The sequence below is a fragment of the Sphaerodactylus townsendi genome, linkage group LG07 (genome assembly GCF_021028975.2).
Source record: "Sphaerodactylus townsendi isolate TG3544 linkage group LG07, MPM_Stown_v2.3, whole genome shotgun sequence".
In the NCBI taxonomy this organism is placed as follows: Eukaryota; Metazoa; Chordata; class Lepidosauria; order Squamata; family Sphaerodactylidae; genus Sphaerodactylus; species Sphaerodactylus townsendi.
In genome coordinates, this window is record NC_059431.1 from 13,370,980 (window position 1) to 13,511,743 (window position 140,764).

General features: G+C 50.5%; 3 protein-coding genes across 4 annotated transcripts; all 3 read left to right on the top strand.

Moving 5' to 3' along the window:
* The first annotated feature begins 3,048 nt into the window (after positions 1-3,048).
* On the top strand, positions 3,049-46,948 carry ME2 (malic enzyme 2). The gene is made up of 17 exons (XM_048504328.1): positions 3,049-3,154; positions 15,559-15,680; positions 22,019-22,152; positions 23,956-24,105; positions 25,005-25,080; positions 26,972-27,133; positions 28,766-28,869; positions 30,178-30,287; positions 30,398-30,495; positions 34,277-34,390; positions 34,490-34,604; positions 35,764-35,906; positions 36,235-36,289; positions 37,322-37,366; positions 38,256-38,326; positions 40,288-40,386; positions 43,526-46,948. The coding sequence occupies exons 2-17, from the start codon at positions 15,573-15,575 to the stop codon at positions 43,688-43,690; spliced, it is 1,749 nt and encodes a 582-aa protein (XP_048360285.1). The 5' UTR covers positions 3,049-3,154; positions 15,559-15,572; the 3' UTR covers positions 43,691-46,948.
* A 4,902-nt stretch (positions 46,949-51,850) lies between these two features.
* ELAC1 (elaC ribonuclease Z 1) lies at positions 51,851-62,288 on the top strand. Of its 2 annotated transcripts, none has more exons than XM_048502781.1 (4): positions 51,851-52,013; positions 56,698-56,877; positions 57,841-58,308; positions 61,686-62,288. In XM_048502781.1, the coding sequence occupies exons 2-4, from the start codon at positions 56,721-56,723 to the stop codon at positions 62,162-62,164; spliced, it is 1,104 nt and encodes a 367-aa protein (XP_048358738.1). In that variant the 5' UTR covers positions 51,851-52,013; positions 56,698-56,720; the 3' UTR covers positions 62,165-62,288. The 2 variants fall into 2 exon arrangements, with proteins under 2 accessions (XP_048358738.1, XP_048358739.1); XM_048502782.1 differs by lacking the exon at positions 51,851-52,013 and adding an exon at positions 54,381-54,492.
* Positions 62,289-80,584: 18,296 nt separating this feature from the next.
* On the top strand, positions 80,585-120,826 carry SMAD4 (SMAD family member 4). Its single transcript, XM_048503347.1, has 12 exons — positions 80,585-80,914; positions 97,402-97,735; positions 98,475-98,649; positions 101,558-101,587; positions 103,373-103,588; positions 106,824-106,943; positions 107,078-107,191; positions 108,662-108,712; positions 109,030-109,213; positions 112,959-113,127; positions 116,078-116,216; positions 119,222-120,826. Exons 2-12 carry the CDS (start codon positions 97,487-97,489, stop codon positions 119,431-119,433), a joined length of 1,659 nt encoding a protein of 552 aa, XP_048359304.1. The 5' UTR covers positions 80,585-80,914; positions 97,402-97,486; the 3' UTR covers positions 119,434-120,826.
* Positions 120,827-140,764: the final 19,938 nt, after the last annotated feature.

Here is a 140,764-nt window from a genome sequence, read left to right on the forward strand (position 1 = left end):
TATCACACTGCTGACTGATCAGTGGCTACTCAATAGGTCAGCTCATTACAATATCATCTCAGCATACTGTTTACACACTAACAGATGTTAACCCTTTCATGATTGGTTGTGACAGACACTTGCAAATGCCAGCAATTGGCTTGCAGACCGATGGAGAAAGAAGTCCCCTTCTGTGTTTCTGCTGTCATCGCCTTTCATCTTCTAACAGTTGAAGCCATTGATTGACTAGTCTGAAAAAGTTCCAGGGGAGCAAAAGCCATTCCCTGCCACAATGGGAGCGGAGAACGAGAAAAAGAAGAGCCGAGACTCGAGCAGACAACAGGGCTCCACTTTGTCATTCGAGATGGAGGAAAGGAGCGTTGTGGCTCAACGTGCATCTATTCGTATTTTTTTTTCACAGTTACTGTACCAACAGAGCTCACTTCTCCTGTCTGACAATGCAGAAGCCAATTCATACAAAGCCGGGCGAAGGTTTGAGCTTCCGTGTGTATATATTTAAATGGGCATGCAATTTGTTACAGGGAATTGCTGGTGATTATATTTGTTCTTCCTCTCTCCCTCTCCCTACACTTCCCCCTAGGGCAGAGGTCTGTGACCTGCGGCTCTCCAGATGTTCATGGACTACAAATCCCATCAGCCTATTGGCCATGCTGGCAGGGGCTGATGGGAATTGTAGTCCATGAACATCTGGAGAGCCGCAGGTTGCAGACCCCTGCCCTAGGGTGAGTGGGCCATGACCAGATAATGGGCCCCCTTCCCCTCTCCCCATTCCTAACCCTCCCTGTCCCAAACCCTCCCCCAGGTAGGTGGGTCATGACCAAATGAAGCGACCTCCCTGCCTAAAGAACTCCAAAATGTGATTTCATAGGGGTCTGCAACCTGTGGCTCTCCAGATGTCCATGGACTTCACTTCCCATCAGCCCCTGCCACCATGGCCAATAGAGTTGGAAGAGACCCCAAAGGCCATCAAGTCCAACCCCCAGCAATGCAGGATTTATTTACTTATTTATTCTGTCTTAATTTATACCTCATCTCTCTTCACAGTGGGCCCCAAAGTGGTTTACATCATTCTTCTCTGCTACATTTTATCACATGAACGCCTTTTTGCTGAATCAGACCGTCCATCTGCGAAAGTCAGTACTGTCCACTCAGGCAAGTCACAGCCCTCCAGGGTTCCCATATCACCCTCTCCCTGATCTTTTAACTGGAGATGCCAGAGATTGAACCTGGGCCCCTCACAACAACCCTGTGAAGTAGGTTTATACTGTTCACCGCCCTGAGCCCTTCGGGGGAGGGCGGTTTATAAACCTAATAATAATAATAATAATAATAGGTTGAGTTAGACTGAGAATGTATGAAATGTCCAAAGTCACCACACTGAGAGGCTATGGTTTTGTCAACACATATATCTGTGACATGACAGCCTGGGATTATTAACTGTTTCATAGGCCAGGCTGATATTAAAACCTGGAGCAGCAGTGGCGTAGTGGTTAAGAGCAGGTGCACTCTAATCTGGAGAACCGGGTTTGATTCCCTGCTCTGCCACTTGAGCTGTGGAGGCTTATCTGGGGAATTCAGATTAGCCTGTACACTCCCACACATGCCAGCTGTGTGACCTTGAGCTAGTCGCAGTTCTTCAGAGCTCGTTCAGCCCCACCCCCCTCATAGGGTGTTTGTTGTTTGGGGGAGAAGGGAAAAGAGATTGTAAGCCCCTTTGAGTCTCCTTACAGGAGAGAAAAGGGGGGGGGGGTTATAATCCAAACTCCTCCTCCTTCTTCTTCAGCAGTACAGCAGGTGACCCCAAATTGCAAATCTCCAGTTGTCATTGGGATTTTGCATGCTCCCCTTGAAGCATTTTTATTTGAATGGTAACATGCATTAATTCTGCACGGCTACTTGTCAGCAACAAAGGGATCAGGACATCCAGTAAGTACAGTTCACATGAATTTGCTGTTCTATTTTAAACTTATTTTTGCTGTATTTTAATTGATTCGCATTGTATTTTACTGACAGAGTTTATTTTGATTGTATGTGCTTGTAGTGCAACTCTCCTTATATTTCAGCGGAAAACGATCTATAAATAAATCAAATTTAATTATACTTTTCTTCCACGCTGACCAAGATGAGCCTCCAAAACTAGAATTGCCCCTTTCCTGCCTGATGCATAGTTTTAAAGATGAATAGTGCATTAAGGATTTTTTTTTGTGCAAAAGTCATATGGCTTCAAGTACCAGGTTTTTGCAAAACAGGAGGGTGTGTGTCTGTGTTGCTTTAAAATTGTGCAAGTTTTTCCTCTTTTTGCTTCAACTACCATTAGATAATGACTGGAAAAAAATTCTTTGAAAACTGGTAGAAAGTAACTGAAAAATTCAAACTTGATAAATGTCCCCCCTCCCCTTCAGCAAAGTATTTCTCTTTTAAAGGTGGAAACAGAACTGATTTTTAAATGTGAAGAAACGGGAAGGAAATAAGAAAAAATGAATCCAGAAATGAGGGTCATAATATAACAAAAATATATAAATGAACTTATTCAGAAAATAACCAGTTAAATATAGAACATGTTATTTTGAAATATGACAAAATGCAAACACAATTTCCCTCTCTGGCGTTTTGCTTTATTTAATTTATTTAATGTATCTACCTTATTTATAGTCTGCTCTTCTCCCTGCCAGTCCCTGCAAAGATGCACATCAATCGCTGCCCCGAGGACGCCGATTGGTTGCTCCCGCCGGCCGATTAGCATATTCAAATTACCTCCACCCCCCGACCATTGGCTAAAGACGGAGTTCGGTTGCCTTCCAGGCTACAACTTTCACCGCTTCCTTCTAGCGTCTTACGGCCGTCATCCGAAGATGCACATCAATCCTTCGCGAGGACACGCTGATTGGCTACGCCCGCCAGTCGATCAGCATATTCAAATCATTCTCTCAGGCCGGTGCCGGGAAAGCCGAACGAGCCAACGCGATTGGCTGAAGCAGGAGGACTGCTTTGCTTTCACTGGCCAAGATGCCTTGTCAGTCAGCGGGGAAAGCCCGCCTCTTGAGGTGTCCCGGTCTGGCTTTTCCTTGCCTGTTTCATTCAGTGTTGGGAGTTGGGGGAAGAAGGAGCTGGAAGGAGCATCTCTGAGGCTACAGCGACGGGCAGGAGGTGCCTGGTAATTAGTATATATTACAATTATCCCCTTTTTTTTTCCCATTCTGGTTGCTTTCCTCTCCAGCACCTCGTATTTCCACCCGAGGCCTCTCATTTCGATGCTCCTTTTTATTGGGGTACAGATGAAGAGACCCCCTCCCCAATTTCAAGCTGTTTACTTTATGCCATTTGCAGATTCAGAACTAAACTGGCACCCAACCTGGGGTTGATCTTTATGGTCCCACCTTTATGGTCCCATTTGTTAAAATGGCATTTGGATGATCAAAGAAATTGCTGCTTTTCTTTATTAATCTTGTACGAATTATCTTTTAAACCCTGTTTGGCACTTAGACTGGAGGGTTATGTGTTGTGTCTAAATATATTTTACATCATCCCTGTTTAGGAATGACTTATCTTCCTCCCCGAGGCTGAAAGGATTCCACTGGGAAATGATTGATCCTTAAATTAGATGTGGCCTAAACTGATTTTTTCTCAATGGGAGGATTCTCTGTTTATTCATTATGGGATTTCTATGCCACCCTTTCCTTTCCAGGTTTGGGGCAGTTTCCAACCTTTATAACACCTTCTTGCCGGCTGCTTGTTGGGACCACCTGGTGCTGTTCTCTCAGCAAAACAGGAAGTATTTTAGCCAGGCTCTGGATGCATTTTTGTTTTTGCAAATAACCAGCTGCATGCAGTTCCTATGCTAAAGCTGGAAAGATTATATCTGTGTTAGTTTCCACCCTGTACCGCTGTACATTACAGGGTTTGCGAGCCGGTTGCGTGTGCACCGATTGTGCTAACAGGCAAATCTGGTGGTGGCCTATCCGATTTCAGAGTTTTGAACAGTTGTTCTGGGGCTGATAGCTTTCTTCTGCAATTCTGCAGGTGCAGCTTTGAAAGCTTTCTGTTTTGTGTGCCAGATCTTGGCCTGAAGTAAACCTTTGCCTCCACCATAAAAGCCGGGGTGTGAAAGATTCAGGCTCATAAACCACCTTTCTGAATCAGCTGGAATAGGTTGGAATTTTCTTAGGCAGTCACTTTTGCAACGTTGTTTTTTTCATAGAATCATAGAGTTGGGAAAGGCCACAAGGACCATCTAGTCCAGGGGTAGGGAACCTGCGGCTCTCCAGATGTTCAGGAACTACAATTCTCATCAGCCCCTACCAGCATGGCCAATTGGCCATGCCGACAGAGGCTGATGGGAATTGTAGTTCCTGAACATCTGGAGAGCCGCAGGTTCCCTACCCCTGATCTAGTCCAACCCCCTACCATGCAAGAACACACCATCAAAGCACTCCTGAAAGATGGCCATCCAACCTCTGTTTAAAACTCTCCAAAGGAGGAGACTCCACCACACTCCAAGGCAGTGTATTCCACTGTTCAACAGCCCCTAATGTCAGGAAGTTCTTCCTAATGTTTAGGTGGAATCTCTTTTCCTGCACCTTGAATCCATTACTCCTCGTCTTAGTCTCTGGACAAGCTTGCTCCTTCTTCAACATGACATCCCTTCAGATATTTAAACATGGCTATCATGTCCCCCCTTAACCTTCTCTTCTTCAGACTAAACATACCCAGCTCCCTAAGCCGCTCCTCATAAGAAGAAGAAGAAGAAGAGTTTGGATTTATATCCCCGCTTTCTCTCCTGCAGGAGACTCAAAGGGGCTTAATCTCCTTGCCCTTCCCCCCTCACAACAAACACCCTATGAGGTAGGTAAGGCTGAGAGAGCTCCGAGAAGCTGTGACTAGCCCAAGGTCACCCAGCTGGTGTGTGTGGGAGTGCACAGGCTAATCTGAATTCCCCAGATAAGCCTCCACAGCTCAGGCGGCAGAGCTGGGAATCAAACCCGGTTCCTCCAGATTAGATACACGAGCTCTTAACCTCCCATGCCACTGCTGCTCCCTAGACATGTAATCTAGATGTTTTACCATTTTGGTTGCCCTCCTCTGTACCTGTTTTTTTGGTATGTTTTTTGTATGTCCCCTGTATGTCCCCTGTCAAAGCACTGGGTCATTATTGACCCACGGAGGGGACATCAGATCATGGCTTTTACTAGGCAGACTATCTTTGCGGGGTTGTTTGCCATTGCCTTCTCCAGTCATCGATACTTTACCTCCACCAAACTCAGTACTCATTTTACCAACCTTGGAAGGATAAAAGGCTGAGACAACCTATTAAAAGCAAGAATTAACTGGTATCTGCAAAGGGAGTTTTGACTCTCAAATTTTTATACCCTGGAAATCTTTTTGCTCTCTAAGATGCTGCTGGATGAAAATTTTACTCTATTAGTGAACATCAATATGGCTACCTTGCTAAAACGTGACTCTGCTTAGGGGAACTGTGACTTGCTCAAGGTCACCCAGCAGGAATGCAGGAGTGAGGAAACTCATCTGGTTCACCAGATAAACCCTCTGCCACTCAGGTGAAGAAGTGGGGAATCAAACCCAGTTCTCCAGATTAGAATCCACCTGCTCTTAACCACTATACCACGCTGGCTCAGGTGCTAACTTCAGGCTCCCTGGAACCTAATAAGAAAGTCTGCTTCTTTGCTTCCCAACAGGTGGTTTTTTCCCAGAGGTATCCTGGCCTGTTTAGTCCTCTAATACCTATTAATAAGCCTGTCTTAAGAAATTGTCTAGGCCCCTTTGAAAATGGGCGGCCAAGACTGCATATTGGAAAAGTGAATTCCGTCAGTTAATTTGCGAATGGTATAAAGTGTTTTCTTTTGCCTGTCTCGAATCAACTGCCTGTTAACTTTTTTGGGGTTGACTCCAAGCGTAACAACATGGGAGCAAATATTCTGTTAGCTTTCTCTACCCAGCGCATACAGGTGCAAGTCTTTATCGTGTCATTCTTGTTTTCTAAAAGGAAAGGTTTTGCAATCTCCTTCTCGTGCAGTAAACAACTGGACCAATGTAAAGGCATTATTATGATGCCAGTTCAGTCCCTTTGCTAATAATCTGTATAAAATAATCTGCTCTTTTTCATACACTGTCAACATCTTCACTGTTCACAAGATCGCTGTCTTGGTCAGTCATGGCTAGTTCAGTCTCTGTCAGCAGGTGTGTGGAATCAAGAGTTCTTTTTTACACAGTGTATTTTTTTTGTTCTTAGGTTTACTTACAGGATGCTTCATAGAGTGAGCATAGTATAGTGTTAGAGTGTTGAACTGGCATCTGGGAGACTTAGATTCGAATCCAATGCCATTGAATCTTACCGAGGGTCCCTGGGCAAATCACACCGTCATAGCTTAACTTCCAACCTAGGAACGGTTGTGGAAATAAAATAGAGAAGGGGAGAATGCTGTAAGCCACTTTGGGGTCCCATTGGGCAGCAGCAGTGGCGTAGGAGGTTAAGAGCTTGTGTATCTAATCTGGAGGAACTGGGTTTGATTCCTAGCTCTGCCGCCTGAGCTGTGGAGGCTTATCTGGGGAATTCAGATTAACCTGTACACTCCCACACACGCCAGCTGGGGGACCTTGGGCTAGTAACAGCTTCTCGGAGCTCTCTCAGCCCCACCTACCTCACAGGGTATTTGTTGTGAGGGGGGAAGGGCAAGGAGATCGTAAGCCCCTTTGAGTCTCCTGCAGGAAAGAAAGGGGGGATATAAATCCAAACTCTTCTTCTTCTAGATCAATTAAGAGAGAAAAAATAACACATTGCTGTTTCTTCACCAAATTTGAAGAGATCATTCTGGATTATTTGCAGTTCCCGTCGGTCTTCATCTTCACATGTCATCTGGAAATTTGCATACCTCTCTACTTACTTCCATTCCAAGTAATTTGTGAACATTAAGGCACCCCCCACTCCAGCAACTGAAGTTTCTCTGTTGTAAACGGCTGTGTCCTCCCTCCATAAGGAGATTCCTTCTGATGGAAAAGACCTGTGACTCAGTGGAAGAGCCTCTTATCTGGTGAATCAGATTTGTTTCCTCGTTCCTCCACGTGAATCTGGCTGGGTGACCTTGGAGTTGTCACAGTTCTCTCAGACCTCTCTCAGCTCCACCTGCCTCACAAGGTGTCTGTTGTGGGAAGGGGAAGGGGAAGGAGTTTGTTTGCCAATTTGAGACTCCTTAAAGCAGTGGTTCTCAACCTTCCTAATACCGCGACCCTTTAATACAGTTACTCATGTTGGGGTGACCCCCCAACCCTAACATTTATTCATTTTACAGATGGAAAAAAACTGATGCAGAGAGTCTTAGGCGACCCCTGTGAAAGGGTCTTTTGACCCTCAAAGGGGTCCCGACCCACAGGTTGAGAACCACTGCCTTAAAGGTTGAGAAAAGCGGGGTATAAAACCCAACTCTTCTTCACCTCTCCTTACCCAATTGTTTTGTTCTGCTATACAACTTCAGCAGGAAAAGAGGGGAAAAAAGCCCTCTCAAGCACTGAGGATAACGGTGAGCGCCATTTTGGAAGCAAAATCAGGCTCCTTCCCCATAATGCCTACAAGAGAGAAGAAGAGTTTTGGATTTATATCCCCCCTTTCTCTCCAGCAGGAGACTCAAAGGGGCTTACAATCTCCTTGCCTTTCCCCCCTCACAACAAACACCCTGTGAGGTAGGTGGGGCTGAGAGAGCTCCGAGAAGCTATGACCAGCCCAAGGTCACCCAGCTGGCGTGTGTGGGAGTGTACAGCAGGGGTCTTCAAACTATGGCCCTCCAGATGTTCATAGACTACAGTTCCCATGAGCCCTACCACTTGGCCATGCTGGCAGGGGTTGATGGGAATTGTAGTCCAAGAACATCTGGAGGGCCATAGTTTGAAGACCCCTGGTGTACAGGCTAATCTGAATTCCCCAGATAAGCCTCCACAGCTCAGGTGGCAGAGCTGGGAATCAAACCCAGTTCCTCCAGATTAGATACACGAGCTCTTAACCTCCTACGCCACTGCTGCTCCTATGAGGCACTACCCTGGTGGATACTTCCCCTGTAGCCCCACTCAGGTCCCCTTTTAAACCAGATAAAATGAGATTTATATTTTCTCTGGCATAAAGGCTGAAGAAAATGGAAGCCCCAAAAGTCATGCCCTAATCGGGCACAATGTCCTCTGAACTGTTCCTGGGGGAAGGCTTGCCCACGTGTGGGGGCACGGGAAGACCATCAAGGTCCCCGTTAAAACCTTATGGACATCTCTTTCTCTTCTGCAACAGCAGGGAAATCGGAATAACGCGCTGTGATAAAATCTAATGCTCCAGAGGGAAAATTATCTGTGTGCGGCTGGTTTTTCAAAGAGAGCGATAACTACTGGACTCATTTCTACCTGGAACTCTCCCAGCTTAATAAAATAGAGTTTGCTTGATCTCTGCTAATGTGATGAGCCAATCGAGCGCACGCCTGTTCTATGTCAGGGTTACGAACGTCCTGATATTTTAATAGAAGGTCGGTCCTTTGACAGTGTGATTCAAATTGCTCGTTCCAACAAGTGTGAAGGTATTCCTGTTTGTTTGTTTGTTTGTTTATTTATTTATTCTGTAGATTTTTATACCGCCCTATCCCCAAGGGGCTCCGGGCGGTGTACAACATATAGACATAATACAGTCATAAAATAGCTAAAACCTTTAAAAGCAGCTCAATAAAGACTAAATATAATAAGTATAATAAATATAAGTATAAGTATAAGTGGCGTCTGACAACCCCATTTTCAAAATCCTCTCCCAAGGGGGAGGGACGGCAAGTCCCATTAGGTGACAGAAGGCCCAGGTGTAAGGGGCCAAGATAGATGTGGTGCTTTTGATAGATGTCAAACTCACGGCCCTCCAGATGTGTTATTATGCGGATCATAGTGGCGACCTATATTCCATAGTGGACTGCTACCTCTATCAGTTTCGCCAGCATGGGCCACTGGGCCATGCTGGCAAGGGCTGATGGGAATTGTAGTCCATAACATCTGAGTGCCAAAGGTTCGCCACCAATGGACTACAGAGGGAGATATTTCTTATTAAAGCTCTCGCCAGCATGGCCAATTGGCCATGCTGGCAAGGGCTGATGGGAATTGTAGTCCATAACATCTGGAGTGCCAAAGGTTCGCCACCACGGGACTACAGCATGATGCTGGCAGGGGATGATGGGAACTGTAGTCCATAACATCTGGAGGGCTGCGAGTTTATATTTAGATATGTAGCTCAGCTTCCATTGGTATCCACCCTGGGTTAGTTGTTACCATATTGGTTTTCTGACTCATGGCAACTCTATGGATCAATTCCCTCCTAACCATTAACAGCCTTACAAACTGTGACCTGGGTCTGTCTTTGTAGAGGCAGTTCATCTCATGTTGGGTCTTCCTCTTTTTCATGCTGCCTTCAGAGAAGAGAGAGAAGAGAAGAGTTTGGATTTATATCCCCCCTTTCTCTCCTGTAGGAGACTCAAAGGGGCTTACGATCTCCTTGCCCTTCCCCCCCCTCACAACAAACACCCTGTGAGGTAGGTGGGGCTGAGAGAGCTCCGAGAAGCTGTGACTAACCCAAGGTCACCCCGCTGGCGTGTGTGGGAGTGCACAGGCTAATCTGAATTCCCCAGATAAGCCTCCACAGCTCAGGCGGCAGAGCTGGGAATCAAACCCGGTTCCTCCAGATTAGATACACAGCCTTTCGTATCGTGTGTGTCTTTTCCAGTGACTCTTGTCTTCTTATGGTGTGACCAGTCTCATTTTAGTCATTTTCACTTCTAGGGAAATTTCAGGCTTGATTTGGTCTGGAACCCACCGATTTGTCTTTCTGGTCGTCCTCGGTATCTGGAAAACTCTCTTCCGACATCACATTTCAAGGAAAATCTTATTTTCTTCCTGTCTGCTTTCTTCATTTGTCCAGCTTTCACGCCCCAGGCCTTTTATTAAACATACAAATTACCAGTCACCAGATGGGGTGTGTAGCAATTACACCTAGGTGTGGAGTCAGAGCAGGTCTTACCTGTCTCCATCCTCCACTACTCTGTCCCTGTGGTCTAAAGTGATAAAGGAAATTCACACTTGTTGACAGCAGGGGGAAAATGATGTAATTGCATAATGCAGTTGTTTGTTCTCCCTGTGTGGGCTGGAAAAGCAAATTAAAAAATCAGTCGGGGATAAATAAGGAGCTTCTGTTTGTTGTTATTTAGATTGTTTTAAATTGTGAGTTCAGGGACTGAATGGGGAGAGGATAATGATGATAAATTGCATTGTCTTTGGGCCATATATATGCGCCTCTTTGGGTCACCTTTCCTTTGTTTCTTTCTCAAAGGGAGAGTAATCCTGTTTCACAAGTTGCTAATTTGTTGAAGGTTAATGGAGAGAGGCAAGCTGTTTGTTTTGCACCTCGGCCGGATATTGCGAAGATGGTTTAGCCTACGCTAATTGCAGCTGGTCAGATTCATAGGCGCCCGTGAAGTGCGATTTCAAAAATGAGCATTCTTTTGGCTGCTGTTTTAGCTTCCTGGGCACGGGAGGTTACACTTTCCCCGGGATCTGACAACAGGGCGAGCCTTCTTGGAGATGTCAAGCTGAACCCCAGAATCAGGATTTATAACAAATCAATTGGACCCATCAGGTGCTCCGTTAGAAGCAGGCTGAATACAGTTGCCAGCCTCCAGGGGAGACCTGGGGATCAACCACAATTCCAATGGATCTCCAAACAACAAAGATCAGTTCCTCTGGAGAACTAGTGCAAGTTCTCCAGTCTGAATTTTCCATTATCAGGTTTTTTAAATGTATGCCTTTGTGTAAATTGCCTTGAAGTTGCAGCTGAAGGGGCAACAGTGGCGTAGTGGTTAAGAGCACTCTAATCTGGAGGAACCAGGTTTGATTCCCCTCTCTGCCACTTGAGCTGTGAAGGCTTGTCTGGTGAACCAGATTAGCTTGTGCACACCAACACATGCCAGCTGGGTGACTTTGGGCTAGTCACAGTTCTTTTGAGCTATCTCAGCCCCACTTACCTCACAGAGTATTTGTTGTTGGGGGGGGGGAGGGAAAAGAGATTGTAAGCCCTTTGAGTCTCCTTACAGGAGAGAAAGGGGGGATATAAATCCAATTCTTCTTCTTCTTCTTCTTCTTCTTCTTCTTCTTCTTCTTCTTCTTCTTCTGCTGCTGCTGCTGCTGCTGCTGTGTATGATAACCTAGAAGAGTTTTCAAGGCAAGAGACTTGCAGAGGTAATTTGCTGTTGCATTTCTCTGTGTAGTGACCCTGGACTTCCTTGGTGGTCTCCCATCCAAATACTAACTACCCTGTTTCCCCTTATATAAGACATAGTAGAGGTTTTGCTGAAGTGCGAAATATAAGGCATCCCCCGAAAGTAAGACATAGCAAAGTTTTTGTTTGGAAGCATGCCTGACAAACAGAACACAGGAAAAATAAGACATCCCCTGAAAATAAGACATAGCACATCTTTGGGAGCAAAAATTAAAATATGACACTGTCTTATATTTGGGGAAACACGGTATACTAAGTACACACATACATACATATACATATATACATACATTTAAACATACATATACACACACACATATGTGCATATATATGTGTGTATATGTGTATACCAGGGGTCCCCAAACTACGGCCCGGGGGCCAAATGTGGCCCCCTGAAGGCATTTATCCGGCCCGCCAGGCATGGCGGCGATGGCTCCATTCATGTGCAGTGGGGGCTCGAGGGAGAGGAGGAACCGGCCCCAACGGCTGTTGATTGCAGTTACATGATGGCACCCCCAAATCTCCATGCATTTTCTGACCCAGAGTTGGAAACCTTACATGTGGCAACGCCTGCTCCGCCCTTCCCTCTCGGCTACTCCATGTGTTGCTCTCAGGCTTTCTGTTCCTCCTCACTCCCATTGGCATCAGCCAGGCTGGTGAATTCTCGCTGGCTGCTAGGGAGGAAAGAACCCAGGAAGATACCTGATCCTGGGTTAGATGGAATGCTTCATTGGGAAAGTTCTGCTTTTTTTTTTTTTTACAGGGGAAGGTATTCCACAGCCTCCCCAACAATATTTGGAGCCCACCCTGTACTTGACATACTTTGGTCACTGTTCTAAAAATAGACCATGACAGAAAGGCTGAAAGGTGAAATCAAACATTTTACAATCATTTGTGCATAGGAATTTGTTCATAGTTTTTTTTAGTCCGGCCCTCCAACAGTCTGAGGGACAGTGAACTGGCCCCCTGTTTAAAAAGTTTGGGGACCCCTGGTGTATACACATGTATGTATGCGCGTGTGTATGTATATATATATCCACAGAGAGAGAAAGAGAGATTCTGTATGTAATACCACTTTGTAAGATTCTGTGCTTGTTCTTTCGGAGTCCTTTACTGCCTACCAGCCAGCCAGCTGGGTTTTTTATAGAGCCACCTCATTCCGAATAAAATCTGCCTGTGAAAAGTGGTTTGTGCCTCTAATACCAAGCGGTTTTTTCCTCTGTCGCTGCAACAGTTACCAAGCAATAAAACAAGTTTGGATCCAACCCCTTTCTGAACAAGTAAGGTGCAGGCTGAAAACGTTCTTCTTCTTTGCTTGAATTTGTTCTTGTATTTAATGGGGCAGAGTTTTAATGGCGAGTCAGATCTGTGGTTAAGGAAAGTGTCCGATTGGAAGAGAGAGTGTGTGTTCATGTGAAAACAGGCTGCTTCAAAAGGGAAACTCGGGGAGTTCTAAAAATAAAAAAGCAGATATAATAGCTTCCTGCATTCTCAGCAGAACTTTCCAAAGGACTTTCGGAAGCATTTAAAGAGCACGAGGTGAAAGTGATTTATGGCGGTATCTTCACCTTGCACGATGTGGAACAGGATCTGGTTTTCAAGCAGTTCTTTGTCACAGCCGCTCCCAGCTCTCCAGTTTATAATTGATTAAAATAATCCCACTTCTCTCCTTCAAGAACTTTCATTGACCATGCAAAGGTTAATTAATAACTGGAGATATAGAATGCTATTCAGAGAGTGGTCTGTGCACCAGTTAATTTCAGTTAATTTGTGTTAGAGTACTATAGTTCTTAAACTTCTGCATTTCACCTCTATTTTTCTGGATTCATCTCACATACAGCCATTATTTTGGGCTAGTTTATTAGAAGGAGGAGGAGGAGGAGGAGGAGGAGGAGGAGGAGGAGGAGTTTGGATTTATATCCCCCCTTTCTCTCCTGCAGGAGACTCAAAGGGTTTACAATCTTTTTTCCCTTCCCCCCTCACAACAAACACCCTGTGAGGTAGGTGGGGCTGAGAGAGCTCCGAGAAGCTGTGACTAGCCCAAGGTCACCCAGCTGGCGTGTGTGGGGGTGTACAGGCTAATCTGAATTCCCCAGATAAGCCTCCACAGCTCAGGCGGCAGAGCAGAGAATCAAACCCGGTTCCTCCAGATTAGATACACGAGCTCTTAACCTCCTACGCCACTGCTGCTCTTATTAGCTGCTGCTTTCCTTACATTGTGCTCAAAGCAGCTTATAATAAAAATCAATAAAGTAATATAATAAATGCTAAAGGATATCATTTCACCTCTTGGATAACATTTCACCTCTATTTTTCTGGACCCATCTCACCTACAGACTTTATTTCAGGCTAGTTTATTAGCTGCTGCTTTTCTTACGATGCGCTCAAATCAGCTTATAATAAAATCAATAAAGTAATATAATAAAAACTAAAGTATGACATATTTTTGAAGCAGAGGGGTTAGAATTATGATGGCTCCTTCCACATCTGGCCTACGAGAACTTTTCATCGGCACACAGCCAGCTTGGCATAATGGGTAATTACTGGACTAGGATGGAACCAGGTTTAGATCCCCACTTTGGAGTGAATCTTGCTTTCTCTTAGCTTAATCTAAGAACATAAGAACGAGCCAGCTGGATCAGACCAGAGTCCATCTAGTCCAGCTCTCTGCTACTCGCAGTGGCCCACCAGGTGCCTTTGGGAGCTCACATGCAGGATGTGAAAGCAATGGCCTTCTGCTGCTGTTACTCCTGAGCACCTGGTCTGCTAAGTCATTTGATCTTCTAACCTGGTCTGCTAAGGCACCTGATCTGCTAACCTACTTCACAGGGTTGTTGTGAGGGTGAAATGGGAAAAGGGGAAGCAATATCGCTGCCTTGAGCTGCTAGGGAGGAGGGAAAACCCCCGAAATAAATATGATAAATAAATATAAACATTCAAGTAGTGCTAGGAATAAATGTTCACTTTTTTTCTCCTGTTGATCCATTTGACCATTTCAGCACATTCAAGTTACTCCTGATTTTCTTGGAGGGTCTGAAATCATTGGAATAGACGTGGACACGGTTGATCTACATGTCTGATCTCTCTGTATTTTTACAGTTGTGAAATCCCTTAATTTTCTTCAGTAATGAGGATTTTCAAGGGCAGGTGTTATTGTCATGGGTGGTATCACAGTACCTCCGCTTTAAAAAAAAACCCCTGAAAGTTTGAAATATTGCTAGAGAACTGTAATGATAGGCTTCGCAATATCTCTGAATTTCCACCTTTCACTTCTTTTTTTAAAAAAGATAGTCTCTACCCCTTCCCTTGCAGAGGCTAGAAACTTACTTTTAAAAAAATGAAAGCTGAGAATTCGACAACCTGCTAAGCCTAGCATGGCAACGCTCTAGAGAAAATATCGATATTTTAAAAAAAGAAAATGAGACCATTGTCTTTTGTGGGGTGGGGTGTGTGTGTGTGAGTTGACCAGTATGGTCCAGTAACTGAAAAGCGTGGGCTTGGAGGGTTGAAAGTGGCAGGGCAAAGAAAACTGACAAAAACATTATGCATGAGGGGGGAAAATGTCTCAAAATCCAGAAAAAGATGGATCAAAAGTAGTCTTCAAAAAATCGGGGTGGGGGCTGGGGGCTAAAGGTGTAAAAATATGTGTGGAAATTAAGGGATAAACTGAAGTATTATGGGGCCAAAACTGAATTTAAAAACACCCATGTGGCAAAGGCCATTTATATGCTAACAGGAAGCCTTTTTACCCTGCTTCCCAGAGCTGTCTAGGTGGCCAGTTATTCGGTTGGATCCAGTGGTGGGATTCAGCCGGTTCGCACCGCTTCGGCAGTACCGATTGTTAAAATGTTGCTTGTAAACAACCAGTTGTTAAATTATTTGAATCCCACCACCGGAACCTGTTGTTAAATTATTTGAATCCCACCACTGGTTGGATCCCATAGATTCTTTTCACTAACTGAGCAGCCTTCGAAGCGTCTTGGATCAGAAGAGACCTTTTAGCACTGGAAAAAAGCGTATCTGCTAACAAAACAGATTCCCGGGACCGAGCTGGTAATCTGTTGCCCTTGAATCAGGACCGAGAGAAAGCGTCAATGACAGCTGCTATTGTTAGCGTGTTTTTGAAATGCCATGTCACGTTTCACCAGCAAATCTCTGCATGTCCAGTATGTTGTGCTTATATCTCCGGGGCCTGCTATGAGCACGAAACAAGATCGTCCTCCTTGGGCCGTGTAACAAAACCTTTCCCTGTGTTCTCTTCCTAGGCAAACCGAAAGAAATGTTTTCCCGATTAAGAATCGCGGCTGCTCCGTGCGTGCTGGCCCGCCGCAGCGCGCACACCAGAGAAAAAGGCAAGATGCTAATGCTGAACCCCAGGACGAATAAGGTCAGTGGGGCAGGTGCTGTGCTCACCTTCTCTTCCGCTATACCTGGTTCCACTGTCATGGTGAAGAGGCGGAGGCTTCCCCGTGTGACTTTGGGTTCTGGCTGTTTATTTATTTATTTATACTTTGGGCTTCTATACCGCCCCGTCCCCGAAGGGCTCCGGGCGGTGTACAGCATACAATAAATACAATCATAAAACCATCATAAATTGGCTAAAACTTATAAAAGCAGCGAAGACTAACTAAACATTAACACTTAGAGTAAAAGCATGAATATAAGCGTAGGTGGCGCCCGATAACCTGATATTAAATCCTTCCCCCAAGGGAGGAACGGCAGGTCTCATCAGATGTTATAGGCCCAGGTGTAGGAGCCAGAAAGGGGGGGGGGGGCACTATCAGCGGCTGGTCCCCTCCAAAGGCCCGGCGGAACAGCTCCGTCTTACAGGCTCTGCGGAACTCGCCAAGGTCCCGCAGGGCCCGGACAGCTGGTGTTCCACCAGGCCGGGGCCAGAGCTGTAAAGGCCCTGGCCCGTGTGGAGGCCAACCGCATGTTGTTTAAACTCTGCTGCAAACGTCTACAAAATAAGTGTATGCACTGGCCCCGGCCTGGTGGAACACTCTCCCTCCAGCTGTCCGGGTCCCTCTGGGCACCTTTGAGAAATTCCATGCGAGGGAGCCTGTAAAGCGAGCCGAAGTTGTTCCACCGGGCCTTTGGTGAAGAGGTTCTCATTAGCCGCTGAGGGTGCCCCCTGCCCCTGCCCCTCCTCTTTGCCCCATATGGGTCCCTCATACTATCGGGACCCATTTATATATATATATATTTTGGGGGAGGGTTTAAGCAAGGGTTTCGTGGGACGCTGTGTTAGGAATTAACTGTTTTAATTGTATTTATGGTAATAATTTTGTGACGATTTTATGTATGATGTTTTTGTGCTGTACACCGCCCTGAGCCCCTCGGGGATAGGGCGGTATATTAAATTAAACAAATAATAATAATAATAATAATAAATAGGTAGCGTGGGAGCACAAGTTCCAGGTGGGCTGTAGATTCCTGGCAAGAAAGGAGTGACAATCATGATCAAGTGACGTCATCTTTAATGGTGGAAAGAGTCTTTAGGTCTCAGCCAACTATGGCAACCTCAAAGGGTTTTCAAGGCAAGGGATTAGCAGAGGTGGTTTGCCATTGCCCTCCTCTGCAAAGAAACCTGAGGGCCAGTGTGGTGTAGGGGTTAAGAGCAGGTGGATTTTAATCTGGAGAACTGGGTTTGATTCCCCACTCCTCCACCTGAGTGGCAGAGGCTTGTCTGGTGAACCAGATGTGTTTCCGCATTCTTACATTCCCGCTGGGTGATCTTGGGCCAGTCACAGTTTTCTCAGATCTCTCTCAGCCCCACCTACCTCGCAAGGTGTCTGTTGTGGGGAGCAGAAGGGGAAGGAGCGTGTAAGCCTCCTTGAGTCTCCTTACGGGAGAGATACGTGGGATATAACTCCAAATTCTTCTTCTTGGTGGTCTCCCATTCAAGTCCTAACCAGGGCCAACCCTGTTTGGCTTCTGAGATCTGATGAGATCAGGCCAATCTGGGCCATCCAGGTCAGGGCAAGCCAATCACAGAAACCAGTAAACCTTCTCCTCCTACTAAACCATTCAGTGTTACAGTTATGCTGGATTAGAACTGGGAAGCCCAGGGGATTTTAGCAATGCAGTCCCCCAAACACAGTCTTTTCTGATCTAGGTTGGTTTCTGATCAAGGACATTTTAAAGTTGGCAAAGTCCCTGGCTAAGAGAAGGAACATGGTGGTTGGAGATCCTGGCAGCGTTCCACCAGGGATGGCGTCTTAGAAATCTCTTAGATCAGCAGCTGGGAATCCCTGGCTGAAATCAAGCTCTCTGAGGATCGCTGTCTGCCTTTCCATATAAGAACATAAGAACATAAGAACACAAGAACAAGCCAGCTGGATCAGACCAGAGTCCATCTAGTCCAGCTCTCTGCTACTTGCAGTGGCCCACCAGGTGCCTTTGGGAGCTCACATGCAGGATGTGAAAGCAAGGGCCTTCTGCTGCTGTTGCTCCCGAACACCTGGACTGCTAAGGCATTTGCAATCTCAGATCAGAGAGGATCAAGATTGGTAGCCATAAATCGACTTCTCCTCCATAAATCTGTCCAAGCCCCTTTTAAAGCTAATTCCAGGTTAGTGGCCATCACCCCCTCCTGTGGCAGCATATTCCAAACACCAATCACACGTTGCGTGAAGAAGTGTTTCCTTTTATTAGTCCTAATTCTTCCCCCCAGCATTTTCCATGAATGTCCCCTGGTTCTAGTATTGTGAGAAAGAGAGAAAAATTTCTCTCTGTCAACATTTTCTTCCCCATGCATAATTTTATAGACTTCAATCATATCCCCCCTCAGATGTCTCCTCTCCAAACTAAAGAGTCCCAAACGCTGCAGCCTCTCCTCATAAGGAAGGTGCTCCAGCCCTATGGCCAAAGAAGGAGTGATAAATGTGGCAATGGATCTTCATAACAAGCTGGCTTAGATCCCACACCCTGCATCCTCTTTTCCAAATGACCTAGGATTTCCAACCTCCATTGGAGTCCAGGAGGGCTCCCAAGATGACAACGGATTGGAAGGCTGTAGCAGTCAGTTCCCCTGGAGAGAATGGCTTCTGTGGCGTTACACCCTGCGAAGGTCCTTGCCCAAACCCTCCCCTCATCCCCAAATCTTTATGAATTTCCCAACCCAGAGTTGGCAACCCAATAGTGGTGGCTGGCTGAATGCAGCCCCTTAGGTTTTTCAAGGCAAGAGATGGTCAGAGGTGGTTTGCCGTTGTCTTCCTCCATGCAACGATGTTCCTTGGAGGTCTCCCATCTGAAAACAAACCAGGGCCGACCCTGCTTAGCTTTGGGGATCTGATGAGATTGGGCTAGCCGAGGCCGCCTAGGTCAGGACTAACCCACATTAGCATCAATTGTTGATCCAGGAGCTTTGGTGTCGAGCACGGCAGACTTTTAAAAGGGTTCTGCAGATAGGACGAATGGGCAATTATCTGCCACAAAGAAAACCCCCAGGTCACTGCTGAGTTGATGGTATAAGCCTGTTCTTTTTTTATTGAAGCTGAGTCATAAGAGGATTAAAGTGTCTGAGTGGAGTCGAAGGTCGAAGCAAACTGGTAGAAGAAGCAATGTTCCTTTTCAGTAATAAAAGTTAGATGTTTAGTAGAATCATAGAGTTGGAAGAGACCACAAGAGCCATCAAGTCCAATCCCCTGCAATGCAGGAACACACAATCAAAGCACTCCCGACATATGTTCATCCAGCCTCTGTTTAAAAACCTCCGAAGAAGAAGAAGAGTTTGGATTTATATCCCCCCCTTTCTTTCCTGCAGGAGACTCAAAGGGGCTTACAATCTCCTTGCCCTTCCCCCCTCACAACAAACACCCTGTGAGGTAGGTGGGGCTGAGAGAGCTCTGAGAAGCTGTGACTAGCCCAAGGTCACCCAGCTGGCGTGTGTGGGAGTGTACAGGCTAATCTGAATTCCCCAGATAAGCCTCCACAGCTCAGGCGGCAGAGCTGGGAATCAAACCCGGTTCCTCCAGATTAGATACATGAGCTCTTAACCTCCTACGCCACTGCTGCTCCTAAGAAGGAGACTCCACCACTCTCTGAGGCAGTGAATCCCACTGTCGAACAGCCCTGATGGTTAGGAAGTTCTTCCTAATGTTTAGGTGGAATCTCTTTTCCTGCACCTTGAATCCATTACTCTGTATCCTGGTCTCTGACAAGCTTGCTCCCTCTTCAACATGGCGTCCAAATATTTAAACATAGCTATCATGTCCCCCCTTAACCTTCACTTCTCTAGACTAAACATCCCCAGCTCCCTAAGTCTCTAGTGTATCTTAAGCCCTTATTGATCGATCACTGGGATACATCCCAAATTGGCCATGTGCCTTCTGGAAAGAAATACCTGTGTACATCTGCATCTTCTGCAGAAACTGAACAGAGGCAAGACCTCAGATTTGTGTGACGGATCCCTGTACCTACGCAGGAATATAGTATACTAGCGGGGCCCGGCCACGCCTTGCTGTGACTTATTGTGGTGAAATGGGAAAGGAACAGTAGGAGCAAATCAATTGCAAAGGCCAGCAGTACGTGCTCATGGAAACGCGCAGGCTGATACTGTTCAATGTCCTTGATGTGTGTGACCGCATTCCTGGGTGGGAATGGAAAGGCACCCCTCCCACACATCTAGGCTGGCTTGTCATGATCCTTTACCTGGGAGTAAGTTGGAGTGGTGGCAATGGGTGTCGCTTCTGAGGAAACCCTCTGAGGGGCGCAACTCAGCCATTCAAAGTATGTAACGGTTGCTTTATCGAGCTTACTCCTGAGTAACGTGTGCCTCGGAGGCAACCTGGTTTTCTGAACTGTAACCTCATTATTCAGGGAATCTAGGCTGGCTGGGCCCTCCCTCCCCTCACTTGCATGCCACCCCTCACTCTCTCCCCTCCCTCACTTCTGTTCCCTTGCATGGCACCCCTTCCCCTACCTCCCCCCCTTTCCATTTGCTAGAGTGGGTGGGTCATATCCAGATACTGGGCTCCTTTGCCTCCCTTGCATGCCACCCCTGCCTCTCTCCCCTCCCTCACTTATCTTCCGTTGCATGGCACCCCTCCCTCCCCTTTCCTTTTGCTAGAGTGGGTGGGTCATATCCAGATGCTGGGCCCCCTCCCTTGCATGCCACCCCTCACTCTCTCCCCTCCCTAACTTCTGTTCCCTTGCATGCCTCCCCCTCCATCCTTTCCCTCTCCCACCCTCTCTTCCCTTGCATGCCACCCCTCCCCCTCCCTCCCTTCCGTCTCCCTCTGCTAGGGTGGGTGGGTCATATCCAGATGCTGGGCCCGCTCCCTCCCCTCCCTTGCATGCCACCCCCTCCGTCCCTTCCCTCTCCCTCCTCTGAATGTGTATGAGAGTAGGTGTGTTGTGTGGTAGCAGTGGGTGAGGCACAGAGAGTGAAAGGTACCTGCGTGTGAGGGGGGGAACCCCACCTGACCTCTCACACGGCAACGTGTGTATGTGTTTCACGTCCACTGGAGTTATTGCCTATGTACTGTTTCCACTGCTCATGTCTGGCCATCTGAGCGAACATTCTAAGGGTGACAGTTACACACAGGCAGCTGCATGGCCTGGTGCGCCAGGAAAAAGATGTGTTACCTGGCTCAGGTGTGTTGTCTGACAGCGGGAGGTACGTAAGAACACAGTCGGGGGAATGAGTAAGGGTCTGTGAAATTTTCAGAGTGTTTGGGCCAGCAGGTGCGGGGTTATTCTCGAAGCAACAAACGCATGGTTCCCTTTTTATATATATAGATTTCATGAGAGCAGATAGTGAAGCATGATTCTCTCTTCACCCCCTTTTCTTGCAGAATACAGTTGAGAAGATTCTCTTCTCTAAAATATAAAAGATGTGGGAATCACTAAAATATTTTTTAAAATTTTTAACATTTTTATGCTGTCTTTTGAGCAGTTAAAAACACAGTTTGAATAACCACATAATTTAATTAAAACACGTAAACAAACCACACTAGGAGGAGAGCCAGAAACTGTTACAGGGAGTTTCCCAGACAAAACAAAAAGTCTTCAGATGCTTATGAAAGTCATTGATAGCAGGAGTCAGACAAATCTCCTCGGGAGGAGGGTTGAAAGTTTTGATGCCACAACCAAGAAGACCCTTTTTCGAGTCACCATGTTTCTAGGTTCAGATTGTAGAGGCTTCCAAAGCAGAGCCGCTGAGGATGACCAGAGTGTACAGGTAGGTTCATATGGGAAGAGGTAGTCTTTAAGGTTTGTTGGTCCCAGATCTCGCAGGACTTTGAAGGTCAGTACTAGCCCCTTGAATTGAGCCCTGAATCAAATTGGAAGCCACTGTAGATGGAACAAGACTGGAGTGGCATGGTTCATGCAATCCAATTTTATCAACACTGACTGTGGTATTCTGTACCAGTTGTCACTTCAGAACAGTCTTCAAGGGCAGTCCCACATAAAGTGCATGGCAGTAGTCTAATCTATGTGTTACCAGGGTATGTACCACAGCAGCCAGATCTTTTTTGCTCTGGAAGGGCTGCAGCTGGCTCACCGTTACTGCCGCCTATATCCAATAGATGGCACATGTCTAGGAGCATCCCCAAGCTACAAACTTGTTTTAGGGGTGAGTGCATCCCCATCCAGAACAGGGGATAACCCATTTCCTTGGTCAGACCCTACAAATAGCACCTCTGTTTTGTTGAGATTAATATGAGAATATCCATTTTTCTGGCTCAGTTTTCCCAATTTCTCTCTTTCGGTTTCCAGGGTATGGCTTTTACATTGAAAGAACGTCAAATGCTTGGGCTCCAGGGACTTCTGCCGCCAAAGATAGAGACGCAAGACATCCAAGCCATGCGCTTCCATAGGAACCTGGCCAAAATGACCGACCCTCTGGAAAAGTAAGCGCGTACTAGCATAACACATGGAGCAGCAGTGGCGTAGGAGGTTAAGAGCTCATGTGTCTAATCTGGAGGAACTGGGTTTGATTCCCAGCTCTGCCGCCTGAGCTGTGGAGGCTTATCTGGGGAATTCAGATTAGCCTGTACACTCCCACACATGCCAGCTGGGTGACCTTGGGCTAGTCACAGCTCTTCTGAGCTCTCTCAGCCCCACCTACCTCACAGGGTGTTTGTTGTGAGGGCGAAGGGCAAGAAGGTTGTAAGCCCCTTTGAGTCTCCTGCAGGAGAGAAAGGGGGGATATAAATCCAAACTCTTCTTCTTCTTCTAATGGTTGTAGTTAGCTCATTAAGACTGCGATGAAATATCCTTTTGCTGTGGTTTGGGCATGTGTTCACATGGGCCATTTCCCCTGGCTTTAACACTGTTGGGAAGCAGTTTCCCCTACTTCCTCGCTGCATCTAGGCGTGACAGCCATTGATTTCCTTCCAATAACTGGACTCGGGTTCAAACGAAATCGGTTTATTGTGTCAGAGTAACGAACAGGCTGCACTCTGACCCTTGCCTAAGGAACCGCTGCCATTCAGAACACACTGCCTGGGCTGTGTCGTTTCCCATAAGGTATGATTAACGACGGCCTTGTCAATAAATGAAGTCGTTTCGGGTCAAGGTTCTGTCAGAACGGAGGATAACTTGCTCACAGAGCAGAGTTCCACTCAGAACGGCTTGTGAAGGATCTTAATGTTAAACAGTGACTAATCACAATCTCCTTAGCTGACAGTTAGAAACGGGTCACTACACCCTGATGAAGTTCATGTTTTCCTGGAAACAAATCCAAGTGAGTTCATAGGGCTATACCCAAGGCAGTGAGCTCCGTCACTTTCACTTAAATGCAATAAATTGCGGTTTATAATTTGCAGGTCTGTTACGCTGAATTCAATGCCTATAGTGGTTTGGATCATAGAATCATAGAGTTGGAAGAGACCCCAAGGGCCATCAAGTCCAACCCCCTGCAATGCAGGAACACATAATCAAAGTACTCCTGACAGATGGCCATCCAGACTCTCTTTAAAAACCTCCAAAGAAGGAGACTCCACCACACTCCCACGTAGTGCATTCCACCATTGAACAGCCCTTACATGTCAAGAAGGTTTTCTGGATGGTTCGGTGGAATCTCTTTTCCTGCTCCTTGAACCCATTACTCCTGGTCCCAGTCTCTGGAGCAGCAGAAAACAAGCTTGCTCTCTCACCAACATGACATCCCTTCAAATATCTCAACATGGCTATCATGTCACCTCTTAACCTTCTCTTCACCAAACTATACATCCCCATCTCCCTAAGTCTCTCCTTAGATAATTTTACTCCAGATACAGGACTATAATCTCTATCATCTCAGCATGGCCAATTGGACATGCTGGCAGGGGCTGATGGGAATTGTAGTCCATAACATCTGGAGTGCCAAAGGTTCGCCACCACTGTTGTAGGGCATGGATTCCAGACCTTTTACTATTTTGGTTGCCCTCCTCTGAACCTGTTCCAGCTTGTCAGTATCCTTCTTGAATTGTGGTGCCCAGAACGCTACTTCAAAGGAACCTTTAGTAGTGACTAATTCCTCCTCTAGTAAAAAGTTCTTAGGAGAGGTTTGATTGTTCCAAACAGGAACTGTTATTGTGACACGATTGTGTGTTCTTTGATCTAGTCATATACAAAATACTTGGAATTCTTGGTGGTGTTTTGCAGCAGTGTGGGTTTGGCAGTATCCAACTCTTAATTTCTCTTCTCCCCTGCCCCCACTTAATTTACAGATACATCTATGTAATGGGGATCCAGGAAAGAAACGTGAAATTATTCTACAGGGTGTTGCAAGACGATATTGAGAGGTTGATGCCAATCGTTTATACGCCCACTGTTGGCCTAGCTTGTACCCAGTATGGACATATTTTTAGGAGACCGAAGTAAGTATGCCTTTTGTGTGTGTATTTGTGGAATTATTGATGCAGGTGGTTAGAATTTCAGTTTGAGAACTTTTTGGTTCTCTCTCCTCGTGGGGCATGGATTCCAGACCTTTTACCATTTCGGTTGCCCTCCTCTGGACCCGTTCCAGCTGGTCGATATTCTTAAATTGCGATGCCCGGAACTGAACACAGTACTCTAGGTGAGGTCTGGACCAATGCAGTGTAGAGTGGTAATAACATTCTCGATTTAGACTTGCAGGGAGCGAATTTATCTCCAGATGTTGACTACATTTTATCAGCCCCTGCCCAGCATGGCTAATTGGTTATGCTGGCAGGGGCTGATGGGAATTGCAGTCCATAACATCTGGAGTGCCAAAGGTTCGCCACCACTGATCTAGACACTATACTCTTATTGATGCGTTGATGCTCGTCAGAGGGAGGGAAGCGTTACTAGCGGTTAACTAGTGTAAATGGATTTTGCACATTCTAGTGCCATAAGCTTTTAACCTGTTTGATTTCAGAGTGTTTCTCTGGACATTAAGAACGAGCCTGCTGGATCAGACCAGAGTCCATCTAGTCCAGCACTCTGCTACTCGCAGTGGCCCACCAGGTGCCTTTGGGAGCTCACGCGCAGGAGGTGAAAGCAAGGGCCTTCTGCTCCTGTTGCTCCCGAGCACCTGGTCTGCTAAGGCATTTGGTTGCATCTTACACATTCTGGTTGCATCTTACGCGCATCGTCTGTTCTCTTTTAAAAAGTTGCCTGCCATTTTTTAAATGATTTCTTGAGACATTTCTTGAGTCCCAAGCTAGTCCCAAGCATTTCTTGAGTCCCAAGCAAGATCAAAAATAAAAAAAATATGCCGTAAAATGACCAACCAGTGTTTTCTTTTTTAAAACAGGGGATTGTTTATTGCCATAACCGACAGGGGCCATGTCAGATCCATCATAAATAACTGGCCAGAAAATGATGTGAAGGTACCGTTGTCCTTTGTGTGTTTTACCGTTAATGCCAGCATGGGCTCCCTGGAAATCTCTGAAAATAAGAGGGCATCCTTCCAGTGTGGAATTTGGACCATCAGTCAACCATTAATAGCTTGTGAAAGTAACCTCGTCCCATGTCTTAGCCAACTGGTGCTTCACTTCTGGGTTTCTGAGAGCCTAAAGTTGCATTGCACAGTCTTCATGGCACATTGGGGCTTGCTGCAAGGACTTTCCTCCAGCTGGGTGAAACGTGTTTCTCATAGAGAGCGCAATTTCCAATAGTGTGGGGGCCCAATTTGTGTCAGGACCGGCATTCTCAGGAAGAAGGGGCAAGTATTGTCCCATGTGCAGCAGTGAAGGTACCGTGTATCTAATCTAGAGGAACCAGGTTTGATTCCCAGCTCTGCCGCCTGAGCTGTGGAGGCTTATCTGGGGAATTCAGATTAGCCTGTACACTCCCACACCTGCCAGCTGGGTGACCTTGGGCTAGTCACAGCTTCTCGGAGCTCTCTCAGCCCCACCCACCTCACAGGGGGTTTGTTGTGAGGGGGGAAGGGCAAGGAGATTGTCAGTCCCTTTGAGTCTCCTACAGGAGAGAAAGGGGGGATATAAATCCAAACTCTTCTTCTTCTTTCCTCCGGCTGGGTGCTACGTGTTTCTCATAGGGAGCACAATTTCCACTAGTGTGGATGCCCAATTTGTGTCAGGACCAGCATGCTCAGGGAGAAGGGGCAAATATTTTCCCATGTGCTTTTTTTCTAAGCAGCATTGGCCCCAGAGAGTGCTGTTTGCCTTGTTGTGTGAACCTACCTGTACCCAGTTGGCAAGGATTTCTCAAGACCAAACTAGACAATCGTGCATCCCTGAATCCGCTGTGGGAATGCCATGCCCCTGTAGAGTTTTTAAAATTTTTCAAAATGCCACGGGGGCACGATCTTGCTGGGAAGTTATGACGCGGGGGTGGGGGCACGAAGTAGTTTTGTCTCTCTTCCAACCTGTTTGTGAGAAATAGGGTTGAAAACGGAATGGAGGGGACGACAGACCCTCGTTCCCGCCACGTGGCAGTCCCAAGCAAGATCAGGCCCCTGAGGTGTTTTGAAAAGTTAAAAACACAGACTCCAAAATGGTGCCGCATTCCTGTGGTAGGCTTGGGGGCATGGTGTCATCTAGTTTGGCCCTTGAGCAGGTGGCGAACCTTTGGTACCGATGTTATGGACTACAATTCCCATCAGCCCCTGCCAGCATGGCCAATTGGCAATGCTGGAAGGGGCTGATAGGAATTGTAGTCCATAACATCTGGAGTGCCAAAGGTTCTCCAACATGGCCCTAGAGCATAGGTGTCAAACTGCTTGGCCCTCAGATGTCGCGGACTGTTAAAGCCTACATCATCCCCTGCCAGCATCATGCTGGCAGGGGGATGATGGGAAATTGTAGTCCATAACATCTGGAGGGCCGCAAGTTTGACACCTGTGCCCTAGAGGATAGGTGAATTTTAGGGGAAGGCGAAGAGTCATCATGGTGCAGTGGTTACGAGTGGAGGGACTCTAATCTGGAGAACCGGGTTTGATTCCCCACTCCCCCACCTGAGTGGCAGAGGCTTATCTGGTGAACCAGATGTGTTTCCGCACTCCTACATTCCTGCTGGGTGACCTTGGGCTAGTCACAGTTCTTCAGAGCTCTCTCAGCCGCACCTATCTCACAAAGTGTCTGTTGTGGGGAGAAGAAGGGAAGGAGTTAGTAAGCCGCTTTGAGTCTCCTTATGGGAGAGAAAAGCAGGATATAAAACCAGACTCTTCTTCATAATAGAGTTTTGTGCAGTCTTATGTGAATTTTTGTATGTGGCACTGAAGAAATCAAAACTTTCCACTTGTTTGTACCGTTTCAGGCTGTGGTCGTCACTGATGGAGAGAGGATTTTGGGCCTGGGTGACCTGGGGGTTTATGGGATGGGGATTCCTGTTGGCAAACTCTGCCTCTACACGGCTTGCGCAGGCATCCGGCCCGACAAGTGCCTCCCGGTGTGCATTGACGTCGGAACCGACAACCAGGCAAGTGAGACTGTTCTTTGTTCGAAGGTGCTGTTTTTCAATGGTTTTTGCTTCTCCCCCTGAAAAAAATTGATGTATTCTTCACTAGTAGTAATGCTTGCTGTCCTCAGAAGGATTATTTTCAACTGAGGCCCTTTCCCCACTTACCGATTGTTGCGCGCTACTTGCGCTGAATGACGTGGGGTCCAGCGGCACTCCCTATTGTGGGCGGCGAAAACGCGAGCGCGCCTGACTTCATAGTACGGCTCTCAAGGTCGTCAACATCATCGGAAAAGTCATTTCACCTGGCTGTTTGGAACAGCGCCTTTTGAGGCGGCCTTCGCGAACGGAGTTACTGGCAGCAATTGGGGGAAGCCCGGTGGATTTACCCTGGGTTTCCATTTTCCTGCTGCTTCCGATGACATGGACCCTCCCGTCCAATCAGGGCATGGCGGGCGTCATGTGATGCAAGCGGGATGCAGAAATGTTCAACCCGGATTGATTCGCCAGAAGCTATTTGTGGACACAAGATGTGTCCACAAATAGTCGTGGATTCATCCAGTTGAAAAATTAAAAAAAACATTTTCCATGCCGCGAACGCCTCGCCATGCCTCCCGCGATTGGACGGAGTGGGTCCACGCCATCAGGCGGCAGGAAAATCGCTGAACGCAGCAGCCAATCAGGACACCCCCCGAACGGGATCGCGGGGAGTCCTGCCACCAGAAAGCTTCTCTTGGCGCCGCTGCCAGCAAAGCTCATTTCAGGAAGGGTACAGAAGCTGCGGTGGGGAACATGACCCTGCGCTGAAAAGGTCCCGCAGCAGACGAAACCGGTAAGACTCCACGTTATTTTTAGAGTGGGGAAACGCCCTGAGATTGAAGATTTGCACTTGGTTAGAGAATTCGCTGGCTCGTTTTGCTTTGTAAACATAAAGGTGCAACCGGTTCAGGAATCCAACTGCCTGACCTGGAGTGTCCTACCCGGTTGACATTTGGAGCCTGGCGACTAAATATGCTTCACTTCAGTGATCTTGGGATCACAGTGGCCCGCGTTCAGATGCAGGAAATAATGCCAGCCAGGATAATGCACGTAGCCAGCAGATACAGAGGAGAGGCAGTATGTGTAAGTGGTTAGAGCGTCTGAACTGGATCTAGCAGACCCAGATTTGGGCCCCCAGGCAGTTATGGAAGCTTGCTGGGTAGCCCTGGGCCAGTCATATTCTCTCTATTTTACCTACCTCGCAAGGTTGATTTTTTCCCCCTTTGCAGGCGAAACACTTTATTATTATGCTATAGTGTAGACATAAACATTATATTCTTGCAACAAATACTTTCCATATTTTTTACAATTATGACCATACCCTTTCTCCAAATTTGTCAGTTTAGTTAGGAGAAATGTTAAGGGAGGTACTGGCCCTACTTTGGGAGAGTTGATGCAATTGTATGATGCCCTTTTATCTTTGTAATTGTTTCTACCACCCTGCTAGAGCTTTAAAGCATAATTTATTAATGTTTCCTACTAAGATAAAAAGCTACTTGATGGAACCTTCCTTGTGCTCTGGAAACAGGAACAAATGTCGATTATAGCTTGATATGCTATTCATCGATTGAATATCTCTTTTCTGTTTGTGTTTTTTCCATTTTCCCCCCCTAGACTCTTCTGCAAGACCCGTTTTATATGGGGCTGTACCAGAAAAGAGACCGTTCACAGCTTTATGACGACCTCATTGATGAGTTCATGGAAGCCATTATAGACAGGTATGATTTCTGTATTTATTTATGCTATTGATCGTCTACCTTACTTAGAATCAGGGCGGATTACACAGTATAAATCAATTCAGTCAATAAGAATTTGGCACTCCAGATGTTATGGACTAATTTCATCAGCCCCTGCCAGCAAGTCAATTGATCATGCCTGGCAGGGCTGATGGGAATTGTTGCGCCCGAACATCTGGAGTGCCAAAGGTTCACCACGGAGATAGGATATCTACTGGGCTAATGTCATAAGACTGAGGAATCGCTAATCTTAAAAAACAGCTACCGATGAACAAAAGCACAGATTTCAACATGACATGTGAAATGACGCAGAGTGAAGTTATTACAACAGTAGAAGCACAGTGCATTTTCCTGGACCAGTCTGTTTTGAGATGGCTCTGTTTCCTTTATTACAGTAGGAGTAGGAGAATTATTTATATCCCCACTTTCCCGCCTGTACGGAGGCTCAAAGGGGCTTACAAGCTCCTTTCCCTTCTCCCCCCTCCCCCACAACAAACTCCTTGTGAAGTGGGTGGGGCTAAGAGAGCTCCGAAGAACTTTGATTAGCTCAAGGTCACTTAGCTGGCATGTGTTGCAGTGCCGAGCTAATCTGGTCCACCAGATAAGCCTCCACAACTTAAGCAGCAGAACGGGAATCAAACCCGGTTCTCCAGATGAGAGTGCACCTGCTCTTAACCACTACGCCACTCTGGCTGGAAGAACCCTTTTGAACCATCTCAAAACTGTCAGTCCTGGTTAGTCCTTGGATGGGAGACCACCAAGGAAGCCTAGGGTTGCTATGTTGCGTCTGGCAATGGCAAACCACCTCTGACTATCTCTTGCCTTGGAAACTGTATGGGGTTGGCAGCACACGCTTCAGCTTCGCAACTTTTGGTTAGCACTTCCAAACACACAGAAGAAGAAGAGTTTGATTTATATCCTTTCTCCCGCAGGAGACTCAAAGGCTGACTATCTCCTTGCCCTTCCCCTCACAACAAACACCCTGTGAGGTAGGCGGGCTGAGAGAGCTCCAAGAAGCTGTGACTAGCCCACGGTCACCAGCCGGAGCCAGCCAGTAGGGACCAGAGCAGTCTAATCTGAATCCCCAGATAAGCCTCCACATCTCAGGCGGCAGAGCTGGGAATCAAACCCGGTTCCTCCAGATTAGATACACGAGCTCTTAATCTCCTACGCCACTGCTGTTCTCAGCAGTTAGATGTGCAAGAAGGCCTGTGTGAAGCATCAAAATAAAGAGAAAGTGGTGGTCTTTGGCATCGTGCTTTACTTGGTGCTCTTCTCCGTTCCCTCTAGATACGGCCAGAGCACACTCATTCAGTTTGAAGACTTTGGAAACCACAACGCTTTCCGCTTTTTGAGGAAGTACAGGGAGAAATACTGCACCTTCAATGATGACATACAAGGTGAACTGGGCCCTTTGGTCTTTTCATGCCTGTCTCCAGCTAGACCCCTCTGTCTTTTTTGTGTTTGGCTCAACCCTGCCCTTCTCAGAGAGGTTTGTTTCCTTCCGTAGGGACAGCCGCGGTGGCCTTAGCGGGCTTGCTGGCAGCACAGAAAGTTATTGGCAAGCCACTCACAGAACACCGGATCTTGTTCCTTGGCGCGGGAGAGGTAAGTCGTGTTGCTGGCACGAGCGCATTGTCTCTCTGCTGCCTATCAAATCGGATGATAGCCGATATATTCTGGTAGGAGCATTTTATAACTCCAGATAGATTGACTATACTCTTCCCATCAGCCCCTTCCAGCATGGCCAATTGGCCATGCTGGCAGGGGCTGATGGGAATTGTAGTCTATAACATCTGGAGTGCCAAAGGTTCGCCACCACGGCCATATATACTCGCCATATATACTCGGCCATATATACTGAGTAAGTTGACCTGAATATAAGTCGAGGCACCTAATTTTACCACAGAAACCTGGAAAAACTTATTGACTCGAGTATATGACTAGGGTGGGAAATGCAGCAGCTACTGGTAAATTTCAAAAATAAAAATAGATGCCAATAAAAATGTTGTTGAATATTTATTTCAAAGGAAAGCAGTATGGTATCAACAATAATTTTAAAAAGTTCTGAAGTGGAACATATAACTCTCCCAGACAATATCTCTTCAGAGGCCCCTTCCGCACATACAAAATAATGCGTTTTCAAACCACTTTCACAACTGTTTGCAAGTGGATTTTGCCATTCCGCACAGCTTCAAAGAGCACTGAAAGCAGTTTGAAAGTGCATTATTCTGCATGTGCGGAATGACCCAGAGTTTCATGGGGAAGATGCTCAACAAGATCCCCCTTTTAAAAAGTCCCCACAGGTTCTCCTTCAACACGGATAGCGTATCATTACATAGTGAAGATGCTGGCGTGGTGATGGCAGCCGCTGCCCCAAAGCAAGTCTTTTTTGCAGGTCTGCAAGCTCAGCCGTTCGCTCGCGTGAAAGTCGAGGGGGGCTGTTTTTTTTTCAGCACAAAAAATTTGCTGAAAAAGTAGACTTATACGCGAGTATATAAGGGAATTCATTTCCCTCACAGACTAATGCGAACTGTTTTGATGGGTTATTTTTTACCTATTGAGGTCAGCCGGGGGTGGGGGGGGAGCAGCATTCTAAAGCGATGATCTAAGTCAGTGGTGGCGAACCTATGGCACGGGTGCCAGAGGTGGCACTCAGAGCCCTCTCTGTGGGCACGCACAGAGTGCCCCCTCCCCCACACCTAGGCTGGCCTGGGCTATTGGGCTCGATTATTAGCATTAAACCTAAGACCTAGTTTTGGGGAAGCAGTGTAGGTAACCCTGTTAACCGCTATTAAACCCCACTGATTTTCATGCGAAGAACTAAAGCGCTATCCTTTACCTGGGAGTAAGCTCAGTTGCTGGCAAGGGGCTTGCTTCTGAGTAAACCCTCCTAGGGTAATGATTCACCCATTGGAAGAGTTGCATGGTTGCTTCAAAGCAAAGCCACCGACTACCACCAAACTTACTCCTGAGTAACGCTCGCCTCAGAGCCAACCGTTTTTTCTAAACTAAAACCTCAGCATTCAGGTTAAATTGCCGTGTTGGCACTTTGCGATAAATAAGTGGGTTTTGGGTTGCAGTTTGGGCACTCGGTCTCGAAAAGGTTCGCCATCACTGATCTAAGTTCTGACTTCTCAGGAGCTGGCATTTGCAATTCAAGATAGTGCTTGAGGTGTTGGACGAGGTTCTGGGAAACCCAGATTTGAATCCCCACTCTGCCGTAGAAACTTTGCTGGGTAACCTTGGGCCTGTCGCCCAGTCAACAACAACAACAGCAAGCCTTTATTGGCATACAGTGTCGCCCAGTCTCAGCCTCGACCCTGGGAAGTATTTGGATGGGAGACCTCCGATTGGAGACCAGGGGCGTGATGCAGAGGCAGGCAATGGCAAACCATTTATGAACACCTCTTCCCTTGAAAGCTCTACAACATAGGTGTCAAACTCGCGGCCCTCCAGATGTAATGGACTGCAGTTCCCATAATCCCCTGCCAGTATGATGCTAGCAGGGGATGATGGGAAATGTAGTCCACAACATCTGGAGGGCCGCGAGTTTGACACCTGTGCTCTACAACATAGGTGTCAAACTCAGGCCCTCCAGTTGTTCATGGACTACGATTCCCATCAGCCCATGCCAGCAGGGCCAATTGACCGTGCTAGCAGGGGCTGCTGGGAATTGTAGGCCATGAACATCTGGAGGGCCTGAATTTGACACCTATGCTCTACAAGGTCAACAGAAGTCAGCTGTGACTTAGTGGCAATGAAAAAAAAATCGAGTTACTCCTCTAATCGCAAAGCCGTTTTCACAAGTATTTGGAGTTCTGTGACCAAGACGCCTTAGTCTGCTCGCGTTAGTCTGTTTCCACTTTTGACTTCCTGATCTGGTGAACCAGATGTGTTTCTGCATTCCTGCTGGGAGACCTTGGGCTAGTCCCAGTTCTTCGGACCTCTCTCAGCCCCACCTGCCTCACAAGGTGCCTGTTGCGGAGAGAGGAAGGGAAAGGAACTCGTAAACCATCTTGCGTCTCCTTACAGGAGAAAAAGGTGGGGTATAAATCCAAACTCTTCTCCTTTTTTAGCTGGGGGATAAATGTGTCGTCCTCCCAATAAAGATGTAGACTGTTGTTGATGTAGGGGTTTTCAGAAGAGAAGAAGAAGAAGAGTTTGGATTTACATCCCCCCTTTCTCTCCTGCAGGAGACTCAAAGGCGCTGACAATCTCCTTGCCCTTCCCCCCTCACAACAAATTCCCTGTGAGGCAGGTGGGGCTGAGAGAGCTCCGAGAAGCTGTGACTAGCCCAAGGTCACCCAGCTGGCGTGTGTGGGAGTGCACAGGCTAATCTGAATTCCCCAGATAAGCCTCTACAGCTCAGGCAGCAGAGCAGGGAATCAAACCTGGTTCAGATTATTTATTTGTTTGTTTGTTTGTTTGTTTATTTATTGTTTAAACTTTTATACCGCCCCATCCCCTAGGGGCTCTGTGCAAAACTATGTACAAAAGTGGTACCAATCAGGTGCCCTCACCTTACCAGGTTAGATTAGATACACGAGCTCTTAACCTCCTACGCCACTGCTGCTCCCTTAAGAGTTTGACTCCCAGAAATCTTGTTCTTAGGTAGCAAATTAAATCTAATAAAATGTTTGGGGTGCAGTCCTTAGGTGGAATGGTCCATAGAAAGACGCATCCTGGATAGAATCGCAGAATTGGAATAGGAAGGGGCCATATAGAATATACAGTCTATCCCCCTGCTCAGAGCGGATTCAGCCCAAAGTATCCCTGGCAAATGCTTGCCCAGCCGCTGCTTGAAGACCTCCCTAGGTTTATAAAGTGAGCCATCAAAGTCCAAAACATTACCAAACATTAGATTCTCTCATCTGGTGTTATTGATCTACTAATGGATGAAACGCTGCCAAAATTGCCAAGGACTGTCAGAACGTGTGTAAATGTTTAGAGGAGCAAAATCTAAATGACAGCTGGACCCTCCTTCTAGCAGGTGCCGTGTGCAGATTAGCACTGAGTGCACAGCTTGTACCGTGTGCAAACCTGGTAAGGTGAGGGCACCTGATTGGTACCACTTTTGTACATAGTTAGCACAGGCAGCAGTGTGACGTGTGCCTGAAAACACCTGTGGTCTGGTGAAGCACTTTGTTAGTAGATAGCAATAAACAGAACTGCACTGGTGACTGTGTGTCTGACAGTTCTTGTCTACATTGCGTCCTGCAAGGTGGTCTACTCCGAGTAAATCCACTGCTTGAACAAGGACTCCTTGGAACACCAATTGAAAACCACTGGATTAATGTTCCACTAAAGGACTGATCACCTACAACTCCTTCCGTTGGTTAACAGCTCTGAAAACTGACACCTTTTGAATTTCTGTCCTGTCTCTCAGGCCGCCCTTGGAATTGCCAATCTCATTGTGATGGCGATGGTAGAAGGTGGACTTTCCATGGATGAAGCTCAAAAGAAGATATGGATGTTTGACAAATTCGGCTTATTAGTTCAGGTGAGGCTTCGTGTTGGCGTTTGGAAGGATGAGGTCCGTTTCCCTTCCCTTGTGGTCGCGTTTCTGACCATCGCAAGTTCTTTGTTTTAAAACTTTTAGGGCCGGGAACAAAAGGTGGACAGCAACCAAGAACCCTTTAGTCACCCAGCCCCGGACCAGGTGCCGAAGACCTTCTTAGATGCAGTGAATGTGCTTCAACCTTCTGCCATCATTGGTGAGCTTCTTTGGTAGTTCGCACCCTTCAGTGGCGTAGTGGTTAAGAGCAGGTGTACTCTAATCTGGAGAACCGGGTTTGCTTCCCCGCTCTGCTGCCTGAGCTGTGGAGGCTTATCTGGGGACTTCAGATTAGCTTGTGCATTCCAACAAAGGCCAGCTGGGTGACTTTGGGCTAGTCACAATTCTTCGGAGCTCTCTCAGCCTCACCTACCTCACAGGGTGTTTGTTGTGGGGAGAGGAAGGTAAAGGAGATTATAAACCCCTTTGAGTCTCCTTGTAGGAGAGAAAGGGGGGATATAAATCCAACTCTTCTCCTTCTTCTGCTTCTACTGGCCCATATTTTGGGTGATTCACATTGGATTTCTTCTTTTCGTGTCATGATCTCGGTTCTGTTATTTTGAGGGAGGGAGTTGCAAATTTTGCCATTTTTTAATATATTTATTATTTAAATTTATGTGCCCCTCTCCCATATGAGCTCAGAGTGGCTCACAACAAGGCAAGCATCATATTTACATAAATACATACAACCAACCTAAAATTATACTAAAATTATACATGTTAACTGAGCAACGAACAACAGGCGACCGGCAAAACTATACCTCCTGCTCCTAACCATTCGAAGAGTTTGAGCTGAAATACAAACAGGTGGCCGGCCAGAACAATGAAGGGTTAGCCTCAACCGAATGCCTGGTGGAAAAGTGTGGTTGTACAGACCCTGCGGAATTTTGATAGATCCCGCAAGGCCCTAATAATAGGTGGTAACGCATTCCAAAAATCTTTCCAAGTTTTCAGGCCATGACCTCTGTTTTGGGAGGTTTGGGGTATTTTCACTGTTCTTTGAATTTCCATGTCCTGACTATGGTTCTGTGTAGTTTGGGTCATATAGTGAATTTCCTGACAAGGAGGGATCTGGGCGCTTTCTGAGCATTGCATCTGCATCGTTGGCATTTCCTGCTATGCCGGCCTACACTGCCCACCACGGGGGACTGTGGATGCTTTGAGGCATGGGTGTGTTTCAAGAGTGTTCTCCTGTGCTGGTGAGCGTGGGTCAAGTAAGGAGACATTCCCTGCATACCCAGTGTATACTTTTTCTCTCTACAAAACATTTGTGCCTTTTTATTTTAAAAGGCCCTTTTCCCCCTTTCCGTCTTTTCCAGGAGTTGCAGGTGCCGGGCGGCTCTTTTCCCATGATGTGATCCAAGCAATGGGCTCCATCAATCAGAGACCAATAATATTTGCACTGAGTAACCCGACAGTGAAAGCTGAATGCACGGCTGAGGATGCGTACACGTTAACTGAGGTAAACTTTTAAGTGTTTTTGAAGTTGTAATATATTTTCTCACATCACTGGTTCTGCATTAAGGCAAAGTAAGCAGGTGGAAGAGTGGTTTAGCGGATTTTCCAAGGGCACCTGTCTCTTCTCTTGCCTCATTCGAGATCTAGATTTCTTCCCTTTTCTAATTGGGTCTTGCTTTATCTGTGTCCCTTGAGAAGTTGGGATTTCTTACCTCACTTTCCTCATCAACTGTTCCAGCCACTTGAACAAGAACTCCCACGCAGAGGTGTTTCTAGGGAAAATGTAGCCCGGTGCAAAACCTGAGTTTTCCGCCCTCCCCCACCACAACCAGGTCTTGCACCAGGTGTTGAAGTCAGTACATGGCCCCGAAGAAAAGGAGGATGGGTGTGGGGGGTGATTTTCCGCCCTCCCCATGTGACTAAATGTCCTTGCAGCCCAGGGACATATTACCCCATACGTTCCCCTTGGTTTGGTTCACCCCTTCTCCCGTGTGAATGATTTACTTTGGATCTCTCAGCTAAGACTCTTCCACATTCATTTGTAACTTATAGAAAGTATCTGTGGAATGATTGTATGCTCCCCACATCTGAGGAAGCGGAGCCTGATTCCTGGGTGTTTATGCTATAAAAACAAAAATAAGACTTCCTGTTTGTATGGCAACAGGCTGTGCAGGTCTCTTCTATTGGCATAAGGTCACCCAATGGGTTTCTTGGCTGAGTGGGGATTTGAGCCTGGCTCTCCCAAATCCTGGTTTTACTTTAATTGCTATACCACCCTTCCTCTTTAGAGCCCCTGACCCTGACTGAGTTCTCCAAAGTCTTGGGCAGAAGTCTTTCACATCTACTCACAGCCCCACCTACCTCACAGGGTGTTTGTTGTGAGGGGGGAAGGGCAAGAAGATTGTAACCCCCTTTGAGTCTGGGAATCAAACCCGGTTCCTCCAGATTAGATACATGAGCTCCAAACTCCTCCTCCTCTTCTTCTTCTTCTTCTTCCTCTTCTTCCTCTTCCTCTTCCTCTTCCTCTTCTTCTTCTTCTTCTTCTTCTTCTTCTTCGAGCTGGAGACTTGTTTAATTTTTTGTTGGTTTTTTAATGATTTGCCTTGATTACCGCCCTTCCCCTAATGGGCTCTGAATGGCTCACAGCACATTCATTACCACATAAAACTAATATAGATACATATAAAACCGTTTAAAATCAGATGCCAGGGACTGAACCTATGATCTCTTGCATGCCAACCAAGCATTTTGCCACTGAGCCACAGTGAAGCTTGTGATGCCCGTGCTATAAAATCTGACTCCTCTGGAAGCAGTGTCCTTTTCCCGCTTCTTTCCTTTCTCGACAGGAAAGGTTGCTGCTAGTTTGCTAGCGTGCAGCCCATTTGGAGCCGAAAGTGAAGCTTGAGTGGACGGGCTAAGCTTTCTTTGAACCAGGCCAGGGAAACAACGCTTACATATTTCCAGGTAAGAGCTGAAATCCATCTTGTTACTTTCCTTCTGCTCGAAGACTTGGGGATTGAGAAACTGTTTCAGCTTTCGTGAGATGTCGTTTGTCGGAGGGTGCCTTTGGAGTTGGAAGCGAGAAATGTTTTGCCTTGAAACAGCATCTCTTCCAGAGTTTTATCAATAGTGCCTTTGAAATATATGTATATATATACATGTACTGTGTGTGTATATATCTATATATTTGCTATCAAGTCACACTTATAGCAATCCCATAAAGTTTTCAAGGCAAGAGACATTTGAAGAAAAGAAGAAGAAGAAAAGAAGAAGAAGAGTTTGAATTTATATCCCCCTTTTCTCTCCTGCAGGGAGACTCAAAGGGGCTTACAATCTCCTTTCTCTTCCCCCCACCCCTCAACAAACACCCCGTGAAGTGGATGGGGCTGGGAGAGCTCTGAAGAACTGTGACTAGCCCAAGGTCATCCAGATGGCATGTGTTGAAAACTCATAAGCTAATCTGGTTCACCAGATAAGCCTCCACAGCTCAAGTGGCAGAGCGGGGAATCAAACCCGGCTCTCTAGATTAGAGTGGACCTGCTCTTAACCACTGCACCTAGCTAGCTCACCTGCCTGAGTCACCCTGGTATTCCTTGGAGGTCTCCCATCCAAATACTTGCCAGAGTTGAGCGTGTGTAATTGGCCCAAGGTCATCCAACAGCATTTAATGGCAGATTTCCCAGATGCTAGTCTGACACCTTAACCTTTACACCACACTGGCTCTCTTTGCTTTATATACATGGCATTGAAAAAAGTTAGTCCTGGCATAGACCAGTTGGTAGAGGGATCCGCATCTTGGAGATTTTGCTGTTGTTGTTGCTATCATCCGTTTAAAAGTATAATTCTGTTTTAGGTGTGGCTCTTGCGGTTGTGTTCAGTGGCGTTCGGCACATTAGTGACCACGTTTTTCTGGAAGCAGCAAAGGTCAGTGGTTTTATGCAGGTATGTTCGGAGGCTGACTGGGCCATATGTATGGTATGGTATGGTTAATTTATATACTGCCCTCCCCCAAAAGGCTCAGGGCGGTGCACAACAACATACTAACAATACCAGCAATCAAAACATCATGCTACAAACATCAGAAACACAGTATCAATAAACAAGGGTCAGAAAACATAGCATCATAACATCATAAGAAGAAGAAGAGTTTGGATTTATATCCCCCCTTTCTCTCCTGCAGGAGACTCAAAGGGGCTTACAATCTCCTTGCCCTTTGTCCCTCACAACAAACACCCTGTGAGGTGGGTGGGGCTGAGAGAGCTCCAAAAAGCTGTGACTAGCCCAAGGTCACCCAGCTGGCGTGTGTGGGAGTGCACAGGCTAATCTGAATTCCCCAGATAAGCCTCCACAGCTCAGGCGGCAGAGCTGGGAATCAAACCCGGTTCCTCCAGATTAGATACATGAGCTCTTAACCTCCTACTCCTAAGCATAACATCATAGACATAACATCATAACATCAAAACATAACATCATAAATGTAACATTATAAATAACAATTTGGATGATTGAGGGACTGGAGCACCTTCCTTATGAGGAGAGGCTGCAGCGTTTGGGACTCTTTCGTTTGGAGAGGAGGCGTCTGAGGGGGGATATGATTGAAGTCTATAAAATCATGCATAGGGTAGAAAATGTTGACAGAGAAATTTTTCTCTCTCACAATACTAGAACCAGGGGGCATACACTGAAAATGCTGAGGGGAAGAATTAGGACTAATGAAAGGAAACATTTCTTCATACAATGCGTCTGTGTTTCTGCGTGACTCCACCCTATAGACAAATCACTGGGAAAATGGCTGCCAACATGTGTTCAGTTCACAAATGAGACTAGGGACCAGTGCCTGAATACAGATGTGGTTTTAGTTGCTTATTCAGCTCTATACACTTTGAATGTAGCATGAGAACGAATGCACATTTAAAGGAAAATCAAGCATACTTGTGCATGGATTACCGCATATACTCATGTATAAGTCGAATTTTTCAGCACATTTTTGATGCTGAAAAAGCTCCCCTCGACTTATATGCGGGTCATTAAAATTTTTTTTGTGTTTTTACTTTGCCGGCCAGCAGGGGGCGCAGTTTTTATGCTAGAGGCACCAAAATTTCAGGGTACCCTCAGAAGACTCTCCTGATGATACCAACCAAGTTTGGTAAGGTGCCCCCATTCCCCATTGTTTTCAATGGAGTTGTTAGTAGATGGGGCTACTTCCTTTTGAGGGGTCCATAACTTTGGATCGGCTTGAACCAACTTCTCGAAACCTGGCTGGTCCTTCACTCAGTAGAGAGTCTCCCCTTTATGATACTCAGCCAGGGTTTGGTGAAGTTTGGGGTCAGGGATCCAAAGTTATTGACCCCAAAGGGGATGCCCCATCCCCATTGTTTACAATGGAAGCTTCAATAGTAGAGTTTTCATTTCTTGGATAATATCCCTCTTAAAATCTAAGTTGGGTTACATTTGGACATAAAGATGATGATGAGGAATCCAGTTTTGAAGGATTTTAACTCTTGTGTTTTAGCTTGGTTGCTGGTTGAGCTAAGGTTTTTGTACTTTTAAAGTTATTGTTGATACCATATTGTTCTTGTTGACCCTCTTTTCCACTTACAGAGCCAGTTTACTGTTTTTCTTTGAAATAAATATTCAAAAACATTTAACCTACTGATGCCTCAATTGATGCTGCATTTCCCACCCTCGACTTATACGCGAGTCAATAAGTTTTCCCAGTTTTTTGTGGTAAAATTAGGTGCCTCGACTTATATGCCTCGACTTATACACGAGTATATATGGTATATGTGTGTTTGCTGTGTGGCTGCCGTGGCAAGTGGTGCCGGTGGCCGTGTCCCTTGGTGTGTGCGTTATCTTTTAAAATACCGTTTTCTCTGCATTTAAAGGCATTGACTGCACAGCTGAGTGAAGAAGAGCTCGCCCAAGGGATGCTGTATCCGCGACTCAGCAACATCAGAGAGGTTTCCATCAACATCGCCGTTAAAGTAAGTCTGTGTTTCAAAGGGGAGCGGGGAAGAAGCTGTCCGAAAAAGCTTTCAGCCCATTTGGATTCTACTTAATAGCCCCTCCCCCTTCTGCGTACCATCATAGTCCTTTCAAGAAAAAAAGGCGGGTCCCATTTCCAAGTTGACAGGCAATACAGACTACTGCTATTGGCTAATAAAACCAAGGAGATAAGACCACGCCCTGTACAGTTTTGCATGGCTATAATCCAGCTTTAAAAGACACTGAGATCAGTCTGGCAGTTAAGAGTGGTGTAGTTTAATTTGATGATCCAGGCTTGTTTCCCCACTCCTGCACATGAAGCCTGCTGGGTGACCTTGGGCTAGTCACAGTTCTCTCAACCCCACCTACCTCACAAGGTGCCTGTTATGCAGAGAGGACGGGATTATGATTGTCAGCCGTTCTGAGACTCCTTAAAGGTAAAGGAAAGCAGGTTCTTCTTCTGTTACTTTTTAAATCCTACCCTTCCTTCAAGGAGCAACACATAGCACATCTGGTTTACCCCCTTATCCATTGTATCCTCACGCCAACCCTGTGAGGTGGGTTCGGTTGAGAGAATGACTGGCTCAAGGCCACCCAGAGTGGAGATTTGAACCAGGTCTCTCTGCCTCTAGTCCATCATTCCAGCCATTGCAGAGAAATCTCCTTCACGTCTAATCTGACCCTCAAAGGGGTTTGGTTGTTGACTGATTGCGAGGGGCTTTGGGAGCACTGAGAATATTTCGAGCCTGTGAAGAAAACGTTGAGATCAGACTAGGAGCCGACTAGCTCAATATTGTTCATTGCCAATCTAAGAATCTGCAGCACGCCATCAGTTTGTGCATGAGTTGCATGCTGTTGTCAACATAATTGGGATGATAAAATGACACAGTGGAGACTGAGAGACAAGTCCCACACATTTGTAAACTGCATTTGAACTGTCCAAGGGCTGTAGTATCTACATATCTTCGAGACGGCAACTCCCCATATTTGTTCGTCAGAGGCAGTGGTGGGATCCAAAAATTTTAGTAACAGGTTCCCATGGTGGTGGGATTCAAACTGTGTATTAAGCGACAATGGGCTGGCTGGGCGGGCGATGACAGGCATTGGCTTTTGGGCATTCCTGGGCGGGCTGTGGCGCGGGGATGCAGCCGCTTGCACCAGTCCTTCGAAGGCGGGAAACTGAACAAATGCTGGCTGCAAGAGGCTGCCACGCGACGCCGGGTGCACCTCCTGCTAGACTGCTTCAAGTTCTGCGCTGCTACCATCAAGCTGAGAGGAGGGGGGTAACTAAAGGCAAAAATCACTGTGCGGGCAAAAAAATCACCAAAGTTAGTAACGGCCTCTTGGCACAAATAATAACAAATAATTAGTAACCTACTCTCGGGAACCTGTGAGAACCTGCTGGATCCCACCTCTAGTCAGAGGGGAATCTTGTAGAAATCCCTGGCCCAAGAGATATCCGGCTGGCTACAATGAGAGCCAGGGTTTTTACGGCCCTGGCTCTGGCCTGGTGGAACAAGCTGCCGAATGATGTCAGAGCCCTGCAGGAGCTATCGCAGTTCCCCGGGGCCTGCAAGTCGTGGCTGCTCCACCAGGCCTTTTCCATCTAGCCAGCCGGACTAAGTTAGATCATCTCCTTTTGGCTTTTCAGGGGGAGGGGAGGGGGGGAAGAAGGACAGGTAGAGGATGAATGGTGATGATTATTTATTATCTGTTAGCTTGCCGTCGGTCTTTTGACATCGATTGACCTTTTACACTGAATGTTGTTTTTGATGTTCTATTTGCACTGTTTTGTTGCTTGATATTGGATTTGTTTTTACGGTGATGATTTTACTGATTGTGTAATTGATGTTATATTGTGACCCGTCCTGAGCCCTGCGGGGATAGGGCGGGATACAAATCCAATAAACAAACAAACAAATAAATAAATAGTGGCAACTGAGGAATGAGTTCCACATAGCTGTATGTCAGTGATGGCGAACCTTTTTGAGACCGAGTGCCCAAACTGCAACCCAAAACCCACTTATTTATTGCAAAGTGCCAACATGGCAATTTAACCTGAATACTGAGGTTTTAGTTTAGAAAAAATGGTTGGCTCTGAGGCGTGCATTACTCGGGAGTAGGCTTGGTGGTAGTCGGTGGCTTTGCTTTGAAGCAACCATGCAACTCTTCAAATGGGTGAATCACGACCCCAGGAGGGTTTACTCAGAAGCAAGCCCCATTGCCAGCAACCGAGCTTACTCCCAGGTAAAGGATCGCACTTTAGTTCTTCACATGAAAATCAGTGGGGTTTAACAGGGTTACCCACACTGCTTCCCCAAAGCTAGGTCTTAGGTTTAATGCTAATAATCTAGCCCAGTGGCCCAGGCCAGCCTAGATGTGTATGTGTGTGGCGGGGGCAATTTCCCCCCCCACACACACACACAATGAACTCTTTTTGTGCGTGCCCACAGAGAGGGCTCTGAGTGCCACCTCTGGCACCCATGCCATAGGTTCGCCATCACTGCTTTATGTTGTGCTGGAACCTCAAAGGTCTTATGTATATAGTAGTAAAGTATTTCTAAAGTTTTGGAAGAAATTCAGTCTTCTGACTGCCAGCCTTTATTGGTGCAAATTGCTCTAGCTCGGCTTTAGTTGCACTAACACCCCCCCTCCCCCCCAATATTGTAATATGGCTGCTGCAAATAGGCTGCTCAGCTAGATATGTGTTGATTGGGTCCTCAAGAAAATCTGTGCCCATTTTGCTGGAGCTCCTAGAAGAAAATGATGCTCGCTGTCTTGTCTAGTCTAGTCTAGCATGAGAGCCAGCGTGGTGTAGTGGTTAAGAGCAGGTGGATTCTAATCTGGAGATCTGGGTTTGATTCCCCACTCCTCCACCTGAGCGGCAGAGGCTTATCTGGTGAACCAGATGTGTTTCCGCACTCCTACGTTCCTGCTGGGTAACCTTGGGCTAGTCACAGTTCTCCCAGAACTCTCTCAGCCCCACCTACCTCATAAGGTGTCTGTTGTGGGTAGAGGAAGGGAAAGATGGGTTGTAAATCCAAACTCTTCTCTTCTTGTTCTTCTCTAGTTTAGGTCTTGTCTTTTCGATCCTCAAGGTTAGAGCAAAACAATCATTTTGTATTTCCTCCCCTTTAGGTTATGGAGTATCTGTATGCCAACCACATGGCTTTCCATTACCCGGAGCCCAAGGACAAGAACAAATACATCCGGTCCAACGTATGGACCAACGAATATGAATCCTTCCTGCCGGACTTGTACGACTGGCCAGCGTCTATGTCATATTCACCAAAAATGCAGTGACCGTGCCTCCGGAGGGATTCCTCAGGTCATGTCTGAATCCTGCACGGAGCCGCGTCCCAGGCCAGCTTCCGGCTTATAAGTCTCATAACTTATTTTTCTATTTTTTTCGCCTAACTTCCACTGTAACCATCCCACCAGTTTCTCACCGTGTGGATTTTGTCTGGCAGCGAAGACCTACGGATTCCTACGGATAAACTTTAGCTAACACAGATGCTTCCTTTGATACTTCCAAGTTGACTTCTGCCACCCACGTGACAAAGGCCATTTGTCTAGTTACAGAGACTCCTTGAATTTTTCTCAGCATCTCGTCTTAGGCCTCACTTTATATGCCTGGAAGAATCAAAACGGCAAGGCTTATTCTGGATTGTATTGTTTCAATTTATAGATGGTGGGTTGCATCTCGAAACGCTTCCCCCGTGCCTGTGGAACAATTTGCATTTTGGAGGAAAGGGTGTGGCTTAGGTTTCCAACGTTCTGTTTTTCTACTGGTGGAGGCCTTACCACCCTATTCTTCATTCCCTTTTTATATTTTGGTTTCTTTTTTGTGGTCTGTTTGGACCGTCCGGTTGTCGGATAACGCTGTATTTGCAACAGCAGCCCAAGGCAAGCGTGTCCGGAAAGGATTGTTCTCTGGAAGAAGAGCGCATCACTTTCCAGTTTTGGAGCAAGCCGGCGGCTCGAGTTTTGTGAGCATGCCCAGAGCTTGCTATTCTGAGCAAGGTTGGTTGAGATGGCCAGAATACAGATGGCTCAGCTTTTTGGCCTTTTCAAATTGTTGCTGCTCAGCGTTGTTTTAATGGTTAGCTTCAGTTTCTGGGGCTCTGATACAGGCAACGACTCTATCTGATTTATTCTGGCATTTATTCTGCCATAAACGGGGCATTCAGTTCACATAGAATCCTGCCTTGGAAATCTCCATGGACTTTTGGATGGGAGCCGCTATTCATCCGTCGCAGTTCTTTATTTTACAATTGCTTATTTGAAACGGTTGCCAACTGGGCCTTTGAGAAAACCCTGATATTCCTGGAAAATGGAAAGCACTTCTGTCAGGGAAGTTAATCGTAAATGCGGGATGGGAAAGAATTCTGCCGCCAGGGAAACCGTGAATGTAGCATCGCTTTGAAAAGTTCTGCATTTCCAGGAATGAATGGCAGAGCTGCTTAGTTGCCTGAATCAGCCGATCCTGGGAAAAGAGGCTCAGCCCCAGGTGGATTTTTAATAGCAGTGCCGTTTTTATCTCACATTTTCCCTCTGAAAGAAGACTGCAAAGAGATAGCTGCTTAATGCAAACCGTGGAGAATATCACGACAATGCATAACGAACAACATGGAATACGACACAAAGAGTGGAAGGCCTTAGAGCTCCATTGCGGTTGACCAATCCAAGAAATGCCTGCCGCAAGCAGAGAGGTGGTAACAACTTGAAGAAAAAGTTGCCTCTGTTTCCATAACCGTTTGCTGCCAGATCAGCTGTGCGGTTGGATTGACAAGTCAGGTATAATCCTGTTTTGTTCCTGCTTACCCAGTGCCAAACCAAACTTGGTCACCAGTGCAACGATCCGCATCAGGAGTGCGCCGTGTTAGAGCATCGGAGGAAGGTTTATACACCGCTGGCCTGGCACGCCATGCCAACTGCACACGTCCATCTGCTTTGGCGCCCTTCACCCTGCATATATTTGCCACGCTTGCTTTGCCGAACTGCAGGGCTTAGCATGCAGACCCCGTTTCTTTTGCCAAAAGGAGTTTGTGCGGCTGCGCGTGCGCTCTGAGATTTTCTCAGGGAAGCGGATAAAGTCTTTTCCTTGTCTGCAATCGAGCAGATCTTTTACACAGGAGGAAATAAATTGGGCAGCAAACTGTGTGTTAAACAGGGTGGCACAAGAGTGGAGAGGTTTTTCTTGGCCTCCTGCTTCCTCATTTGAGTAACACTGAGAGATTGAGGCTCTTCTCCTATGGGCATTTTGGCTGTGCAGCGGCTTTGCCGTGTTCTGACTCCTTATCCCAGCCTCGCCTTTCCCCTTTTCTGTCGCTTGTTCATCCAAGATGGTTGCACGATGCTTGTGAAGTAAAGAAAAAGTTTTGCATTAGCGAAAGGAATGAAACGCAAAAGATACAACTGAGCTGGAACTTCCAGCTCTGTCGGAACGAGAATTGCGCAACGAGAAGATCTGTTTTCAATTGGAAATATTATGGGGTTTATTGGAGGGGGGATTTTCTTTGTGGGCATGTCTATACCATGTTTGCCGTCAGTATTGGTGATAGATTAACAGTTGCTTGCCTAATAGGGCTTTAGGGCAGAGCCATCTATACAGTATAGAAGGAGCTTGCAGTATCCTGTGTGTCTGGAGTGTTTTAGGAGACCTTTTGTAGCTTATGGTTTTAAAATACAAGATCCACTTCCATAGTCCGCAGTTGAGTCCGAAAGAAACCTAGACGTTCAGTTTTAATAGGTGTAGTCAGCTCTGCAAAATCAAACATGCTGTTTGAAAGACTTTGGAAATGGCATAATTGTGTCTGATTTTGGAGCGAAGTACATTGTGTGTTAAACACATTACAAGAGTTGCTTGAACATGGGGAGTCGTCCTGTGCCCAGTGCTTTCTCCACCGTACTGCACTATTAAGTATTCGTTTTAAATGATCGGACTCTCGTTTTGCCTCTAATAGTGGACTTAACCCCTTCAGATTGGAGGTGGGGATTGCATGTGTAAATATTCCCCAAAAGAAAAATGGACCAAAAAAAAAATAACTTTTTACCCTTTGGGAGAACGCTTAGCCTTTAACAGTTCTCCCTCGTATATTAATTTTGTATGCATAGGATTTTTTAAAAATGCGGTGGAGTATTCAAATGTTCAGTCCATCCCCCACCCACCCACCCACCCCTTGGTTAAGTCCAGAAACAGTTGGGTCAGATGAACATGTTATTGTGTAGCTCGGTTGCGATTCATTTCGTGTTCCTTATTGAATTCCTTCCTCCTACGGCTCCTTCCTTCCTTCTGTCTCAACCCCTTTTTCATTGTGTCGCTCAGAAGGAGATCTTTGACAGCCGAATACTAGAAATTAATTTGGGTACAGAAATACTAATATTTGGCAAAGACAATGTAGCATTGTCTAATGTGTGTACTTGTTGAAGAGGGTTTTTGTTTTGTCTGAATATTCCTCTGCTGAGCTTTTGTCAAACTGCTGTGTGTTGAAGACGCTGTTTAGAATAGGGTGGTTTTACAAGTTCATTTCATAAAATGGATTCGTTTTTGGCCCCGTATTGGTTTTGCTTGTCATTTTCTTTTCTTTGGTGTAAAGTTATTTAATTTGTTTGCCTGACAACGTGACCTTTTCCCTTGCTCTTTCCTGTTTCTCCCAATCCCATTTATTTCCCAGATAACTAAATTATTAAGTAGGGTGCTTTTTAACAGTCCCTCTAAAGCCGTGGTGGCGAACCTTTGGCACTCCAGATGTTATGGACTACAATTCCCATCAGCCTCTGCCAGCATGGCTGATGGGAATTGTAGTCCATAACATCTGGAGTGCCAGAGGTTCGCCACCACTGCTCTAAAGCTTCATGCATAAAGGGGACCCCTTTTTGGTCATCCTTTTCTGGGCCAAAAGAATGACTGTCCCCATTAAAACAGCATCTATGAAGACGGGGCTTCGTAGGAAACTGCTAGTATGTCTCCTTGCCTTTACAAGTTTTGGGTCACTCAATAGAAGCTTGGAATTTTGGGATGAAAATTTTACCTCGTTGGGTAAAAAACCAAAAACGTGGGGCAGGCTTCCTCTTGTCTTCAAACTATGAGGGGCAGCAGACCTGTTCTCACAACTGGCTGAGTCCATTCTGCAGGGGTCTGCAACCTGCAGCTCTCCAGATGTTCATGAACTACAATTCCCATCAGCCCCTGCCAGCATGGCTAATTGGTTCATGAACATCTGGAGAGCCGCAGGTTGCAGACCCCTAGCTGCTGTGGCATCTAAGGATGTCATCTCACCCTACTATTATGAGGGTCTGGCGGCTCTCAGAGTTAGAGGTGGTGTGGAGCGCACAGCAAGAGGGAACAGATGAACATCTGGTCCAAGCACACACTTTCATTTACAAAAGAACTCACTTGAAGATGCAGGATGATGACTTCTGCCCGTTTTCTTTCGGCTGCCTCTTGCTCTGTTTTGGAGGGTTTCCAAAAGTTCAGGAGCAGCTTTTAAGGGGATGCGGGACAGGAGGTATGACTCATTACACCGATTGTTTTTTCGTTCACGGTTTGTGGCTTCCAGTTCGGTGTTCCCATCCAGGCTGAATTCAACGTGGATTGCTTCACAGGTTACTCTTCACTCAGCCCTGGCTGATTCTGTATTAAGTCAACCTGGGCCTTTCTTGCGTGTGTGCGGTTCTGTGAATCGTCCCTGAAACTGGAACAATGTGTAGAAGGAAAAGGTACCCTTCCTGAAAAGGAGAAACATCAGGGACAGCCTTTCTATTCTCCCGTGAGAGCCACCAAAGAATAAAGCTTGGCTATTTGTGGTGAGTCAGAAAGTCACCCTGGGGGTCAAGGAGCATGAACCCAGAAGTCAATGACAAGACATTTCGTGTGATTTGTTTTGAATGTTGTATAATATGCTGTGGAGAACAGTTTGAAGATGTATTGTCGAAGGCTTTCACGGCCGGAATCACTGGGGTGCTGTGTGGTTTCCGTGCTGTATGGCAGCATTCCCTCCTGACGTTTCGCCTGCATCTGTGGCTGGCATCTTCAGAGGATCTGATGATGCTCTGATGATGATCTTCAGATCCTCTGAAGATGCCAGCCACAGATGCAGGCGAAATGTCAGGAGAGAATGCTGCTAGAACATGGCCATACAGCCCGGAAACCACACAGCACCCCAGTTTGAAGATGCCTGTGTTGTAACAATTCTGACGTTGTGCACCTGTTCAGGATGTATTTTTTTCTGGGGTACCCACCCACTCCCCTGCAGAATACAAGTTTATTCCAAAACATCCCCTGGGTGGCTTAAAAGCAACACTATGGTTAAAAGATTTTCAGCTTCATTTTTCTCCTTTTGTAATATTGTAATTGTATTGAAATGTGTTATGGCCTTCTATTTTCATAGTAAAAGCCTTTCCTTTAGCCTGGATTGCGGGGGGTGTTTTTTGTCACAGGCAAGTCTTTCTCCTCTTTAAAAGAGTCCCCTTCCTGACCTACTCATTCACTGATGCGGTTTCATAGGGTCAGAGTTGCAAGAGACCCCAAGGGCCCTCAAATCCAACCCCCTGCCATGCAGAAACACACAATCAAAGCACTCCCGACATATGTTCATCCAGCCTCTGTTTAAAAACCTCCAAAGGAGGGGACTCCACCACTCTCCGAGGCAGTGAATTCCACTGTCAAACAGCCCTGATGGTCAGGAAGTTCTTCCTAATGTTCAGGTGGAATCTCTTTTCTCCTAGTTGGAATCCATTACTACATGTCCTAGTGTTTGGACAGCAGAAAACAAGCTTGCTCCCTCACCAACATGGTATCCCTTCAATTATCTAAACAAGGTTATCATGTCACCTCTTAACCGTCTCTTCACCAAACTAAACATACCCAGCTCCCTAAGTCTCACATCACAGTTGCCCCCATGTCCCTACCCCTGAACTTCCTTCCAGTTGCATGTAGGGTTGCTATGGATACCTACTCAAGCCGTCGGATTTGGTCTACACCAGTGTTTCCCAACCTTTTCTATGTTGCGGTACCCTTGACCTCGCTCTTCATATCTCAGGGTACCCTTGAGGTTCGTTTGATTTTTTTTTTTTGCATTTTAAGGGTTTTTTTCCTGTTTTTGGCCTGTAGGTGAGGGGAGTGGCAAGCAGGGGGAGGGAAGGGGAAGTAGCGTTGACAGCCGCGCTGTTTGATTGCCTAAATTTGGCGTGGATTGGGGGAATTTAAAGGGAGCGCTCCCTTTAAATCTACCCCCCCCCCAAATCCATGCCGAATTTAGGCAAATAAAACAATGCTGTTTTTCAATGTTGTTTAAAGGGAGCCCATGAGGCTTCCAATCCCCCCCTTCAAAATCCATTTGATTCCAGGGGGGTGGGTGGGCGGTAGCATTGTCATGGTACCCCTGGGACATGCTCATGGCACCCCAGGGTACCATGGAACCCTGGTTGGGAATCACTGGTCTAGAAACAAGGCACATCACCTGGGGCCTGCTTGCTTTATTATCCAGCCTGGATATTACTTCATGTCTCACCTCCGTGCACGCACACCCGGTCTGGCAAATACATAAGTAGTCTATTCACACACACACACACACACATACAGCAGGCCTGGTTCATGGGACCACAGATGTGACACAGGGCAAGAAATGCAGATCCCGTGTCAAGTGCTACAGGGACGTGGTAACAGTGGCCCTGAAACGGCGACACCTGAAGGCCAGGCACCGATTTCAAAAATAATTTTGGACTTTCAAATTGGGAGGGATGCTGAGAGCGCAGGTAGGACGTCTTCCTTGCAGCTAACGACCACTAGAGGCAGTCTTGAGCTGTTGTTTATAGCCCTGTTGGTCCCAGATTAATATCCAAAATATCAAGAACGCAATCCATGTATTAATAGTAATCAGGACCATTATCAGAACCAAAGCAATGACATAGACCGGCATGCAAGCTTTTGAGTTAACAGGACTGAACCAGTGATTGGCTCCGATCATCTTAGTGAGATTTCATGGCTAGCCAGGGTTTGCATCTCTCCAAGCTTAACCCAACACCCTGCCCATTATTCTCTTGCTCAACGAAGCTAAACATGAAAGAATAGAATAGAATAGAATAGAATCTTTATTGGCCAAGTGTGATTGGACACACAAGGAATTTGTCTCCGGTGCATATGCTCTCAGTGTACATAAAAGAAAATACATTTGTCAAGAATCATAAGGTACAGCACTTAATGATTGTCATATAGGTCTAGTAAGCAATCAGGAAACAATCAATAGTAATAAAAACATAAAATGTAAAATCATAAAATAAAATGAAATGTCAGCACAGGCTATAGTCATACAGTCATAATTGGGAGGAAAGCAAGAGGCGATGGCCCTGTTCACATGTTAACAGTGAATGCATGCACACACCCTGCGCTTATGCACACCTGTTTGTAAGAAACAGCACATTCAGAATTCTGCCATAGTAAAAACTGGGTAGCATCCTCCCCCCTCCCCTTCACATTTGGATCGCAGGGGGGGGGGGGAGATTAACAGGAATGGAGAGACAACAGATCTGCACAGCAGTCCAGATTTTTTTCCCCTGTATTACAGACTAGAGGCAATGGTGGGATCCAAAAATTTTAGTAACAGGTTCCCATGGTAGTATTCAAACAGCCAATGGGGCTGGGTGGGGCATGACAGGGGCGTGGCCGGGCATTCCGGGGGCGGGGCATTAATAATTTCTCTGTTACTGTAAAAAAAAAGTTCCTAATTTCCAGCTGGTATCTTTCTGTCCATAATTTAAACTCATTATAGCAAGTCCTATCATCTACTGCCAACAGAAACAACTACTTCTCCTCTAATTGACTGCCTGTCAAATACTTAATACTTTCAAATACTTCATTTTGTTTCTAGCAATCAAAAGAAGGAGACTTTCCTTAAACAAGGAACTTTACCATATTTCTAAAACATGATTTTTAAAACAGCCCAACAGGGAGAATGATCCCGTTTTCTACCTTTGCTAACCAGCCACATAGGAAACAACAGGACTTTATGGTTTTTGGACCTAATGGAATTTCTAATGGAAAAGCAGACCCAATTAGTAACCCCCTCTCGGCACACACAAATAATTAGTAACCCACTCTCGGGAACTGGTGAGAACCTGCTGGATCCCACCTCTGACTAGAGGTTACAACCTGGTCCTATAGTGTGCCATTGAAAGTGAGGACCAGCAGGTCCCTGAACAAATGCGCATTTTTCAGCGCACGTGAAGCTTTTCGGGTGTGTGTGTGTGTGAATATTGCACGAGAATTATGCAATGCATATCTATTTAAAAATAAACGTGCCCCGTCCCCGGGTTGCACACGCCTTCCCTCTCACGTCTGAACAGGACGAGCTCTGCATAGCAGCCAAATGAAATGGGAGACTTGTAAAGGCTCGCTCGCTCCTCCTCCTGAACCCCGGAACCTCTTCACTGTCGGGTTTCAACGCTGCCACCAACTTCCTGGGCGTGCAAAAGCAAAGAGGCAAAGAGGGGGGCTTTTCCGAGCTTGCAAAAGGAGAGTTCGCCCGCCCTCCTCCACTTCTGCACCGCCAAGCAGAACATCTTGAGCCGGAGCATCTAAACCACAGGCAACAAACCGGCAGTTTTGGGCAGTCGGGATATGACGGTAGGAAGACGCTCGCGGGGTGCAGGAAAGGGAACGGGATGAGCATTGATGTGCTCCGTAAAATTATGGGATCCGATCGAGTTTTGCAAAGACTGGATCGCTGCAGACTAGCCCGGAAGAGCAGTTTGCACGGAGGAGGGAGAGGGGAAACCTTGCAAAACGACCGAGCAAAGGGAAAGGGGAAAAAAGTGTTGAGTCCTGTGGCAGCTTGAAGGTTTATTCTTGGCATAAGCTTCCGTGTGAAGGCATGCTTCTGCAGATACACTGATGTGGACGCACGAGAGCGCTTGGGCCAAAAATAAAACTTGGCCTTTTTGGCTTCTGCTCCAGACCAACACGGCTGCTCACCTGAATCTAGCAAAGAGAAAGTTGGGTTGCGCAAATGTCATTCCTGAAAGTCTGCTTTTCTACATGCGGGGATGATTTTAGCTTCCTGAAATGTCATTCCTGAAAGTCTGCTTTTCTACATGCGAGGATGATTTTTGCTTCCCTAGAGGAGAGCTGCTCAAATGCCATTCCTGAAAGTCTGCTTTTCTACACGCGGGGATGATTTTTGCTTCCCTAGAGGAGAGCTGCTCAAATGTCATTCCTGAGAGTTCATTAATATGGATGATGTTTCCTAGAGAGCTGCTGTCAAATGTCATTCCTGAAAGTCTTCACAAGGCTTTTGCAGATGATTTCCTAGAGGAGAGAGATGCTCAAATGTCATTCCTGAAAGTCTGCTTTTCTACATGTGAGATGATTTTACTTCCCCTTAGGAGAGCTGCTCAAATGTCATTCCTGAAAGTCTGCTTTTCTACATGCGGGGATGATTTTTGCTTCCCTAGAGGAGAGCTGCTCAAATGTCATTCCTGAAAGTCTGCTTTTCTACATGCGAGGATGATTTTTGCTTCCCTAGAGGAGAGAGATGCTATATTGCTCATCGTCATTCCCTGAAAAGTTCGTTTCACATGCGGTGATGATTTTTGCCTCCCCTAGAGGAGAGCAACAAAATGCTCTTGAAAGTCTTCGGGCTTTTCTAAGCATGGGATGATTTTACTCTCTAGAGGAGAGAGAGAGAGCTGCTCAAATGTCATTCCTGAAAGTCTGCTTTTCTACATGCGAGGATGATTTTTTGCTTCCCTAGAGGAGAGCTGCTCAAATGTCATTCCTGAAAGTCTGCTTTTCTACATGCGGGGATGATTTTTGCTTCCCTAGAGGAGAGCTGCTCAAATGTCATTCCTGAAAGTCTGTTGGGGCGGATGATTTTACTTCCCCAGAGAGCTGCTCTCAAATGTCATTCTGAAAGCTCCCTTCACGCGGATGATTTTTGCTTCCCTAGAGGAGAGCTGCTCAAATGTCATTCCTGAAAGTCTGCTTTTCTACATGCGGGGATGATTTTTGCTTCCCTAGAGGAGAGCTGCTCAAATGTCATTCCTGAAAGTCTGCTTTTCTACATGCGAGGATGATTTTTGCTTCCCTAGAGGAGAGCTGCTCAAATGTCATTCCTGAAAGTCTGCTTTTCTACATGCGAGGATGATTTTTGCTTCCCTAGAGAGCTGCTCAAATGTCATTCCTGAAAGTCTCCTTTTCTACATGCGAGGATGATTTTTGCTTCCCTAGAGGAGAGCTGCTCAAATGCCATTCCTGAAAGTCTGCTTTTCTACATGCGGGGATGATTTTTGCTTCCCTAGAGGAGAGCTGTAAATGTCATTCTGAGCCCGTTTCTTCTACATGCGAGGATGATTTTTGCTTCCCTAGAGGAGAGCTGCTCAAATGCCATTGCTGAAAGTTTGCTTTTCTGCATGCGGGGATAATTTTTGCTTCTCTAGAGGAGAGCTCAAATGTCATTCCTGAAAGTCTGCTTTTCTACATGCGAGGATGATTTTTGCTTCCCTAGAGGAGAGCTGCTCAAATGCCATTCCTGAAAGTCTGCTTTTCTACATGCGGGGATGATTTTTGCTTCCCTAGAGGAGAGCTGCTCAAATGCCATTCCTGAAAGTCTGCTTTTCTACATGCGGGGATGATTTTTGCTTCCCTAGAGGAGAGCTGCTCAAATGCCATTGCTGAAAGTTTGCTTTTCTGCATGCGGGGATAATTTTTGCTTCTCTAGAGGAGAGCTGCTCAAATGTCATTCCTGAAAGTCTGCTTCTCTACATGCGAGGATGATTTTTGCTTCCCTAGAGGAGAGCTGCTCAAATGCCATTCCTGAAAGTCTTCTTTTCTACATGCGAGGATGATTTTTGCTCCCCAGAGGAGAGCATTTAGATGTGCAAGGAAACCACTTCAGCCTGAAATGGCACAATCCAAAAAGCCTTAAGGATGTAGGTGACATAGTCCAGTAGCACCTTCAAGACCAGTAAAATTGGGGTCTGGGGGAGGTAATGGGTTTTGGAGGGGTGAAGCAGGAACCTTGGACAGATATTTTGACTCTTGAAAGCTCATACTCCCCAAAATATAGTTACCTTCTAGGCCTTCTCCATCTTTCCCCCATGGTGTGGTAGGTTTTTATTGTTCCGTAGAATTATTAAGAGCCACCTGGATTGTTGTATTGTTTGCATTTCCGGGTTTTATTGATGTATTTTTGGGTTTAATGATGTCATGATATTACTGTTGTTATTATATTGTAGGTATGTTGTTGAACGCCCCCCCCCCCCCCGAGCCCGAAAGAGGAGGAAACGGCAATTAAATCTAGTTAATAATAATCATAATAAAAACCACAACGATTGGTTGGCCTTTAAAATTCCACTGGGCTGGAATCTAGGCTTTCGACGAGAGACCAAAGCAAGTCACCCTCTGAAATGTACGCAGGGGATGAAACCAGAGAAAACCACCCTATTCTTCAAGCGGAGGGAGGGGGAAATCAGAGTATTGTGGATTGTCCAGATCAAAATGTTAGTAGGAAAATCTAGCGGAGAACAAGAGCCAAAAAGTGATTGGTCCATTGCGAGTAGATGAAGGCCGCTCTAACTATGGATAGACAGGCAAGGTAGAATTTACATAGTTTAATTATAGAAAAGTCCCAACATGAGACAATTTTTCCCAATCAAGTCACAGGTGTCTTATGGGGACCCCAGAGGGTTTTCCAAGACAAGAGAGGTTCAGAGTTACTTTGCCGTTGCCTGCCTCTGTGTCACGCCCCTGGTATTCCTTGGAGATCTCCCATCCAAATACTAGCTGGGATCAGAGCTGAGGGAATGTCACACCTGTCTAAAGTGGCATCCATGTATCCATGGAGAAGTGGGGATCTCGAACTCCAAGTGTTCTCTGAGATCCTAGTCTTACAACTTAAACATTATACCATGCTGGCTCTCATGAGACAGGATAGGCAGAAGAACAATTGGTTTTTATATCTTTTCTGGGTAGATCCTACACTCAGCACCCCCAGAGCAGCAGTGGCGTAGGAGGTTAAGAGCTCGTGTATCTAATCTGAAGGAACCGGGTTTGATTCCCAGCTCTGCTGCCTGAGCTATGGAGGCTTATCTGGGGAATTCAGATTAGCCTGTGCTCTCCCCCACACACCAGCTGGGTGACCTTGGGCTAGTCACAGCTTCTCGGAGCTCTCTCAGCCCCACCCACCTCACAGGGTGTTTGTTGTGAGGGGGAAGGGCAAGGAGATTGTAACCCCCTTTGAGTCTCCTGCAGGAGAGAAAGGGGGGATATAAATCCAAACTCCTCCTCCTCCTCCTCCTCCTCCTCCTCCTTCTTCTTCTTCTTCTTCTTCTTCTTCTTCTTCTTCTTCTTCTTCGGAGTCTCAGAGTAGCTTACAATCACCTTCCCCTCCCTACAGCAGACACTTTGTAAGGTAGGTGGGACTGAGAGAGTTCTGAGAAAACTGTGACCCGTCCAAGGTCACCCAGCAGTCTTCATAGGGAGGAGCAGGGAAACAAACCCAATTCGCCAGGGAAGTGTCCACCACTCATGTGGAGGAGTGGGGGAATCAAACCAGATTAGAGTCCGCCGCTCCTAACCACTACACCACACTCTTCAGTTAGTATGATGATTGAGGCTGAGATCAAGCTTGGGAGAGCCACACTTATCTCACCCCAATCACGGGTTCTTTTCTTTCCAATGACTCCAGGCCAGCTGAGTTCTCAAAGATTTATTGAAAAACAGAAATGAAAGAAATGAAACATAAATGCAGTTGCAGAGATTTCTCAGTTGAATACATTCTTAGGTTCTGTTGGGACCTCTTGCCCAAGAGATGCTTCTCTTAGCTTAGCCTTAGCCCATGGTAGAATCACCTTGATCTTTGTTCTTAGTCTCCAAGAAAACTTCCCTCCTTGCCATGCGGTTACCCAAAGCCTTTGAAGTGCCTTATTTGGGCATCTTCCTGTCCTGGGTACATTTCCATGGCCTTTTGGTTTTCCCATCTGGCGATCAAAGACCCTTTTAACATGTATGTGTGATGCTGCTAGATTTACAGTACAATTCCATCACAGTTAGGCAGTCCATCTTGCTGTTATATTTTAATATCAGATAGCCTGCTAGAGCTTTGTTTGACACTTCAGGGTAAAGGAAGTGTAAGTCTCCGATCGCATCTGTGCATTTTTGCGTAGTGTATGATCACTGTACCACTTCATTCTTTTGCAACGGGAGTGTTTGGCCCACAGAGGAAAATCCAGTTGTGAAAGAATGCTGTCATGTAACTCACAGGGATGCGTGGATGCTGCTTTGATTTACCCAGGTTGCTATCCCCCCGCAGGTGATACACTGATTTCTGTCACCATGGCAATGGATGTAACTTTTCTGGGGACGGGCGCTGCCTATCCTTCTCCAACCCGAGGGGCCTCAGCAACGGTCATCCGCTTCGAGGGAGAATGCTGGCTGTTTGACTGCGGTGAAGGAACTCAAACTCAGTTCATGAGAAGCCACCTGAAGGCAGGTGAGCGGGGGCTTTGTTCTGTTCTTGTTTTCCAAAGACACCTCTTGCTCTTGAAGGGAGTGGTTTCTGAACAGGAGTTTGTGAAAGAAAGCATGGATGGACGTTGGTAGAGAAATGGGTCTTGGGGAACTCTCAGAGACATGATGAAGCAAGTCCACCAGCTTTAATGTAAGCTGCCAGATTCAAGACCAGTTGCTTCTTAGAGACCCACAAGATGGGGGGGGGGGGATAAGCTTTCTATAGAGAATTTTTTTTTGTATGCTTGCTGTACCAAAGCAAGATTAATCCTATTGATTTGACTGAAACCAGCGAGTCCAGAAGGGTTGAACACTGTTGTTGAAAGCTTTCACGGCTGGAATCAACTGGCTGTTGTGGGTTTTCCGGACTGTGCGGCTGTCATCTGTTTGACTGTCTGGTAGTTTTTGCTCCTAACGTTTCGCCCACATCTATGGTGGGCATCTTCAGTGTCATGTCACCGTGAGATGAGTCTATCCCCGTGGCGCAGTATGGAGCTATTTGTGTGCCACAGAGAGAAACACATTTTACCGTGACATGCCTCTGAATAGGCTAGCCATAGATGTGGACGAAATGTTAGGAGCAAAAACTACTGGACTGTGGCCACGCAGCCCGGAAAACCCACAACAGCCAGTTCAATGGCTTGGAATGGCACAGTGTTTTCGAAAGACATACATCAGGGGTGTCCAACTCTGGCACTTCAGATATTCATGGACTACAATTCCCATCAACCCCTGCTGGCATGGCCAATTGGGGCTGATGGGACATGTGAAGTGCCAGAATTGGGCACCCCTGACATCAATAATTCACGAGAAATTGGTGAGCAAAGGTGAGATGAGAGAGAAGATCATGGGCAAAAATCTGTGGGTTCTTGTCGTATGTGAGGTTGCGTTTTCATGATGTATTTTGCATTCCTTTGGCTCCAGTGCTTTTATTTCTGTTTATCAGGTCGAATTACCAAGATCTTCATTACTCACCTTCATGGAGACCACTTCTTCGGCCTTCCTGGGCTTCTCTGTACCATCAGCCTCCAGAGTAGTTCCACCACAAACAAGCAACCGGTTAATATTTATGGACCGCTGGGACTAAGGAGCTTCCTCCGGAGAATTATGGACCTCTCCCACTCCCAACTCGTCTTCCCTTATGTTGTTCACGAACTGGTGCCTACAAGAGATCAGTGTCCCATGGAAGAGCAGAAAGAGGTGTCTTTTGTGGACAGAGACGATGTCTCCTTGGAAGAAGTGCAAGGGACCGCTATTCGCTTGGACCCTGTCGCAGACTCTTACGTTTTGGTGGACAACGAGCAGTTTGTGATAAAGGCGTTCAAGCTCTTTCACCGAATACCTTCCTTTGGTTTCGTCGTGGAAGAGAAGAGGCGGCCTGGAAAACTAAACGTGCAGAAGCTGAAAGAACTCGGTAATGAATCTGCTCACTTGAGTCTTGTAAGAAAGGTCCTGGAGTCATACATTCTATACAAAATATTCTGTTTAGGCCATAGTGGTTAAGAGAAGGGGGATTCTAATCTGGAGAACCGGGTTTGATTCCCCACTCCTCCTCCTGAGTGACAGAGGCTTATCTGATGAACTAGATGTCTTTTCCTACTCCTCCACATGAAGCCTGCTGGGTGACCTTGGGCTAGTCACAGTTCTCTCAGAACTCTCTCAGCCCCACCTACCTCACAAGGTGCGGAGAGTAAGGGAAAGGGGTTTGTAAGCCACCCTGAGTCTCCTTACAGGAGAGAAAGGTGGGGTATAAAACCAAACAACAACAACTCCTCTGCTGCTGCTGCTGCGCAGGCCATTTTGCTTCTGTCGCCCTAACAATGCAACCTTAAACACAGTTACAACCTTCAACCCCACTGACTTCCGGCAGCCGTTAAAAGGATCTAATTAGTTTTGGATTTCACTGTAGAACCCCTGGGGCACCTCAGCTGATGTCATCGAGTACTGATGTCACACTTTACCTGCTGATTGGATGAATGACTAATAATTTTCCGGGCACATGACGTACTTTTGTTGGGCAAAGGAAGAGAACTTGCTGTGGTCCCTTCGGGGCGAATTGATTTCTTGATTGATTTACCTAATCGCTGGCCCACTTCATGCCATGAAGTCAGCCAAAGGCTACAAAACCTCCTGCCGCAATAAACCACTAAATCTTTAAGATGCTTGTGCGCTTCCTGGCTGTCTTGATGTTTACAGGTTTGGCACAGGTTCTCTCCGTTGAAAGCCTTTGATGATATCAGTGAACGGCTGTGATCCGATCTGAAAACATGAGCTCAGGCATGTACGGGATAAGAGCGGTGTCTCTTTTTCAAAGCCATTTTGAAGAAGCAGGTCCTTCCTTTGACTTGAGATGTTGCCTGTGTTCAAACGGCACGAGAGACTTTCAAACCTGTGCTGTGCATTTTTGTTAGTTAGGAAGTGGTGGTGGAGGAGGAGGAGTTTGGATTTATATCCTCCCTTTTGCTCCTGCAAGGAGTCTCAAGGTGGTTTACAAACTCCTTTCCCTTCCTCTCCCCACAACAGGCACCTTGTGAGGTTGGTGGGGCTGAGAGAGTTCTTGAAAAGACTGTGACTAGCCCAAGGTCACCCAGCTGGCTTCATGTGTAGGAGCAGGGAAACAAATCCAGTTCACCAGGGACGAGTCCGCCGCTCAAGTGGAGGAGTGGGGAATCGAACCCAATTCTCCAGATTTGCTCTTAACCACTAAACCAGTGATGGCGAACCTATGGCACGGGTGCCAGAGGTGACACTCAGAGCTCTCTCTGTGGGCACGCACAGAGTTCATCATGTGGGGGGAAAATCTCCCCCCACCCCACATCTAGGCTGGCCTGGGCTGCTGGGCTTGATTATTAGCATTAAACCTAAGACCTAGTTTTGGGGAAGCAGTGTAGGTAACCCTGTTAAGCCCCACTGATTTTCATGCAAAGAACTAAAGCGTGATCCGTTATCTGGGAATAAGCTTGGTTGTTGGCAATGGGGCTTGCTTCTGAGTAAACTCTCCTAGGGTCTGATTTACCCGTTGGAAGAGTTGCATGGTTGCTTCAAAACAAAGCCAACAACTACCACCAAGCTTATTCCCCAGTAATGCATGCCTCAGAGCCAACCATTTTTTCTAAAACCTCAGTATTCAGGTTAAATTGCCATGTTGGCACTTTGATTTAAATAAGTGGGTTTTGGGTTGCAGTTTGGGCACTCGGTCTCAAAAAGGTTCGCCATCACTGCACTAAACCATGCCGGCTCCACCAAGTTACTACCCTACAGAGTCTATAAGGCGAGAGATGTTCAGAGGTCATTTGCCATTGCCTGGCTCTGCATAGCAGCCCTGGACTTACTCAGTAGTCTTCCAACCACGTACTAGCCAGATCTAACCCTGCTTATCATCTGAGACCAGGCTAGCCTGGGCCATCCAGGTCAGGTCCTGGTCAGTTTACCAGATATAAGTAACAAATTCTATTTTGTGGATAACATCCATCTGTTCTGTTTCTTTCCTTGTCTCTGTTTCCCCAAGTCCTTTCTTTTCGGCTGTTTCAGTGGCTGGGCAACTCCAAAACTTATAGGTCTCCCACAGGCATCTGGTGGACCACCATGTGAAATGAGATGCTGGACTAGATCAGTGGTTCTCAACCTTCCTAATGCCGCAACCCTTTAATACAGTTCCTCATGTTGTGGTGACCCCCAACCATAAAATTGGTATATATAAAACATAAAAAGACCATTTTCTGATGGTCTTAGGCAACCCTGTGAAAGGGTCGTTCGACCCCCAAAGGGGTCGCGACCCCCAGGTTGGGAACCACTGGACTAGATGCACTATTGGTCTGGTTCAGCAAGACAGTGCATATGAGGGACCCGTAGCTCAACGGCAGAGCATCTGCATGGCACTCAGAAGTTCCCCAGTTCAACTCCTCACATCTCCATTTGAAATGACCAGATACTAAGGCCCCTTCCACACACGCAAAATAATGCATTTTCAAACCACTTTCACAACTGTTTGCAAGTGGATTTTGCCATTCCGCACAGCTTCAAAGAGCACTGAAAGCAGTTTGAAAGTGCATTATTCTGCATGTGCGGAATGAGCCTAAGTGTTGTGAAAAACTTCAATCTGATACCTGGGAGATCTGCTGCCAGTCTGGGCAGACAATACTGACCTTGATAGACCAGTAGTCTGACTCAGTAGAAGGAGGAGTTTGGATTTATATCCTACCTTTCTCCTGTAAGGAGACTCAAGGTGGTTTACAAGCTCCTTTCCCGTCCTCTCCCCACATCAGACAGCTTCTGAGGGAGGTCGAGCTGAGAGAGTTCAGAGAGGACTAGCCCAAGGTCACCCAGCAGAATGTAGGAATGCGGAAACACATCTGGTTCACCAGATAAGCCTCCGCCACTCAGGTTAGAGGAATGGGGAATGATTTATGTTTTGTACAGGATTGTATGTGGGATCTATGTATTTTTTTCTATTTAATCTAATAAAATTTATTTTTTTAAAAAATGAGAGGAATGGGGAATCAAATCCAGTTCTCCAGATTAGAATCCACCTGCTCTTAACCACTACACCACGCTGGCTCTCAGCTTTATATGTTCATGTTCTCATGAAGGTGATCTTTGCAGGGAAAGAAACGTGCATCTGACAAACCTTTCCTGTATTGTGAGGGATCGTACATAAACCTAATAATACAAAATAAATAAAATATATGGTTCCACTTGTGAATGCCTTAAGAGCCAATCCAAATTTATAATATTCGTAGGTATAGTCAGAATTATGCTGAAAGTTAACTTGAACCTGTGCTCAATTTCCAGGAGTTCCACCCGGCCCCTTATACGGTAAACTGAAGGACGGTGTGACTGTTGTCCTGGAAAATGGGACTACCGTGTCTCCCTTAGACGTCTTAGAAGACCCTCTTCCAGGACGAAAAATCTGTATCTTCGGCGATTGTTCTGGCATCGTTGGAGACGCAGCCGTGAGGCTTTGTCACGAAGCTGATCTGTTGGTTCACGAAGCCACGCTGGATGACACGCAAGCGGCCAAAGCCATAGAGCATGGCCACAGCACTCCCAAAATGGCGGCCGAGTTTGCAAAGCTGTGTCAGGTGAAGAAACTGGCTCTGACTCACTTCAGCCAGAGGTACAAGCCGGCCAGTCAGGTTGGCGAAGGTGATATGGATGTTACGGAACTGAAGAGACAAGCGGAGCTGGTGCTGGACGAGCAAGAAGTGTTTTTAGCGGAGGATTTCATGACAATTGGTATTCCAATAAAAAACAAACGTTGTGCTTCCTGACTATAGAAGGGAGAAATTAGTTTGCCGATAGGCTGTCTTTTATTCATACACTACTTTTCTTAAGACCCAGTTGGAGAGGGCTGGTGGAAATCAAGGCTGCAGCAATAAAAGTAGAAGAATCAAATTAATCTTAGGACTTGAATCCTTATGCAGGTTTATATAATGTCATGAAAAGTAACATCTGTACGGTTTACGTTGCACTCCTGCTTTACTGGTGGAAACCTACTTGATATGCTTGGCTTTCTAAACATCTATTTCTGCACAGTGTAATATGCGATTAACGTCAAGGCTGATTATGCAAAATAGACAAAAGATCACCCAGCAGGAATGTAGGAGTGTGGAAACACATCTGATTCACCAGATATGAGTCTGCCTCTCAAGTGGAGAAGAGGGAATCAAACCCAGTTCATGAAGGATATTGACAAGCTGGAACGGGTCCAGGGGAGGGCAACCAAAATGGTAAAAGGTCTGGAATCCATGCTCTATGAGGAGAGACTTAGGCAACTGGGTATGTCTACTTAAGAGAAGGTTAAGAGGTGACATGATAGCCATGTTTAGATATTTGAAGGGATGTCATCTTGGTGAGGTTGTTTTCTGCTGCTCCAGAGACTAGAACCAGGAGTAACGGGTTCAAGGTGAAGGAAAAGAGATTCCACCTAAACATCAAGAAAAACTTCCTGGCGGTAAGGGCTGTTTGACAGTGGAATTCACTACCTCGGAGTGTGGTGGAGTCTCCGTCTTTGGAGGTTTTTAAAGAGAGGCTGGATGGCCATCTGTCAGGAGTGCTTTGATTGTGTGTTCCTGCATTGCAGGGGGTTGGATTTGATGGCCTTTGGGGTCTCTTCCAACTCTACGATTCTATGAGTAATGGCTGTTTGACACAGGAATATGCTGCCTCAAATCTCCTTCTTTGGAGGTTTTTAAGTAGAGGCTGGATGGCCATCTGTCAAGGGTGCGCTGATTGTGTCTTCCTGCATTTCAGGACGTTGGTCTGGATGCCCCGTGTGGTCTCTTCCAATGTTGCAATAGTATGGCTGACAAAATACCTTGATCTCACCGAGGGTCCCAACAAGAATGCCACGTAAACCTTCCCACAAATCTCAGAGATAAGGCCTAGTTTAGAATGGGGCTGAACGTATTATTGCAGCCACTGGCTAACATGACTTAACTGACTTAGTTCTTAACCAGTCTCTTGGTAGCAGGTGGGAAATTTGCAGGGCCAGAACGGCACAGGAGGCTCTACAAATTGCTGAGTACCGCAATTGCGCCTTCGCCACTGCAACGCGGTCCACGTGCTGTGTTTGTCAGCAGCTTTGGCGAATCAAGAGGCACAAGGGCTGGTGGAAAGCAGTTTGTCCCCCCCTGTGGTTTTCTAAGATGTCACGAAAACAGAGCTCCCGCACTTCCCCTTCTCGCTACGTCCAAGTGTCCAAAGTTTAAAAATACTCCTGCCTCCCTTGAGATCCCAGCCCAGATGTCCTTCATCTAATTTTAAACGCAGCCTGTGTAGTGGTGCGGAGGCCCAAATCCTTCCCGAGTTCAAATAAACAGGGTGGGGCTTGGGCTACACATTCCAGCAGCCCTCGCTCGCTCATAAATAGTGCAAGCTGACTCAGGTTGCTCCGGGTTTCCTTGCGCGTAGCGTCCCGGCCAAGCAAAATTTCCTGCAACCGATCGCTGTGAGTTCAACACTTTCTCCCCACACGCTGGCTTGCGATTTGTTTTAATTGCGTCCGGCTGCTTTGAAAGTTGTAAATGCCAAAATAGAATCTCAACTGCCATATGGGGCCCCTACTTGGATTAAATCGGTAAATTACTCTTTAAATTCGGTCCACTCTAAATTTCTACACGAAATCACGGGGCTGCCAAATGGTGTGCCCTATGCGGCATTGTGTTTAGAAACTGGACAATCAACCTTAGAAACAAAAGACTGGTTAAGAACTTTTAGGTCCTGGTTATGTGCAGAGGTGAGATCCAGCAGGTAGGTTACTCATTATTTGTGTGTGCCGAGAGGGGGTTACTAGTTGGTGATTTTGCCACGTGATTTTTGCCTTAGTTACGCCCCTCCTCTCAGCAGTAGCGCGCAGAACTTGAAGCAGTCTAGCAGGAGGTGCACCGGCGTGCGTGGCAGCCTGCGCGCATTCGTTTCCCGCCCACGGACCGGCGTAGCAGCTGCGTCCTTGCCACATCCCTGCCCAGGAATGCCCCGCCGCCGGAATGCACGACCACGCCCCCGTCGTGCCCCGCCCAGCCCCACTGGTGCTACGCCAGAGTTTGAATCCTACCACCATAGGAACCTGTTACTAAAATTTTTGGATCCCACCACTGGTTATGTGTCCATTTTCAACAGGACCCTCCAAGCTATTTATATCTAATGATAACAGAATCCAAATTTTCCAACTGGCTCCCATTAATTACAAACGAAATTGAGGAAATTGGCATTTCTACTGAATCCTTTCGTATGTTGTCCCTTGCTGAAGCCTATAACAGTTTGAAAGATTACTAGAAACATGATCTCAAAAGCTATTTGCAGCAGTATCCAAAACATGTTCACCCCTTAGCATATGTTTTAATGTGATTGCCCAAATAAACTCAAAATCACACACGTTGCACTCTGGCTGTGTCCAGTCTTATCTATTGATCTTACATATAACTAAACAACTTAACACTTCTATTTGTATTTACATTTCCTTATTTCTCTAACAAAGTTCTTAAAGATACAGCATAAGGCTTCCAACTCTTGTAACTAAACATGAATAATCACTTAGTCCATTCAATTCTTTGTTCAGAAGCAAAGCTTCAGTTCCATATAGTCCATAGTCCAATTCAGTAGGTTCCACATAAAAACGTCTCGTGCGTATAACATGTTTTTCGTACGTCTTCCTCAATATGCCAGTGTGTTCAATCCACTTCCAACAGTTCTTTGAGGCTTCTAATGGGTATATTGGCTCTCTGTTAAGAGTTGCCCGTTCCCATCTCTGCCTTCCGTTTGTCTTTAGAACACACTGGCATACTGAGAAAGACGTACGAAAAACGTTTTATACGCACGAGACGTTTTTATGTGGAACCTACTGAATTGGACTATGGATTATATGGAACTGAAGCTTTGTTTCTGAACAAAGAATTGAATAGACTAAGTGATTATTCATGTTTAGTTACAAGAGTTGGAAGCCTTATGCTGTATCTTTAAGAACTTTGTTAGAGAAATAAGGAAATGTAAATACAAATAGAAGTGTTAAGTTGTTTAATTATATGTAAGATCAGTATATAACAGTGGTGGCGAACCTATGGCACGGGTGCCAGAGGTGGCACTCGGAGCCCTCTCTGTGGGCACACGCAAACAGAGTCGCCCCCCTCCCCTACACATCTAGGCTGGCCTGGGCCACTGGGCTCGATTATTTGCATTAAACCTAAGACCTAGTTTTGGGGAAGCAGTGTAGGTAACCCTGTTAAGCACTGTTAAACCCCACTGATTTTCATGCGAAGAACTGAAGCGCAATCCTTTACCTGGGAGTAAGCTCGGCTGCTGGCAATGGGGGCTTGCTTCTGAGTAAACCCCTCCTAGGGTCGAAGTGGATTCACCCGGTTGGAAGAGTTGCACGGTTGCTTCCAAAGCAAAGCCACCGACTACCACCAAGCTTACTCCCTGAGTAACCTGCACGCCTTTGGAGCCAACCGTTTTTTCTAAACTAAAACCTCAGTATTCAGGTTAAATTGCTGTGTTGGCACTTTGCAATAAATAAGTGGGTTTTGGGTTGCAGTTTGGGCACTCGGTCTCAAAAAGGTTCGCCATCACTGGTATATAAGACTGGACACAGCCAGAGTGCAACGTGTGTGATTTTGAGTTTATTTGGGTTAACTTTGACATTACACTCTTAAAGATAGTGGTGATTAATGTGATTGCCGTCAGAGTTGGTCTTCGTGGGGTGGTTAAGAGGAGGGTGGACTCTTCATCTGAAGAATCAGGTTTGATTCCCACTCCTCCACGCGAATGGTGGACACTAATCTAATTCTATCGCCGTATCTTGAATTCAGGATGTTAAAAACTTTATCTTGGAACAACAATTACAATTTATATTAGTAACAATATTCAAGTCAAGTTCCACTGAAATAACACAATTTTTTAAGGTCTCAAATTACCTACCAATGGGTTTCAATAAAGCAAAAGATGTTCTTAGTCCAAATATAATTTCTTTCTAGAAATAATAATATTCTGTTAACAGAAAAAATTAGTAGTCGGATTAGTAAAAAATTAGTAATAGACAAATTAGTACACTGTCCCACGTGCCTCATCTGGAAATCAGTGAGTTTGAGATGTAAATCTTCTGTCGCCCAGGTTCCTCAGAGAGGGTATGCTAGGGCTCCCTTTCTTATCTTGAAAATACTAAGATTATAGCTGTTACTAATTTATACAAAGCATGAAAGGTCAAGTGAGGAGTTTAACCCTTGTGGGGCTACGGAGTTCAACATGGGGATGTACTGCGCCTACATTTGAAAAAGCCTTCGTTGAACATTTGTCCTAAGGAACAAACAACTTTCTGTCTTCTTAATAACAAAAAAACTTTATTTCCTTAGCTGGATGATTAAACTCAAGACATAAAGGAAATTTATAAGACAAATACAATTCAGATAGTTCTGGTGGGTTTTCCGGGCTGTGTGGCCGTGGTCTGGTGGATCTTGTTCCTAACGTTTCGCCTGCATCTGTGGCTGGCATCTTCAGAGGTGTATCACAGACAGACGTTAGGAACAAGTTCCACCAGACCACGGCCACACAGCCCGGAAGACCCACTAGAACCAGTTGAATCCGGCCATGAAAGCCTTTGACAATACAACTCAGATGCCTTTTTTTGCACAACTTCATTATAGTTAGCAGCTGGCAGGTGGGGCTTCGCCAATTTTCTCGTGTTTGTCTTATCCATCTGGAGGCTGCCAGCCCTAATTTGATTTCTCAAGCTACCCTTTTCTCCAGTGGAAACTGACTCCCATGGTCTGGAAATCAATTGTGGTTCTTGGCAATTCTAGAGGGACTTGAATTTAGTGGTTCTACCACAGACTAGCACAGAGCTGGTTTTTACACCCTGCTTTTCTCTTCTTAAAAGGAGTCTCAGAGTAGCCTACAATCGTCTTCCCTTCCCCTCCCCACAACAGACGCTTTGCAAGGTAGGCGGGACTGAGCGAGTTCAGAGAGAACTCTGACTGGCCCAAGGTCACCCAGCAGGCTTCATGTGTAGGAGCGGGGAAACAAATCCAGTTCACCAGATGAGAGTCCACCACTCATGTGGAGGAGCAGGGAATCAAACCCGCTTCTCCAGATTGAAGTTCACCAGCTCTTAACCGCAGATGACATCTTCATGGAGTCCTTTTTGTTTGTTCTTTCGCAACACGTGTCTGCAGGGGCGTGCTCGACCAGAAAGCACTCCTAGAGCCTCAGTAGAGGACATGTGGTTACTGCTGACTCACGTCTGGCTGATAACATCTCTTCAGAAAGGTGCGATGGGACACCATCCCATTCCATGATTGCCCCACCTCTGCTGCTAGTCATGACTGTTGGTGATACGCTGAACCATGACATCATGCTACATTGTTTTTGTCCTTTAAAAAACAACAACGCAGGACCAATCAGGAATACAAATTATATAACTGCAAGCACAGGAACAAACACAGCAGGCTTTATGTAATAAACTGAGAGGGTGGACCAAACAAATGGAGTTAGATCATTCCCACTACTGCTGTTTGAATTATGTCATTGCTTATTTAAAAATTAGTAAGATGCTGTTAATCTAATGCAAAGTTTGATTGCAGTTTTCTGCTTCCCTGTATGTGTACATATTTGGTTGCTTCAAATATATCTTATTTTTCAAAGTTTGCTGAGCAATTTGGTACCGTGAAAGTGACACGGGCGGCCCCATCCAAATATGAGAGAAGGAAAAGTCCTTAACTGGCATCCAAAGCTTGGTGAGCAGCTTTGTGGAGGGAGGGCCAGAGCCAAGATGCCACCACAGAAAAGCCCCTGTCTATATTGACCACTGGATCATGATTCAAGAAGGGAGGACATAAAGGTAGCCCTTTTTCAATGACAAGAGTTTGCAATTTGATCATCTACAGGAGCAGCAGTGGCGTAGGAGGTTAAGAGCTCATGTATCTAATCTGGAGGAACCAGGTTTGATTCCCAGCTCTGCCGCCTGAGCTGTGGAGGCTTATCTGGGGAATTCAGATTAGCCTGTACACTCCCACACACGCCAGCTGGGTGACCTTGGGCTAGTCACAGCTTCTCGGAGCTCTCTCAGCCCCACCTACCTCACAGGGAGTTTGTTGTGAGGGGGGAAGGGCAAGGAGATTGTAACCCCCTTTGAGTCTCCTGCAGGAGAGAAAGGGGGGATATAAATCCAAACTCTTCTTCTTCTTCTACAAAAGATTTGGTTTACTGAACAGTCAAGTATTTAAAAAGCACAGATTTTGTAAGAACAAACAAGATACTCCAATCATTAACAGATTTTATGCTCCTGATCCTTAGAAAAGAAATTGGGTCACTGGCTATTGCGAAACAACAAATGAACTTGCTCAAAAAGATTCACAAGTTACAACTTCCAACTGTCTTAGGCAGTGGTTCTCAACCTGTGGGTTGTGACCCCTTTGGGGGTCGAACGACCCTTTCGTGGGTCGCCTAAGACCATCGGAAAACACATTATTTCCGATGGTCTTAGGAACCGAGACACAAATAATTTTATGGTTGGGAACTATATTAAAGGGTCGCGGCATTAGGAAGGTTGAGAACCACTGGTCTTAGGGGAGGTTTCTATAAGAGGAACTGTATTAAAGGGTCGCGGCATTAGGAAGGTTGAGAACCACTGGTCTTAGGGGAGGCTTCTATAAGAGGAACTGTATTAAAGGGTCGCGGCATTAGGAAGGTTGAGAACCACTGGTCTTAGGGGAGGCTTCTATAAGAGGTGAATAAGTCACTGGATGGTTCTCTTTCGGCTTAGATCCCGAAACCCATGAAATTCTTCTAACACAAATAATGCAAAATCAGCAGTCGGGCTATTCTTCCTGTTGCAGAGGGGCTGGTTCCTATAGTTGTAGCAGAGTTACCAGTTCCACTTGGGAATCTCCTGGATATTTGGGGATGGAGCCTGGAAAGGAGAGGAACCTCAGTAGGGTACAGGGCCACAGAGTCCCCCTCCCAATGCAGCCATTATGATTAAGTGTATTCCATTAATTTTATGAACAAGGTTTAGCTTCCCCTGCTCCTCCACATGAAGCCTGCCGGGTGACCTTCGGCTAATCACAGTTCTCTCCAAACTCCCTCAGCCCCACCTGCCTCACAAGGTAGAGAAAAGCGGGGTACAAATCTGAACTCTTCTTCATTTATATGCTAGCCTTCCCCTTGCAGGCGCAAGGTGGCTTCCGACATAAACTGATATCTGTGGACTGAGGTCTATTGCCTAGAGATGATCTCCACCACCCCTCCTGGAGATTGGCAACCCTACATTGAAAGCTAGTAAGCATAGTTTTGTTGTGCTGCTAAGCTTGACCTACACGCAGAAGCGTACCAGGGGTAAATGGCGCCCGGAGACAAATTGTCTCCAGGACATCCCCCCAGGCTCTGCCCCCCACCACCCTAGCTCCACCCCCCACTGCCCCTTGTGACCCTGCCCATGTCACCATGGGTCATGGGCAAGGTCTAGGGTTTGCCCACTTCCCCTCACAGACTCCCCCCCTGCTGGCTGGGCTTCCAGCCAGGAGCCTGCATGGGACCAGGAAGGGAGGAGGGGAGTCCAGGGTGGGGGGCTGAGGGCGCTTGGAGGCAGCAGGAAGTTCTACTGCTGCCACCGTCAGCTTTTTTGTGTGCCTCGGTCCGGGTCGCAGGCACGCTAAAACTGTTACAAGACAGCAGGACTTCCTGGTCACGTGGGGGCCCGATTTTGCGCCCCCACGTGACCAGAAGAGTGGCAGATACACCACTGCCTACACGGTAGCAAGGCTAGGGGTCAAACAGCTCTCACACCTTTCCTCATGCTTACCTTTCGCAGTCAAAATCAAGCAACTATCCTCGCTCTGTCCCAGAGGTGTAGTGGGGGCGGGGGATGGTGCCTGGGTCAACACGTGCTCAGCCCCGTGCGCACTTACCTTAGCCGGCAGAAGCCAGCTGTGGGCTGCTGGTCAGAGCAGCCTGGTGGGGCGGGCCCGAGGGGAGATGTATAGGAGGTGATTCTCCACCCCTATATGACCAACTGGCAGGCGCCCAGAGACATATAGCCCCACATGTCCCTGTGAGCGCTCCGCCTCTGCCCCGTCCAACTGGTGGCCAGGACAGATCTAGCAACCCTAACAATGGTGAATAGACACTGCAGGGCAGGGATCTCCTATAGCAGTGGTGGCGAACCTTTGGCACTCCAGATGCTATGGACTACAATTCCCATCAGCCCCTGCCAGCATGGCCAATTGGCCATAACATGGCCATAACATCTAGAGTGCCAAAGGTTCGCCACCACGGTCCTATAGGGTTGCTAGGTCTCCTCTGGCCAATGACAGGTAGTAAACGGGGGTAGGATTTCCAGCTCCTGGTTGGGAAACTCCTGGAGACCTGAGGAGGACAGGTACTTCAGTGGGTACCGCGTCATAGAGTCCACCCTCCAAAACAGCCATTTTCTCTAGGGCAGGGGTCTGCAACCTGTGGCTCTCCAGATGTTCGTGGACTACAAATCCCATCAGCCCCTGCCAGTATGGTCAATTAGCCCTGCTGGCTGACAGGAATTGTAGTCCATGAACATATGGAGAGCCACAGGTTGCAGACCCCTGCTCTAGGGGGGACTGGTCTCTGTAGCCTGGTGATGAGGTGCAGTTCCAGGAGATTCCCAGGCCCCACCTGGCATGTGGCATCTCTAGTCACCCACCATTTTGAACCTGTGATCTCCTTTGGAATTCTGACACAGGGCGATTCCGCACATGAGTAAAATAGGTTCGACCCAGTTCCCTGAGAAGGGTACTGACCTAGGTCGAAGCCATTGTTGTTCCCCACTGCAACCAGCTTGATCCGAGCTCGGAGGGTGGAATCATCCTGTGCCTCTTCGAGTAGCATCCCGTTCTGATTGGCATTACTTGTTCCTACGGCCATGTTCCGTCTATCCCCACACATGTTATTAAAAAAACTGCCACAGGAATGGAGGGACAAAGGTGGTGTTTTTTGATTGGCCAGCTGTATGGATGCCTGAAACACTCAGCTGTGATTGGCTGAATGGGGGACTCCTGGCACCAGAGATTCCGCACTTTACTGGAATCGAGCTGAGTTTGAGCGTATTCCTTGAAAAAGTAGTAGTTCTCAACTGGAGTAGGAAATTGGACCGCTACACGGAATGCAAAGCTTGGTACAAAACCACGCCGATCCCAGTGGTTGTATGGAGTAATTTAGGCCTTAACGCAGCTTCAATCCTAGCCTATAAACCCAAAATGCGGAATCGACCACAGTGTGATGGCCACAGCCACAAAATGGCTGCCACAGCTTGCCTTCAGTCAAACAGCAAGTAACTTTGTGCTGTGCCAGCTGCTGCCAAGGTTTTAAAAAATCGGCAGGACCAATCACATGTCCAGTGGCCAACCAGAAGCCTTGTTGGCCTGTCTGCACCTGGGACCAAATTGAAGCGCTGTTTATCACCTTTAAAACCTTCATGGCCTTGACAACTCTGCCCCTTGAGTATCAGTCACAAGACCACGCGAATCAGTAGCAAAAAGGCAAATGGTTGAAAAATCAGTGAAAGTTTATTTCCAGAGCTCTTAACAGCAAGCTTACAATCCAGGGACCCCGCTGCAGCAATACATTGGGTTATATACTGGTACATCAACAAGCTTCATTGAATAAATGATTGGCTAATTAATAGTTCACCTCCCCTTCCTCCTGTCTGTCTTCGTCTAAATTTTGGGTGCTTTCCTGCATAATGAGGTTGGTGACTCAGCGAGCACAAGAGATAGTTACATGTCAGATAACCATAAAGCAAGGCTCCCTGGGGGGGGCTGGAAGGAGAAGAGGAGCAGGTTTTCTAAGAATCACAAGGACACCGCATTGAGACATGTTTCTCAGAGGAACTTTCAGCGGTTTTTACAAGTACACCCAAATACAGGATACGGCTTATCTTATTTATGCAAGCAGTCTCATGGGTCAAGGCTTCACACACCTTCTGCACATCTGCAAGGACAATGCTTTTAAGAGAAATAAAACTTCTTTCAGAGGAGTTATCCCCAGAGTCTCGCTTAGCAGAGAGATCTTTCTTATCGGGCTCACACCTACAATTCCCCTCAAGGACTCCTCTGCTATGCAACTCAAGGTGGAACGGGTTAAGGGAATAGCATCAGGATGAGGAGGCTTGAAGGACCTCCGACTCTCCTGAGAGCCACAGCTGGGACCACAGGTTTAGGAGATGGCTGAGGTGGGGGTATCTGATGGAGCTGTAATTCCTCCCACTACCCTAGAGATGAGCCGAGTGAAATGGGGATTAGACAGGGGGACAAAACAAAGTTCCAGCCCCTGCACATAAGACAATAAATGCAATCTTTTTCCACCAGTCTGCTGAGAACAGAGACCTCAAGAAATCTCCTAGCCCCGTATCTTGAACACCAGTCCATCGCCACCTCAACATGGGCCAGCTTCCCCATGGTCAGTGATCTCCTCAATGGCCTTACCATGGTCATCAATCTGCAGGCAGAATTGGACAGGTTAAACTTGCCGCAGACGCCAGCTCCAAGGAGAAAACAAGAGCTAGAGGGAGAATCTGAATTCAAATGAGTCATCATGACAAGCCCACTGCCAAAGGAGCTAAGAAGTGATTCAGATAAAGGGCACATCTCCCAAACACACTGGGATCAGAACTGGGGCTTCTGTGGGTGCAAGAACTTAAATCACAGAACTTGGTACAGGAACCAGGATCAATGTTAGCAGGAATTCTGTGTTTGGGGGCACCCAGGAGTGGTGCTGTAATGGGGAATACCTGATATTGTAGAAACACTCTGACAGTTGTCTCAGAACACTACTAAATAAACAATATCCCCCCCCCCTTGGGCCAGGATCATGAAAGGTATCGCAAGTGTGAGTTCGAATGGGGACCTCCTTATAGGAGTCTGGGGCCTTTTCAGCTGATGAGTCGCTCACCTGAGCAGCCTGCTGCCCCAGGATTCAGAAGAGCTCGTGGGATGTTGGGAACTATCGACTGTTCACCTGAGCTGCCTGCGCCCCAGGGCCGGGTGCAGGGAATTTCCAGAGGGAGGCAGTTGTTCGCCTGATGCCTAGGGTGCCTCTGGTGGCTCCTGAGCAGGAACTGTAGGAGGCTGACGCTGGGAAGAGGAACTGGACTTTGACTGAATCGCCTAACAGAGGGCGATGGTCCAATTCTCGGCTCTGGAACCTGGCAGGACCCAATCACCAGGCTCGAGTATCATGAAGTGGACCTGCCTCAAGTCGAAGGGACGTTCTGCGGGAGAGAAATTCACAGGCTGCCAGGAGACCGGTGACAAAGACATAACCACTTTTTCTGAATACCCTTCCCACTTCTAACTCGCCTCTGGGTGCCAGGGTGCCTCAGGGGGCCATGCCCACCAAACACACGCCTCAAATGGAGAGAATTTAAGTTTTCTCCGGGTGTGAGGCAGATGATGGACAAGACAAATGGGGAGTAATTTGGGTGTGGATGATTGGTGAGCTGGGTCAACTGTTGCAAGTTTGACACATTTGGAAACAATATGGTGCAAACAAAGGGCTTAACAGGACTTTGACTCTGGAAGTACTGTTTCCGCTAGTTCAATCAGTTTGTCTTCCAAGATGGAACTGGGCGGTGTAACTGTTGACAGATGGAACGCCTGAGGGCATCTTGGAACCAGTACGCCGTGTCAGGATGAATGGAGCCGCTACTGTCAGCCTCGCTGTTTGACATATCCCAGGAACCCGCAAGTGCCTCCTCAGCTTCTGCATGGTGACAGGGCATCATCAGGGAAGGAGATGACTGTTGCCAGCAACACACGAAGTCATCGGCTAAGAGGGGCAGAAGGGCTGCTTCAAGGCGGCTGCCAAGTCCAAGGCTCGGGATTTCTTTGGCCACTAGAGTCTCTTGGTGTCCCCTTGCAATGGACGATGGATAGCAGCTTTGGGAAGTCTTACAGTTTCCAAGAGTTGGGAGACTGCAGCAGCATGACGGATGGGGAAATCCGCCGATCTAGAAGTCTTTTTTTTTCTCGCCAGAGTTTGGCAAAGGCATGCAGGACCTCTCTGGTGACATAATTTGCTTGTCTGTGGCAATGGCGACTCTTTTCCAGCGACTTTGTGGCCAGGCAATGGCTTCTCGGAAGCCTCGGCATCGCTGAGCTGAGCAGAAGCTATAAGGGAAGGAGCCTGATTGACTCAATGCCATTTTCATTTACTACTGCCCATCCTGTGTGGCGGAGCCATCCATCATGAAACTGGAACCATCAGTAAAGGATCTCTCTGAATATAATAAGGGAACATCTTCAAGGGTCTGGTCAGCCTTTGTCTTGGTAGTCACGACAGACACAGCAACGTTGTTTTTTTTTTTTTTTTTTTTTTTGAAGGAGACATCTTTCATGGTGTCATTAGGTTCTGCCTAAGAGGGTGAAGGAAAGCAGCTGGATTGTTATGCATCAGAGGTCTCAGACTTCTGGTGTTCCCAAAGAATGCTGTATTTCATCAGGGCGGCCTGCTAGCCAAACTGGTCCACTTGACTTCTAAAATGGTTCTGATGGAGTGTTGAGAGAGAATCCTGGACAGATCCTCCAAAGGTGAACTTCTGGGCTTCTTGGGCCAGCAGGCTGCTGCCACTGGGCCTGGGCAAACGGGTCAGCTTCAGGGAGGCTGCCTCGTAGCTGGCTGAAGTAGGTAATCACCCAAGGTCCCATGTGATCTAGGGTTGAGTCAGACCACTGGCTATTCCTGACCATCAGCTCGGGCGCTCAGCAATGTAGAGGTCGAATTCCTCTCTGGTCCGGGAGGTAGCGAGCTGAGCTTCCATCAGTCTGGCCTTTCAGTTGGGTTACCCGGCGCCTGACTTCTGCGGGTTCAGGTAAATAGGGAAGGCGCAGGTCGGCCAGCTGTTAGGATCCTATAGAGAGATTTGCAATGTCGCCATAGTCCTAGATCCATAGCCCGCAATAGCCAGCCAAGCAAGGAAAGATGAAGTTCGCAGAGCCTGGGATTGGGAGCCTGTTGATGGCTTCAACTCGCCAGCTAAGGATTCTGCCCGTAGAGATCATGACCTAAAAGGAACCTTTTGTTGGAACCAACTGGGCTTTCCGAGACCTGAGAAGCACGATCATGGAGAGAAAATTCAGAAGAGAAACTGATGCATGGCACCTCCGCACTTTCGCTGCCAGAAGGAGGTCATCAACATACTGCAGCAGGATAACGCTGTCCGGGTCTGCCCACTTCCACGCGAGAGATCTCGGCTAGCTTTGACCAAAGATAACTGGGGAGTTCTTGAAGCCCTGAGGCAGACGCCTCCAACAGGCTCTGCTGGCTTTGACCGCCAGATCGGTGCAGGTAAAGGCAAAGATGAGCTGGCTATCGGGGTGCAGGGGAACACAGAAAAATGCATCTTTCAGGTCAAGGACAGTGTAGTAGATCAACTCTGAACATAAGGCGGAGAGTAACGTGTAAGAATCAGGAACGTTTTGGCACAAGTCTTCAGTACAGGCATTTATAGCTCGCAGGTCATGCACCATCCTCACTTCACCAGATGGTTTTTGCACGGCCAAGATTGGGGTGTTCCAGGAACTATCTTCTGCACGGAGAGGAAGGAGAACACCCCCCTCAAGGAGTCTATCAATGACCACTGCTAGACCAGGTAACAAGTCCTTCCTCAGCCTGTACTGTTTGATTATTCACTGGGGTGACATTAGCTAAGCTTGACCACAACTGGGGACAAGTGACGGCTAATCCATGTCCAGTGTCCCAGACTCCTGCTCCAACTTCAGACTAGTCCCAACTCAGCCAACTTCTTTTACATCACAAGTCATCATAGGCCGGCGGGATCGCCTCTCCTCGCCAGAAATCTATTCCTTGCTCAAAATGGTCCCTGTGGTCTGTACCATCTCAAAAAAACTCAATGACAGCCTTTGTAGAATGTGCAAAAGTCCTCATTCCCAATAGGATTCACATGAGCCTCGGTAAATAGGATAACTAGTTCAATGGGGGTATCAATTTGGGAGAGATCTCTGCAGGCTGATACTGAATGGTGGACTGTGTCCCTGTGGCTCCTTGGACAGAAATTCTACATTTTTTCGTTTATGGGAAGGCTTACACAGCAGAGAGGGCTGCTCCGTATCAACTGGGCAGTTATGGGTTGATCTGCCACCTCACATTTACCTGGGCTCAGGGGTGGACTGTGTCCCCACCCCTTCAGTCTGAATCACTCAACAGCTACATCAGTGGGGTAGGGTTAGGGCAGAATTCAAAGTTTGGATCCATCAGGATCTTCAGAGGTAAAACTGTTCTACCTGGCATCTGTAAGCATTGGAGAAACTCATGTGCCTTTGGTATCTGGAAGAGTTCTTCCACCCAGCCCATTTCTACTTTGAAAACACCAACTCGTGAATGCTTTTGACATCCTCCCAAGTTGGCTGGTGACGGCAAAAGTATTGCTGTAGAAATAACTTTTTTTTTTTTTTTTTAGGTTGACTGGGAAATCACCCTTAATTTGACAATTTCTAGTGGTCTTTGAGGTCCCTGGGCCTCATGTCAAATGTTCTGACAGATGAGGAAATGCCTCTTTGAGGCATAGGGGAAAACAGTGGCTTACCAACAAGGGGGTAAATGGTCAGGAGTCTCTGCTGTGGGGTTTTCTAGGTTGTATCAACAGCCTGCACTTTTGATGGAGATGCCGAGTCATCTCACTGAGGCAGAGGCAGGACTGGCAGAGCCTGCTGGGAGAGGGCAAACAGAGGATGTCTCTGAGGAGTATAACTGGGAGGTGTGGATCAGACCAGAAAGCAGACTGTGGCTTGGCACTCAGGAGGACGATTTCTAAAACAACATTTTTTTGCTTTTTTTTAACTTTAACATTTTCTATTTACAATGTTTTGGGATTCATAGTATGGAATTACATACAAAATATTATGGAGTTTCTTTTGCCACATACAAATATTAGAGTTTTGGCTAAATTTCCTCCCTTAAACCAGTAAGTCCATGCCCTGTGAAAAAACATCTGGGTCAGTTGTACCATTTGCAGATCCCACCGATCCCAGATGGTTTGTAGGGTACAAATGGAGGTACAGTAATTTATCATTTTCTGTTTGCTGAGCCCTTGCTCAACTTTCTTCCAGTTCCACAGGACACACTCCAGAGGTGTTAACACTGGGTGTTGGTCCTGGGCTACTGCCTGATTGTCCCCATGTTTCCAACTCCAGGCTTGAATAATAAATTACACAGGTTTAAAACACACTTAACAATGATCTAACACACATCTAACACAGATCCTAAACACACAGTTAACAATAATCTAACACCAACTTAAGTTGCACACAAAATGTCTAACAACAGATTCTACAATATTTCACTACAATAGAACAAACTTCTCACTTTTCTAACAATCAATTCCTACAAAATTCAAAAAGGACAAAAATTCTTTACATTCTAACACCACCTACAAAATTCAATAGCACAAAATTCCCACTTTTCTAACACCACCCTACAAAATCTCAATATACAAAAATTCTTTACTTCAATAGTTTGTGCCTGACTACTGCATCTTCAATAACACAGAATTCTTTACTTCAAAGTTTGTTTTGACTATCATGCACTTCAATAACACAGAATTCTTTACTAAAAGTTTCAGCCTGACTACCAAGCACCAACAAAGAAATATCACCATGAACAACAATGTATGACATTTCAAAGTGACCCTGTTCTAATGTTCTTTTCTTTACTGCAGCATCCTACATGCATTCTTTCTAATTTACTTGCACTTACTAACACGGTGCCAGGCTGCCTAGTCCTAATCTAGTGCCCTGAAACCCCGTGACTTCAACAACAACAAAAAAATTCACTTGACCAAACAGAACTGCCATGGCTTGGATAGCTGCCATCCAACCAACAGAAAACCCCACGCCCCTCAACTCTGTGACTTTAGAGCCGCTTGGTGTCTGGTGGTGCAGGGTCAGCAATGTCAGCTAAAACGCCGGTCCTGTCCCACTTGCCTGCTAGGTCCGGGGAGCTGGTTGGGGTAAGTCCCCACCGCCTCCCACTGCTGGGTCTCATCGCTACGCCAGGGTTCCGACAACCTGCTCCCTTGGCATCAGCCTGCACACCACGCGAATCAGCAGCAGGCAAATGGCTGAAAAATCAGTGAAAGTTTGAGTTTCAGAGCTCTTAACAGCAAGCTGCTGGTCCAGGACCCGCTATTTCAAGTTATATACTGGTACATCAACAAGCTTCATTGAATAAATGATTGGCTAATTAATAGTTCACCTCCCCTTCCTCCTGTCTGTCTTGTCTAAATTCTGTGCTTTCCTCAAATGGAAGGTGACCATTTGTTGGCTCCAAGAGATAGTTACATGTCAGATAACCATAAAGCAAGGCTCCCTGGGGAGGGGGCTGGAAGGAGAAGAGGAGCAGGTGGCTTTTCTAAGAATCACAAGGACACCGCATTGAGACATGTTTCTCAGAGGAACTTTCAGCGGTTTTTACAAGTACACCCAAATACAGGATACGGCTTATCTTATTTTCTTCATGCAAGCAGTCTGCGGTCAAGGCTTCACACCTTCTGGCACATCTGCAAGGACAATGCTTTTTAAGAGAAATAAAACTTTTCAGAGCTATTAACCCTGTAGGTTCCGGCTTAGCAGAGAGATCTTTCTTATCGGGGTTCACCTTACAGCCTGGGGCCCTCATACTGCTTCAACCACACTTCCTGCTCCGCTCCCATTCATCGCTTAATTCCTTGGATAGCCTTCTCTTGAGGTACCTTCACTGTGGAGTGTTTGGCAACAGTTACGTCATGGGTGTTCTCTGTGGTAGGCGCTTTCCTCTGGAATGGTTTTATTAGCCTGGGTGTGTCACCTTAGATTGGGAAATTCCTGGAGATTTGAGAGGAAAGATAGGTTTCCCAACTCCAGTTTGGGAAATTCCTGGATATCTGGGTAAAGTGATTGTTTACAGTGGTGTTTAAAAAGTTGGGGGCCGAAGCTACCATGGTGTAGTGGTTAACATTGGTGGACACTAATCTGGAGAACCAGGTTTGATTCCCCACTCCTCCACATGAATGGTGGGCTCTAACCTGGTGAACCGGGTTTGTCCATACGAAGCCTGCTGGATGATCTTGGACTAGTCGCAGTTCTCTCTGAACTCTCTCAGCCCCAACTTCCTCAAGGTGTCTGTTGTGGGGAGAGGAAGGGAAAGGAGTTTGTAAGCTGCTATGAACCTCGTTATGGATGAGAAAAGCAAGGTATAAATCCAAACAGCAACTCCTTCTACTACCACTACTAGTCAGGGCCGAATTAAAACCTTTAGAGGTCCTAAGCACTGAAAAGATTATGACACCCCCGTATACTATATACGTAATTCAAAACAAAATAACAGTAAATCGTAATATATATATAGCATTCTAACACGAATCAAAGATGCAATTTTTTTTACTGTTGCTTGCTTACAACTTTATACTACAAAGTAAAGCATAACTTCATTTATACTACAAAACATTTTCTCCTCCATTTAATTGCAAAGTCTTTTGATTATATTCTCAAAATTAATCTGACGTAACAAACTTGCTTCAATACTTGGCAAAATTGAGGGGGAAAAACCCCTCTATGGGGCCCTCTTTACTTGAGGCTCCAAGGAAGTTCTTATTTTGCTTAATGGTTAATCCAGGGCTGCTACTATTAGTAGTTTGGGTTCTCTGTACTTCTACTGATAACCCACTCTTTTCTCAAGAATCTCTGAGCAGCAACCATGGGGCTGTTCCATCTGACTTGTGATGTGTAAATTGCTACTCTTGGGGACTGTTCTTTCTTTCTGACTACCTACTCCTCTCTCTTTTCTCCAAGTTGCAAGCTTGAAGGCAGGACAACCTCCTGTATCTCTAAGGAAGTGCTTTAAATGCAGGACTCCCATTTCTTTACTAAAGATAAAAGCAAGCTCCATGCGAATTCCTGTTCCTTTGTGCTTCAACAGCGCCTCCTGCAACAAACACCCTGCCGCTCACATTTCTCAGCCCACGATGCGGATGCAAACCAGAAAACGAAACCTTCCGTAGCTTATTTAGCGCGCCCTCCCGCGTCCGGTTTAGAAACCCGAAGTCTCTTCTTCGAGGGAGACACGCGGCTCCGCCCCTTCTCCGGTCGCCGTCGCGTGACTCCCCACAGAGTGGGCATGCGCGCAGGCCGCGCGAGGGGCCCGAGCGAGGCGGGGACCCGGATGCCGCGCATGCGCCGCGCTTCCTGACGGGACGCGTCCGCCGCTGCAGAAAGAAGCCACAACAACGCCGAGGCGGAGGCCACCGGAGACCCCCGGAGGTCGCGCGGCCGTGTCGCGGCCTCCCACTAGCGACCGTCGGCCCTTCGCTGAGAGCGGAGCGGTAGGAGGGAGGCGACGGCGCAGGGCTTGGGTGGGCAGGCAGGCCGCGGCGACGACGGAGCCGAGGCCCCCAGAAAGCCCCCTCAGGCTCCCCGGCCCTGCCTGAGGGACCCGGCCCAAGCCCTCCTCGCGCCCCCAGCATCGGGACGGGCCGACCCCGGCCGCCCTTGGCCAGCTTCCTCTGCAGGGTGAGTCGCTCGAGACCCGCGGGCGCTCCTGCTGTCACGGACCTGCAAAGTGGCTTTTTAAAAGCCCCTCCCCCCGGAATTCTCTCCAATTAAACTCGCCTTTTTATACCGCCCCCCCCCCCCCGAAACGCCCTTCCATTATAGAGGTTTTTAAAATAATTGCTCCATTTATAGTCCTTGAAATAGTGTCTGGCTTTTGCTGGGTCTGATGTTGCTTTTTTTAACCCCTTCCCACCCCCAAATCCCTTCTAATTATAGATGCTTAACACCCCCCCCCCTTGCTCCATTTATAATCCTTGAAATAGTGTATTGCATTTGCTTGGTCTGATTATGTTGCTTTTTTAAAAAGCCCCCTCCTCTTGAAATCCCTTCCAATTATAGATTCCCCCCCCCTTCATAATTGCTCAATGTATAGTCTTCGAAATAGTGTATTATGCTTTCTTGGTCTGTTATGTTGTTGTTTTTTTAACCCCCCCCCCCCCGGAAACTCCCCTCCAATGGTAGATTGTTTTAAAAAATAACTGCTCAATTTTTTAGTTCTTGAAATAGTGTATTGCATTTGCTTGGTCTGGTATTGTTGTTTTTACCGGAAGAGTCCCCCCAATGGTAATTGCCAAAAAAATAACTGCTCAATTTTTTAGTTCTTGAAATAGTGTATTGCATTTGCTTGGTCTGGTATTGTTGTTTTTTAAAGTCCCCCCCCCTCTTGAAATCCCTTTCAGTTATAGATTTTTAAAAATAATTGCTCAATTTGTAGTCTTCAAAATAGTGTATTTTACTTGCTTATTCTGTTATGTTTTTTTAAAAAAAAACCCTCCGAAAATCCCCTCCAGTTATAGATATTTTTGGTGTAATTGCTCAATTTATAGTTTCCAAAATAGCGTATAATATTTGCTGGGTCTGAGGAGTTTTTTAAGGCCCCCCCTTCCCTAAATTCCATCAAATTATAGATCCCCCCCCCCCATTGCTCAATTTATAGTCCCTGAACTTACTTGGTCTGATAAGTATAGGATTTGTAACAGTAAAGTTTCCCCTGCAGTCGTATCTGACCCTGGGGTACCACTGCGAGCAGTGATTTTATAGGCAAGCTGTTTTTGTGGGGTAGTCTGACTTATGTCCAAAGTCTTGGTTTTGTTATATGTAGAACTTTACTCAAATTTATGTCGTTTTTACTTAAACAAAATAGTAAACAAATTAGAAGCCCCTGCAACCCCACTCGCTTCCCAGTGCGTCATTTTGGAACCGCTTAGTGCTGCTTTCCTGTCTGGTGGAAGTTCACAGTTCCAAATCAGTTGAGAGTCTAAACCCAGTGAAATCAGCAAATACAGTTGTTTGTGATCACATTGGAAATGTTCCTTTTTTCAAATGGATTTGCAGTGTAGTCTTCTGGATGGCCCAGACTCGTTCAATCTCAGAAGCTCAGCAGCGTCTCTGGTTAATACTTGGGTGAGAGACCACCAAGTAAATAGTAAAGGTAAAGTTTCCCCTTTAGTCGTATCTGACCCTGGGGTACCACTGCAAGCAGTGATTTCATAGGCAAGCCGTTTTTGTGGGGTAGTTTGCCATTGCTTTCCCTGGCTATTCTTTGCTAGGTACTCATTTACCGACCAAGGAATGGCTGGCTGGCTGAGTTTACCATGAGCCAGCTGCCAGGATATCTGACCCACAGGGGGCTCGAACTCCTGACCGTGTGAGTGGCAGTGCAATCACTTAACCACTACACCACGCGGTTCCTTACCAAATAAATACAGGGTTGCAATGCAGAGGCAGGCAAGGGCAAACCAATCCTGTTCCTCTCTTACCTTTAAAACTCTGCTGGGTTGCCATAAGTTAGCTGCAACTTGAAAAAAAAGGATAAGGACCCATGTTTTTATTCCCCCTGCTTTCCACTTGCCTTGAAAGTGCCTTGCTGGGGTCATTATAAGCCAGCTGTGACTTTATATGCGCATACACAAACAGGCGCTGTCCAGACCTGAATGGCCCAAACTAGCCTGTTCTCAGAGGCTAAGCAGGGTCAGCCGAGGTCAGTATTTGAATTGGAGACCATCAAGGAAGTCTAGGCTTGTTTAGCAGAGGCAGGCAGTAGCAAATCACTTCTGTTCATCTCTTGCTTTGAAAACCCTGCGGGATGCCGCAAGTGGGCTGTGACTTGACAGCACTGTCCACTACCGTCACACTCAGCAGAATTATTTTAATCTAAAGCTGTTTATTTCAGTGGCCTTAGAACTCGAATAACTCCTGGCTGGGGTCACCCTGACAAAGTAGGTTTTGATCTATGCGTGTTTATGCCAGGGGTGATCTCTTGTTCTTCTACAAGGTGTTCCAAAACTTTTCTTGCAGTGTTCTGGTCGGTGCTGCTGACTGACTGGTACTGGTGACATTTTAAAGACCTAGCTGATTTACAGTACATTCCTATGCAGCCGTTCTCCAATCTTAGCTCATTGATTTGACCATTATGCTGCAGTTGCAATATGCACTGATTGGAGAGGGAGCTGCATTGAATTCCGCCTAAATTTCTGTCACTCTGGCAGAGTGGATTCTGGGATAAAGCATAATTGGTCTTTAAGGTGCTCTGAACATTTTTTTTTGCTGCAGTTTTGTGGAATTCATTACTGGTGTTCTTGCTTTGCATGTTTTATGATCTGCAGAAGTCATATGGGGTGCAAAGGAATATAACGATCGGGAGAAGTGGGTCAGATGACTGGCATGAATTCCTCCATAAGATTAATGGAAAGGTCTAATAACTATAGGAAGATCTGAGTGATTTCAGACTCATAAGGCTTTTTATACAATTTGGTACTATGGAGAACTTGAAGCAGCCAATTCTTTGGTTACAGTTTTGTAAATTTTGTGTTCAGGAGTATGTTTTTCATATTGTTTTTTACTCTTAGCTGCCTTGGATCTTAGTTCTCTGGAAGGAGCAACAGGCTCATAAGCATTCAAATAAATAAATAAAGCAGTGTTGTTTACCTTTCTGGTGGCATCTTAAAATATTTAATAGATTTACCATGGAATCTTTTGCTGCCTGCCTTCTGTCTAAACCCATTGATTTAAGTGGGACAAAAATGGGTTCTAATCCACAAAAGTTTCCATTAGGTAAGAACTTGTTGGTCTCTAAGGTGCCGCAAGAGTGTCTCTCTCTGTCTCTTTCTGTCTCTGTCTCTCTCTGTGTGCAGGGGATTTCGCTTTTAGTTGCAATACATGTTGATTTGAGGGTAAGCCCCTTTGAATGTGGTGAGACTTAATTCCAAGTAGGCATGCCTAGGATTACCCTGCTATTGTAGCATAAGAATGTGTAGATCTGAGTTGCCTTTCATTAGATCAGTCTCAAAAATGCTATTCAGTTAAAAATATTATCATATGTATGTCTGAAAATGCCATTTTTTCGTCCAGATGTTAAGTAGAGGAGGAGGAAGCTAGGGTAAGTGAGGTGTCTGTTCAGGGATCCTGCGGGCTCAGATAGCCCAGAACCATACCCTATCAGTTTCTGTCAGCATGGCCAATTGGCCATGCTGGTAGGGGCTGATGGGAATTGTAGTTCCTGAACATCTGGAGAGCCACAGGTTCCCTACCCCTGGTCTAGTTAGATAGAATTAGATAGAAGCTTGATGTACAATGTTTTGTGGGTTAGAAAGAAGCATGGTGTAAAATATTTTATGGCTTGATGCGGAAAACCAGTTTCCATTAAGTAATGATGAGTGTTAGTAAATGAGAGATTGTCATGGATTTGTGACAGTTGTGAAATAGTAAAGGGCGCTAAAGGTACTCAAAATGCATTAGAGTTCTTTTTGTTAAAATACTTGAAATGGTATATTACCAGCATTGATTTAACTTTGGAGTGGTGTTATGTTTTATTTCATGTGGAGGTTGCCTTTCAGATGTTTGTAGCCTGTACTAGTTTGTTAAAGTTTGTTAAAGGCCATTGTCATTCTGTATCACTAAGTCTTAGCAGCTCAGAAGATGTAGAAAAATCTTTCCCAGTCACCTGTTAAAAACTGATGATTCATATTAAATGAGTCTTGATTGCAGCTGAATATTCTATGTAGGAAATATGTTTATATAAGTGACAGTGAGCTACCAGTTACAGCAGGAGTCTTTTATTTTCACCTACAAACGTGGAGATGTGTCTTCTTCTTTCAATTCTTGTTAGGCATTCTCTTGGAGTCCAGCACTGCTCTCTCGCACAGACTTAGTTTTTGTAATTACTTCTCTGATCTATGTACACAGTTATTGCCATAAGTGAACAAAACTGTGAAGAACTTGGCATCAGATGTGACTTTTTATTATTCAGTTTTGGATGAACGGGAGGTTTTAGTGGAGTTTTATTAAATGATATGTAATACAGGAAGCACCTTTAAACAGGGACAGCAAATTGAGGTAGATAATAACAAGCCAACGCCTCATACCTGATAGGCATAGTTGTTCCCCTTTGCCAGATCAGGGTTTGCATTGAGAAAGTCTACCGGAATGGTCTTTCCCATTATATAACCACTGTAGATCATCTGACAGGAGGGAGTTGGAAGTCACCTGAATGATATAGGAACTAGCCTCTTCTGTAGGTCAATCTGTTCTGATTTATGGAAAGCCCATTTTCTCTCTTAGTAAATGCAGGAGTCTTATAAAATCTACCCTCTTTTTCTTTTCAGCTGGGATAAATATCCCTGTGTAGATCTTTAAAATCTTTACTGTCTATATAGACTTCATCCCTTATGCTGTAAGAATGTTACCCTTTTTTCCCCCCCCCCCCCCATTTGATACAATCACATTTCCAGTTGTACAAAGTTTTGTTTTTAGTTTTTTGAGAGGGGGACTGGGACTAAGGCATTTAGACGTTAAATTATAACAATATTCTGCCAGCCCTTTTCCAGAGGTGGGATCCAACCAGTTCTCACCACTTCTCTAGAAGTGGTTTCTACTTTTTTCTGAGTGCCGAGAAGGGGTTACTAAAGCAACCTCCCTGCCCAATAGGGACTGGAGGTGCGTGTGTTCGGCGGCGCCACTGTTTGAATCCCACCACCATCGGAACCTGTTATTAAAATTTTTGGATCCCACCACTGGACTTTTCTCTATTCTACACTGACAAAATTTTCTTGCGCTGTTTGTGGATATGTACTGTTTGATATAATTGGTCTCTGTGTTAGAAACAAACTCCTCTCTTCTCCCCTCTTGGGCACAGTTTCATATTCAGTTTGCAGCTAGCCATAATTTGCCATCACTTTTGACTGCCATCACTTTCCCCCCAAACTAGAGTTAGAAACCATAGGTAGAAAGGGTAAGTTTTGCTACTTCAGACATCAAACACCCAGGGTTCAGTTCTGAACTTTCAGACTGACTGAAACCTATGTGATGAATGTTATTTCATGCAGTTTGGGGGAGACACCTCAGATCAGCGTCTATATTTTTTCTCAGAAAGGGTTTCCCCCTCCCCCACTGTTGTGCCTTGTAAGCAGTGTGATCCTTCCACCTTTCCTTTGCCCTTTGCTCTTTTTGTTAAATAGAACACCTGCTGCTGGTCTGAGCAATTCCTGTGAATATTTACAGCTTATGGGTTCTTATTTTCCTTCTGAATTAGGAGCATCCATTTGTATCTCTTAGCTTTTGTCCTCTCCTACCTCAAGGTCTTTATCTAGCCCTGGTGAAATCTCTCCTTTATCTTTTACCTTTGCTGTATTTGCTCCCTTTTCATTATCCTTTTGTTTTGTGGCTAAACCTTGCTTGCTTCTCACCCTCAGCAAATTGTGTATGTGTTTGCTTTTGAGGTGCCCTGGGGGGCTGTGGAGCAAGGCTGACCATAAATTACTTTTCACTTGCTACTTTATCCTCTGTGTGATTTGTGGCTTACTCCTTGACAGCTGATTTGAAATGGTGAATTTCCATCACTTGTCCCATTAGGAAACTCAGATCTTTGCGCAACAGTTGAAGCAGAACAGCATCACTTATGCTGATTAGATTCCTGCCGTTGGCCTTGGTTCCCAGCTAATTATCACTTTGGTTTCTACAAAGCTTAACTTTCAAACTGCGAGACAAGTAGCGTGTGCAGGAATCTTAGGGTGATTCTTCACAGGCCAAATGTAATGGGTTCAGGCCTTTTTAAAAAGTGTTTTGGAGAAGTTCCCACAGAACTCTCCTCCAAATGCTTCTGACCTGTTATATTTGCCTGAACCTGGGTTAAATGAAAGTCACAAAATTAGCGACTTCTTCTCTTCAACTTGGGTTTCAGACGCTTCTTGCCTGTGTGAACTACGGCAAGCAGGAAGCATTCTATGCCGCTTCCTTTTTGTCCACCATTATGGTGGATTCCCCAGGCGGCTGCTATTAGAGTGGATTCTCTAATAGGCAGCCACCATGTTGTGTCAGTAGGTGGGTAGATTCTCGGGGTGTGTGTGTGTGTGTGTGTGTTTCTCGGCTGCTTGGTTTGCTGTTTCCTGCCGCCGAGATCCCAGCAATCCTGGCTGGCCCCTGGACCTGCCATACAAATGGCAGCTTGTAAAGTAGCAAGTGGGTTCATGAGGGGAGAAAACGCTCCACTCTGAGGAAATGGCATCTGCCATGTTGCTTTCCCTCCCCCTCCTCTCTCCCTCTTGCCTGGAGAGACCAGCTGGATTGGAGGCCTCTGCCGCCGAGGCGTCCATTGGCTCTTCATGGCTGCACCCGCAGCTCTTACCCCCAGACGCTCCCTGCGCGCCGAGAGGGCGATGGTGAAGAGGCCCACTGGCTAGCCCCACAGCTGCTCTGGGACCGCGGCTCCCATGCCCAGACGCTCCCTGGCACCCTGTACAGGGGCTGGGTTTCTGAGCGTCTTGGCGCTGACGCCTCTTGGCCCGAGAGGGCAATGGCAAAAAGGCCCACTGGCTAGCCCCACGGCTGCTCTGGGACCGCCGCTTTCATGCCCAGACGCTCCCTGGCACCCTGTACAGGGGCTAGTCGAGCGTGCGCGCCGACCTGCGCACCGAGAGGGCGATGTTGAAGAGGCCTGCTGGCTAGCCCCACGGCTGCCCTGGCACCGGCCGGTGCGCACTTTCCTCTCAGCCACACGGCTGCGCAAGGGAGAGCGGGAGGCTCAACTGGCAGACCTGGTCACTACCCTCTGTGTTCTCCGCTGCCGAGCGGCAGAATCCCTCCTTGTGAGGAGAAAATGGCGCCAACGCCATAGCCGCTGAAGGGAAGGCTTTTTTGGTGGGAAGAGGGAAACACAAGGAGGGCAGGGACCACAGACACAGAGTTACAAGGAAAAAAGGCTACAAACTCTCACAGACACAGAAAGGAGTTTTTGGGAACCAAAGGACACGAAGCCTATCCATAAGCAAAGAGCCTGCTGAATTTGCTGCACTCCCTGACGAGGCAGGAAGATACTGGGGCAAGACGGCTATGACCCGCCTACAGGAAGTGACCAAAGTAGATTTCCTGCCTCCTTGATTGACGGTAGAGAACAACCCAAACAAGATACAAGATGGCCTACACCATCCAGGAGAAGCCTCATCCCTCGTCTGCACAACCTGAGCAAGGTTGTTAACAATAGGACATTTGGGAGGTCATTGATTCATAGGGTCGCCATGAGTCCGAAGCAACTTGACGACACTTGGCACATGTGTACATTGTATCCTGCTTTAGATAATCACAATGACTTTATGTGAACCCTTTGGAGAATTTTTGCAAGCTATGAAGTGCAAATAAAATTTCTTCCATTTTTGTTTTTAAAAACCAACCAATTTCAAGGTTTTAAAAATTGAACACACATGCTAGCAGTTGTCAAGGGGAAGGGAGCATGTGGGTGTATGGAAGAATCACACTTTGGATTGGGATGCTCCTTTGATGGCTGCAGTATTTGGCACGGAGGGGAAGACACGTGTTGGGACACCTGTTACACTCTTGTTTTCAGGTTTCTTTTTCGGCAGTTACAGGAAACACTTAAAGCCCTTGTTGCTTGTAACTAGCAAGATGTTCTGCTTGCTGCAATGAAGGCAATGTCTTGCGCAGTGGAAAGAAGCCAGCTGGAGGTGTATCCACGTTTGATGTCTCTCCAAAATGACTTTAACTGAACTGAAGTTAAACCAGCAATCTAAGTAATGATTTAAATAAACTCAGGGTTTAATTATTTATTTTCGTTAGAACCATATTATAAAAACTAGCAAGAAAGTCCATTTCAGATTGCAATGAAATGAGCTCTTCCCAGGGGCGGGGGAGGGTGTGGTGGCCTCCCCTCCCAACCACTCTCCTTCCAGTGGCACTGACTGTGGTGCCATGGTATAGAGAGTGAGGAACATGGATTCCCTTCTTACCCAGCTCCTCTGCTTGACCGTGGCTTGATCCCCTCCCTTCCCCCCAGCTGCTGTCCTTCCAGTCACACCGCATGAAGGGAAGTGATCATTCACTGGGGCTCAGCTTGGTGGCCTTCCCTGCCCTCCCCCCAACTGCTCTCCTTCCAGGAGGTGTGTGCTTCCCGTTGTTCCCCTTCTTACCCAGCCGTTTCACTTGGGCTCAACTGGATTCCCTCCCCACAACTGTTGTCCTTCCTGTTACACTGTCCTGAAGGGAAGTGATCATCCACTCAGCCTCAGCTTGGAGGCCTTCCCTGGCCTCACTCCCTCCCCCCACCGGTCCCTTCTCTGGCCTCACTCTCCCCCCCCCCCATCCCCTTCCAGCCACAGCCAGCCATAGCAACCTGAAGAACACCAGTCATCCCCCTCCCTCTTGGCTTTTGTCAATTGAGAAAGAGAGGGAGGAAGCTGCTCCAGTCTCTCGCTGATGCAGAAGAGGGGGGAGAGAAGGGGAGGACAAACCGTCCCCATTGGGTGCACAGAACAATCACGTGCGCCCATTAGTTGAGGGTTTCTACACTTTGCGTGTTAGTCAATAATATAGAGTGTAAGATAAGATAGAATAAGATAGCTTGAGATGGGTGGATGTGATTATTAATTATTATTATTAATAATTAGGTTTATATACCGCCCTCCCCCGGAGGGCTCAGGGCGGTGAACAACATATAAAATAGAGCACATATATGGTCGAAAAGCAAGAAGCAGAACCCGAGACTGAGCCCCCTCCCACTAGTGCAGGGATGTCCAACTCTGCGCCTCCTCCAGACAGAGGTTCATGGACTACGATTCCCATCAGCCCCTGCGAGGATGGGCATTTGGTCACGCTGCCCCCCCCGCCCATGAGTTCGACACCCCTGCTTCGGCCCTCCGTTTCATCATGTGTACAGTGAACACGTGTTAGCTCCTTCACACGAACCAGCCTCATGGTGGGGAATCCCTGCAGATTTGGAGCTGGGGGTTGGGGGCATAACGGCACAAAGTCCTCCCCCTTCCAAAGGTGCCACCTTCTCCGGGGGAGCTGAGCCCCCGGGATACCTCCAGGGCACGCCTGGAGGGTGGCAACCACACGTTCGGTTCCGGGGAGGTCCCCACCCACTAGTCTGCCCTTCCCGTGAACGCACCACTTCCCGCGGTGATCTTTACAGTTACTCACAGGGGAAAGTAGTAAACATTTCAGACTTTGACTGTAAACCTTTATCTTATTATCTAGGGAAAGGGCACGATATAAATCCAACAAAATAAAAATAAATTATTGGGTATGTGTGATATTTTCAGATTAATGCAGCCTTGAAATGGCAAATGCTGACCTGGATGGTTCAGCCTAGCCCAGTCTCATCAAACTTTGGAAGCTAAGCAAGGTCAGTCCTGGATGGGAGACCACCAAGGAAGTCCAGGGTTGCTACACAGAGGCAGGCCATGGCAAACACACCTCTGTCCATCTCTTGCCTTGAAAACCCTACTGCCACAGGTGGCATTCAGAGCCCTCTCTGTGGGCACGCGCACACAGAGTTCGTCATGTGAGGGGTGGAAAATCACCCCCACACACCCCTAGGCTGGCCTGGGTCACTGAGCACGACGTGCGCGCACCGCGGTGAGCTGGGAGGACTCGGCTGGCAGGCCTGGTGCCTTTGCTGCCGGGGGGGGGGGGCGCAGAGGAGGCAGAGATGCTAGAGAGGCACAGAGTGGTGCGCGCAGGACTTGCTGGAGGCTAGAGCAGGCTGGCCCCTGCTCGAGCGGGTGGGGTGGAGGAAGAGGGAGCCAACTGGTTTTTTCTGAACTAAAACCTCAGCATTCAGGTTAAATTGCCGGGTTGGCACTTTGCGATAAATTAGTGGGGTTTGGGTTACAATTTGGGCACTTGGTCTCAAAAAGGTTCGCCAACACTGCTATAAGTTGACAGCAGTCGGGTAGCTCTTTCCACACACCAAACAATGGCAAGGTGCCTCTGCTCATCTCATGCCTGGAATGCCCGGGGGTGTGTGTGTGTGTGTCTCCATGCAACAGTTGTGACTCAGTGGCATTTTCCTCAAGATACGCAAAGCAAACCATTTTTACTAGCCCACTTCCTGAGCCTTTTTCTTTCCTCTTTAAAAGGCCTGTGTAAGCATGCATAGACTTAAACCATTAAACATTTGTATACATCAGCAGCCTAAAAAAACAACAACAACAGCTGGCATTTCCAGTTTATGAAACCAGCCCTGTCTGATCACCTGGAGTCAATTGGTAGATGCCAGAATTGATCAGGCTGTTTACAAGCATGGATTAATTTGTAATATTCAGAACGTGTTCATCCCTGTTGAAAATGGCAGCTGTATTATTTACCAGAGCTGTTACATTCCGAAGGCAGTGATCAGTATCAAGGTCTGCGTTGGTCACGAATATATAGAATCTGAGCATTTAAGCACAGAGAGAAAAATGGCAAAGATATTATCAGAACAGGTCAAACCTTTATTTCAAGGAATAGTAATACTATTTCATAGCCATACTATTTCAGTCAGGTTACCGTGGGGAAATTTACAAAAATATACTTCCAGTTTTTAAAAGCCAAATTTGTCTTCTCAGTGCTTGGTTTTCCTTTAGGGATTGGAAGTGCGGCACATTTTCCTGCTTTTTGAATTGGTTCAAGTAGAGACTGTTGCTGTCGACAACCGGTTGCTGTCGACAACTGGGTTATCACTTCAGTAGCCTTTAATGGAAGTCTTTCAGGCACTTAGATCCATCAGCGAAATGGTGAAACTTCCTTCTGGAATGACTCATCTGGTAGTCTTGAAATTTATTGCATCTGGTGTCAGTGATAAAAACTACAAGATTTATAGCTGTGGTTTCAGCAGTTAAGCATGAACCTTTCTATGAGTTAATCAGTAATAGTGTTAATTTCACTGTTTGGGCATTGCTTCTGTGTTTTATCAAATATTTCAGCAACCACATATGCTCTTTACATCAGTGTGGAATTTTTTTAAATTTGAGTTGACATTTCCATTTGCCTGTAAAGGTTTTCCTGATTGTGTTTCAGAAGATGTCAGTTCTTGGCATATTCAGCACAGCCAACTGCTTCAGCATAATGTATTCAGATAATGTCAGCACATGCTTGTGACTGCATGTCTCTAAGCATTCTCCTACTATAATGCTTCAGAAGGAATCATCAGAATTTTAGAACCAGTGAGAAGATTGGTCGGCTGGATTTACAGTGCAATCCTAAAGAGAGTTGCTTTAATCTAAGCCTGTTCATTTCAGTAGGCTCAGAATGGAGGAACTCTGCACAGGGTTGCCCTGTAAGTCTCTCAGTTCCCTGAGAGCTACCTGGTTTTGTTTATTTTATTTAATGGATTTGTATCCTGCCTTTCTCTTCATTGGGGACCCAAAGCCAGTGGCATTGTTCTCCTCTCTTCTTTTTTATCCTTACAACCACCCTGTGAGTTTGGCTGGGCTGAGAGGGCGTGACTGGCTTAAGATCGCCCACTGAGCTTTGAGTGGGGATTTGGGCCTGGGTCTCCCGGATACTGGTCCAGGTCTCTTAACCGTTATGCCGTACCAGGAAGTACTGAGGAGTAAAATCTGCTTTTGTCCTGCCTTTCCTTATCCTCAAAACAGTTTTGAGGTTGAGAGAGACCATGAAAAGCTCACTGGATGGCCTCAGTCTTATGGCAGAGCAGAGATTTGAACCCAGGTCAATCTTTTCCAGTGACCTAACCACTTATCCACACTGCCTTTCCATGACACTTAGCAACACCTGCTACGGGGGACGTTTTTATCTGGGGATGTCAGTGATTAAACTTGGTTTTGCATTCAGAACAGGTGCGTAAACACCAAACCACTCACTTACCCGCTTTGCTACACCATTTACTGGTGAGGTTTATATTGTGTGTTTTGGATGTGAGATGTTTGAAGTAGCTCACATTGTTTATAAAAGAAAATTGCCTTCTTCTCCTTCCTCCCCATTCCCAATATTATTACCTTCTGTTCTCTAGGGTGGTTTCGGCCATCTTGTCGGGTTGTTCTTCTTTACCACTTGCTAGTGAGGCAGGAAGATACAGGAAGACAAGATGGCCTTCACCACCCAAGAGAAGACCCCTTCACGGTGAGTATCCAATGGGTCGTTCTGCCTGAATTTTTATTTTGCTGATGACTTCAGAATAGCTGTTCAGTGGTGTGCCCTATAGCCGCCGCCGCCTCCTCCTCCGCTGCCGCCACCTCCTCCTCCTCCTCCGCCGCCGCCGCCGCCGCCTCCTCCTCCTCCTCCTCCTCCTCCTCCTCCTCCTCCTCCTCCTCCTCCTCCTTCTTCTTCTTCTTCAGAACGTAAGAAAAAGCCTGCTGGATCAGACCAGAGTCCATCTAGTCCAGCACTCTGCGACTTGCAGTGGCCCACCAGGTGCCTTTGGGAGCTCACATGCAGGATGTGAAAGCAATGGCCTTCTGCTGCTGCTGCTGCTCCAGAGCACCTGGTCTTTCTTCTTCCAGTACGCCATTTACATCACTTATCTCATTCTTATAGTAATACCACAGTGTTAATCAGTATCACTCCATGGCTGTGAGAAAGCTGCATCTTCAGTTACCATCAACTAAAAGGGCCATTTGACTACTGTGTACACTGTGCACCACTTCCAAGGCAGGGAGGTAACATTTCTGGACATTTTGAAGCCATGGGAGGGGAAGTTTCTTTTGTACCTTTCTTTTCCAGGAAAGAAAAAAACAGACCTTTTGGGGAAAATTGAAATTTGTGCAGTATCTACTTACCCACCCAACCTAAATGTCTTTGAAAATATAAATGTCCTTGTTTCCTTTTTTAAAAATTGCAAGCATATTCAGTCCTTGATAAAGAATTGTCAGTTGCTGTATCCTGTGTTACCATAACGCGTTTTAATTTTTTGGCGTCTGAGAGGTAAGAAGGAGTAACAGTTCAAGGTAGAAAACAAATTCTGTTTTAGTGACGCAAAATTGAAACACTGTCATGCAGTCACAGCAGGGAGCAGCATATTTGGATGTTGAGTTAAACTATATCATTGAAATGTGTTGTTGAATGCTTTCATGGCCAGAATCACTGTGGGGTGTTGTGGGGATCTGAAGATGCCAGCCACAGATGCAGGCGAAAAGTCAGGAGAAAATGCTACTGGAACATGTCCATACAGGCCGGAAACCCCACAACACCCCACTATATCATTGAAAGCTGTGAATCGCTGAAAACACTGGACTCTTTCTTCATGTATTATAAAGCACAACAGGATTCTCTCTTCCACTACTGTCCGACGAGGCAGCTGGATCAACAGCTGCCAAGCAGCTTAATTGTTATCTTATATCTGTGGCCACAAGGGAAATACTGAAGTTGGTAGGAGAATGGAGAAACATCATTACAAAATAGTGGAGGAAGCTGGAGTGGCGGTGAGGCTGGGGCCATTGGGCTCATGGCCGCTTTAGCTGGCTTGGGAGTGGAAACAGAGCACAGGGCAGTGGGAAAAGATGAGGGAAGGGTGAAGTGTAGGGCCATGATGCTACCTGGCAGCACAGAAGTGAAGTTTGGACTTTCCTCCTGACTCTTAGATTCTCAGATGGATTGCAGTTTCTAAAAACGTAGGCGTGTTGTATTGAATTCTCCTGAAACAGCCATGCATGAGGTTGGCGCCTGTGTGCTGCAGCTGCTCTAGGGCCACCTGGAAGCTAGCAGGTGGTATGATGTGGGTTCTCTGGCAGAGAAGTGGTCAGAGCAATGGAAACAAACAGGAAAGGGGGTGGGGCTCTAAGCGTGTGCATCCTTTGAAGCTAGTGTCGAACCCTGCCCCCCTCCACCACTGGTAACTGATCAGTCTAGTGAACTAAGAAGGCTGGATGGCCATCAGTCAGGAGTGCTTTGATTGTGTGTTCCTGCATGGCAGGGGGTTGGACTTGATGCCCCTTGGGATGTCTTCCAACTCTATGATTCTAAGCCTGCCTCTTTGCAAAGCCAGAGAATCATAAGAAGAGAAGACACGGGGGCGTATCAAAGAGAATTTTTCAGCTTGTAATTGGCATGCTAATCACAATCTCATGTGAAGTCTGATATTGGTCTAAATACCAACACAGAGGAAACAGGCTGGTGTGAGCCATGCAGAGACTGTGATGACATTTAAAGCGCGCACAGCATAATCTTTGTAATGCATGCTAGCAAATGCTGTCTCTTAATTGTTCGAATGACTTTTCAGGCCAGAAACATCTTGAGGAAGCGCACGCAGCACTAGCACATCATTTCTAATTGGAAGAGCTGTCACCTGCTTTGAATTCCATCGCCTTTAGAAAAAAACCCATAACCCCCTCCCAGATGAACCCCATTGGTAAGATGGAGCTGGCAGTTTGGGGGTGGGGGGGACACACACCAACAAGTCACCCATGCCTGGAATAGCTGCGATGAAGCAGTGACTCATTGAGGCGTTTGTATGTTACTAATGTTTTCTTGGAACTGATTTTCAAGCTTCCTGGCTGTCCTGAGTGTCAGATGAAATGTAATTGGAACCTTAGGCTCGAATGAAAGAGAGGTACAAAGTGATTACCATTGTGGTGTGGCAGGGTAGATTGATACTGCTTATCAAGATTGTTAAATGGTTTCACTTGAGGTCTTGGACGGAGGAAAGGCATTTGTGAGAAGTAAGATGCCTCTTTGTGCTTTTTCCCAGCTTCCTAGGAAAGTGCCCACGTGAGATTGACCTATTTTTGAAGAGATAGCCAGCGTTCACCACCACTGTATTAGGATTTGTAGCAAATGTAATCTGTCCTTTTGCAGAAAGAGGCTAATATATCCAAGGGGGGAAAGAGGATCAAACTAAAAGTGACAAGACACACTTGAAGCATCAATATGATTGGAGCAGAAGGGAGAAGGCAGGAGCGCATAACCTTTCCCCAATAAAAATTCTTCTAAGCTGCTTTCACATTTTGTTTCTTTTCACCTATTGAAGAGGAGGAGCATTTTTTTTTGGGGGGGGGGTGATTTTCAATAGTCCTGTTCCACCCACAGCTGCTCAAAACAAGCTCAGAGGCACTCCCTCTCCTCAACTTCAACATAGGGAAAAAAAGAAATGCTTGAAACACCTAAGCTGTTTTTGGCCAGAGATTGAAAGGTAGAGATTTTCTGATATTGCCATTCAGAAAGCAATTCAGTAGAACTTACTTTGAGTTGATTGTTGGTGGGTTTTGCAGGCTGTTTGGCTGTGGTCTGGTAGATCTTGTTCCTAACGTTTCACATGCATCTGTGGCCGGCATCTTCGGAGGTACTGGCTACATAGTGAGGAAAACCCACAAAACCAGTTGAATCCGGCCGTGAAAGCCTTTGACAATATGTTACTTTGAGTCCTTTGCACCAAATGTTTACTTGCAGTTGCTTAAAACAGCCCCTCTGGATAAGGTCTGCTAAGTGTGACTAGAGAAGCTTTACATGCAGTTGTTGTGTTTGGTGGCAGCTGTGTATAAACATACAGCTGGAAGGAATCCCAAGAGCCATATAGTCCAGCCCCCTGCATAATGCAAGAAATTTACAACTACCTCCCCCAGTGACCCCTTCTCTATACTCATAGGAGGGCAGAAAACTTCCAGGATTCTTGAGCAATCTGTATATCTTTTCTAATATCCAGTTCTCTTGAGTGAATTGAACCATGTTGTAGCACCACTAGTTTCCTTATATGACTTTTTGTATTCCCCTGAAAATCACTCCAAGAGACTACAGGGCCTGGGTTAAATGAAACTCACTAAATTAGCTGTTTTTTCCCCTTTAACCTGGGTTTCAAATGCTTTCTGCTTGCCTGTGCGAACTATGGCAAGCAGGAAGAGTTCAATTCCCACCCCCTTCTGTCCACCGAACCACCTCTAGTTCTCTAATAGGTGATTGCCATACTGTGCAGGAAAGTGTGTGTGTGTGGGGGGGGTGGATTCTCAGTTGCGTGGTTCACACAGAAACACTGCATTTCCTGTGTGAACAGTGCTGCCTTATGCTGCTGGGGTCCCAGTGATCTTGGCTGGCTCCTGAAGTGCACAGGCAACTGAAATAGGTTTCATGAATAGGTTCCATGAACTGTGCAGAATTGGCCACACACAAAGAAAAATGTGGTGTAATAACGCTGATGTGCAGAGATTCTGAAGTGTGTAATGCAAAGAATAACTCAAGTTTTGTGGCCATTGTTGTAAAGCTTGGGTTTTTTTTCCCCTTTTCAGGTGTGTGCCCCAGATCTGCTCCTTCCCCCTATTTTTTTGTTTTGGCCATCAGACATATTTGGTTTGGAGGTAAAAGCTCTACCAAATGGACAATATGTCGATCACCAACACGCCAACAAGTAATGATGCTTGTTTGAGCATTGTTCACAGTCTGATGTGCCATCGGCAAGGAGGGGAGAGTGAAACGTTCGCTAAGCGGGCCATCGAGAGCTTAGTGAAAAAGCTGAAGGAGAAGAAAGATGAGTTGGATTCTTTGATCACGGCCATTACGACCAACGGAGCTCATCCTAGCAAATGTGTCACGATTCAGAGAACGTTGGATGGAAGACTTCAGGTCGGTATAACTATCTGTACCAGTCATTACTGCATACGTGCAGAGAATATTTAAGGAGGAGAACGTGGCACTGCCATGTAATTATCCTTCGATTGCCGAGCCTGTGAGTTTGGTTGGGCTCTTGCAGCATCATCTTGCAGGCCATAAAGTATTATGCTGCTTCAGGGGTTCCCAGCCTTTTTGGGGTTGCAGGCACTGTTGGAATTTCTGACACAGAGTGGTGAGCACAGCTATAAAATGGCTGACACAGAATGGATGCTGCAGCTTACCTTCAGTCACTCACTCAGTGCAGATCTTCGTGGTGGCAGCTGCTGCCACAGCAGCGTTGTTTAAAAAAACCCCTCATAGCCAGTCAGAAGCCTTGCTGAAGAAAACCCTCACTTGGCCTTGCCTCGTTTTGAAAAGCACTTGGGGGTCACCAGAAAGGGTATTGGCAGGTGTCATGATGCCTGTGAGCAGCACGTTGGGGACCTCTGCAGCACTTCAACATCATACTCAGACCTGGCAGTGCATCGGCTTGGCATTCGAAAGGTCCCAAGTTCAAACCCTGGCATCTCTAGTTGAAAAAGGGTCAAGCAGTGCGTGATGTGAAGGTCCTTCCCCTGAGAGCTTCTGAGAAGATGGCACTGAACTTGGTGGGCCGCCATTCAATTCCGTATGGGACATCTTCTTGCGTGCTCTTTGCTGTTTTCGGAAGGGCTCTCTCCGTTTCTCTCACTTAACTGTATTATCTTTCCAGGTGGCTGGTCGCAAAGGCTTCCCTCATGTCATTTATGCCCGGCTATGGCGGTGGCCCGATCTCCACAAAAACGAACTCAAGCACGTCAAATATTGCCAGTATGCGTTTGACTTGAAATGCGACAGCGTCTGTGTAAATCCATATCATTACGAACGTGTTGTGTCCCCTGGCATCGGTAAGTATGTTCGTGTCACCATGCGGGGCTGCCATTAAAGGGGGGAGGGGGCTTAACGGGGCATATTTTTTCACTCTCCTCATTGTTTGTGATCTTCGTGATGGGTATTCCCCTCACACCACTGACTGATCGGCTCTTTTCCAAAAGTCCTGAATAGGGACAGTCTCTTTAAAGCTTAATTGGCTTTCCTTGATTTTGAGAGGGAAAAATGAAGCATTTCAGTTTGTGTTTCAGTGACATTGACAGCAGCTTCTCTTTACCTCTTCGTGCTATGTCTGGGAGTTTTCTCTGTAGTGGATAGATCTACAGCAAACACGGGTTGCTCTATATGTGTCACTTAAGTGATTTGGTTTGCTTACTTCCCAAAAAGAAACATCAGTATTAAAGACGACTGACAAAACAACAGTCGGGGCTGTTACAACAACACTGATCTTTTCCTGACTGTGCAGTAGAGGTGTAGTGGAAGGCTTCCAGATTACTTCCCCAGGCATAGGACCCAACCCTCCTGAGAAAAACAGTCAGATGACCCGTCAGCTGCATACACCACATAAGTAAAGAATGTCTCCCTCTTTGGGTGGCGTTTTAAAGAGCATCACAGTCAAGACCCCAGTAGTTTTGCACCGAAGATGGTGGGTTTTCTAGTTTCTTTGACTCTGTCTTTGTCCTGCAGGGAGCAAGAGAAGCTGTTTTGGCAAAGTTTTACACGGCACGTTTTCCCCCCCAGAGCTGATCTTCTGCCAGTGGCTTTGTGTCGTCAGAAATTTGGGGTCAAGCCAGACGTGATGGATTCCTTGTGGTTGCCATGAGGACACCGCTGCTGTTTCAAAGTGATTTTTACCTGCAGCATAGCTCACTTATTCTCCCCCAGCGCCTTTTCAAGTGCTGAAACAGCTATAGGTGGCATGGAGTGGGCAGTTTTGCAGCTGTTTTGGCACTTGATAAGGCATGGGGAGATGAGAAGAGTGTCTCAGACTGCCATGCTCACGGCATTTTAAAATCACTTAAAAATGCCAGTGGTGGCCCTTGGATTCTAAGAACAGAACGTGTAGTGTGTGCTAGAAGACAGTTGCAGATGGAAGTGACTCAACAAAATAAAGGCAAACAGATGGGGACAAGGAGGGAGAAGATGCTCTCTTCTAGCCTGGCCAGAATTTGTCCCTTCCCATGTGCCTTTTTGCCTGGGTAGCAGCGCACCATGCCCAGAAACTCATTCTGACTTCTGCAGTCGCAGGCTCCCTGGGTGTGAGGTGTGCTGGTAATGCTGCTGCAGTTGCCAGGATCCTTATGGGAGAGCTTGCACCTCACCTGTCCAAGACTGAATACTCTAAACATCGTTACACTGAAAGCGGCTAGCAGTGCGAAAGCTGCGTAACTCAAAACACAAAGTCAGCATTTAAACGTTGGCTCTCTGGTTTTATGATATGTTCGGATGCTTTGCAGTATTTTTCAAGTATATATTAGTGCAACATAGGCACATAAATTAATCCTTCATATATAGTCATACAGACATAAATCCACATTTGAAATGAGAGAACACATGTGTTCTTCGAAAGAGAACACATTGTCTGGTTGTCTAGAGATGCTACAGCAGAGCACAGTCCAGGATGATTAAATGAGACATTCTCCCCTTTGGAGCAGCAGTGGTGTAGTGGTTAAGAGCAGGTGCACTCTAATCTGGAGAACTGGGTTTGGTTCCCCGCTCTGCCACTTGAGATGTAGAGGCTTATCTGGGGAACTAGATTAGTCTGTGCCCTCCAACACATGCCACCTGGATGACCTTGGGCTAGTTTACAGTTCTTCAGAGCTCTTTCAGCCCCACCCACCTCACAGGGTTTTTGTTGTTGGAGGTGGGAGAGCGAAAGGAGATTGTAAGTCCCTTTGAGCCTTCTTACAGGAGAAAAAGGGGGATATAAATCCAAACTCTTCTTCTTTGAGGGTTGGGACGGAAGCTGTTCTCTCTTCAAAGGAGATTTGTAAGAGCTGAATATCTGCCCTGAGCCTTGAAGTTCTGATGAGATCAGGCATTTATCTGGATGCTGACTACCTCTGACTATATATGAAGGAATGTTTGATGTACTGGTGTTGTACTAATACATACTTCCATAATACTGCAAACCATTTGAACATAAGACCAGAGAATCTACATTTAAATATTGACTTTATGTTTTGAGTTACACAGCTTTTGCACTTCTATCTGCTTTCAGTGTAATTACATTTTGTGTATACAGTCTTGGAACACGGACCACCGGTGATTACTGTTACGGTGGCCTCAGCTGTCCAAACTGACAGCCTCTCCTCCTCTGCTTTGCTTTCCTGTGGACAGGAAATTTTCTTTTCTGTTTGTCTCCAGCCCCTCCCCTCCCCAGCTCTCAATGTTGCTGCTGCTGGTTTAGCTCTTGGCACATTCCTAGGCTAGGTGTGGGTGTGGCCCAGGTTTGCCTACCAGGAAACACCCCTGCCTGTCTTAATAGCAGACTGCCTCAGTTGAGACTCATTGAGACTTACAAGGCTATCTCTGGGAGTAATGGGTGGACCAGCAGCCCTGGGACCATCCTGCGGGATGGCAACTGAGTGTGAATTCTAAGAGGTGTCTCTTGGAAGGGGCAGGAAAGTTGGTCTCTTGTTTGGCCTGAAGGAATCCTGTGCTAATTTGTTTCTTCATTGATGGATGTGAAGGATATTTATCCTTGAATAGCACCCCGGGGTGGCACGGGGAGTTTGCAGGAGGCTGTTCTCCATTTTAGTGTAAAAATGTACTGAATAGGGATTTAATGGTACAATTTAATTGTGCTTTACAGATGCGTGAATTGGAGCTGTGGTTACTTATCCTCTATCTTTTGGTTTATAGATTTTGAATGACTTATTTTAAAACTGGGCTAATTACTTTTTTCTCTTTTCTTCTTTAAAGATCTTTCAGGACTGACCCTGCAGAGTTCTGGTAAGCTGCATGATATGGTTTGTCCCAATTTGTCTCTTAAGGCTCCTGAAACTTCAGTTTAAAGCAAGGGTACTCCCACTGTGGATCGTGGAGAGCTGCATTTGCAGCTCCCATCAACCAGAAGAGAACCATGACTTCTGTATACGATACGATACAATACAATGCAATGCAATACAATAGCCTTCATTAGGCATGAATTAAAAGTTATTTATGATCAAACCAGAAGCCTTTAGTAAGAGGTGGCAGTAAATTGACAAAAGTAAAATAAATTATCAGAAGATAATGAAAATGAAATCTTCTATAAAATATTATATATTAAAAATGGATAAAAGCATAGTTTACAACATTAAAAGTATAAATGTGTGTTAAAAGGCCCGTGGTTATATCTCTTTTGAGGAATGTGCAAATACCTGTAAAAGAAACTTTGCAACTTCTTTGAGAATTTCAGCATCACTGCTTTTGAGAAAGATAACCACAGATGCATTAAAAATAAGCAGCCATTTCTGGTATAAGACTGGGCACGATATATGGAGATACCTGCCTTCAGCTTGTGGGGCGGGTCTCATTCTTGTTTGAGTTGGCCCCACTATTTCTGCTGATGGGTAGTGCTGCTGTTTATTGCACCACCGACTCCAGAAGTGTCCCAGTTTTCCTTCAGTGGAAATTTTTTCTGATTTTTTTTAACCAACAAAAGTTACATGAAAGGAAGAAAGATTAGCAGAATTAAAAAAAGTAAACAAACATAACATTAATAATAAATAGGAAGTAAAAGAAATCTAGAAAGGGGGACAGGGAGGCTGCTAGTGAAAGCTCATAGCTCACACAGACTTGCTGATCCTAGATTTTCTCAGAACTAGTGGTCTATTTCAAACCCTTTACCTGTTGCATTTGAGGTCCTCAGTACCTGAGGAGGCAAGAGCTGACGGAAAAACTTTCTCCACAAACCAGTGAATTGTTTCAGCAAGAACCAGGGGGCACACATTGAAAATGCTGGGGGGAACAATTAGGACTAATAAAAGGAAACATTTTTTCACACAACATGTGATTGGTGTTTGGAATATGCTGCCACAGGAGGTGGTGATGGTCACTAACCTGGATAGCTTTAAAAAGGGCTTGGGCAGATTGATGGAGGAGAAGTTGATCTATGGCTACCAATCTTGATCCTCCTTGATCTGAGATTGCAAATGCCTTAGCAGACCAGGTGCTCGGGAGCAGCAGCAGCAGCAGCAGGCCCCTGCTTTCACATCCTGCATGTGAGCTCCCAAAGGCACCTGGTGGCCCCCTGCGAGTAGCAGAGTGCTGGACTAGATGGCTCATTCTTATGTTCTTAAGAATGGTCAGTTGAAAAACCCTGATGTTCCAGGTGGGCCAGAGGCATGTATTTTGGAGGGCCACTGTAATACTTAATCACGGGCTCCAACATAACAGGCCTGAATTTGTGCGGCAGTGAAATTGTACTGTTGGATTTTGGAAATGACTTGTCGAAATGAGCAGGTTAACCTGCCTATAAAGCATCTCTGGCTGTTAGTTCTGCCTCCTTCACAAGATCTCGGTCGGCAGCTCGCTTCAGTGCAGAATGCTTTTCCAATTAGAGGGGATTCCTATGACTCACTTATCCTGAGCTGATCTCGTTGCAAATTAAAACTGTGGCTTCTTCTTCTGTCCCTCGTGGAGTAGAAAGGTTAATTCCCCTTGACAAGTTCCCTTTCAGTAGGGCGGCTGAGAGCGGATTCCCTCCTGTAATCTTCTCGTCCCTCTAACTGGCAACTTTTTATTCCTTCACAGCCCCCTCCAGCATGTTGGTAAAAGATGAATATGTTCATGAGTTTGAAGGGCAGTCATCGCTATCAGCTGCTGAAGGCCATTCGGTTCAGACGATCCAGCACCCGCCGGGAAACCGGGCATCCACGGACACGTACAGCACCCCGGCCATGTTGGCTCCTTCTGAGCCCAGCACTCCCAGCGCCTCCAGTTTCCCCAACATTCCCGTCGCTTCCACAAGTAAGAATCATAGAGATGTACATTCCACAAGTAAGAATCATAGAGATGTACGAGACCACTAGGGCCCCCAAGTCCAACCCCCTGCCATACAGGAACACACAGTCAAAGCACTTCTGCCATCCAGCCTCTCTTTAAAAACCTCCAAAGAAGGAGACTCCACCGCACTCCGAGGTAGTACAACAAAAGGGCTGTTGAACAGCCCTTGCTGCCAGGAAGCTTTTCCTGATGTTTAGGTGGAACCTCTTTCCCTTCACCTTGAACCCATTACTCCTGGTCCTAGCCTCTGGAGCAGCAGAAAACAAGCTTGCTCCCTCACCACATGACATCCCTTCAAATATCCAAACATGGCTATCATGTTACCTCTTAAGCTTCTCTTCACCAAACTAATCATATCCGATGTATTGTCGAAGGCTTTCATGGCCGGAATCACTGGGGTGCTGTGTGGTTTCCGGGCTGTGTTGCCGTGTTCTAGCAGCATTCTCTCCTGATGTTTCGCCTGCATCTGTGGCTGGCATCTTCAGAGGATCTGGAAGTAGGAAAGCAAGTGGAGTATATAGACCTGTTGGAGTGTCCAGAGTGGGGGAAAGAACCATTGTCTGTTAACAAGTAAAGGGTGCAATTAGCAAGCTAGATTTACATGTGTTGAGTGGGATTCACCCATTAGCATGTGAGTAACAATGAAGATAGCAAGGTCAATAGATGAGAACATCTGAATAGAAATAGCCTGGCCTTTGTTCCCTTTGATTGTTTACTGTCTATAGTCATAAACGTATCCAGCTCCCTAAGTCTCTCCTCAAAGGGCATGGACTCCAGACCTTTACCATTTTGTTGCTTTCCTTTGGACCTGTTCCAGCTTGCCAGTTTCCTTCTTGAGTTGTGGTGCCCAGAACTGTACGCTATATTCCGAGAGAACTGTCTGAAATAAGCACAACTGTTGTTTCAGTTCCCTGGCACACCAACAAAACACATTTAGTTTTTGTTTCATGTTCACAGCGTTATTGACTATAGACACGATACCCAAAGTGGTTTGGCGGCATATAACTAGGAGGGTTTCATTATTTTATTGCGTTTCATTATTAACTTCACTGCAGCTTAATTAGCGGAGGAAGTTGGCGAGTTCTTTAACTGTGAGGCATCCCCTTGGCTTGAGTAATTACGCTGATGAGGAGGAAGAAGATATGTTTTTGATATCCCGCTTTTCTTCACTGAGAGGAGTCCCAAAGCAGAATCACTTTTCCCTCCCCACAACAGGCTTCTTGTGAGGGAGGCAGGGCTGAGAGAGTTCTGAGAGAACTGCGACTGGTCCAGGGTCAGCCAGCAGGCTGCATGCGGAGGAGCAGGGAATGGAACCCGATTTAGAGTCCCCCACTCCTGGGGAGGAGCGGGAAATCAAATCCTGACCGCAAGGATGTTGTAGGTCTGGAGGCAGAAGTTGGATTACCCCTGTGCAGCAAAGTCCGTTTTTGCCTGCAAGTTCAGTGAAATGCCTAAATAACCACCTTCTCCCCTGTTGTTCTCCCTGTCATTTTTGATTCTCTTCCTAAGTCCTGCTTTCTGTGCCCCTGGCTCCAGGGGATGAGGCAGGTGGAGTCCAGAGATCAGGCTTTTACAGCGATGGTGACTGCTGTAGTGTCACTAGACAGTATGCTAAAAAGTCTATCCTTACCCAGACTTTTAATTGCAGTATTATCCCATTTTTAGTAGTTGTTTTTATGGACCACCACTCGCCCGCAGCTGTTTTATGCCTTCTGCTTTATGTTCTTCGCCAGCTTGCTTTATGCTGCTTTTAGGCTGACCATGTGGTGATTTTTTTCCCTTGTTCCATTTTCTTGTTATGCTGTTTTTACTTTGTTAACTGCCCTTCATCAGGCCTTGGGAGAGAAGTGGCCTAATTTTTTCCCCAAATAACTTCTGGCACTCAGGATCGTGTGTTTTCCACAAAGCTGCAGATTTGCTTGTGCCAGTGTGAAGTCCAGCGTGAGTGGTGCATGCAGTTTGCCACCCAGAGAATTTCTGCTTCCATTTCCCAGCCAGTTTTGACCCTCATGATGGTACAGAGGATATTGGAAGCAGGAGTGCATAGTTATCTGCAGAAAGAGGGCTGGCGCTTCAGTGGTTCGGTGATTGCGAGGAGGGCTTAATTCTTTGCAGCGATCTCGAGCTCCCTCATTGGATTATTACCCCTGCATGCAAGTTGGCCAAGGCTGTTCACTGAATAGCACCTTCGACAGACTTGAATAAAGGAGAAGTAAAGCTAAGATTTTTCAGGCTATCCTGGTAGGCTACCCAAGGCAAGAAAACAAGTCTTTGCCATCTCTCAGAAAAATGATGCCAGGCAAAACATTATCCTTGGTCCACAAAATCAAAAGACGAGTCAGCAAACAAGATCTGCTCTGGTCGAAGATTCCAAAATAAGCAGCCCAGAAAGAAAATAGATCGTTCTCCTGCGACAGGGTTGTGGTGTGAGGCTACCTAAAAGTAAGGGTTGGCACAGTGAACAATTTACTGAGCCTGTGAAGAAACAAACTTTGTAGAGCGGTGGACTGTGACTTCCTTTGCCCCAGTTTGCCCCCTCTCCTGTAGAAGGGTTGCTTCTGAGCGTGCAAAAGAAGGCCCGGGGTGTACGTTTTCTAACCATTGAGCAGCCATGTTAGTGATGAAGCTTGTTGATGCCACCACATTTTCCTCCACTAATTAGGATTTGCAGTGAAGGAGCCTTATACTAGGTCAGACTGTCGGTCCGTCTAGCTCAGTGTTGCTTCCGAGCGGCTCTGGTTCTCCAAGTTTCTGGCAGATAAAGGTCTTGCCCAACTTATTTGTTGCAAGGGCCAAAATATGACATACTCGTGACTTAGGCTGGGGCTGGAGGGTGGAGGTGGTGACTACCTCGGTCGGCTCCAGAACAGTGTGTGCAGATGCGCTTGTGTGTGCCCCCGTGCGCCTAGACTGGGGAGCCTGAAGCAGGTTGGAATGGCTGCCTTGATTGGGTTTATCAGGTCTGCAAGCCAGCTGAGGCAACCTCCCCCTTCGCTCCCAATCTGGCCAGTTCGACACCTCCACTGTGGAGTTTTCTGCGTGCTCTGGAGCTTTCTGCAGGAGCCAGAGCTGCTCTGAAATTATAGCCGTCCTCTTCCAGAATCCCTCCCAGACACTTCCTTACCACCCCTCGCCCCCCAGCAATGGAACTCTTCTTCAAGCAGTTTTAAAATAATTGAGAAATGTCTGCACTTGCCAGGTCAGCCCCCCAGTATGCTGCCAGGTGGCCACAGTGATGGACTCCTACAAATTGCGGCTGGACCTCAGCCAGGAACGCAACAGAACGGCTTCGCAGCTCAACCGGCCACTTACCACCACAGTAAGCGAACTTGCCTGTTCCTACCTAGGATCAGTGTTTTGCTTTCATGCTCTTTCTGCACAGGGGTAAGTGAAATGGGGGACATACCCATGAAACAAATTGTTCAGACCTCCCTCCTGGCTTTTCCCTCCCAGATAGTACCACAACCTGGACGGGGAGTCGAACCGCAGCCTATGCCCCCACCATACCTCATCATCAGAACGGACATCTTCAGCATCACCCGCCCATGCCCCACCCTGGACATTACTGTAAGCATATCTGCACTGCTGATTGGATGGACGCTTCTGTTCTCTGATAGTATGGCTGTGGAAGAGCCAGAGTGGTGTAGCTGGTTGAGTTTTGGAGATAGAGTAAGGAAATTGCCGCTTTGGGTACCGGGCAAAAAATTCCTTTGGGGGCCTTGGGGTAGTTGCTCTCAGCCTGACCTACACAAAGGTGGGTGGAACAGCCTCATGGATGCCGCTCTGAGCTTCTTGGGAGAAGGAGGGTAGGTTGGGTTATAAGTGTAAAGGGGGGGGGGATGGAGTTTGGATTTGGATTTATAGCCTGCTTTACTCAACCCATAAACAGACTCAAGCTCTCCTTTATTAATCTTATATACTCTATAATCAGCAAAGTACAAAATTAAGTGACTATAAAAATGTACCTCTTGAGACAGACTTACCCATTAAGGGTAAGTGCAGATTTATACAATAATTTTCATTTTATTGTGTGTTTTTTGGTAACTGATTTATATTCAATAGAGTCAGTTCATTTAAAAAAGAGTCTCAAGCAGCTTACAAACTCCTTCTCTTCCTGTCCCCACAACAGGTACCTTGTGAGGTGGGGGGTGGGTGGGGGAACTGAGAGAGTTCTGAGAGAACTGTGACTGGCCCAAGGTCACCCAGCAGGCTTCATGTGAAGGAGTGGAGAAACAGACCTGGTTCTCCGGGTTAGTGTCCACTTCTCTTAACCACCATACCATGTTGGTGTGAGCAAAGCCCTGCCTGCGTCTTTGTTCTTCTTATGGTGCTGCGGGTCTCCTGTAGCAACAGTGACCTTTGAAGGAGGTTCATTGTTAGAATGTTATCCTGGAAGCCCCTTCTGCCTGGGAACACGGGTTTACTCCCAATACCTCAGTGCTCAGTTTATCTTTAAAGACTGCTCTGTCCGTCACAGTGCCTGTTCATGGAAACTTTTACATTTGAAGGGGCAGATCCTTTCTTCTGAAGACCGCACCTTTTCTCTCGTGCGCAGAACCTTCTGCCTACAGAAGAGAAGTTGGGAGGTCCAGCCGAGGCTTGGATCCCACGGCTTTTCAGCTGAAGGTTCCGAGGGTCGTGGCTGTCTTGTGAATGCCTCCCAGATCCTGGGAAAAGCTTATTCCAGGGAACCCATATACCTGTGTTAGGGGGTCTTGTATTGGGAAGGAGGATAAAACAACCCTTCCCACCTCTTTTGTCAAAGCAGCTCTGCTGAGAGAAGGAAGGCAAGAAGGGAACAGTTCTGGTCTCTTCCTGTATCCCCCTCAGCCCCACAATGCTGGCGGCACATGGGTCTCACAAGCCCAGGAGTGAACTTTCCCAGGTTCCAGAAGGGCTGCTAGGGAGGGAGAGGGGAGCACAAGGAAGCATCCTCAACCAACAGCGCATTCTGCAGTGTTTCTCAGTGGCACTCAGTTTTCAAGAATGCAGTGGTGGCGGATAATAGCATGATCTGTACCTTTTTTCTTCTTTAAGGGCCAGTTCATAATGAACTTGCATTCCAGCCTCCTATATCCAATCACCCGGGTAAGTGCCTGTTACCAAACCAGTTGTGCTTACCTGCATTAACAGTGCGTTGAATGCTGCTTGTTCATGCTTCAGAGTCTCTTAACTCAAATGCCAAGAAAATTGGGGGGAGGGGAAGGAAAGATGAAGCTGAACAGCCTTACTGTTTCCAGGGGCACGCGATGGGCAGACTCAGCCGAAGCCGGAGTTGCTCCGATCTCACAAGCAGTCCCCTGCTCTCTCTCCCGCTGCCGCTTGTCTTTAGCGCTGGTGATCTTACAACTCTCTTCGCTGGTTAATTCTCTCTCTCCCGCATTCTCCCTTCTCTACGTGCTCAGCCCCGGAATACTGGTGTTCGATCGCCTACTTCGAGATGGATGTGCAAGTCGGCGAGACGTTCAAAGTCCCTTCGAGCTGCCCAATTGTTACTGTCGATGGATACGTGGACCCTTCAGGAGGGGACCGCTTTTGCCTCGGCCAGCTCTCCAACGTGCACAGAACGGAAGCCATTGAAAGGGCAAGGTAGGCGTGGGCTCTGGGAAGGGAAGCCTCCCCCAGCTTTTTGGCCACATGTGGTTTTAACAGCTGGGAAGGATGGTAGCTTCTGGCTGTAGCGGGTTTGCTGAGCTGTGTGTCCGTAGCCTGGTGCACTCCGCACTCGGCGCGGAAAACCCACAACAGCCAGTTGATTCTGTCCGTGAAAGTCTTCGACAATGCCTACGGTTAATTTTTCTTTTCTACAATTTATATCTGCAGCAGCCTTCCTGGCTTGGCTGGCATGCTCACCTGAGTTGTGTTATAGCAGTGATGGCAAACCTTTGGCACTCCAGATGTTATGGACTACAATTCCCATCAGCCCCTGCTAGCATGGCCAATTGCCCGTGCTGGCAGGGGCTGATGGGAATTGTAGTCCATAACATCTGGAGGGCCAAAGGTTCGCCACCACGGTGTTATAGCCATTAGTAACCCAAGAATTTAGCTTCTGGTGGGTGTGTTTATAGCTCTGTATTTAAACACATAAGTGCCTTTCCATTAAAAATGCTGGAAGCACTGTGGTGGTGCAAAGGGCCCATGAGTGGCAGCTGATTTATAAGTAGTCTGTAGGGCACAACTGTTGAACTGATTTGTTACAACATGGCATAAATGTGACTTGGTCAGGCTAGGCCTGGGGCTGCTTTGGCTGGCCCCAGAACGGCAGTAGGGAGGGGGTGGCTGGACTGGCAAGCCCACAGTGGGGTGAGGTGGCTGCCTTGAGAGGGCTTCTTGGGTCCTCTATTGCCACTGACAGACTAACACAGCTACCCATTGTGATCTGTCTCTGGAAGAGAAGGTGTTCTGTAAGGTAGCGTGTACCTGGAGTATCTGCTAAAAGGTGCTGATAGTTATGAGCAGGAGTTATGTTACCGGGACCTGTTTCATTCAGCCATTGCTGTCAGGGTGACTGTAGCCATCGTGCAATAACGTACCTGGGGCGTGAAACCGCTGCCATGGAGTTCACTGAGTTTTATCCTGGTCGTGCACAACCAGATGGCTTGTGGGCCAGGGATTTCCCAGAGTCTACCTGTCAAAGACCGTAATGTTCTCCGGGGGTGTAGGGGATTGGAACTGCTGCCATGGGTTTCACAGAGTTTTATCCCCCAAATAATTCCTATTTGATTGGCGAGGCAGTTTCTAAGCAATTAAATGTCGGTAGCTGCTGATCTCATGAAGTGTTGCTGTGTGGGGATAAAAGCTTTTATTGCCGTGGAAGTGCTGCGTAGAGGCTGAAAGTCAGTGAGTCAGAGTGCCTCAGCACCACAGAATAAAAGCAAAAGTTTGTTTTTACAGTTAGTCTCTGAACACTTGATATTGTGGAGTGGAAGAGTTGGATTTTTATCCCTTCTTTCTCCTGTAAGGAGACTCAAAGGGGCTTACAAACTCCTTTCCCTTCCCCCCTCACAACAAACACCCTGTGAGGTAGGTGGGGCTGAGAGAGCTCCAAAGAACTGTGACTAGTCCAAGGTCACCCAGCTGGTATGTGTTGGAGTGCACAAGCTAATCTAGTTCACCAGATAAGCCTCCACAGCTCAAGTGGCAGAGTGAGGAATCAAACCCAGTTTCCTGATAAGAGTTCACCTGCTCTTAACCACTACCTCACGCTGGAAGCGGAGAAAGGACTTTAGGGACTGTGCATTGGAGCTTGATTCCCTGTTAACAAAGGAATACAAATTAGACAGGACTGAATGAATACCAAGTAACTCCCCCCCCCCTTCCAGTTGAATCTAAAGCTCTGAAGCATTTGGATGCTGAAGTAGATAGTTTCTCATTGTTTGTTTCATCGGTGAAACTAGTCCTCATGATACCTGGGCAGTGACTTTGGATCAAAATAAGTGTAGTAACATCTGCTTCAAAACTTAAAGTAAACATTTTCACATTTTTTTAATTCACAGCTGATTCATATTTATTTAATTTGTTGATAACCCCACCTTTCTCCCTAATGGGGGCCCAAATTGACTTATTTCATTCTCCTCTCCTCTGTTTTATCTTCACAACATCCTGCAAGGTGGGTTAGGCTGAGACTGGCCCATGGTCACCCAGCAAGGTTCCACATAACGACCGGGGATTTATTTATTTATTTATTAGATTTGTTAAACCACCCACCTCCGAAGGGCTCTGGGCGGTGTACAGTAGCCCGAGGACCACATTGCATCCAACAGGCCAAGAACAACATGACAACAATAAATTAAGTTAAATTAAAACAATGTACAAAATCCATAAAAAACCATAACAACATAGACCATAGCAGCATTAGACAAAATGACAATAGTGCAAAAGCAAGAAGCATAAAGCCTAGCGCCCGATCCCAAAGCCGGGAGGGGACGTTATTTGATGTTATATCGGGCGTGCTAATGATGGAACAGCACGCCGTATAGGGGCATCCTGGAGGTGGAACCTATGGCCGGCCTCACCAAAGGCCTGGTGGAACAAAACCGTTTTGCAGGCCCTGCGGAACTCTCCAAGATCCCGCAGGGCCTGCACCTCAGATGGAAGAGTGTTCCACCAGGCAGGGGCCAGGGTTCTAAAAACCCTGGCCTGGGTAGAGGCCAGCTGCACCATGGAGGGGCCAGGGACCACCAGTAGATTGGCCTCTGCTGATTGCAGAGGCCTACTCGGGACATATGGGGTGAGACGGTCACGAAGGTGTGAGGGACCCAAGCCGCGAAGGGCCTTAAAGGTTAGCACCAACACCTTGAAGGTGGCCTGGAATTCAACTGGGAGCCAGTGCAGACAGCGCAGCACGGGGGTGATATGCTCTCTGAATGAACCACCCACCAGTAGTTGTGCCGCTGCATTCTGGACCAGTTTCAGTTTCCGGATCATCCGCAAGGGAAGGCCCGCGTAGCTTGGTCTTCAAGCTGCTAGTCCAACACCACACCGGCTTCACATGCACATTCATCACTTGATAAAAGGAGCAGCAGTGGCGTAGGAGGTTAAGAGCTCGTGTATCTAATCTGGAGGAACCGGGTTTGATTCCCTGCTCTGCCGCCTGAGCTGTGGAGACTTATCTGGGGAATTCAGATTAGCCTGTACACTCCCACACATGCCAGCTGGGTGACCTTGGGCTAGTCACAGCTTCTCGGAGCTCTCTCAGCCCCACCTACCTCACAGGGTGTGTGTTGTGAGGGGGGAAGGGCAAGGAGATTGTAAGCCCCTTTGAGTCTCCTACAGGAGAGAAAGGGGGGATATAAATCCAAACTCCTCTTCTTCTTCTTGATAAGACTTCTGTATTTGAGCATCATGGGTCTGACACTACAGATTAGTTGCTTTTCCAAGGAGCGATTTCACACTCCTAGTAGTGCTGTGTCCAGTGAAGGAGTCACTGGTGCTAGGAAGTGTTTGGCTAAGTTCAGGAACGCTGTCAGTTGCCTCACCCTTATTTACTCTGATCGAGATGTCTGCCAGCAACGCCCTATTTAGATGACCTGAAGATATGAGAATTCTTGCGTGTTATAGTGGTGCTGGAAAGCGCTGTCAAGCTACAGCCTTCTCACAGTTTCTTTAAGTTTAATGCTGCATCTAGCCAAATGCCTACACAAAGGAATTTCATAACTGTCATAAAATCCACCTCAGTCCTAAAACGTCCGATACAAACCAAGGATTAAATAGGAGAATGACTGGCACGCCTTCTGAACGTTCCTTCAATTCATCCGTGATCACGTCATGCACGCTTTTGTGAGGATTTGTTTTTGTCCATCTAGAGTACATTGCGGCGCTCTGTCTCTTGCAGGTTGCATATAGGTAAAGGTGTGCAACTGGAATGCAAAGGTGAAGGGGACGTCTGGGTTCGGTGCCTCAGCGACCACGCGGTCTTTGTCCAGAGTTACTACTTGGATCGAGAAGCGGGACGTGCCCCGGGAGATGCGGTTCACAAAATTTATCCGAGCGCATACATAAAGGTAGGTGGCAGCTCTGCAGAGCATCGTGCACTGAAGATCAGCTGGGGGTTAAAGCACACATGGCAGACGTACAGGTGACACAGTGAACTTGCATCAATGGTGTGGCTCATAAGAACATAAGAACATAAGAACTAGCCTGCTGGATCAGACCAGAGTCCATCTAGTCCAGCATTCTGCTACTCGCAGTGGCCCACCAGGTGCCTTTGGGAGCTCACATGCAGGAGGTGAAAGCAATGGCCTTCTGCTGCTGCTGCTGCTCCTGAGCACCTGGTCTGCTAAGGCATTTGCAATCTGAGATCAAGGAGGATCAAGATTGGTAGCCATAGATTGACTTCTCCTCCATAAATCTGTCCAAGCCCTTTTTAAAGTTATCCAGGTTAGTGGCCATCACCACCTCCTGTGGCAGCATATTCCAAACACCAATCACACGTTGCGTGAAGAAGTGTTTCCTTTTATTAGTCCTAATTCTTCCCCCCAGCATTTTCAATGAATGCCCCCTGGTTCTAGTATTGTGAGAAAGAGAGAAAAATTTCTCTCTGTCAACATTTTCTACCCCATGCATAATTTTATAGACTTCAATCATATCCCCCCTCAGACGTGTCCTCTCCAAACTAAAGAGTCCCAAACGCTGCAGCCTCTCCTCATAAGGAAGGTGCTCCAATCCTTCAATCATCCTCGTTGCCCTTCTCTGCACTTTTTCTATCTCTTCGATATCCTTTTTGAAATGTGGCGACCAGAACTGAACACAGTACTCCAAGTGCGGTCGCACCACTGCTTTATATAAGGGCATGACAATCCTTGCAGTTTTATTATCAACTCCTTTCCTAATTATCCCCAGCATAGAGTTTGCCTTTTTCACAGCTGCCATGCATTGAGTTGACATTCCCATGGAACTATCAACTAAGACGCCCAAATCCCTTTCCTGGTCTGTGACTGATAGCACTGACCCCTGTAGCGTGTATGTGAAGTTTGGATTTTTTGCCCCTATGTGCATCACTTTACATTTAGCTACATTGAACTGCATTTGCCATTTCTTAGCCCACTCACCTAATTTATCAAGGTCCACTTGGAGCTCTTTGCAATCCTTTGTGGTTCTTACCACCTCTACATAATTTGGTATCATCTGCAAACTTAGCCACCACACTACCCACCCCTACTTCCAGGTCATTTATGAATAAGTTAAAGAGCACTGGTCCCAAAACGGATCCTTGGGGGACCCCACTCCCTACATCTCTCCATTGTGAGAACTTCCCATTTATACCCACCCTTTGTTTCCTGTTCCTCAACCAGTTTTTAATCCATAGGAGGACTTCCCCTCTTATTCCTTCATTGCTGAGTTTTCTCAACAGTCTCTGTTAAGAGACTGTTTCATATTTTCAAAACAGTCCTGCTTTTTCAGAGATCGGCACAAACACTTGAATTTGTTCCCCAAAATTTCGCTTTCAGAGCTGCCTGCCCTTTCATAAACTCATATTATCTGCTGTTGTCTGTAGCAGCCTTTGCCTTTCAGTATTACAATCAATAGAATCATAGAGTTGGAGGAGACCCCAAGGGCCATCAGGTCCAACCCCCTGCCATGCAGGAACACACAGTCAAAGCACTCCCGACATATGCGCATCCAGCCTCTGGTTAAAAACATCCAAAGGAGACTCCCCCACTCTCCGAGGCAGTGAACAGCCCTTACTGTGAGGAAGTTTTTCCTAATATTTAGGTGGAATCTCTTTTCCTGCACCTTGAATCCATTACTCTGTGTCCTAGTCTCTGAGGCAGCTAGGATCATGTTGAATTATTTTCAGATGATGTCCAGCTATTAAGATCTGAAACTGGTAATTTTTGTTACAGTCAAAACTTGGTTGATGATTCCAGGATATGTATGTGAGAGCCCCCCCCCCCCCCCAAATTGCTTACTCTTCTACTTCCCATATCAGTTCTCCAAGCTGAGTTTTTTGGACCCCATATCAGGTAGGGACATATGATTCCATTCCTTCTGAGTGCATCCAGATGGGGTCATGGGGCACATTTTTGGGCGCTCAGAACCTTTGGCTATAAGACCTGTAAGAGTGTGTGTGTGTATATACAAGGACTTGCCCAAATCTGGCTCATTAAAAACATTCCTATTGCTTGAATTAGTGCAGCGGTTCTCAACCTTCCTAATTCCGCGACCCTTTAATACAGTTCCTCATGTTGTGGTGACCCCCAACCCTAACATTTATCTATTGTACAGATGGAGAACACTGATGCAGAGAGTCTTAGGCGACCCCTGTGAAAGGGTCGTTCGACCCCCCAAAACAGTCCCGACCCCCAGGTTGAGAACCACTGAATTAGTGGATTCAAGATGGATTGATCAGAGTCAATCTGTTAACTGCTGCCTTTAGCTTTTCCTAGCATTATTGTCTTTTCCAGTGGCCTTGTATAAATCAAACCAGGTTGGTTTTCCCACTCCACATGGCAGCGGAGTCTCATCTGGAGAACTGGGTCTGTTTCCCTATTCTACATTAAGTCTGCAGAGTGACCATGGGCTAATCACAGTTCTCTCCAAACTCTCTCAGCCCTACCTTCTTTACAGGGTGTCTGTTGTGGGGAGAGGAAGAGAAGGAGATTGTAAGCCACTTGGAGACTTCTTAGGGTTGAGAAGGGTGCTGCTGCTTTTGAAGAATCCCAGAAGATCCAAGGCTGCTGTGGGCCAATGGAGCCTAGTAAAGAGGCTACAGGCAATATCCAACATCTAGATCAAATCAAGCCTGAACTTACCCTAGTTGCTAAAATGCCTAAACTGAGGCTTTTCATGAGAAGACGAGTCCCTGGAAAAGACAATAATGCTAAGAAAAACAGCAGAAAAAAGTATGAGATGAACTGACTCAATCAGTGTTTTTGTTTGTTTTTGTTTGTTCGATCCTGTTTGGCTTCTCAGTCCTGTAATAACAACCTCTCTCTCTCTGTGTCTTCGAAGGTCTTTGATTTACGCCAGTGTCATCGCCAGATGCAGCAGCAGGCAGCCACAGCGCAGGCCGCCGCAGCGGCTCAGGCTGCTGCAGTGGCAGGAAACATCCCTGGGCCGGGGTCTGTAGGGGGAATCGCTCCCGCGATCAGTAAGTAGTGCCTAGAATCAGTCGTCTGCCTTTCTCCGCTGTATCGTTGTTGTTTTTTAAACCTCCTGGGAGGGGAAAAATGAAATTCAGTGAGACACGCCGTGTTACTTTGTGGCAAGGGTAGGCTGGCCCAAGGGCTGCCTTCCTGTGCAAAAGCTGGCAGGTGGGTGTCGGGTGTGGGAAGAGTTGACGGTTGTCACTGGGCCAGACAGGTTTGGAGCTTGCCAAGTCCCAGCATCTCAGGACTCAGCTGGCAGCGGTGCTGGACCTGGAGTTGCTGATGACAGTACGCCCTGCCTTTTTCCTCCCCTTGTGCTTGTGACCTCAGCATGGCTGCCAGGGCCTCGGTAAGCCGGCCGCAGGTTCCCCCTTCAGGATGCCCCTGTACGGTGTGCTGTTCCATCATTAGCACGCCCAATATAACATCAAATAACATCCCCTCCCGGCTTTGGGATCGGGCGCCAGGCTTTATGATTCTTTCTTTTGCACTGTTGTCATTTTGTCTAATGCTGCTATGGTCTATGTTGTTATGGTTTTTTATGGATTTTGTACATTGTTTTAATTTAACTTAATGTATTGTTGTCATGTTGTTCTTGGCCTGTTGGATGCAATGTGGTCCTCAGGCTACTGTACACCGCCCAGAGCCCTTTGGGGATGGGCGGTTTAACAAATTTAATCAATCAATCAATCAATCAATCAGTTGGAGAACTGGGCCATCGTGGTGTCATGTTTAGAGCAGGGGTTTCCAACCTTTTTCTGCGGGCGCCTGTAGAATTCTGACACAGCAGTGTGGGCGCAGCCACAAAATGGCTGCTGGAGGAGGCGGAGCCAGCCCCTAAACAATAGCCGTAGCTTTACTGCAATCACAGAGTGAAGATTATTGGGAGCTGCTGCCAAAGCAACATTTGTGCACAGCCAATTCAGCCTCCAGTAGCCATTCAGAAGCTTTACTGGGCAGAAGCCCTACCTGGCCCCTCCCACTTCTTAAAAACATTTGGAGGGACCCAGGAAAGGGGTGGGTGGGTACCGTGAAACCCACAAGCTCCATGCTGGGGACTCCTCGTTTACAGTATTGCACTGGGATCTAGGAGTTCCACTCTGCCAGGGAAGCTCCCTGAGTGATCTTGGGCCAGCTGCAGGTGCCCAGCCCAACATACTTCCCAGGGTTATTGTGAGCATAAAAAGGAAGAAAGGGGGTGGGATGTAAGCCGCTTTGAGTCCCATTGGGGAAGAAAAGTGGAGCATAGAAGTAAATAAGTAAGAACGATCGACTGCACTGCTGACAGCATACATGCCAGGACTTGCCTACCCATGGTTTATTGACATCGCGGCAAACCATGGTTTCAACTTCCATACGTATAGGCCAGTGATGGTGAACCTTTTCGAGACTGAGTGCCCAAACTGCAACCCAAAACCCACTTATTTATCTCAAAGTGCCAACATGGCAGTTTAACCTGAATACCGAGGTTTTAGTTTAGAAAAAACGGTTGGCAGCGAGGCGTTCGTTAGGAGTAAGCTTGGTGGTAGTCGGTGGCTTTGCTTCGAAGCAACTGTGCAATGCTTTGAATGGGTGAATCATGACCCTAGGAGGGTTTACTCAGAAACAAGCCCCATTGCCAGCAACCAAGCTTACTCCCAGGTAAAGGATTGCGCTTTAGTTCTTCCCATGAAAATCAGTGGGGTTTAACAGCACTTAACAGGGTTACCTACACGTTGTGCCCAGCGGCCCAGGCCAGCCTGGAGAAATGTTATTGTGTGTTATTAGTAAGGGGCGACTTTTCTGCCCCCCCCACATGGCGAAACTCCTGTAGTGCACGTGTGCACACAGAGAGGGCTCTGAGTGCCACCTCTGGCACCCGTGCCATAGGTTCGCCACCACTAGTATAGGCAAACCAGGGTGTTAGGCATGATTGTGTACTTTCACTTTCCGGCTGATCATTAGTCTTTGGAAATCGATCCATGCCCATAGCTCTGGTTGTTTGGGGGATCACGCCAGACCTCGGTTAGAAAACTCACTTCAAGCCATACCTCTTGATTCCTGTTTTCCTGGCCTCTTGCAAGCCAGGGCACACAGTTCTGACCCCTCCGAAGCGTTTTTGCCAAGTGAGCTGTTACGTATCGATGTCGTTGTTTTGTCTGCAAGAGTGGTCTCCCTTCAACAAGGCGTGCCCTTACTGTGAAGTTTGGCATGTGGAGAACCCCCCGCTTGCCAGCATTTCGGGGGTGCGGCAGTTCTTCAAGCACACTCCAAATGTTTTGAAGTAGGAAGCCGGCTGCGGCAGATCAAACAAAGCGGCTGTCTCTCCTGCTGTTTTGACACTATTACGTTTTCTAGCTGGAAGTTGCTTTGAAGAAAAATATTTGCCCAGCGGAACAGGATTGATAAGCATTGCTGGAGCCTGTGACTAAAATCTGGTTTCTGGAAGACCGTCTGCCAGAGGTTCTTCTGGAAGCAGTTCCAAGAAAACAGGATTGTGGCCTGTCCTACGTGGTTGTATTATCTTGCTCTTACTGCAGTTGGTCTCTTCTTTTGCAGTCCCATTTTCTGCGCTGTTTTTAACATACCATGACTGATACAACAACAACAACAACAAGCTTTATTTGGCATTTAAAAATAGGTTCTAGAGCATTGCCAGACATTTTTGAAATACAAATCAAGAGTACATTCAAAGCGCAGACAGGAAGACTATATAGCAGTATACATTACTTAGAAAGTTCTGTCACTTGTAAAAGAAATTACCATGACTGATACTTTTAAGCAGCATTGTCTGCATTAAGCATCAGTGAGAAAAGTAGGCTGTACATAAATACACACAGGGAGCTAAGCATTGAACGGAGTGCCAAGAGTGTTCGTTAAACATCTTTGCAGAAGACTAGAAGCATCGTGAACCGCTGGCTCTTGGTAAAAGGGCTCGAGGCCCCAAAATAGCCTCGGTGCAGGCTCTTGAGGACCTCCTTTCATTTGAGAGCGGAATAGATAATGAAGTCTGTGTCTTCTCTTCTAGGTTTGTCAGCAGCTGCTGGGATCGGTGTGGACGACCTCCGGCGCTTGTGCATCCTCAGGATGAGTTTTGTCAAGGGCTGGGGCCCCGATTATCCGAGGCAGAGCATCAAGGAGACGCCGTGCTGGATCGAGATCCACCTGCACCGCGCCCTCCAGCTCCTGGATGAAGTCCTGCACACCATGCCCATTGCGGACCCACAGCCTTTAGATTGAGAGGGCCAGGCTGACGAGGGTGGGGTGGGGTGGGGTGGGGGAGCGGGGGGAAGGGGTTGTAAAATACGATTTTGTTGATAAACCGGAAGGCATATTTCACTTCCGTTCTGCTTAATCTCTTAACCAGGTTTTAAAGAGAAAGATGTCTTTGCCACCTTGCACTCAGCAGAAAGTGCCTGAACTTACAGTCAATTGGAACCAGTTCTCCCCTTTGCGATGTACTTGAGGGGAGGCCACATATTTTGTGTGTGTGTGCGTGGGGGGGACAGACACGTTTGCATGGTCATGGTCCCAACTGGATGGACTTCACCACAAGCCCGATGTCCAGTTGAATGCTGGGAAGGCTTAGAGTTGGACCCTCACTTTGTCCAGATCAGGGGTCTGCAACTTGCGGCTCTCCAGATGTTCATGGACTACAAATCCCATCAGCCCCTGCCAGCATGGCCAATTGGCAGCCCCTGCCAGCATGGCCATCAACGGTCTTCTATCAATTTGCATTTGACTTTGAATAGAGAATTTCAAGTAGAAGTTGCACATGTATCGGCTGTACGACAGGCGCAATATTACGCTTTCTCTAGTTAATAAAACTTGCCAGTAAAATTCTCGAAATGCGGGTCAAGATTTTAATGATCTGGGGTTTTCTTCAATATTCTCGGTCCCCCAATTGGCCATGCTGGCAGGGGCTGATGGGAATTGTAGTTCATGAACATCTGGAGAGCCGCGGGTTGCAGACCCCTGGTCCAGATATTCTGCCTGCCCCTGGTTGAATCCACCTCCCATAAGCAAAGTCATGTTGATTTATTCTAAAGGGACAGCTTGGTGCTGGGGTGCAGATCCCATGGGAGGTTCTGCTGTGTAAAATATTTAGGGACACGTGCTCTTTTTTTAAAAAAAACAAAACACTAAAAGGCATGGGCCTCCAATCTGGCACTCCGTTTAAATCCAACATGGGGGAGGCTTTCCCGTTAAATTACAAAACGAATGTTTAATAACAGAAGTGTCTTTGCGTCACTGTTCCCAACTGATTTTCAGCGCAGCTGAGAGCAGTTGAGAGAGCATGAGTGAGAGAGAGAGTGAGAGTGTGTATGCGTGTGCATTACTGAACATGGAATGCCACCTTGCGTCCTGGAAATCATGCTTAATGTTTCGGTTGCATCGCTGAGAGTCCAGATTTCCTAGCGTATTCAGTGTTTCTACTCAGGGCAAGATGGCAAATTTGTTTTTTATACCTTGTGGTTATTTTAAGCTCTTACGCCATCAACGGTCTTCTATCGATTTGCATTTGACTTTGTATAGAGAATTTCAAGTAGAAGTTGCACATGTATCGGCTGTACAACAGGCGCAATATTACGCTTTCTCTAGTTAATAAAACTTGCCAGTAAAATTCTCGAAACGCGGCTCAAGATTTTAATGCTCTGGGGTTTTCTTCAATATTCTCGGTCCCCTGGAATCCCTTTATCTGGAGTTGCAAGTCCGGAAACCGCCCAGGAAGCAGCGGGGAGTTCTCGTCCAGCTTCCTGCTAACTTTCATGTTCTCTCATGCAGGGGTCCCCAACCTTTTTGAACAGGTGGGCACTTTTGGAAATCTGGCACAGTGTGGTGGATGCAGCGGCCACAGCGGAGCCAGCCACAAAATGGCTGCCACCGCCTACCTTAAGTCGCACAGTGAAAATCCTTTAGCCTTGTCGGGGAAAAGTTGTATCTAGCCTTGCCCACTTTATGAAACCGCTTGGTTGGCACCAGAAAAATTGTTGGTGGGTACTGTGGGCCCACGAGTACCACACGGGGGCCCCCTGCTCTAGTGTCTAGGCTGGAGAAAGAAGAAGAGTTGGTTTTTATATCCTGCTTTTTTCAGCTTTTAATGAGTCTCAATTTATTGCTCCCCCGACCAGACACCTTGCGTGGTAGGTGAGGTTGAGAGAGTTTAAAGAGAACTGTGACTAGCCCCAAGTCACCCAGCAGGCTTCACGGGGAGGAGCGGGGAAACCAAACCCAGTTCACCAGATTAGAGTCCGCTGCTCAGGTGGAGGAAGCAATCCCGGCTCTTCAGATTAGAGGCTGCTTCTCTTAACCACATCACCACCCTGGCTTTCCTATCCCTTTTCATACAGGTGTAATGGTGAGGCTGTTTGCCTCCATGCCACGCAAAGCCCTTCACCTGCCTGTTTCCACAAGACATTTTTCTTCAGGCCTTCTAGGGATCTTGCGAGCATCAATGGTCTTCTGCCTAGAGCAGGAGGGGGGGCTGAGACAGGCTTCAGGAACTACCTTTCCTTACAGGTGTCCAGTTCAAGAGGGGGGCTGGTCTGCCTGGTGGCGTGACACATCAGCACATGTTAAAATTCATTCTTCTGAGCACTCGCGTTAAGAACTCAGATGGAGGCCGCCCTCTGCAGGAGAAGTATTACGCCCTTTGTTTGCAGGAGGAAGATGCCCCCTCTAAGATGGTGACCTCTATGAAGGGACATTCACAAAGCCTGCCTGTTTTCTTAGAATCGTAGAGTTGGAAGAGACCCCAAGGGCTGTCAAGTCCAACCCAGAGGTGGGAGCCAACCAGTTCTCACCTCTAGAAGTGGTTACTAATTTTTTTCTGAGTGCCAAGAAGGGGTTACTAAAGCAAACTCCCTGCCCAATAGGGACTGGAGGTGTGTGTGTGTGCGGCGGCGTCACTGTTTGAATCCCACCACCATTGGAACCTGTTATTAAAATTTTTGGATCCCACCACTGGTCCAACCCCCTGCCATGCAGGAGCACACAATCAAAGCACGTTTGACAGATGGCCATCCAGCCTCTCTTTAAAAACCTCCAAAGAAGGAGACTCCACCACACTCCGAGGTAGGGCATTCCACTGTCAAACAGCCCTGACTGTCAGGAAGTTTTTCCTGATGTTTAGGTGGAATCTCTCTTCCTTCACCTTGAGCCCATTCCTCCTGGTCCTAGTCTCTGGAGCAGCAGAAAACAAGCTTGCTCCCTCACCCACATGGCATCCCTTCAGATATCTGAACATGGCTATCAGGTCATGTTAACCTCTTAAACTCTTCACCAAACTAAACATCCCCAGCTCCCGAAGTCTCTCCTCGTAGGGCTTGGATTCCAGACCTTTTACCATTTTGGTTGCCCTCCTCTGGACCTGCTGCAGCTTGTCAATATCCTTCAGGACTGCTTGCATATACAAACAGGTGAGCCATCAGTCAAAACTTATCCAGTGAATGAAGTATGATTTTTTAAATTGGGAGACAGCAGTTGTGGCTGTTAAAAATTGTGGGCATCACCCCAAATGCAGAATTACTTCCACCATGCACAAAAGATGGCATTTCCCCCTGCTCCGCACTTCTTGCGAGAGTTGTTTAACCTTGGCGATTGGCGTTCTGAAGCCCATGTGATCTAAGCAGATTTAGCAGAATAGTTTGTGCAGTTCCTTAAACGTTGATTCCTGTCCCCACACTACCTTGTGTGAGAATACGGACTCTCGTCTGGCTTTGGTCTGCCATAAAGCCCTTTCAGAAGCCAGGGAGATTTTTGACTGCCGAAGCAGCCGAACTGGTTTTCCTAGGTGAGGCAGACATCAGACGTATCCTGTGCCAAGTCCCTTGGGGGTGCACGAGTGTGTGTGTGTGTGTATGAGCCTCTCACCTGAGTGGCTCTGGGACAGTCAGCCATCAATAGGTGTTGCACGTCGTCCCTGCTTCCATTCGTGCCTTGAAGCAGCTTCTCTAGTTGTGTGCGCTGTACAAGAAGCAGGTCCTTCTCTCCAAAAAAACAAGATCAGGCGACTCCCTGGCCTCTGTCGCAAGCAGAAGCCAATAGTGTCAAAAAGTGTGGGGCGGCTTTCCATTTGCAGCTGTGGTGTCCTACCGCGAACAACCACTGGGCGTCCTCACCACTCTACCTTCAGACGAAATATTTAATAATAAAAAGTCCCGGTTTTCACACTTTAAAGGGATAAAAAAGGAGCTTTTCCTTTGGATATAATATAGTTCTTAGGTCGCTGTGAAGACTGCTTCACGTGTTCCTATGAGGGTGGATTTGAGCTTGACATGCAGCTTAAACAAGGTAGTCTGAAAGCAGTGAAACCAGGTAAGTCCCTCTGTGCATGTGTAAAGTGCCTGCTGTCAAATCACAGCCCGTAGGCTTTTCAAGATGAAAGATGTATGGAGGTGGTTTGCCGTTGCTTGCCTCCGTGTAGGCTGTGCGCTGTTATGAGAACTAGCTGGCCCAAGGCTTCTTCTAGAGGAGCAAGGAATCAAACCCAGGTCTTTAGAGCCCACCGCGCTTAACCACTATGCCATGCGTCTCACCTACACACTAAAGGATGTACTCACAGGAGCAAAGGTATTTAAAAGGTTGGCCCTTTATACTTGCTCAGAGGCAGCCTTGCCAAGGTTCCCCAAGACACTGGTTTACTGAGCAGGATTCCCCACTAACTTTTCCTTTAGGTTATTCGTTTTTTTATTACTATTTTATTTCACTTACACCCCACTTTTCTCCCCAAAGTGGCTTATGACAGTCTTCCCTTTGCTGTTTTAGCCTCACAATACACCCCCCCCCCCGTGGTGGTGGTGGTGGGCAGATTAGGCTGCATGGCTACAAGGGCACACAACCAGCTTCCAGGGATTTGAACCTAGTGACCCTCTAACAACCACACCTCCCTGGCTATCTTGGATTGCTGCCTACCCTGCCCCCCACTTCCTCAAGCGTAACCTTTGTGTGGCCCAAGATGGCTTCTCTGGTCTTGGTATTGAAATCCCATCTACTTTTCCCTTCCCTTGCATGATGCTGGCAGGGGATGATGGGAACTGTAGTCCATAACATCTGGAGGGCTGCGAGTTTGACACCTGTGCATAGAACTGCACTACAGTGGAAAGGTTTGGAAGGTTACATGTCTCGGAACTGCTCAACGTTAAGTAATTGGGCCCAGCCAATTCCCCCTGCTTTCTCCAAATCCAACAGCACCCATTGAGTCAACAGAAGCGGGAAGCACTAAGCTAAATACTCCATGGCATCATGGCAGCTCATCCAATCAAAAACTAGACCCCTCACTGCAACGTAAATGGGTTCTTACGACGTGTTCTTACGACACGTGACCTGCTGCCCTGCAAAGGGTACTACTTTTACCTCCAGCACCTTGGAAGTAAAAGGGATGGTTTGTTTGCTCTGGGTCGGTGAAATTTCAAAGGTGTCATTCGACTCCTGCCTATCATGTTCCCATGGGCCATTTTTCATTTACTTTCCCTCAAAGCCACCTATCAAGACAAAAATGCATATCAAGCACAGTTGCCGGGTGTTGTGACATAACTCTACGTTTCTTTGAGTCCTTTTATTTGCTTCTCAGATGAGTCACAGATGAACTGGTCTGGTGGAAGCTGTACTCCAGAAGAGCTTTTCCAGAGCTGTAGACCCTGGGAAATTTCTAGCACCTGTTAGGATCCCAGCAGGAAGTGCACTCCAGACATCCTGGTACTTCAAAGATGCTTGCTTCAAGGCGACCCGCAGTGTGCACGCACCGGGCCTTAAGAGAGCCTTAAGACCATGCTAATTAATTTAGGCCAGGGGTCTACAACCTGCAGCTCTCCAGATGTTCATGGACTACAATTCCCATCACCGTAAAGTGTAGGTCCCCAGTGAATCTCCAAGGGGAGACAATCATGGAAAAAGCCCTTTTATGCATCCCCACATCCCCAGCCGTGGGAGGAATCATCACAGGAGTGCCTTTCCCTGGGACCTCAGTGCCCGGGCAGATACATACAGGTGCAGAGGCTCCTTCTGGCCAGGGGCATTGCCCCTTAGTGAGTTGATTATTTAGTATATTTTAATTCGATCCTTCCTCAATGGATTTCCCCTTCCCAGTTTTATCCACGTAATAGCTCTGTGAGGCAGGTTAGTCCGAGGGAAATTACCAGCCTGCGTCCCTCAGATTCTAATGTGATACAACTCAGATGCCAGCCACAGATACAGGCAAAACATCAGGATAAAATGCTGCTAGAACACGGCCAAACAGCCCAGAAACCACACAACACCCCAGTGATTCCAGCCTTGAGAGCCTTCGACAATACAACTCAGGTTGTCCGTAGGCAAGCAATATTTGTCAGAAGGCAACCTCAGTAGATTTCAGACTGGAAGATGAACATCCCTGGAGCTTAAGAGGGACTAAATCAGAGGTGGGATGCAGCCTATTCGCACCTATTCAGTAGAACTGGTTACTAAAATTTTCGGAGAACCGGTTATTAATGATTAACTCTACTAGGGACAAGGGGGTAATCTCTGTCCCTGGGTAAAACAAATCTCGTCAAGTGGGGGATGCAAAATAGCCCCCCAGGGCCCCACTGCCCCCCCATGGCACCCCTCCACGTGTGTATGAACTGTATGAAATAATACAATATATAGTAATTCTAATTTTTTTGTTCATTGGTATAAAGGTTGGGAAAGTATTATAGGTAAAGATTTTTCATTTTCTTTTTTTCCCCTTGAAATTTATACTGGGAAGAGAGGAGTTTAAACTACTCTTTTAGATTAAGGATTTTGGATCTCTCCCTCTGTTAGTTTTCTTTCAAGTGGATTAGATAAAGTAGTTATAGGAATCTGAAGGGGAAGTAGAAAGTAGGGAGGGAGGGAAATATGGGAAGGAGGGAGGCAATATAGGATGTTTTAGTTGGGAGGGTTGAGAGAGATAGACAATTGGATATGTTTGTAATATGTTAACAATTGTAAACAGTTTTTGGTTTATCTACTTACTTATGTTATTATTTAAAATCAATCAATATAAGTATATAAAAAAGAAATAATACACTACTTTTCAGTATATTGCTTTTTTAACACTTTAAACAGTCATTATTTGAATCTAGAGGTGGGGCAAAGGGGAACTGCACCTGGGTGCATCCTTGCCACAGCCCCGCCCCCGGAATGTCTGGCCACGCCTCCATCGTGCCCCACCCAGCCTCACTGGTGCTACGCCACTGTTTGAATCCCACCACCATCGGAACCTGTTACTAAAATTTTTGAATCCCACCACTGGGCTAAATGCCACTGCGTCACTGTCTAGATTTATTTTGCCTGTAATTAAAATTCACCGAAGATATTTGGAATAGCTTCCAGAATTTAGGCCTTTATTTTTGAGCCTCTAGTGATAAACTATACCTCCAGGTAAAGAAATGTTTATGGTGGTTGCAATTTGACGTGGACTGAGTCCCCTTTCATAACCAGCACTTGGGAGCAGGTACCATAATTCCACTATTTGTGCCTCACCTGATGCCAGAACATTTCCTAAGGCAGTGATGGCGAACCTTTTCAAGACCGAGTGCTCAAATTGCAACCCAAAACCCACTTATTTATCGCAAAGTGCCAACACGGCAATTTAATCCGAATACTGAGGTTTTAGTTTAGAAAAAAACGGTTGGCTCCGAGGGATGCATTACTCAGGAGAAAGCTTGGTGGTAGTCAGTGGCTTTGCTTTGAAGCAACTGTGCAACTCTTCCAATGGGTGAATCACGACCCTAGGAGGGTTTACTCAGAAGCAAGCCCCATTGCCAGCAACCAAGCTTACTCCCAGGTAAAGGACTGCCCTTTAGTTCTTTGCATGAAAATCAGTGGGGTTTAACAGTGCTTAACAGGGTTACCTACACTGCTTCCCCAAAACTAGGTCTTAGGTTTAATGCTAATAATCGAGCCCAGTGGCCCAGGCCAGCCTAGATGTGTGTGTGTGTTGGGGCGGGGGAACACTCTGTTTGTGTGTGCCCACAGAAAGGGCTCTGAGTGCCATCCCTGGCACCCGTGCCATAGGTTCGCCACCACTGTCCTAAGGAGTTTGTCACATTGGGAATATTGACACTAAATAGCAATTTTCTTTCCTGCAAGGTTAATACATGTTTTTAAATTGGGATACATTTTTAAATCGATATCTATTGACTAATTGGCATGTTCTATGCTTTATGATGTCATGTCTGTATCTAAAGGATATTCGTTATAGTTTGAACATTGGCCGTGTGCTACAATAAACTCTGTCACGGTTGCATTGCCTCGGGTAATGAGATTGGGCCCAATTAATATTTCACAACAATTCAAATGAGGCCATTTTTCTGGCACCTTGCTGTCTGGTTTCAGTTTCCTGGACTGCGAGATAGACAGGGAAGGAGAGAGTGACTCAATACAGCCCCATCCAACCAAAACAGTTAGCAGATGTTCCTGCGGAACCAGATTATCACAACTAGCAATTTTGCACAAAGTGTTTCCCCCTACCATTATGTCGTCTCAGTTGGGAGGGTTTTTAATGCAACTGGGGACCTTATTTGCCTGAGCTATTTTGTTGTCTCCAACAGACTGACAATTAATTATGAAAAAACCAAGGTTTGGGTCTTCTCAGAAGCTCACATGGGCAATGAATATCACCCAAATTGAACAGGTTAAGTGCTGTAAGTACCTCAGCCTTTCATTCTCCTATAACCTCTCATGGGCAACCCATAGGAAGGCCGCTCTCCTTGCTACATCTAACAGTATGTTAGCATTACTACGTTTCTTCTACAGCTGTGGCCATTCCTTTATCCCTCCTGCCCTCAAATTTTTCAATGCCAAAGTCACCTTGAGATTGCTTTACGGAGTCCCAATTTGGATTCAAGCTATTAACCACTCCTTGAATTCCCTTCAATCCAAATGTTTTCATAAGATAACTGGACTCCCAAATTGCGTGTCCTATGCAGCCCTTTGTCTGGTGATAGGTCAAAACTCCTTGGAATCAGCTGCTTGGCTGAGGGCTTTTAGATTCTGGCTGCGAATCCATTTTCTCTTGGACTGTAATTCCCTGGTCCACAGTCTGCTCTCTGACACCCATTCCACCCCCTGGTTTTCCATAATTGAAGAAAAAATGGCCTCTATTGGACTGTCAGTGGATTCACTTTGCCCTTTGTCCTATTCAGAAGCCTATAGAAAATTAAAAGGTCAACTATTGGATAGAGAGTTCTCTAGCCTAATCACCGCAGCCAAGAAAACGTGCTCCCCCTGTATTTTTCTCTCCCATTTGAACAGGGCCACTTGGCACATTACCTGTTTAATAAACCCTGCTCAGAGGAGAGCCATAATGCTCACCAGGTTTAATGTTATGCCTTCTGCCTTGTTACATGGCAGATTTAACAAGCAAGAAAAGGCTAAAAGATTGCGCCTGCGTAATGATGGCTCAGTTGAATCTTTGGCCCACCAATTATTACACTGTTTCAGATTCAAGGAAATCGGATCCAAGTATGTGAATCTTACTCCTTTACATTTACCCCATCTCCCCAATTTAATTAGATTACACTACTTGCTGGACAATCCTGATCCTTCTCTCTGTATGATAGTGGCAGACTTTCTCCTGGAAATTACTAAATGCCAGTAGATTTCCCTCCACTTAACATTTATTTCCTGTACTGTACATGTTTTTTTTAAATCAGGTTTTTTTTTTTTACTATTGTTGTACTGTTGTCTCTGCCAATAAAGGCTTGCTTGAAAGCTATTTTGTTGTCTGGGACTGTTCCTTCTGGCAAGGAAGCAAATATTTTTGCCTGTATGTGCTGGCAGGCAGGCAGGTCCACGGTCCCCGTGTGGGTGTTGAGAGGAGGGAAAACGGAGAGCTGAGGCCCGATTTGAACCTGTCAGGTAAGATAGGACCTACACCTTCACAACTGAAAACAACAGGCACTAGCTGGGGAGACTTTTCTGCAAATGGTCCTTTTGTTCTGGAACCCGCTCCTTAGAATCATAGCATGGGGGGGGGGGGGGATCGGCGCCAACAGTATGTATCTGGAGCCAGTCAGCTCAACTTGCTCTGTTTGATCCTGGCTCAGCATGAAACCTGCGGTTTAAAGCTGGACTTGCTGAGCTGAAGCCCGCGTCCAATGGGCCTGTGCTGTACCCGAGCTCCACGTGAAGTCCAGGGATGGGACCATCCCCTAAGAACATAAGAAAGGGGGGGGGGGGGGGTTTGGATTGGGCGGGGGGGGGGGTGGGGGGGGGGGGGCTCCCGGTGGGGGGGGGGGGGGGTGGGGGGGGGGGGGGGTGGGGGGGGGGGGGGGTGGGGGGGGGGGGGGGTGGGGGGGGGGGGGGGTGGGGGGGGGGGGGGGTGGGGGGGGGGGGGGGTGGGGGGGGGGGGGGGTGGGGGGGGGGGGGGGTGGGGGGGGGGGGGGGTGGGGGGGGGGGGGGGTGGGGGGGGGGGGGGGTGGGGGGGGGGGGGGGTGGGGGGGGGGGGGGGTGGGGGGGGGGGGGGGTGGGGGGGGGGGGGGGTGGGGGGGGGGGGGGGTGGGGGGGGGGGGGGGTGGGGGGGGGGGGGGGTGGGGGGGGGGGGGGGTGGGGGGGGGGGGGGGTGGGGGGGGGGGGGGGTGGGGGGGGGGGGGGGTGGGGGGGGGGGGGGGTGGGGGGGGGGGGGGGTGGGGGGGGGGGGGGGTGGGGGGGGGGGGGGGTGGGGGGGGGGGGGGGTGGGGGGGGGGGGGGGTGGGGGGGGGGGGGGGTGGGGGGGGGGGGGGGTGGGGGGGGGGGGGGGTGGGGGGGGGGGGGGGTGGGGGGGGGGGGGGGTGGGGGGGGGGGGGGGTGGGGGGGGGGGGGGGTGGGGGGGGGGGGGGGTGGGGGGGGGGGGGGGTGGGGGGGGGGGGGGGTGGGGGGGGGGGGGGGTGGGGGGGGGGGGGGGTGGGGGGGGGGGGGGGTGGGGGGGGGGGGGGGTGGGGGGGGGGGGGGGTGGGGGGGGGGGGGGGTGGGGGGGGGGGGGGGTGGGGGGGGGGGGGGGTGGGGGGGGGGGGGGGTGGGGGGGGGGGGGGGTGGGGGGGGGGGGGGGTGGGGGGGGGGGGGGGTGGGGGGGGGGGGGGGTGGGGGGGGGGGGGGGTGGGGGGGGGGGGGGGTGGGGGGGGGGGGGGGTGGGGGGGGGGGGGGGTGGGGGGGGGGGGGGGTGGGGGGGGGGGGGGGTGGGGGGGGGGGGGGGTGGGGGGGGGGGGGGGTGGGGGGGGGGGGGGGTGGGGGGGGGGGGGGGTGGGGGGGGGGGGGGGTGGGGGGGGGGGGGGGTGGGGGGGGGGGGGGGTGGGGGGGGGGGGGGGTGGGGGGGGGGGGGGGTGGGGGGGGGGGGGGGTGGGGGGGGGGGGGGGTGGGGGGGGGGGGGGGTGGGGGGGGGGGGGGGTGGGGGGGGGGGGGGGTGGGGGGGGGGGGGGGTGGGGGGGGGGGGGGGTGGGGGGGGGGGGGGGTGGGGGGGGGGGGGGGTGGGGGGGGGGGGGGGTGGGGGGGGGGGGGGGTGGGGGGGGGGGGGGGTGGGGGGGGGGGGGGGTGGGGGGGGGGGGGGGTGGGGGGGGGGGGGGGTGGGGGGGGGGGGGGGTGGGGGGGGGGGGGGGTGGGGGGGGGGGGGGGTGGGGGGGGGGGGGGGTGGGGGGGGGGGGGGGTGGGGGGGGGGGGGGGTGGGGGGGGGGGGGGGTGGGGGGGGGGGGGGGTGGGGGGGGGGGGGGGTGGGGGGGGGGGGGGGTGGGGGGGGGGGGGGGTGGGGGGGGGGGGGGGTGGGGGGGGGGGGGGGTGGGGGGGGGGGGGGGTGGGGGGGGGGGGGGGTGGGGGGGGGGGGGGGTGGGGGGGGGGGGGGGTGGGGGGGGGGGGGGGTGGGGGGGGGGGGGGGTGGGGGGGGGGGGGGGTGGGGGGGGGGGGGGGTGGGGGGGGGGGGGGGTGGGGGGGGGGGGGGGTGGGGGGGGGGGGGGGTGGGGGGGGGGGGGGGTGGGGGGGGGGGGGGGTGGGGGGGGGGGGGGGTGGGGGGGGGGGGGGGTGGGGGGGGGGGGGGGTGGGGGGGGGGGGGGGTGGGGGGGGGGGGGGGTGGGGGGGGGGGGGGGTGGGGGGGGGGGGGGGTGGGGGGGGGGGGGGGTGGGGGGGGGGGGGGGTGGGGGGGGGGGGGGGTGGGGGGGGGGGGGGGTGGGGGGGGGGGGGGGTGGGGGGGGGGGGGGGTGGGGGGGGGGGGGGGTGGGGGGGGGGGGGGGTGGGGGGGGGGGGGGGTGGGGGGGGGGGGGGGTGGGGGGGGGGGGGGGTGGGGGGGGGGGGGGGTGGGGGGGGGGGGGGGTGGGGGGGGGGGGGGGTGGGGGGGGGGGGGGGTGGGGGGGGGGGGGGGTGGGGGGGGGGGGGGGTGGGGGGGGGGGGGGGTGGGGGGGGGGGGGGGTGGGGGGGGGGGGGGGTGGGGGGGGGGGGGGGTGGGGGGGGGGGGGGGTGGGGGGGGGGGGGGGTGGGGGGGGGGGGGGGTGGGGGGGGGGGGGGGTGGGGGGGGGGGGGGGTGGGGGGGGGGGGGGGTGGGGGGGGGGGGGGGTGGGGGGGGGGGGGGGTGGGGGGGGGGGGGGGTGGGGGGGGGGGGGGGTGGGGGGGGGGGGGGGTGGGGGGGGGGGGGGGTGGGGGGGGGGGGGGGTGGGGGGGGGGGGGGGTGGGGGGGGGGGGGGGTGGGGGGGGGGGGGGGTGGGGGGGGGGGGGGGTGGGGGGGGGGGGGGGTGGGGGGGGGGGGGGGTGGGGGGGGGGGGGGGTGGGGGGGGGGGGGGGTGGGGGGGGGGGGGGGTGGGGGGGGGGGGGGGTGGGGGGGGGGGGGGGTGGGGGGGGGGGGGGGTGGGGGGGGGGGGGGGTGGGGGGGGGGGGGGGTGGGGGGGGGGGGGGGTGGGGGGGGGGGGGGGTGGGGGGGGGGGGGGGTGGGGGGGGGGGGGGGTGGGGGGGGGGGGGGGTGGGGGGGGGGGGGGGTGGGGGGGGGGGGGGGTGGGGGGGGGGGGGGGTGGGGGGGGGGGGGGGTGGGGGGGGGGGGGGGTGGGGGGGGGGGGGGGTGGGGGGGGGGGGGGGTGGGGGGGGGGGGGGGTGGGGGGGGGGGGGGGTGGGGGGGGGGGGGGGTGGGGGGGGGGGGGGGTGGGGGGGGGGGGGGGTGGGGGGGGGGGGGGGTGGGGGGGGGGGGGGGTGGGGGGGGGGGGGGGTGGGGGGGGGGGGGGGTGGGGGGGGGGGGGGGTGGGGGGGGGGGGGGGTGGGGGGGGGGGGGGGTGGGGGGGGGGGGGGGTGGGGGGGGGGGGGGGTGGGGGGGGGGGGGGGTGGGGGGGGGGGGGGGTGGGGGGGGGGGGGGGTGGGGGGGGGGGGGGGTGGGGGGGGGGGGGGGTGGGGGGGGGGGGGGGTGGGGGGGGGGGGGGGTGGGGGGGGGGGGGGGTGGGGGGGGGGGGGGGTGGGGGGGGGGGGGGGTGGGGGGGGGGGGGGGTGGGGGGGGGGGGGGGTGGGGGGGGGGGGGGGTGGGGGGGGGGGGGGGTGGGGGGGGGGGGGGGTGGGGGGGGGGGGGGGTGGGGGGGGGGGGGGGTGGGGGGGGGGGGGGGTGGGGGGGGGGGGGGGTGGGGGGGGGGGGGGGTGGGGGGGGGGGGGGGTGGGGGGGGGGGGGGGTGGGGGGGGGGGGGGGTGGGGGGGGGGGGGGGTGGGGGGGGGGGGGGGTGGGGGGGGGGGGGGGTGGGGGGGGGGGGGGGTGGGGGGGGGGGGGGGTGGGGGGGGGGGGGGGTGGGGGGGGGGGGGGGTGGGGGGGGGGGGGGGTGGGGGGGGGGGGGGGTGGGGGGGGGGGGGGGTGGGGGGGGGGGGGGGTGGGGGGGGGGGGGGGTGGGGGGGGGGGGGGGTGGGGGGGGGGGGGGGTGGGGGGGGGGGGGGGTGGGGGGGGGGGGGGGTGGGGGGGGGGGGGGGTGGGGGGGGGGGGGGGTGGGGGGGGGGGGGGGTGGGGGGGGGGGGGGGTGGGGGGGGGGGGGGGTGGGGGGGGGGGGGGGTGGGGGGGGGGGGGGGTGGGGGGGGGGGGGGGTGGGGGGGGGGGGGGGTGGGGGGGGGGGGGGGTGGGGGGGGGGGGGGGTGGGGGGGGGGGGGGGTGGGGGGGGGGGGGGGTGGGGGGGGGGGGGGGTGGGGGGGGGGGGGGGTGGGGGGGGGGGGGGGTGGGGGGGGGGGGGGGTGGGGGGGGGGGGGGGTGGGGGGGGGGGGGGGTGGGGGGGGGGGGGGGTGGGGGGGGGGGGGGGTGGGGGGGGGGGGGGGTGGGGGGGGGGGGGGGTGGGGGGGGGGGGGGGTGGGGGGGGGGGGGGGTGGGGGGGGGGGGGGGTGGGGGGGGGGGGGGGTGGGGGGGGGGGGGGGTGGGGGGGGGGGGGGGTGGGGGGGGGGGGGGGTGGGGGGGGGGGGGGGTGGGGGGGGGGGGGGGTGGGGGGGGGGGGGGGTGGGGGGGGGGGGGGGTGGGGGGGGGGGGGGGTGGGGGGGGGGGGGGGTGGGGGGGGGGGGGGGTGGGGGGGGGGGGGGGTGGGGGGGGGGGGGGGTGGGGGGGGGGGGGGGTGGGGGGGGGGGGGGGTGGGGGGGGGGGGGGGTGGGGGGGGGGGGGGGTGGGGGGGGGGGGGGGTGGGGGGGGGGGGGGGTGGGGGGGGGGGGGGGTGGGGGGGGGGGGGGGTGGGGGGGGGGGGGGGTGGGGGGGGGGGGGGGTGGGGGGGGGGGGGGGTGGGGGGGGGGGGGGGTGGGGGGGGGGGGGGGTGGGGGGGGGGGGGGGTGGGGGGGGGGGGGGGTGGGGGGGGGGGGGGGTGGGGGGGGGGGGGGGTGGGGGGGGGGGGGGGTGGGGGGGGGGGGGGGTGGGGGGGGGGGGGGGTGGGGGGGGGGGGGGGTGGGGGGGGGGGGGGGTGGGGGGGGGGGGGGGTGGGGGGGGGGGGGGGTGGGGGGGGGGGGGGGTGGGGGGGGGGGGGGGTGGGGGGGGGGGGGGGTGGGGGGGGGGGGGGGTGGGGGGGGGGGGGGGTGGGGGGGGGGGGGGGTGGGGGGGGGGGGGGGTGGGGGGGGGGGGGGGTGGGGGGGGGGGGGGGTGGGGGGGGGGGGGGGTGGGGGGGGGGGGGGGTGGGGGGGGGGGGGGGTGGGGGGGGGGGGGGGTGGGGGGGGGGGGGGGTGGGGGGGGGGGGGGGTGGGGGGGGGGGGGGGTGGGGGGGGGGGGGGGTGGGGGGGGGGGGGGGTGGGGGGGGGGGGGGGTGGGGGGGGGGGGGGGTGGGGGGGGGGGGGGGTGGGGGGGGGGGGGGGTGGGGGGGGGGGGGGGTGGGGGGGGGGGGGGGTGGGGGGGGGGGGGGGTGGGGGGGGGGGGGGGTGGGGGGGGGGGGGGGTGGGGGGGGGGGGGGGTGGGGGGGGGGGGGGGTGGGGGGGGGGGGGGGTGGGGGGGGGGGGGGGTGGGGGGGGGGGGGGGTGGGGGGGGGGGGGGGTGGGGGGGGGGGGGGGTGGGGGGGGGGGGGGGTGGGGGGGGGGGGGGGTGGGGGGGGGGGGGGGTGGGGGGGGGGGGGGGTGGGGGGGGGGGGGGGTGGGGGGGGGGGGGGGTGGGGGGGGGGGGGGGTGGGGGGGGGGGGGGGTGGGGGGGGGGGGGGGTGGGGGGGGGGGGGGGTGGGGGGGGGGGGGGGTGGGGGGGGGGGGGGGTGGGGGGGGGGGGGGGTGGGGGGGGGGGGGGGTGGGGGGGGGGGGGGGTGGGGGGGGGGGGGGGTGGGGGGGGGGGGGGGTGGGGGGGGGGGGGGGTGGGGGGGGGGGGGGGTGGGGGGGGGGGGGGGTGGGGGGGGGGGGGGGTGGGGGGGGGGGGGGGTGGGGGGGGGGGGGGGTGGGGGGGGGGGGGGGTGGGGGGGGGGGGGGGTGGGGGGGGGGGGGGGTGGGGGGGGGGGGGGGTGGGGGGGGGGGGGGGTGGGGGGGGGGGGGGGTGGGGGGGGGGGGGGGTGGGGGGGGGGGGGGGTGGGGGGGGGGGGGGGTGGGGGGGGGGGGGGGTGGGGGGGGGGGGGGGTGGGGGGGGGGGGGGGTGGGGGGGGGGGGGGGTGGGGGGGGGGGGGGGTGGGGGGGGGGGGGGGTGGGGGGGGGGGGGGGTGGGGGGGGGGGGGGGTGGGGGGGGGGGGGGGTGGGGGGGGGGGGGGGTGGGGGGGGGGGGGGGTGGGGGGGGGGGGGGGTGGGGGGGGGGGGGGGTGGGGGGGGGGGGGGGTGGGGGGGGGGGGGGGTGGGGGGGGGGGGGGGTGGGGGGGGGGGGGGGTGGGGGGGGGGGGGGGTGGGGGGGGGGGGGGGTGGGGGGGGGGGGGGGTGGGGGGGGGGGGGGGTGGGGGGGGGGGGGGGTGGGGGGGGGGGGGGGTGGGGGGGGGGGGGGGTGGGGGGGGGGGGGGGTGGGGGGGGGGGGGGGTGGGGGGGGGGGGGGGTGGGGGGGGGGGGGGGTGGGGGGGGGGGGGGGTGGGGGGGGGGGGGGGTGGGGGGGGGGGGGGGTGGGGGGGGGGGGGGGTGGGGGGGGGGGGGGGTGGGGGGGGGGGGGGGTGGGGGGGGGGGGGGGTGGGGGGGGGGGGGGGTGGGGGGGGGGGGGGGTGGGGGGGGGGGGGGGTGGGGGGGGGGGGGGGTGGGGGGGGGGGGGGGTGGGGGGGGGGGGGGGTGGGGGGGGGGGGGGGTGGGGGGGGGGGGGGGTGGGGGGGGGGGGGGGTGGGGGGGGGGGGGGGTGGGGGGGGGGGGGGGTGGGGGGGGGGGGGGGTGGGGGGGGGGGGGGGTGGGGGGGGGGGGGGGTGGGGGGGGGGGGGGGTGGGGGGGGGGGGGGGTGGGGGGGGGGGGGGGTGGGGGGGGGGGGGGGTGGGGGGGGGGGGGGGTGGGGGGGGGGGGGGGTGGGGGGGGGGGGGGGTGGGGGGGGGGGGGGGTGGGGGGGGGGGGGGGTGGGGGGGGGGGGGGGTGGGGGGGGGGGGGGGTGGGGGGGGGGGGGGGTGGGGGGGGGGGGGGGTGGGGGGGGGGGGGGGTGGGGGGGGGGGGGGGTGGGGGGGGGGGGGGGTGGGGGGGGGGGGGGGTGGGGGGGGGGGGGGGTGGGGGGGGGGGGGGGTGGGGGGGGGGGGGGGTGGGGGGGGGGGGGGGTGGGGGGGGGGGGGGGTGGGGGGGGGGGGGGGTGGGGGGGGGGGGGGGTGGGGGGGGGGGGGGGTGGGGGGGGGGGGGGGTGGGGGGGGGGGGGGGTGGGGGGGGGGGGGGGTGGGGGGGGGGGGGGGTGGGGGGGGGGGGGGGTGGGGGGGGGGGGGGGTGGGGGGGGGGGGGGGTGGGGGGGGGGGGGGGTGGGGGGGGGGGGGGGTGGGGGGGGGGGGGGGTGGGGGGGGGGGGGGGTGGGGGGGGGGGGGGGTGGGGGGGGGGGGGGGTGGGGGGGGGGGGGGGTGGGGGGGGGGGGGGGTGGGGGGGGGGGGGGGTGGGGGGGGGGGGGGGTGGGGGGGGGGGGGGGTGGGGGGGGGGGGGGGTGGGGGGGGGGGGGGGTGGGGGGGGGGGGGGGTGGGGGGGGGGGGGGGTGGGGGGGGGGGGGGGTGGGGGGGGGGGGGGGTGGGGGGGGGGGGGGGTGGGGGGGGGGGGGGGTGGGGGGGGGGGGGGGTGGGGGGGGGGGGGGGTGGGGGGGGGGGGGGGTGGGGGGGGGGGGGGGTGGGGGGGGGGGGGGGTGGGGGGGGGGGGGGGTGGGGGGGGGGGGGGGTGGGGGGGGGGGGGGGTGGGGGGGGGGGGGGGTGGGGGGGGGGGGGGGTGGGGGGGGGGGGGGGTGGGGGGGGGGGGGGGTGGGGGGGGGGGGGGGTGGGGGGGGGGGGGGGTGGGGGGGGGGGGGGGTGGGGGGGGGGGGGGGTGGGGGGGGGGGGGGGTGGGGGGGGGGGGGGGTGGGGGGGGGGGGGGGTGGGGGGGGGGGGGGGTGGGGGGGGGGGGGGGTGGGGGGGGGGGGGGGTGGGGGGGGGGGGGGGTGGGGGGGGGGGGGGGTGGGGGGGGGGGGGGGTGGGGGGGGGGGGGGGTGGGGGGGGGGGGGGGTGGGGGGGGGGGGGGGTGGGGGGGGGGGGGGGTGGGGGGGGGGGGGGGTGGGGGGGGGGGGGGGTGGGGGGGGGGGGGGGTGGGGGGGGGGGGGGGTGGGGGGGGGGGGGGGTGGGGGGGGGGGGGGGTGGGGGGGGGGGGGGGTGGGGGGGGGGGGGGGTGGGGGGGGGGGGGGGTGGGGGGGGGGGGGGGTGGGGGGGGGGGGGGGTGGGGGGGGGGGGGGGTGGGGGGGGGGGGGGGTGGGGGGGGGGGGGGGTGGGGGGGGGGGGGGGTGGGGGGGGGGGGGGGTGGGGGGGGGGGGGGGTGGGGGGGGGGGGGGGTGGGGGGGGGGGGGGGTGGGGGGGGGGGGGGGTGGGGGGGGGGGGGGGTGGGGGGGGGGGGGGGTGGGGGGGGGGGGGGGTGGGGGGGGGGGGGGGTGGGGGGGGGGGGGGGTGGGGGGGGGGGGGGGTGGGGGGGGGGGGGGGTGGGGGGGGGGGGGGGTGGGGGGGGGGGGGGGTGGGGGGGGGGGGGGGTGGGGGGGGGGGGGGGTGGGGGGGGGGGGGGGTGGGGGGGGGGGGGGGTGGGGGGGGGGGGGGGTGGGGGGGGGGGGGGGTGGGGGGGGGGGGGGGTGGGGGGGGGGGGGGGTGGGGGGGGGGGGGGGTGGGGGGGGGGGGGGGTGGGGGGGGGGGGGGGTGGGGGGGGGGGGGGGTGGGGGGGGGGGGGGGTGGGGGGGGGGGGGGGTGGGGGGGGGGGGGGGTGGGGGGGGGGGGGGGTGGGGGGGGGGGGGGGTGGGGGGGGGGGGGGGTGGGGGGGGGGGGGGGTGGGGGGGGGGGGGGGTGGGGGGGGGGGGGGGTGGGGGGGGGGGGGGGTGGGGGGGGGGGGGGGTGGGGGGGGGGGGGGGTGGGGGGGGGGGGGGGTGGGGGGGGGGGGGGGTGGGGGGGGGGGGGGGTGGGGGGGGGGGGGGGTGGGGGGGGGGGGGGGTGGGGGGGGGGGGGGGTGGGGGGGGGGGGGGGTGGGGGGGGGGGGGGGTGGGGGGGGGGGGGGGTGGGGGGGGGGGGGGGTGGGGGGGGGGGGGGGTGGGGGGGGGGGGGGGTGGGGGGGGGGGGGGGTGGGGGGGGGGGGGGGTGGGGGGGGGGGGGGGTGGGGGGGGGGGGGGGTGGGGGGGGGGGGGGGTGGGGGGGGGGGGGGGTGGGGGGGGGGGGGGGTGGGGGGGGGGGGGGGTGGGGGGGGGGGGGGGTGGGGGGGGGGGGGGGTGGGGGGGGGGGGGGGTGGGGGGGGGGGGGGGTGGGGGGGGGGGGGGGTGGGGGGGGGGGGGGGTGGGGGGGGGGGGGGGTGGGGGGGGGGGGGGGTGGGGGGGGGGGGGGGTGGGGGGGGGGGGGGGTGGGGGGGGGGGGGGGTGGGGGGGGGGGGGGGTGGGGGGGGGGGGGGGTGGGGGGGGGGGGGGGTGGGGGGGGGGGGGGGTGGGGGGGGGGGGGGGTGGGGGGGGGGGGGGGTGGGGGGGGGGGGGGGTGGGGGGGGGGGGGGGTGGGGGGGGGGGGGGGTGGGGGGGGGGGGGGGTGGGGGGGGGGGGGGGTGGGGGGGGGGGGGGGTGGGGGGGGGGGGGGGTGGGGGGGGGGGGGGGTGGGGGGGGGGGGGGGTGGGGGGGGGGGGGGGTGGGGGGGGGGGGGGGTGGGGGGGGGGGGGGGTGGGGGGGGGGGGGGGTGGGGGGGGGGGGGGGTGGGGGGGGGGGGGGGTGGGGGGGGGGGGGGGTGGGGGGGGGGGGGGGTGGGGGGGGGGGGGGGTGGGGGGGGGGGGGGGTGGGGGGGGGGGGGGGTGGGGGGGGGGGGGGGTGGGGGGGGGGGGGGGTGGGGGGGGGGGGGGGTGGGGGGGGGGGGGGGTGGGGGGGGGGGGGGGTGGGGGGGGGGGGGGGTGGGGGGGGGGGGGGGTGGGGGGGGGGGGGGGTGGGGGGGGGGGGGGGTGGGGGGGGGGGGGGGTGGGGGGGGGGGGGGGTGGGGGGGGGGGGGGGTGGGGGGGGGGGGGGGTGGGGGGGGGGGGGGGTGGGGGGGGGGGGGGGTGGGGGGGGGGGGGGGTGGGGGGGGGGGGGGGTGGGGGGGGGGGGGGGTGGGGGGGGGGGGGGGTGGGGGGGGGGGGGGGTGGGGGGGGGGGGGGGTGGGGGGGGGGGGGGGTGGGGGGGGGGGGGGGTGGGGGGGGGGGGGGGTGGGGGGGGGGGGGGGTGGGGGGGGGGGGGGGTGGGGGGGGGGGGGGGTGGGGGGGGGGGGGGGTGGGGGGGGGGGGGGGTGGGGGGGGGGGGGGGTGGGGGGGGGGGGGGGTGGGGGGGGGGGGGGGTGGGGGGGGGGGGGGGTGGGGGGGGGGGGGGGTGGGGGGGGGGGGGGGTGGGGGGGGGGGGGGGTGGGGGGGGGGGGGGGTGGGGGGGGGGGGGGGTGGGGGGGGGGGGGGGTGGGGGGGGGGGGGGGTGGGGGGGGGGGGGGGTGGGGGGGGGGGGGGGTGGGGGGGGGGGGGGGTGGGGGGGGGGGGGGGTGGGGGGGGGGGGGGGTGGGGGGGGGGGGGGGTGGGGGGGGGGGGGGGTGGGGGGGGGGGGGGGTGGGGGGGGGGGGGGGTGGGGGGGGGGGGGGGTGGGGGGGGGGGGGGGTGGGGGGGGGGGGGGGTGGGGGGGGGGGGGGGTGGGGGGGGGGGGGGGTGGGGGGGGGGGGGGGTGGGGGGGGGGGGGGGTGGGGGGGGGGGGGGGTGGGGGGGGGGGGGGGTGGGGGGGGGGGGGGGTGGGGGGGGGGGGGGGTGGGGGGGGGGGGGGGTGGGGGGGGGGGGGGGTGGGGGGGGGGGGGGGTGGGGGGGGGGGGGGGTGGGGGGGGGGGGGGGTGGGGGGGGGGGGGGGTGGGGGGGGGGGGGGGTGGGGGGGGGGGGGGGTGGGGGGGGGGGGGGGTGGGGGGGGGGGGGGGTGGGGGGGGGGGGGGGTGGGGGGGGGGGGGGGTGGGGGGGGGGGGGGGTGGGGGGGGGGGGGGGTGGGGGGGGGGGGGGGTGGGGGGGGGGGGGGGTGGGGGGGGGGGGGGGTGGGGGGGGGGGGGGGTGGGGGGGGGGGGGGGTGGGGGGGGGGGGGGGTGGGGGGGGGGGGGGGTGGGGGGGGGGGGGGGTGGGGGGGGGGGGGGGTGGGGGGGGGGGGGGGTGGGGGGGGGGGGGGGTGGGGGGGGGGGGGGGTGGGGGGGGGGGGGGGTGGGGGGGGGGGGGGGTGGGGGGGGGGGGGGGTGGGGGGGGGGGGGGGTGGGGGGGGGGGGGGGTGGGGGGGGGGGGGGGTGGGGGGGGGGGGGGGTGGGGGGGGGGGGGGGTGGGGGGGGGGGGGGGTGGGGGGGGGGGGGGGTGGGGGGGGGGGGGGGTGGGGGGGGGGGGGGGTGGGGGGGGGGGGGGGTGGGGGGGGGGGGGGGTGGGGGGGGGGGGGGGTGGGGGGGGGGGGGGGTGGGGGGGGGGGGGGGTGGGGGGGGGGGGGGGTGGGGGGGGGGGGGGGTGGGGGGGGGGGGGGGTGGGGGGGGGGGGGGGTGGGGGGGGGGGGGGGTGGGGGGGGGGGGGGGTGGGGGGGGGGGGGGGTGGGGGGGGGGGGGGGTGGGGGGGGGGGGGGGTGGGGGGGGGGGGG

What these genes read in the sequence shown, in the direction of transcription:
- SMAD4 (XM_048503347.1), top strand. Translation starts at nt 97,487, where the DNA reads ATGGACAATATGTCGATCACCAACACGCCAACAAGTAATGATGCTTGT. An exon ending in TCCTATATCCAATCACCCGG is followed by an intron (nt 108,713 to 109,029) that starts GTAAGTGCCTGT and finishes CTACGTGCTCAG; the next exon opens with CCCCGGAATACTGGTGTTCG. An exon ending in GGGAATCGCTCCCGCGATCA is followed by an intron (nt 116,217 to 119,221) that starts GTAAGTAGTGCC and finishes CTTCTCTTCTAG; the next exon opens with GTTTGTCAGCAGCTGCTGGG.
- ELAC1 (XM_048502781.1), top strand. Translation starts at nt 56,721, where the DNA reads ATGGCAATGGATGTAACTTTTCTGGGGACGGGCGCTGCCTATCCTTCT. An exon ending in GAGAAGCCACCTGAAGGCAG is followed by an intron (nt 56,878 to 57,840) that starts GTGAGCGGGGGC and finishes TCTGTTTATCAG; the next exon opens with GTCGAATTACCAAGATCTTC. An exon ending in GCAGAAGCTGAAAGAACTCG is followed by an intron (nt 58,309 to 61,685) that starts GTAATGAATCTG and finishes CTCAATTTCCAG; the next exon opens with GAGTTCCACCCGGCCCCTTA.
- ME2 (XM_048504328.1), top strand. Translation starts at nt 15,573, where the DNA reads ATGTTTTCCCGATTAAGAATCGCGGCTGCTCCGTGCGTGCTGGCCCGC. An exon ending in ATGCGTACACGTTAACTGAG is followed by an intron (nt 35,907 to 36,234) that starts GTAAACTTTTAA and finishes CACCACAACCAG; the next exon opens with GTCTTGCACCAGGTGTTGAA. An exon ending in CAACGCTTACATATTTCCAG is followed by an intron (nt 37,367 to 38,255) that starts GTAAGAGCTGAA and finishes ATTCTGTTTTAG; the next exon opens with GTGTGGCTCTTGCGGTTGTG.